This window comes from Triturus cristatus, chromosome 4_1 (genome assembly GCF_964204655.1).
Source record: "Triturus cristatus chromosome 4_1, aTriCri1.1, whole genome shotgun sequence".
Lineage (NCBI taxonomy): Eukaryota > Metazoa > Chordata > Amphibia > Caudata > Salamandridae > Triturus > Triturus cristatus.
In genome coordinates this window covers 393,467,623-393,611,801 of record NC_140585.1, presented here as the reverse complement: position 1 = coordinate 393,611,801, position 144,179 = coordinate 393,467,623, and positions in this window count along the sequence as shown.

Sequence of the window (144,179 nt, the reverse complement as noted above, 5' to 3'; positions counted from 1 at the left end):
CTCTAATATATATATATTAGAGTTTATTGTAATTTTTTTTCGAAATGAACAAATAGTAATAAACATCTGCCGCAAGTCTACATAGCACATAGCATGCAATAATAGAGGGACATAAAGACAATGAAAAGAGAACCGCAAAGGGCCGGTTATACATGCATACATATTGTCATACAGTGTATAATATGTAAGGGTGGGCGTAGTTCGCGAAGTAGCACTTCGCGAAGCTACGCAAAGTGAAGTTCGCACTACGCGAGCTACGCGTAGCACTTCGCGAACTGCGAAGTAACATGTTCGCACTGTGCAAGATGTTGTTTTCAATGATTGCACAGTGCGGACAAGCAACCGGCACTGTGCAATCATTGAAAATGGCATCTTGCACAGTGCGAGCTGTAGTTTTCTGCTGCTCGAGTAGATTTTTACTCGAGCTGCAGCTTTCTCAACGCTTACTGGTAGTTTCTCATCGCGAGCGGTCGCGAGCATACGCGACCCCTCGCAATGAGAAACCTGACCTTCTCGCGTTGGGAATCTCGCCGGGAGGTTTATTTTCCATGCTCGCGATCGCGAACAAGGAAAAAGTCTCGCCAGGATGTCATTTTGCTTGCTCGCGGTCGCCAACTTGACGTTGAGGACCGCGAGCAAGCAAAAAATGACCGCAGCACTACGCCACACTACGCTACGCGTGTTCGCACTGTGCTACGTGCAGTTCGCGTAGCGCGAAGTAGTGCGAACTTCGCAAACTACGCGAGCGTAGCGTAGTGCTTCGCCCAGGCCTAATAATATGACAGATAAATCTGTAGGCAATATACAGAGATCAATCAGTTATTGCTTTTACAACTGGAGTATCAGTAGCCAGTAAGTATGTTTGCAGAGGTTACCTTATATCTTTGGTTGTGAAGTAGGAAGTAACAGGGAGGACCATATATCCATATTATCATTTTAATATATGAAGTCTTTGCTCCAGTCCTTGACAGTGGGCCCTCTTCCCCATTGTATGGTCACGCTACATTTCGACAATAAAAGTGCCAATGCTAAGAATCTTCTAAGTGGTTCAGGAAAGTCTTTAACGTAGTCTCATAGCACTTGGAGTGGAGAAGGAGATATATTAGTGTCTATCATTTTAGAGAGAATATCAAAGATCGATTCCCAAAATGCTAAGATCGGGGGGCAGGCTTTTGCTACATAGAAATAATCAGCAATGTGAGATTTGCATTGCGGGCATGTAGAATCTTAAGTGATACCCATGACCTTTCACCGAGCAGGACTATGCCCCTTATTCAATTACATTTTGTGATTACAAACATGAAAAATTCCAGATAATGTCTGTGATTGGAGAACTGAAGTTCACGTCTCACTTAACTCTGGCTGGGAAATAGACGCCTGCAAACTATCCATGATAGTGGAATACAGTTTTGTAGTGAGGCTACATGGATAGATGGAGGTGAACGACACCATCAGTGCTGCGAGGGCTGAGGAATAAGGTGGAAATTGAGAAAAGCTTGCCCAAGGCAAAGTCCCTCTTAACTCTTTTAAATGTTTCAATTGAGATAAACGTTCCCTCAAGGAATCATGATTGGCATATTTAACTTACCTCTAAATTACTAGTATATGATTCAAAGTAATATTAAACATGTCCTTACAGTGACTAGCATCTAAAAGCTATTTTCACTATAGCAAGGCTGGCTATTCCATAGAGAAACAGTGAGACCCACTATTAAACTTAATAATGCTATCTTTGGCTAAAAATGTCATTTTTGGACCCTTTGTAATATTTATTAAAAGACCAATTTACTGGTAAATTTAGATTTTTTAATACATATTTAGAAGAAGGTACTTTTAGAAAGTTATCTTTTCCCTGTTTAAAGCTGCAGGGTGTCCTGATGTCATTACAGTAAAGTGAAAATATAACGCGCTGATTGACTTGTTTTACTATCACTGAATTAGAGCGCAAGCGTATTTCTCAGCCAAGAGCACTAATTCTTTTGGGAGAGGTATCACCAGGAAAGAGAAAATCTCCCCTTTCTAATACTATATCTGCCCAGTGGATCCCTGCTTGGGAATCGCCACAGAAGAGCAATCCTGAAGCAGGAATCCACCAAACTAGGCATTAGGGATGGAGGGAGTACCCGCTTAGGCAAGGCCTTGTTGTTCCCCAGCATGGCCATATCCCTACCATACCTAAATGAGACATCAGACTTTCTGCCCTCCGGGGGCCGGTAGGGGTAATTACCGCATCTGCCTCCCCAGGGGAGCAGAAAGCCCACTAGATGCCAGTGAAAGATTTTTTTAAATAATGTAGGGGGGGCACCATGAGCATGGCCTTGCCCCCATCCCAACTCTATGGGGCATAAATCTTTCTGCCCCCCCCCCAAGGAAGCAGAAAACCCACTAGACACCAGAGAATTTAAAAAAAGAAATATAGGGGTAGCAGCTGGCCACCATGGGCATGGTCATGCCCTACTCCTGAAACAGAGCAGATAGTCTTTCTTCCCCACTGGAGGGGCAGATAGGGTGATTACCCCCAATATGCTCTCCAGGGGGACAGAAAGTCAATTAGTCATAGGGCCTTTTTAGGTCTCGCCTACGCAGCGTGCATGCGCTGCATAGGAAAAAGACCTTTAGTAATCGATTCACTTTTGCAGGCAAAAATGTACACGCGTTGCATTGCTTTCAATGGCAACGCATGCACGTTTGGCAATTCCCTTTGTAATTAACAGATGGTTCTTGCTCGCTCCTGCAAGGGAAACAGGCGCAGGCCCCCTCCTCTCTCCCCTCCCCCCCCCCTTCTGCCTCTGGTCAAACTTGTTTTTTGTTTTTTTCTTTGAGCGCGAGGCGCACACACTTGTTTTAATAAGGAGGAATATGGGAAAATCATAATGTTTGGGGATAAGTGCGGAATTCCTACTTGCAGCGGGAACGACTGCAGAACTAATTATTAAAACTCAGAAGAATATTGTCCATTTAATCTTCACAGACAGACCTGCCTCCCCGGGGCACAAACTTATGCAAATGCCCATTGTAGTTATCACACCAGGAAGTAGAGCTCAGAAAATATCCAGCGCAGCTTAAGCAACTTCCTCAAAGTGACCGGTGGCAGCAGAAACCCAGCTCGGACTGGCACGCCTCATTCTCTGCTTTGGTGTGTTTTCTGTTTTTTTGTGCTGCCACTTTTAAAGCCCGGAGGTCTCCAGTCGTACTGAAGTCTTTCTTCCTGGGCTCTGCTGGAGTGAGCGCTCGCCTAAAACAACTTAGTAGCATTAGAAATGCTCCTTCTTGTCTGGATGTATGTCGTCTGCCAGGCTGTGTGCGTGTGGCTGTATGCATGTGTTGGTCTGGTGTACGTGTCGGCCGGTTGTGTATATGTTTTCAGGGTGTATGCTTGTGTCAACCAGCCTGGCTGTATGTGTCCAATGCACAAGGACAGCCACAGGGGATCGGACTATGATTGGTTTTGTAGTCTGGAGGTGAGCTCAGATTTGGTGTTTCAGGAGCCGCATTTCGCCGATGTTATTCAGCAGCGCCTGCCCTCTGCCCCGGGGCTGGCTCTGTGCTCCGGGTCTGCTGTAGCGGCCGTAGCCCGTGCCCGGTCAGATCATGCTCAGAGCAGATGGGAGCGCGCACAGCCCCGACCCAGATACACAGCGAGCCCTTTCATTCACGCAGGGCACACCGCAGCTCGACTGACTGTCAATACCGGCCCTGGCTCAACGCTGAGCAAAGGCAGGTGCATCAGGGGATGAGGCATTGCAACAAACAGAGCGTGAGAACGGCAGTGCCCACGAGTTATCCTCTCACAGAGGAGTGCAGGGACCATCACCTTTCCTGGGTCTATAAGTAAGCTGCAGCTGCCTACCCGGTTCAGCTTCGGGTTGCATTTTGGTACTTGCTGTCTTCATTTAATTGTGGTCAACGACGGACTGCGCTTCCCGAGCAAGGACTTCCGAAACCCAAGAGGCAGTGTGAAGACACCACCTTGGCCTGGGGCAGTAGGGAACGCCAGTGCTTGAAGTGTGTGGAAGAGGTGACAACAGCAGTATACGTGAATGCTTTTGTGATATCTGACACTCCACACAAGTTGTTTCACCTGAGGCTTCGCCAGAATCCCACATTTTCATGAAGCATTGAGGTAGAGAGAGGCGCGGTGAAGGTCGTGATTAACTTGCCCCTTGAACCCGCATTTCTGAGCACGTTGTGAAGTCGAGCTCAGAGTTCTCTTTTGTATGTGTCATGCCCTGCACCTGCTTCCAAATCTGTCTGGCTTCTGCTTTATTAGGTATTCCTTAAGTTTGTGGCACCAGCACACTTTTTTTTACTAAGTGTCGTGCAGGATATATATTCCTAAATTCTAAGACGTTACAAAGTATGTTAACTGTGTGTGAACTGTGTTGTCTCAGATTGGAGTCGCAGTGGTTCGGTCAGCCTTTCAACCTCCTTAAGCACAATGAATTGAGTGACCAGAGTTGCCTCTATGTCAATGAGACATAACTTTTCTGTCCTAAGACTTTGCTTTTATATATAAGTGCATTCTGAGAGTTGTAGTCATTGTTCATTTTAATTGAACCAATTGGACCAACCCATCAGATAATGTTATGTGAGTGCTAAGTAAGCCTGGGCAAAGCACTATGCTACGCTCGCGTAGTTTGTGAAGTTTGTGCTACTTCGCACTACGCGAATTGCACCTAGCACAGTGCAAACATGCGTAGCGTAGCGTTGCGTAGTGCAGCGGCCATTTTTTGCTCGCTCGCGGTCCTCAACATCAAGTTGGCGACCATGAGCAAGCAAAAGACATCCCGGTGAGACTTTTTCCTTGTTCGCGATCAGCAACATCAAGTTGCCGATCGCGAGCGTGGAAAATAAACATCCCGGTGAGATTCTCAACGCGAGGAGGTCAGGTTTCTCATTGCGAGTGGTCGCGTATGCTCGCGACCGCTCGCGATGAGAAACTACTAGTCCGCAATGAGAAAGCTGCCGCTCGAGTAAAAATCTACTCGAGCGGCAGAAAACAACAGCTCCCACTGTGCAAGATGCAAGTTTCAATGATTGCACAGTGCCGGATGCTTGTCCGCACTGTGCAATCATTGAAAACAGCATCTTGCACAGTGCGAACAGGGTACTACGCAGTTCGCGAAGTGCTACGCGTAGCTCGCGTAGTGCGAAGTGCAGTTTGCGTAGCTTCGCGTAGTGCTGCTTCGCGAACTACGCCCAGGGTTAATGCTAAGTCCAAGAATAGAAAAGTGGTGTCTGGGAACACAGCGCCACCTGGTCACCCTAACAATAAACACCATTGAGTTTTGTAAAATAAATTAAATATATATATAATAATATATATAATATTGACGAAGAACTCTCTGTTCACTTGGGTTAACTATACTGTAGGTGACCCTCTGATCCCTTTTGACGCATGGTTGATTATTAATGTTGTGACATCTTTGGTGGTTGTTTGTCCTCATCTGTTGTTTGTATCTATGTGATTTTTAACATCATAGTATATTAGTCAGTTTGTGACATTGTTTTTATTATGTGTATTTTTCAGATCTATCACCTTGTGAGCATTGACTAATGAGTTGGAACAACCTAGGCAAGAACAATGACCATCAGCGGCTCTTTTCTTAATTAGATGCGGACACTATTCTGGTTTGCTATCAGTTATTTGTTTTAAAACTGCTCTATTCTCGATTATAAAGAACAACGGTTACCATTTGCCAACTGTGGCCAGATTCAGAATGTGATATTGGTACTTTCCTCGTATCTTAATGGGCCCCTGCACACTAGTGCAAAACATTATTTAGCCAATCAAATTATTTTCTGGACTAACACGCTCAAACGTCCCTGGCGCTGCTGGGACGTTTGATCACTGTCAGTATGGTGTAACATACATACGATCGAGGTATGGAGCCCTGAATGATCAGCGAGGTAATCCAAAATACTTACACACACTTGTGTTTAAGATTGTCACTGACAAAAGAGATTGAGAACAATAAAGTTCTCTCAATGGAACATCGAGGACACAATACAAAAAATACGTAGACCCGCTATTTTCAGTCCGAATGTATCGAATGTGTTTAAATGTTTCCAACAATGCAATTTGTTTATAGGATTGACACGCAATATGAGGCAATATTATGTTGTCAAAATGTATTTTTTTCACAATTGGTGAAGTCTGTTTTCACGTTATTTGCACTGAAGTCACAGGTCACGTGACATATATTTAACTGTTTATTTCACAATACCTTAGCACTCGTGAACAAGGAAACTGGTTTTCCGAAACGCATAGAGTCGTATTTGTATATATATATATATATATATATATATATACATTCATACATCCATGCAGTGTTAAACCTTCGCCTCGACGTTGAAATCGCTATTAAGCGGCTGTGTGCTCTCCTGCAACCGTATCTCGGCAGGCTGCTGCAGCCCAGTCCATGGCTGTCAAGTGTTTCCCTTTCTTTCTTCCTGTATAGCTCTCATTTCCGAAATCACCACCCCTGGGCTAGGAGTTAATATTCTAAAGAAGGCAAGCTTGCCTGGGGTTCAAAGGTATATGTTTAACCTGTGGATTCTGGTTTGTCATATGTTAACAACAGTGTCTGTGAGTCCAGGTGTTTGTGAAGAACAGGACGAGGCGACAGCATTTCCCCTAATACGGTGCTTACCTCAGGGGGCTCCAGTTCGACCAATCATATTGTGTAGGAATCCCAGAAGAAGTGCCAAGGTCCTTCTGGGGTTGTTCAGATCTTTGGTGTTGCCAGAAGTGTTGTTTTTTTATGTCAACATCATATTTTTCCGTATTGTTTTTTAATGGTGAGATAACTGTTTTTCCTGTTAAAGTATTGTTTGCATTTTTTACATGTTTACATGTTGAGGCTTGCGTGTGTATTTCTGTTGTGCTTTTTAAATGTTTGTGTTACATTTCGTGAGCTTGATACCATGGTATTTTCATTTTTACCTTGTTTAATTGTTCCTTTGGTAATCCACGGGCTGTCTCTGAAGTGAGAGCAGCTACAGGGCGAGGTCCTTTCGCATGGATGCACTCTCTTTCTCTCCCTCTCACAACACTGACCGCATCCACAGCGCTGGGGCAACCAGCTATGCTCTGCGAGCAAACAGAACAAACAACAAATACTGGGATCAACCAACAAATGCCACACCTAGCTGACATGCGAGTTGAAACAAAGCAACAAGGACTACATAAAACAAGCATTGACATAGCCAATAGTTTCGCCTTTGGGACCTTATAAGTGTTTAGCCATGCAACAGTTGATGTTGTTGCACCAAGGATATTGTGCTGCATAACTAAATACTTATAATGTCCCAAAAGCGAGACCTATTGGCTATGCCAGTGCTTGTTTAAATATAGCGGATGGGGCTGCCTTCAATCGGCATGGCCATGTCTCGTTGCCAAATAAATGTGCCAGCAGTTGTTCTGCCACACTGAGGTGGCAGAAAGCCCACTAAACACCACAGAGTTTTTTGGTTAAATATTAGGGTGGGGGCAGCCCCTACCCCCAAAAAACAAAACAGGCAGCCTTTCAGCCCCCTGTGGGTGGATAGGGGCATTCATGCAAAAAATGTTTGGTGTGGAGGGCCCTTCCTGGGCATGGGCCTCTGCTTACCAACAAACCTGGGCTCTTTCTTGCCCTCCTTGTGTTTTCTCCTCTAATTCCCCCTACTCCCTCAGGGTCAGAAAGCCCACTAGACACAAGGGATTTAAAAATGGTGTCAAAACAGACAATAGGATGGGGCGGCCTACTTTGGCATTAAGCCAGACCCCTATCCTATTGAGGTCAAAAGTGTTTTCCTGTCTCCCTGGGGTCAGATAGGAGGCTTGTTCCAATTGGGGACATTGCCGAAACTTGCCCTGGTGAGTAGAAAATCCACCTGACACCAGGGATTTTGACTTTAGGGCAAAATAAAGTGCTGCATGTGTTGCACTCTGGAATTGGCCACACACGCACCCCAAAACAGCCAAACCAGCCTCCTCTTCCCAGAGGCAGACAGGAGGTATGTCTCCAATTTGCCCCTGAGGGCAGAAAGCCCACTGTATGGCAGGAATATATACATTTTTATTAAATTAATGGGGTGGGTCTGGCCCATCCTAACATTGGGGCTTTGCTTGGCCACCACCCAGGGAAACCTACCAACTATAAACATTTTTGAAAACTAGACAACCAGGGGATTCTAGGGTGGTGTGCCATTTTATTTATTTATTTATTTATTTAATGCGTTTTTATATAGCGCGGACTTTACCCGAAGGTGTCAGAGCGCTTCACAATAGCAGCAGTAATGATACATAAGGAGCAAAAATACAAGTGAGCATGTTACAAAATCAAACGGTACGTTACATGAGGCAATAGTGACAATTGTGCAAACAAAATACAAGAGGTAGCAAACGATACGTTACAAACGGAAAAAGTGATGTGTGCAGGTTACAAGAGCATACAAAGTACACGTAGAGGTAAAAAGAAAAAAAAATTGCAATAAATGGCCGACACTCAGAACACTAAAACAGAAGTTACGTTACATGAGGCAGTGGTGGCCGTAGTGCATGTATCAAAAGCAAACAAAATACAAGAGGTAGCATACGATACGTTACAAAAGGAGAAAGTGACATGTGTGCATGTTACAAAAGCGATCAAAATACAAGTAAAAGTATAATACTGCAATATATGGCAGACACTCAAAACACAAAAAACACTGGGAAGGCACTTCTATAGGCATGGAGAACAGAATTTCCTATAATGGAAGGACTTCCTTCAGAAAATATAGGGCGTGAATTAAATTTGGAAGTGTCTTTGAAGGAGGAGAGATTTGAGGTCAGTTTTGAAGGCCTGGGAAGAGGTGGTGGTCCGGAGCTGAGGCGGAAGTGAGTTCCAAATTCTAACCGCGTTGCCTGAAAAGGATTGGGCCATCAATCTTTCCTTCTTGAAAGTGGGAGGTTCAAGCAATACATTTTCTGCATTCGCATGGATCCCATCAGGTTCTCTTACCCAACAATGCTCTGCAAACTTGTAATTTTGCCTGAAATCACACATTTTCCTTACATTTTTGTGATGGAAACTTCTGGAATCTGCAGGAACTCACAAAATGTAAATCACCCAGTGTTGCCCCACCTGTGGCGATAAAAATGCTGAGCCACGTGTGTGGTTGGGCCTGGTGCCATCAACGGGAACAGATCAAACCAAGGTCAATGAAGTAACTTCACAAGGGCTCCCATTGACCTTGATTTGAACCATTCCTGTTGCAGGCACTAATCCCACCCACACAAGTGCTGCCATATTAAGAGGAATTTTTTTTAAATAGCCCATGTCCATTAAAAGAATAGGAGCTGCTTTAAAAAAATGTTTTGCGTTTGCTCCAGAAGACCACAGCCTACACCCTTTGAAGCTGCTGCCATGATTCAGAAAGGGGAAGGTGCTGTCAGGACACACCTTCCCCTTTACAAATCAATTTCCAACCCTAGGCAGGGGGTTAAAGGGGATGTTAACTCATCAATGGTTTGCGACTGCAACTGTACAATTGTAGGTCACAAAGCCTTGATACATGCTTTCTGAATCAGAAATAGGAGGTGGGTACCCCTTTTATACTTTCCTGCTATTTGCAATTCCAGAAGGATCCCAAAAGCCCTTTTATGAATCAGAAATACTTTTTGAATGTTAGCAGAGTGTTTGCCCATTACAAAAAGCCTTTTTGCCATCAATAACCATTTGATTTTGCAAATCGCTGGACTTGAGACATTAAAAGGGCTTTGTACATATGTGTTGTAATGTCATAGTGTTAAGTTGTTAAAGAAGACGGACCGGCATGCAGCCTTTGTATGTCATGAAACAGCTTCTAGGCTTAATGGTGAGACAAAAAAAAACTAGACTTTCATATATTGCAAGCGAATTTCAAAGGGTGTGTAAATGAAAGAAATGAAAGAAACGTTCTATGCGATGCCTGAGAAATAGAGAACATGAAATGGTACCGGTTGTCTGAAAATTGGTTGCTCTTTTAATGGGAGATGCATACTGGCATTGCCAATGGAAAGCGTTCCTGCTGTTATAAGGCTGAGAAAAGCATACATTTGGGGTACTGAAGGACTGATCACAGTTGGATAACTAAACAAGCTATCTAGATACACCAAAAAGCAGCAAAGGCCATACCAAAATGCTGCACTCCTAGCTCTTCAGTGTCTTCAGAAATATAGCAGACAGTAGCTAACAATCATTGTACAGCCCAATCCCTATATATATATATATATATATATATATATATATATATTTATTTTTTTACTGAAGAAAACCAAAGGTTACAGGCACGTTATAGTTAGGCTCAGATTTCACTTGTACAAAACCAGAGAAATTCAGCAGCTAACTATAACTAATGCCCCGCAAAGCACTTCTTATGGACTCACATATTGCATCATTTATGACATGGTCAGTGACATCACTGATGACATCTCAAATGACATCACTGATGACATCATCCAGTGAGTTAAAGTGTTTCATAAATGCTTCTGAGACTTAAATATTTATAGTTATACTATTTCTAACATATGTCATCTGAGTGGGTGTGTGACGGTATCAGTGTGGAAGTGGGTGTCTGAGGGCTTTATGTGTGTGGGTGGGTATGTGAGTAGATGTATAGGCGAATAAGGGAGTGTATGGGTGTGTGAGTGACTAAGTGAGTGGCTGTATTGGTGATTGAGTGTGATTGACTGTATGGGTGAGTGAATGACTGTCTTAGTGGTTATATGGGTGTGGTATTGTGTAAGTGCTGTGTGACTGTGGGAGTAACTCTGACTGGATAAGTGGGTGTGTTAGTGGCTTTATGGATAAGTTAGTGGCTGAATGATGTATGGGTGAGTATGTGTGAGGTGCTGTTTTATACAGTAAGAATCTGTGTTACTGGCTGTATAGGTGAGTGAGTGGGTGTTGACTGCTTGTGTGAGTAGCTGTAGAAGAATGTGAGTGGCTGTGTGAGTAGCTGTACGGGTGATTGAGTGCTAGTGTGACTGGCTGTGTAGATGAGTGAGTGGTTGTATGAGTGACAGTATTAGTGAGTGAGTGGCTCTCTGATTGGCTCTATGGGTGAGTGAATGCTAGTGTGAGTGGGTGTGCATGAGTGGCTGTATTGGTGAGTGGGTATGTAAGTGGCTGTATGGATGGGTGACTTGGTAGTCTTAGTGAGTGAGAACATGTGTGAGTCATTCATTGGGTGTGAGCATGGGTGGGTGTGTGGATATTTGAATAGACATATGCATGGTTGTATGGTGCTGTGAGTGGGTATGTGAGTGGTTCTGTGGATGATGTGATCAGTGACATTTAAGATGTCATCAGTGACATCACTGACCATGTAATGAGTGATGTAATATGTGAGATCATAAGCAGTGCATTGCAGGGACATACGGTGTAGTTAGCTCAGGTAACTCTCACTGCTGAACTTCAATGGTTTTGTATGAATGAAATCTGAGCCTATCTATAATGTCCCTGTGACTTTTGTTTTTTTCGGTGAATTTCTGCGTTTTCTAATCTTTTTAATCCTATTGTCACATGTCACCTTTGAGAGTGGCTGTGTTAGCATATGAGTGTGTGTGTGTCTGTGAGTGTCTGTGTAGGTCTGTGAATGGGTGTGTGAGTGCCTGTGTGAGTGTGTGGTTGGGTGTGTGAGTCCCTGTGTATGTCTTTGAGTGCTTGTGTGGGTCTGTGAGTAGGTGGAGGAGTGCCTGTGTATGTCTGTGAGTGGGTGTGTGAATGATGCTATGGAATTTGGGCATTTGCATACTTAGGGTATTTAAAAGAGTGAACCCTGGACTTTGCTCGCACCAGGAGAAGAGAAGAAGGAAACCACTCATCAGATTCACTACACATCAAATTATGCTGCAATAAATCATTGATGAATTCACCTCCATTAAGGATTTAATTTAGTTTTTCAACGTGGAATATGAGAGGTAACACACTTGCTATGCCTTTGCCAGGCCCAAGAAGTTAGGATCGTTTGTGCTTTATTGATGTGACGCTTCAACTGGGGCACCTGGTATGTTTATATTTGTAAGTGGTTCCCAACATTTAATTTCTGTGAAATTTCTTCTCCCCAGGCTCTGCTCAATTGGGGAGGGGGGCTGTGTGGCTCTCTCCCTGGACTGATTTCGGTCTTGGGGACCCCATCCCCCAGGGCCTGCCCACATCTACCTAGGTGCCCTGGTGCCACCCAGGGTACCCAGTGTGTATCATTGGGGACAGCAGGAGGAGCATTAAGGGCCCCACAATCCTAGCCGGCTTCCCCCCTTCTGCGGGAGTTGGCATTTCTCCCACACGCAGGGAGCTGCTAGAAATGCAGCGCCATCTATATGGGAGCAATCGTTTTAATTGTTTCCCTGCCTGCATGACAGTGGGCAGGGAAACAGATGAAAACACTGCTCCCAGCAAACAGGAGCAGTTTGATAGCTCCTGCTTGCTGAGAGCAGAGTTGGTGTTTGCTTTCGCATTGCGGAAGCTGTTACAGCTCCCACCAATTGAAAGCAAACAGCGATCTCCTGACAGTGGCACCTCTGGAAATAAAGGAGCCGGCCCTGAGGGTTGGCGGATCCCATGGCCATTAGTGGTTCCAGAAGGCCGTCCTGGGAGGTTGTGGTCTCCGGAGCTGAATGTGACTTGGGAGGAGGGCCACGTGCCACTCCCACTTTTATATATTACATAGGCCCAGGGGAGGTGGTGGTCCCTGGGGGGTTCAAGCAGCCCCCCTTTAATTGTTTTTTTTTGCCCCAAGGAAGTGGTGGTCCCCAGGTCTTCAAACAGCATCCATTTAAAAAATAAAGCCACCGAAAGTTGGTGGTCCCCGGGGCCCAATGGAAAGGGGGCTTGTTGCATTTTCTCTATTACATTGTTCTCTGTCTTTTATTATTGTGTATTTATTCACCCTGTCCCTGCATGCGCTTTGTATACTTTTGTTTAGGATTCCATATTCTTATGGAGTGTTTGTTACAGTAAATTCCACTGGTTGTCTTCAGTTGCATCTGGAGATCAACCTTGGTGGATGTATTAGCCGTGCTGCAATTAAACAACTTTTTCTGGATAATTTTGGATTTCTGAGACATTGTAATATTGGCAACAAGCTGGACTTTGTACTCCTGCCTCATTCGCAGCATGGGAGTGGAGTATTCTTTTACCCACGATTTTCTTTTGGGGGGAGGCATTTAGTTGCTCCACCTTGTAGATATCTTTGTTTTTGGCACTTTTTGGGGAGCCGACCTCCTTTGCTACGTGGATTTCCCCTGGATTGTTTGTTTTTCTCTCATGTGTTGTGGCAATTCTCGTCAATTTTATTTGGATATACATTGCTGTGGTTTGGAGCAACTCATGCATCATTCAAAAGGCGCAACTGCAACGTTCCTTACCTCAAGTAACTCTCTGCCACTCGCCATCGATTGTCCAGAGCTCACCATTCTCGCCCGGTTTCCTGCAGCTGAAGGTTCTGTGCAACACGCTATCGGACATGCGCTCTACGTCATCGCGCTGTTCTGAACGGGCAACGTCCTCAGGCAGCCATCTTGCTGTTGCCCAGGAAACACCATACTGTGCACCGGCAAGTGCAATTGTCAAAATATCTACGTTAGCATTGTATTTTAACTATTTATATCATCGCGCTCTGCAAAACTGTGCCACCGCATTCTACACAAGTGAATTAATACATTTCTCAGTTACTGTTTTTGCTCTAATTTTCATCATGCTTGCTCAGGCCAAGTTGTGCTCATTCGACTGGAAACATTAGACACTCTGTTTTGTTTTCATCTGCTTGCTTTTTATTCAACAAAAATAGCTTTTTTATTATCATCCAATTCTAACAATACGCAGTTTGATCCACCTCCCAAATTTCTTCAAAATAAAGGTGATCCACCTATACCATGGTCCAGGTGGAAAGAAGAATGTCTTACCTATATGAAGGCCATTGATGGTGAGCGCATGCGAGCTGAGAGAAAAAAAAGTATTTTTCTCCACTGTCTTGGTTCTGAGGGACAAGTAACTTTTAGAGCATTACCTCAGATTACTCCACAAGCTGGAGAAGGCGAAGGTGAGGGCATGAACGCATATGTTGAAGCACTAGCTAGGATGGAAAAGAGGTTCAAACCTATCACCAATATCGCCTTAAATAGATTTAAGTTCTACACCAGAGCACAAAAAGATGATGAGTCATTTGATGAGTTTTTAACATCTTTGAGATCTTTGAGTATGCCCTGCAATTTTGGTACCATCACAGATGAAATGATACGTGATCAAATCATCGTACATGTAAAAAACAAAAAGGTACAAGAGAAATTATGGGTCAGGGGTGATCCTAAATTAGAGGAAGCTATTGCCACTGCAAAAGCCATGGAACTCTCTGAAAAGTGGATAGAAACTGTGAAACAAAGTTCCAACAAATCTGCAACTGATGAAGAAATTTGTGTTGTTAAATCCCAAAATGATTCGAAAAATGATATTTCGCAAGGGAAATTTCCTTCCAAGCATTTGAACGGTTATCCTTATAAGAGGAAAGACAACTTCAATCATAACATTTGCTACAGATGTGGGAGTAGATCCCATTTGGCGTCTTTCCAAGAATGTCCGGCAATCAATAGAGAGTGCAAGGCTTGTGGCAGGATTGGACATTTTGGAAATGGATGCAGAGACAAGCGTTACTCTAACCAAACACGGAATATCAATTCTGGTTTCTCCGAGCCTTATAGAGTTACCAGTGTTAGAGAGATGCCAGAGACTAACAAAGGGTTTGTGGTATCTATCCTAAACAGGGGGTCGGATAAAAGTTTCCACATGAAATCCCCTAAATGTGTGTTTCAAGTCCTAGATGTTGAATTAGAGCTCATGGTAGACTCTGGGTTCCCTTGGACTATTATTACTTCGCAATATTTTATAGAGAAGTTACTCAAAGTGTGTAGTTATGACTAGTTTCAACCATCTGATATCACTGCTGAAAGTTTTAATGGGTCAAAAATTGAGATGGAGGGTTTCTTTCATGTACTTTTGCGTTTTAAAGAAAGATGTGCTCACATACAACTATACATTCCTGTGAGAGGAGTGAACGTTTTGGGTTGGCGAGATCAGTGGGAGTTAGGTTTAATCCTTAATCCATGGTCCAAAGATCTCGTTTTCCTATGTGATGAACGAGATATGTACAGTTCTTTCACTGATAACATTAATAGTGTCAGTATTGATAAAGTAACAAAGTTGATTAACAAATACAACAAAGTATTTTGTGACAAATTGGGCAGACTAAAGAATTTCACACATAATATTGTATTAAAGGAAAATGCCTTCCCGGTGAAACAAAAATTGAGAGGGGTACCCATAAATATTAGGGACGAGTTAAGAGATATACTCAAAGAGTTATCCAACGAGGGTATCATTGAGCCCATAGAGTCTTCTGAATGGGTTTCTCCCATTGTCCTTGTATGCAAACCAGATCAAAAGCTCTGAGTGTGTGTGGACTTGAGAGCGTTAAATTCCAATATTGTCATAGATTGCCATCCACTACCTAACAGAAACGAGGTGGTTTCAATGTCAGAAGGTGCACAGATATTGTCTACACTTGATCCTAGGTCTGCATATCACCAAATAGAGCTCACAGAAGAGTCAAGGAAGTACACGGCCTTCATTACCCCACAAGGCCTTTTTCAGTACACTAGAATGCCTTTTGGATTGGTGTCGGCCGCGTCAGTCTTCCAGAGTAATGTCTCATATCTTTAGGGACAGAGACACCTACGCCAAATGCTTTCAGGATGGCATTTTAGTCTTCTCTAAAAATATATTTGAGCATGAGGTTCATTTAAATGAGGTTTGCAAGAGGTTAGAATGTCATGGTCTCATCCTTAAGGCTTACAAGTGTAAGCTTTTCAAGCCCTCTGCGGAATATCTTGGACACATGTTGTCTTGTGATGGTGTTATACCCAGGAAGTCTAATGTTGATGCCATTGGGAATGCTCCAGCTCCCAGTAATAAGGAGCCGTTATTATCATTCTCAGGCATGCGTGAATATTACAGCAAGTTTGTAGAGAATTTTGCTACCAAAATGGAGCCGTTAAGAAAATTACTTAGACAAAATGTTACCTTTGAGTGGAAGGGAGAACAACAAGAGGCTTTTGCAAGCATTAAGAATGATATTATTAATGCTCCCACTTTAAAACCGTTCTGCATGAGAAAAGAATGCATCATAACAGTTGATGCTGTATGGTCTTGGGAGTGTCTTGTCCAAAGGGATGGTGGTGATGAGTGGAATGTTGCTTTTGGGTGGAGGACCCTTAATAAAACTGAATGCAGATATGCCGTGATTGAGAGAAAGCTTCTTGCTTGGGTTTGGGCTGTCGAACACTACAGGATCTATGTGTGGGGCAGTAAGTTCATACTCAGAACGGATCACAAACCATTAGTGTACATTTTGTGCACAGGAGGAGGATGGAATTCTACAGCCAGAATTTCACGTTTAATATCTAGACTCCAAGAGTATAACTTTAAAGTGGAATACGTGCCCGGTAAGAAAAATGTCACAGCAGATTGCTTGTCCCGCCTACCTTGCAGTCATGACAATGTAAATGTTGTTAAAGATGTAGATTTTGTGGTGGGAATTAATGACATTATTCCATCACAGTATCAAGAAATCACGGAACAACTCTGGGAAGAAAGCGAACAAAGTGATGACAGATGGAGTGATTTTTAGGAATATGTGGTAAGAGGTTGGCCTAGGAAGAATGATGTTAGATCAGATCTTTTAACTTTTTACAATGTTGCAGATGAATTGGAAATGGAAGGCAACTTGATCCTCAAGGCAGGGAAGTATATTCCGCCTATGGGTGTGCAAGATATGATTTGAAAACTATCTCACAAGACTCATCCAGGCATTTCTGCCATGAAGCGCTTAATCACAAACTATTTCTAGTGGCCTGGTATGGACAAGTTAATTGATCGCATTGTCAGAGAGTGCCATGAATGTGTTTCTAGTGAAAAAATGTTGAAGGTGCACACTCCTCCATTAAAGGTGGTTAAGTGGCCTGAGGAGCCTTGGCAGAAAGTTGCTTTTGACATTACAGGTCCTTTCAGTATTCTTCCGGAAAGTTCCCGATTTTTCTCTGCTCCTTATTGATTACCATTCCAAATGACCAGAAGTAAAATTTGTTCCAAAGGCTACCACCAGGGCTGTGATCAGTTTTTTTTAAAGAAGTGTTTGCACGTAAGGGTTGCCCTTCCACCCTTGTATTGGATAATGGGGTACAACTTACAGTGTCTGAGATGGAAGCGTCAAGAGTTGCGGTATTAGGCATAAGCTCACCTCTCTCTACGAACCACATGAGAATGGTCAGGTGGAGCGCTTTAACCGTGTTCTCAAACATTTTGTTACTGACTCTCTCAAACAAGGTGGAAATTGGTCATGCGCGCTCAGAGAACGCTTACGGGTTTATCGCATTACTCCACATTCCACCACTGAGGTCAGTCCTTTCAAGTTGCTCAAAGGAAGAAATCCGGCCTCCAGAGTATGTACTTGGTGGTTCAAGGAAAAGAGAGAATGTGTGCATGACACTGCTAGGAGGGTAGAAATCAAACAGTACAGAACGAAGAAATGGTACGACAACAAATGGAGAACGAAGGTGCACAATTTCAGGGTAGGTCATTGGGCCAAAGTATTAAAACCTGATTTTGTTAATAAGGGTGCCAGTAGATTTGGAAAAGCCATGCAAGTCAAAAAAGTTTTAAGCAGCATAATTACTCAAGATGGCAAGGTTTGGAACATTAGGAGGATTGCTTAATGCCCTGACCATTTGTTTTCACAAAAGTGTGATCCTCGGAACTCGAGTGTTCAGGATGGAAACATGGATGGTGGACAAAACAATGAGTCTGTTGCTTACAGAGTCAAATCTAACAATCGCTTTAGATGTGTTCCGAAATTGTTTAATGATTTTGTTTAATCGTCTTTCTTCCTCCTTTATTAGTTCTTTCTCTGATGAGAGGGATGTGTTGAATTTTCTTTATTACATTGTTCTCTGTATTTTATTATTGTGTATATATTCACCCTGTTCCTGTTCTTCCCCAGCATGCACTTTGTATACTTTTGTTTAGGATTCCATATTCTTATGGCGTGTTTGTTACAGTAAATTCCACTAGTTGTCTTCAGTTGCATCTGGAGATCAACCTTGGTGGATGTATTAGCCGTGCTGCAATTAAACTACTTTTTCTGCATAATTTTGGATTCCTGAGACTTTGTAATAGGGCTGTGCAGCCCCCCTCCCATGTTTACATAAAGCCCCGGGGAGGAGGTTGTCCCCGGGACTCAAATGAGTCCAAGGAGGGGGGTCTGTATGCTCCCCTCTTTGTAATACAACAATTTGCACCCAGGACCTGGCCCACCCAGGGGTTATACTGTAAAAAAGTGCAAGAAGCAGTGCATGTTTTTTTTACTTTATTTTTGCCTCAGATTCGCGATTTCGTGACAAAAAATTAAAAAACAAAGTTCTTTGGCCGTGGTGCGGTCAGGGTATTCCTACCCTGCCCCCTTACTTTTTTTAACCTATTGTTTTGGGACTCGGCTGAGTCCCAAGAAGCACCTCCTGGTTGAAGTATTGGCAGCCATTCAGATCGTTTCATGAGATCGGGAGGGTCCGCAGAGGGGGTCACATCACAATATATATAAATTTGATTTTCTTTTAGTAACTCAAAACGGATTTACACCAAATAGCAAATAGGGCTCTCTCTGGACTAAGAACTAACTTTCTGCCAAATATGGTGTAATTCCTTCCAGCAGTTCGGACTTTCGGCATGTTCAAAATCCCTATGAGAATTAACATGGTAAATGCATTATTTTTGACCCCCCTTTTTCTCTGCCCCTGCTTGAAGGATTGCCCCAAATCTTACCAGGCACAACTACAATTAGCGGCTTACTTTATGGGGAACATTTATTGAGGATTGGTCAATCAGCGCCAAAGATATAGGCAAGTCAAAAAACTCTTTTCCTATGATACAGGGTTCTAAATATAACTACTTACAGGTGACCAGCAATAGCATATATATCTATATATCTATATCTATATATATCTATCTATCTATATCTATATATATATATATACCTCTACAAATACATCCGCAAACTCAAATTAGTTAAAATCTTTGCGGAAAAACAGACACCCACAAAGGAGAAAATTGCCATGACTCACACCAGTGAATTATTAGTAGAAGACGAACAAGCTCTTATCACCCTCATAACAATGGGGAATATGGAAACAACGGATCCATGCGACAATCTGGGAGAAATACTTCCACCATTGGGAGCTGGAATAAGTGGAAAAAAACCCAAATCCCATTTCTATCCGATCCTACCACCGGGCAACAAAATTGACTTGTTTCATGAAGCCATCACACATGATTTATACCACCTCAATCAACGTAAACTAAATGACAACCTTTCACCATCGGAAAGATCAGCGCTAAAAAATTTACAGCAGGATTCTACAATCGAGATCAAGCCTGCTGACAAAGGCGGAAACGTCGTAATTCTGAATAAAACAGATTACGTATGGGAAGCTGACCATCAGCTGCAGGACACAACGTGCTATAAAGAACTTAGCACTTATCCAATTAAAGAAATTGAAGTAGTCATCAATCAACATCTTAATGACTGGCTGAAGGAGGGTCTCATCGACGAAGAAGAGAAAAAATATCTTACAGTGATAAAACCTATTGAAGCCACCATGTACTTCCTACCTAAAGTACATAAGCGATTACATAAACCTCCGGGAAGACCCATTGTCTCCGCCAACGGTTCAATCATGGAACCCATCTCAAATTATATTGATTATTTTCTAGCGCCAATTGTAAAGGACTTAACCAGCTATCTCAGAGATACAACAGACCTGTTACAGAAACTTGAGGGGATACCCTGGAATTATCGATATAAACTTGTGTCAATGGACGTAGTCTCCTTATACACAAACATAGAACATGAAATAGGTCTAAAAGCCTGTAGCTTCTTTCTGGGCAAACGCAACATCCAATTTAAACAACACAACTCCATGTTGCTTCAAATGATCACTCTATGCTTGCAGAATAACATCTTTACTTTTAACAGGAAACATTACCAGCAAATGAAAGGTACAGCCATGGGCTTTTCATTTTCACCGAATTTTGCGAATCTAGTAATGGGTTGGTTCGAACAGAAAATTGCATGGAGCAGTGACAACGACCATCATGTGCAAAAAATCATAGCATGGTGGCGCTTCATCGATGATCTATTCATAATATGGGATGGCACTATGGAAGAATTTGCTACATATTACCAAATCCTGAACAATAATGAGACCAAACTACAATTCACCTATGAAATCAGTTCAACCAAAATTTCATTTCTCGATATCGAAATCTATGTACAAAACAATACAATACAAACAACCCTGTTCAGAAAACAAACAGCAACCAACTCACTGCTACATGCGGACAGTTTCCACCCCACTAATCAAAAATGGAACATACCCTATGGGGAATTTTTACGCTTACGTAGAAACTGCTCCGCCAACAATGATTTTGAACATCAGAGCAAAGCAATGGCAACAAGATTCCAAAAAAGAAAATATCCAGACCGGATAATTCAAAAAAGTCTCAAAAAAGCAAAAGAAAGAAATCGAACGGAAATTTTGAAAAGCAAACCCATGGTGACTCAGAATGATTTCACAAAAATACGCCTCATTACAACTTTCTCAACTGAAACCAGTGATCTAATCAATATTTTAAAGAAACATTGGGGCATCCTAAAACTAGACACCACTATTGCTGACCTGATTGGAGATCATCCGGATGTCACCTACAGGAGAGCACCAAATCTAGGTAACAGACTCACACGTAGCCATTTTAAAATTAAGCAACAGAAACCATGGACCAATATTGAGGGCTTTTGGCCATGTAAAAACTGCAAAGCTTGTAAAATTGGCATACCTAAAAAAGTGGTGGAAGGCAGAAGTGGAGGAAAGTGGAAAATTCAGCAACACATTTCTTGTAAAACCAAATATGTGGTGTATGTAGTCGAATGCCCCTGCAAGTTAAAATACATCGGAAGCACTATTTGTGAAATCAAGAAACGCATCCTAGAGCACATCAGAGCTACGGTCAATACAGATCGTTCAAATGCCATTGCCAAGCATATGGAAAGCTCACATGACAGCAAATGGGAACTGTTACGCTACTATGCAATTGAACATGTGCCACCTTTGGATCGTGGAGGAAACAGAGAAAAACTCCTCCGCCAAAAAGAATCCAAGCATATTGTGTCATTCAGAACTCTGACCCCTCACGGGCTTAACCAGGATGAGGAACTCTTTGTACATTTGTGAACTCTGTGGGTATAATTATACCATATACCCCAGCCTTGCAGTCAAACAATAATACTGACCAATTGTAAAACAACTTTTTCTTAGTTTATTTCAATGCAAGAGTTTTATCGGACTAACCAGGCACATTAACTTAAATATAAGCCAAACACCTACTAAAAGGTGGATTTTGGCCTTTTGTTTATTTACTTGCTATAGTTGAATTTGGTGTCAACATGTGCCTCCCCACCAGAGGGGTGTAATTTCTTCTTTTTGTGACTTGTAGTTTCATATGAGACTATTCACACCACTAGAGGGTCAATATGATATACATATATAAAAGTAATTTTCTTCTTTTTTACTTGTCACACAAACATTTGCATTGAGCACTATGCCTTATGTTTATCTGATTAATTGAAGTATTATTTGACTATCTACTGCGTTGCTTATAGCGTTCCACTTATGGATTGTTATCATGCTTAACCTTTATATTAGCTTTCTCTCCGACAGTTACCGGAGTTTAATTTTGACAAATTTTGTTTTTGTGTATTTACCAGCACAACTCGCAAACACACGCAGTACAATGACCAGCATGCTTTGCAAGTGCTTAAACAGGAAGTAGTAGCATTAACTGACATAAATAATGTCTGACCACTGTGTTTGGTAACCCGTGATCAAGGTTCGAGTGAGAACCGAAACGCGTTGGGCCAGTGTTGTTGTTGACTGGCAGTGCTGTGCTGAAGAACTTTTCTTTTTGGAATAAAAAACGAACTGTTAATTTAACCTTGGATTCCGAGTGAGTGCGTGTACTCCTGACCTCTGGGCTGAGAGGTCTCCTGCTTCTTATATATATATATATATATATATATATATATATATATATATATATATATATATATATATATATATATATATATACATATATACATATATATATATATATATATATATATATACATATATATATATATATATATATATATATATATATATATATATATATATATATTATCTACTGGCGGTCGCCAGTAGATAGTTATAGTTAGGACCGTGTTTCCATAGGAAACCCGCAACATTCTATTTTGAATAACTTTGGCGCCGTTTGACGAATCCTCGCGAAACTTTCAAAATAGGTGGGGCGCTCCGCTCCGCTCCTTCCCTGAAAGTCTCGGGGGGATTCGTCAAGCGGGGGCTGAGAAAAAGGGGGGGTCCCAAAACGCGTTTTCCCCATGCATTTTTCCATAGGACCTTTAGTCCAAGCTGCAGCCCGAACGGCTGAACAGAATTACTTGAAATTTGGCAGAGAGGTAGTCCTCAGGTCAGGGATGTGCCTTTTGCAGGTTTGGTGTAAATCTGTTCAGTATTTCCTGAGAAAATAGCATTAAAAATCAATATATATATCTATAGGCGCGCTCCGAGCGCGTACCGTAAGCTTACCGTACGCGCACGCTGCCGTGCGCGAGCGCGATTCTGATTGGTTGTTAGATCTTAGTAAACATTCGAATCGGTCGAAACCAGGAAGTGTTGGCCACCATTTTGTCTCTCGCAGTCTGAGGGGGTGAAAAACAAAGGTGGATAACGTGAAAAGGGGGCAGGCTGGACAGTTCCTGACCCCCTAGCCTTGGTCAGGGGGTCCCAGAAGGACCCCCAAGGGCAAAAATGTATTTTAATTTTTTTACGAAAAATCGCACGGTAGAAACGGAAAAATTCTGTGAACTACGTAGCGTGGGCGCACGGTGCGCAAAGCGCACCGCGCGCCCTCAGCGCGTGCACGGTGAGCGAACCGCACCATGCGCGCACGGTAGGCGCACGGTGAAAAAACTTTAAAAAAATAAATAAATACATAAATTAGCATTTAAAAAACCGTACAAATTCACTGAAAAAACCATAGGTTTCACACATGTTATGGTTAGGAATTTCTTTCAACAAATCCCTAACCAACCTAACTGGATACCTAAGCATACTACCTTTTCTGACACAGGTTCTTCAAGTTCCGATGAGACCAGTAGTCGTGAAGGCACATCTAGTTATAGATACGGTAGAGGGCAGAATCAGCCACCTCCATCTTTTTTAGGAAGGGGCTCTCATACTCAGAGAGGCAGAACTCGCAACACCAGGAGAGGGTGGTTCAGGAACCAGTATACCCCAGGATTTCGACAGACCAGGAACACATATTACGAGTGGTAGAACCAACGATGCAGGAAGCTCCTTTAACTATGTGTAACCTCAATTCTCAAAATCTTGAGGTAGTTCCCATTTTTAATCTTTCTAAACATGAATTAAGTACCAAAGAGATTGAATTACTAAGTCATGGTTTATCATATGTCCCCACTAACAGGAATGATATGTTTACAACACATGTTGAACTTTATAAGTTTTTTCGGACGATTCGTTTGAAACACATGTTTAGTAAAACTCCAATGGTGACACAGAATAATGTTACAGGGTTACGATGCTCTTCAACTTTTTATCCATCGACGAACATGATGCCCAAAGAACTGATCACATTTGAAAATGTTGTTTTGATGGAGATTGAACAAATGTTTAGAAATAGACACTACGTGAAATATAATTTCACGAAAGAGGAACATCTGATACTTAAAACCCTTGCCGACAGGGATGATCTCATTATCAAACCTGCCGACAAGGGGGGCAGCATCATTATCCAGGATAAGATAGACTATGATCTTGAAGTCCTTAGCCAATTAAACAATGTGATTCACTATGTTAAACTGACGAAAGACCCTACCGATTGAGTGAGAAAAAAGATCTTGGAGCTCACAAAGAATGGACGAGACAACCTATGGCTTAGTTCTAAAGAATTTGACTACCTAAATAAAAGTGATTTTTCTATACCGGCGTTTTATACGCTACCGAAAATTCACAAAAATGATAAAAAAACACCCTGGAAGACCGATTGTGGCGGGCTGTCAGTCGATCCTACAACCACTAGCTGAATATGTAGATTTCTTCATTAAGCCATTTGTAGTTTTAACAAAATCATACACCAGAGACAGCACACAAGTGATAGTGACAATAGAAGGCCAAGCATTCAGTAAACATCAAAACATCCTTGTTACGATGGATATTGAAAGCTTGTACACGAACATACCCCAGGGAGAGGCCCTGGATGTGATCAATACCACACTAGAACAAAGAGGTCGCCCCCACCAAGTACCATCAGAGTTCATTACTGATTGTGCAAAAATTGCACTAGAAGAAAATTACTTCCTTTTCAATGGCGACTACTACGGTCAAGTTAAGGGAGTCGCCATGGGAGCAATTTTTGCTCCCGATATAGCGAATCTATATGTGGGCGCTTTTGAGGAAGAAGTAATCTACCACAATAACCCCTTTTCAAAAGAGATAAAGAAATATCTCAGATACATCGACGATGTATTCTTGGTATGGGAGGGATCAGTTGCCCGACTTCAAGAATTTCACACATGGCTCAATCAACAAAGTAATCATCTTAATTTTACTTTGGAATATGATGAACATGCAATAAATTTCTTAGACTTGCGGATATGGAATGATGAAGGCAGATTATCTACAAGCCTATTCACAAAACCAACTGCAAGAAATACACTGCTCAAGTATACCAGTCATCATCCTCGCAACTTACGAGATAACCTCCCGTTTGGACAGTTTCTTCGAATTAAACGAAACTGTACCAGACGGGAGGATTATTTCAGAGAAGCCAAAATATTGCAAACTAAATTGGTACTAAGGGGCTATCCACATAGATTGGTCAAACGTTCACTTAAGAGGGCCTGGTATTATGACCGGGAGGCACTCCTACAGAGTAAGGATGGACAGCCACCATCAGAAATCATCACTTGTGTAACAACATTTGGCACTGAATCAAACTCTATTAAAAAGATCGTGACAAAGAATTGCCACCTAATCCAAAAAGTAGAACCACAGTTGTCAACACCACGCTTTGCTTTTAAAAGGGCTCGCAACCTAAGGGACTCCCTAGTAAGAGCATACAGAGAACCGGTTCCAATCACCCTGACTAATCTTTGGGGTTTACCACCATTAATTGGTCACTATCCGTGTGGTAGCTGTATAGCTTGCTCTACAACCTCTGTAGTAAAATCCTGTGCTATTAACGACAAACAATGGATTCTGCGACAACATACAAACTGTCTTACAAAAAACATCATTTATTGTATAGAATGTCCATGTGGGCTTTACTATATTGGAAAAACAACACAGGAGATCAAAAAACGTATAATACAACATCAATCTCGCATTAGATGTAAAGTTGTCACAGCACCCTTAGTGGAACATTACATGCAAAAAGGCCACACTCCTTCAGATATGAAATGGTTTGTCCTTGAGTCTGTAAAGAACACTAAACGCAGACAGAATGTGGACAGAGCACTTACACTGAAGGAAAACAGGTGGATTTGGTCTGCTAAAACAGTAGAAATGGGATTAAATTTGTATATCGAATGGCAAACTTTGGCCACATTATGAATTATATAGCCTACCTAATGTATCCTTCATTAGTGGGTTGGTATATTCGACACCTGTGGATTGAACTTCGATGTTTCATGTAGTTGACCAACTGGTTCTTGTTACAATATCGTAATCTTAAGGGACCTTATGGAATACAGCCACATTATTATTGTGACACACCCAATATTAATTTGTGGCGTTTATGCACTTTCTTCATGTACAATCTTGACGTACCTTATATAAGCCATTACATTGTACAGGACATTTTTATGATGGATTTTGTATCGTTGTATGTGTCTATTCTATTTTATTTCAATGCATCGAGGGATTGTTGAGAGACTTAAAAAGGAAATCTTTCTTTATTTGCTGATTTTTCTGACTATTCCCGTTCCGTTTTTGTGGATTACATATGTGTGGACTACATTCCAAGATGGCCACTCAGTTTTGTATTCATTTTCTATCCCCGTTTCACTGGTATGACAACTTCCGGTTTAAAGGTGTTTTAATACCGGTTCCGCCGTATCCGAGTTGTTGCTCGGACTTGATTTGGCGAGTACAACCGGAGAAGTTATCCAGGTGCCTAATGAAGTAAGTGGTATACGCCGCAAATATTTAGAAATACAGACGCCTCACTGTTGGGCGATTTTGGGTTGACTCGATCAGTAATGACGATTTGATTATACTAAGTTGGTTTGTTTTGACTGTTTGCTTTCAGAATACAGAAGCACAGATGCAAACAGTTGCTTTTGAGTAAGTTTACAACGTCTTTTCCTGATGGCCTTTTCTGGACTCAGTGATTGGTTTGAAGTTATTCGCTTACATTACATTTCATTGGATGTTGTTTCTTTGGTTTTTAGTGGTTCTGTGATATTTGAGACAGATTTACAAGAGTAAGAATTAGAGTATTAGAGTGAGTACTCATGGATATATATTTGTGTAAATATAAGTATTTGTTTCACCTTTTGGGTGATGGTAGATGAGTGGTATTTATATATATATTTTTTCACGGCTTGGTTCATTTCATATTAACTAGGGAGTGGGTACCTTTACACGTATGGGTGGTATAATTGGGATACACCTGTCTTTCTGTCTTCCTTCAGTGTACTGACAATACTTCAAAGTTTAACTCGGATATGTTTTTTAAAAAATTCTAAAAATTGAAAAAAGTATGAATTACAAAGTTGATGTATTTGTATATATGTATTTTTATACTAGATAAATGGTGCAACTTCTGTCCTGATGATGGTCTCGTGGATTAATATTTCGGATAAGGAGACCGAAACGTCGACGCTTGTGACACTGTTTTGATGCAATGAAATGCCATTTGATGTTCATATATGTTACAACTATCTGAACCAGTGGTTTGTGTCGTATGACCAATTATTAGTGGTACATATCCATACAAAAAGTGTCAATAACTACTGTCAAGGTTCCACATTGTTACAGTAGTCTCGAGTTGCCAATGTTCAAATCGCCTTTGGAAACTAACGAAATATTTCAAAATATAATTTCTCATAAAAATTTTACAAAAGAATGAATTATGTCTTCTGTATATTGTATTGTCTATGTCTGAGTATTATGATAAATTGAGTTCACTACGGTGACTGTTTAAATAATTAGCAAAAGCAGAATAAATCCTCAAGGTTTATTTTTTGTGTTTACATATTACACCCAATACCTTGGGGTTGAGTGGGTTGCCCTATTGTTGGATCAATGGTTAGGAATTAGCATTTAAAAAACCTTGCAAATTCACTTAAAAAACCATAGGTTTCACACATGTTATAGTTAGCTGGGCATTTCACTCGTGAAAAACCAATGAAATTCCCCCGTTATAGTTAGGTCAGATAACTATAACTCGCGCGACCGCCACTCTATCACAAGGATGATGTCATCGGTGATGTCATGAGTAATGCCACTGACCATGTCATGAGTGATGTAATATGTGACGTCATGAGCACTGGATTGCGGGCGCGCGAGTTATAGTTATCTGACCTAACTATAACGGGGGAATTTCATTGGTTTTTCACGAGTGAAATGCCCAGCTAACTATAACATGTGTGAAACCTATGGTTTTTTAAGTGAATTTGCAAGGTTTTTTAAATGCTAATTCCTAACTATAACGTGTGTGAAACCTATGGTTTTTTCAGTGAATATATATATATATATATGTATATAGTCGCCAGTAGATAGTTATAGTTAGGACCGTGTTTCCATAGGAAATCTCAAAATTCTATTTTGAATAACCTTGGCGCCGGTTGACGAATCCTCGCAAATTTTTCAAAACTAATGGGGCGCTCCGCTCAGCTCCTACCCTGAAAGTCTCGGGGTGATTCGTCAAGTGGGGGCTGAGAAAAAAGGGGGGTCCCAAAACGCGTTTTCCCCATGCATTTTTCCATAGGACCTTTAGTCGCAGCTACAGCCCGAACGGCTGAACAGAATTACTTGAAATTTGGCAGAGAGGTAGCCATAAGGTCAAGGAAGTGCCTTTTGCAGGTCTGGTGTAAATCTGTTCAGTATTTCTTGAGAAAATAGCATTTAAAAGCATATCAATATCTATACGCGCGCAGGGTGCGCGCACTGTGCAAGCACTGTGCGCGCACCCTGCCGTGCGCGAGCGTAATTCTGATTGGTTGTTAGATGTCAGTAAACATTCTAATCGGTCGAAATCAGGAAGTGGCGGCCGCCATTTTGTTTGTCGCACTGAAAAGGAAAGGTGGAGAACGTGAATAGGGGGCAGAGTAGGGAGCTCTTGACCCCCAAGCCATTGTCAGGGGGTCCCTGAAGGACCACGAAGGGAAAAAAAAATGATTTTAATTTTTTTAAAAAACATCGCGAGGTGCGCACCCGGAAAAAACATAAAAAAAAATAGAAATAAAAATCAAGTTTAAGTGTTTAGATATTAGGTGGCTCTAAAAAGAGCCCTTGTGTTCACTGAGTGTTTTTCGGTACCTACTAGTAAGTACCGATGCAGAGTCTAAAGTTCAAGAGGAAGACTCTGTTGCCTTCATCATTGAAATGTACACCGTATCCTCTATAAATGTCTTGCATGTTGTAACGCAAGTTGTTGTGGTATATAGAACCCATACCATAGTCTCTGAGGAAAGCAGAAACAGACTTATTGACGTGCTTTCTTGCTTTGTCAATCTGCGGATAAAATTAGTTGGACCAGTTCCACTTTTGCCTTTGGCATATATTAGAATATACAAAGGCAGTTTGTGGAAAAAGTGACATCAATTGCAGAAAGGTGTCCTTAATAAGCATTTCCAGACCTACCCCAGTTAAAGTGCCTAGGTCATTTCCACCACAGTGCACAATAATAAGGTTAGGCTGTGGGAGATGTAGAAAGGTTTTCACCAAAGGCATTAATTGGTGCCACTTTAATCCTCTCTGACCAACCATTTAATGTCTACATTTGGCAAAGCAAGGTCTTTGAAAATACCTATTTTTTCTGCATACTTTTCACTCCAGAAGACATAGCTATGACCGACAATCCACACTGTGAACATCTTTCAAGGAGAACAGGATGCACTCAGGAGGTGTCTTTCAGTAGAATGGCAATATGAAAAGAAAGACAGTTGAAAATTGGAGGCATACATACTTTTTTATAATAAAAATAACTCATTGGCTGACCATAAAACCATTTTACAGTTAAAACTAGGCTGTATGTTTACATTTTTAAAAGCATGTTTTGGATTGGTACAGAAAAATGTGTTCCCACTGAACATTACTTTGGATTTGCTGTTAGGTTTGAAAAGTCAAGCACTCTTGCTCTTTGGATTTGAAACATTGTGTGCTGAACTTCTGACCTCTCTGCTCACACCAGTGTTCCATGACCTGTTGCTATGGTAGCAGGCAGAAGTCATGTTGGGGGAAGGGATGATTTGGAAAGGGGTTGAAAGTTGCAACCAATAGAAATGTGTGATTCCATTTGAAAAAATGTGGGAAGGACTGTGATTTTACATATACATGTATATGTGTGAAAAAAGAGAGGGAAACATTGCCATTTACTGGTTGTGGTGAGAGGAGAGAGGTGTACAGCTCTGAGATTCTGGCTCTGATAATCTGCTGTTTAAGTGCCACATTTCTTTCTCAACTAACTAATTTTAAAGGTGAGTTATGAGTTTGAGAGAGGATGTATGTGGTGATTTTTGATATACATATTAGAATTGTCATTCTTCTTTTAAAGTTGTGTTTTACATTTTGTGTTTTAGGAGATATTTAACTGTGTTGCACTTGTAAGATATTATGGAGTATGTCTTCACTGTAAGTTAAGGTGTAGTGGTATCACTGAGGAATACTGTTTTGTGCCTAGAATCACATCATGAGTCTGTCTGCACACAGGATTTGTTGTCAGAGATTTAATTTGTGTTGCTCTTGTTCTGTTAGCCTTGCACTCGCAGAAAAGGGGCAGTTTGTTTTCTTAAAGTGTGATGGTTAGCATTCAGCAGAAATCAGTTACTCACAAATGAGAGGCAAATGCAAACACATTTGAAAAGAGCATGGTACATTTTCCTACCACTTTAAAAGTTGTGTTTTACATTTTATGTTAAGGAAGATATTTAAGTGCCTTGAACATGTTAGATATTATGGAGTATGTCTTCACTATAAGTTAAGGTGTACTGGTATCACCCAGGAATACTGTTTTCTGCCTAGAATCACACCATGAGACAGTGTGCACAAAGGAATTGTTATCAGAGATTTAATTCGTGTTGGTCTTGCTCTATTACCCTTGCACTCGCAGGAAAGGGGCAGCTTGTTTTTTGTAACACATGGTCATGGTGTCAAGGAGCTGTTAGGACATGTGCTCTTTTCTGCTTGTCTAAAATATAAGTAAAAAGGGTCAGGCTGTCACAGTAATTATCACTTACTCCACCACAGTACTAAATGTGCTTTCAAATTGCCAAACAAAAAATCGCTTTGTGGTTAGAATCACACCATGAGTCTGTGTGCACACAGGAATTGTTGTCAGAGATTTAATTTGTGTTGCTGTTGTTTTGTAAAACTTGCACTTTTAAGAAAGGGCAGTTTCTTTTCTTCAACTGTGTTGGTTAGCACTCAGCAGAAATCACTATCTCAAAAATGAGAGGCAAATGCAAACACATTTGAAAATAGCATGGTACATTTTCCTACCTCTTTAAGGGCCATATGTAGGTAGCCAAATACCGGTCGGTAACGGCTGATTTTCGGTAATTATACCGTTACCGACCGGTATTTTGGCTTTTGGTATGTAGGGGGCTCATTTTTGTATTCGGTAATTTACCGAATCGGTAAAATTACCGAATCGGTAATTTTACCGATTCGGTAAATTCCGAATACAAAAATGAGATGTAGGGGGAGTGTGTGGGTGTTTTTAGGAGTCGGTATTTACCACCAACTAATAGTTGGTGGTAAATAATTAATGGATGTGTTTACGCATTTTTAAGCGCTTAGAAGTGTGCAATGTGGCAGACATACATGCCCTTAGGGCATGTATGTGTGCCACATGTGCACACGTGGCCGAATCAGGGGTGCAACAGGGTGTCAATGTGACACCCTGCCACCCTTGCATGTGTTCCCCTAATTACCGAATCGGTATTTACCGATTCGGTAATGAGGCATACCTTCCCATCAATGGGAAGGTATGCCTCATTACCGAATCGGTAAATACCGATTCGGTAATTACCGACTTTTACCGAATCGGTAAATATTACCGACTCATTACCTACATATCATTTACCACTTCATAAATACCGAATCGGTAAAATTCGGTATTTATGAAGTGGTAAATGGGTCCCTACCTACATATGGCCCTAAAAGTTGTGTTTTACATTTTATGTTAAGGAAGATATTTAAGTGCCTTGAACTTGAAAGATATTATGGACTATGTCTAAACCATAAGTTAAGGTTTACTGGTATCACCCAGGAATACTGTTTTCTGCCTAGAATCACACCATGAGACAACATGCACACAGGAATTGTTGTCAGAGATTTAATTTGTGTTCATGTTGTTCTGTAAAACTTGCACTTTCAGGAAAGGGCCTGGTATCACCCAGGAATACTGTTTTGTGCCTAGAATCACACCATGAGACAGTGTGCACACAGGAATTGTTGTCAGAGATTTAATTTGATTTGCTGTTGTTCTGTAAAACTTGCACTCGCAGGAAAAGGGCAGCTTGTTTTCTTCAACTGTGATGGTTAGCACTCAGCAGAAATCACTATCTCACAAATGAGAGGCAAATGCTAACACATTTGAAAACCACAGGGTAGATTCTCCTACAATTCTGCAATGGGTGAGGTAGTTCCTACATGTTCAAAACTCCAATTAACCTTTACCAAACATGTACTCTTACACACATATCTGCAGTCTTCATGCAGTTGAAAAAGTCTCCATGCAGATCTCTCTCGCAACTGACAATACACAGTCTCCAGAAACACACTCTTTGCACACATGCAGCAGCTTCTCCTACACTCCCATGCATAATACTCAGCTCTGTGTTGTGTTTCAGATAGCAGTGTATAATGCAAACACATTTAACGTCACCAAGGCTCATTTCCTTTGCTCTACTCTAATCACTCACCCTGTAACACATGCTGATGGTCTCAAGTAGCTGTTAGGACATGTGCTCTTTTTTGCCTCTCTAAAATATAAGGGAAATGTGTGAGGCTGTCTCAGTAATTATCACTTGCTCCATCCACAGTACTAAATGTGCTTTCAAATTGCCAAAGGAAATATCGTTTTCTGCCCAGAATCAATGCATGAGTCTGTGTGGACACAGGAATTGTTGTCAGAGATTTTATTTGTGTTGCTGTTGTTATGTAAAATTTGCACTTTCAGGAAAGGGCCAGCTTGTTTTGTTCAAATGTGTTGGTTAGCACTCAGCAGAAATCACTATCAAAAAAATGAGAGGCAAATGGTAACACACTGCAAATCAACAGGGTCGATTTTCCTTTCAATCTTGTAATGGGTGAGGTAGTTCCTACATGTACAAAACTCCAATTAACCTTTACCAAACATGTACTCTTACACACATATCTGCAGTCTTCATGCACTTGTAAAAGTCTCCATGCAGATCTCTCTTGCAACTGACAATACACAGTCTCCAGAAACACACTCTTTGCACACATGCAGCAGCTTCTCCTACACTCCCATGCGTAATACTCAGCTTTGTGTTGTGTTTCAGATAGCAGTGTGTAACGCAAACACATTCAACGTCATCAAGGCTCATTTCCTTTGCTGAAGTCTAATCACTCACCCTGTAACACATGGTCATGGTCTCAAGGAGCTGTTAGGACATGTGCTCTTTTTTGCCTCTCTAAAATATAAGGGAAATGTGTGAGGCTGTCACACTAATTATCACTTGCTCCATCCACAGTACTAAATGTGCTTTCAAATTGCCAAAGGAAATATCGTTTTCTGCCTAGAATCACACCATGAGTCTGTGTGCACACAGGAATTGTTGTCAGAGATTTAATTTGTGTTGTTGTTGTTCTGTAAAACTTGCACTTTCAGGAAAGGGCCAGCTTGTTTTCTTCAAATGTGTTGGTTAGCACTCAGCAGAAATCACTATCAGAAAAATGAGAGGCAAATGGTAACACATTTCAAATTAACTAGGTAGATTTTCCATCAAATCTTGTAATGGGTGAGGTAGTTCCTACATGTACAAAACTCCAATTAACCTTTACCAAACATGTACTCTTACACACATATCTGCAGTCTTCATGCAGTTTAAAAAGTCTCCATGCAGATCTCTCTTGCAACTGACAATACACAGTCTCCAGAAACACACTCTTTGCACACATGCAGCAGCTTCTCCTACACTCCCATGCATAATATTCAGCTCTGTGTTGTGTTTCAGATAGCAGTGTATAATGCAAACACATTCAACGTCACCAAGGCACATTTCCTTTGCTGTAGTCTAATCAGTCACCCTGTAACACATGGTCATGGTCTCAAGAAGCTGTTAGGACATGTGCTCTTTTTGGCTTGTCTAAAAAATAAGGGAAATGTGTCAGGCTGTCACAGTAATTATCACTTGCTCCATCCACAGTACTAAATGTGCTTTCAAATTGCCAAAGGAAATATCGTTTTCGGCTTAGAATCACACCATGAGTCTGTGTGCACACAGGAATTGTTGTCAGAGATTTAATTTGTGTTGCTGTTGTTCTGTAAAACTTGCACTTTCAGGAAAGGGCCAGCTTGTTTTCTTGAAATGTGTTGGTTAACACTGAGCAGAAATCACTATCTCAAAAATGAGAGGCAAATGCTAACACATTTTAAATCAACAAGGTAGATTTACCATCAAATCTTGCAATGGTGGAGGTAGTTCCTATATGTTCAAAACTCAAATTAACCCTTACCACACATCTACTCTTATACGCATGTCTGCACTCTTCATGCAGTTGTGCAAGTTTCCATGCAGATCTCTCTTGCAACTGACAATACACACTCTCCAGAAACACACTTTTTGCACACACGCAGCAGCTTCTCGTACACTCCCGTGCGTACTACTCAGCTGTATGTGGTGTTTCAGATAGCAGTGTGTAACGCAAACAGATTCAATGTCACTAAGGCTCATTTCCTTTGCTCTAGTCTAATCACTCACCCTGTAAACACATGGTCATGGTCTCAAATAGGTGTAAGGACATGTGATTTTTTCTGCTTCTCTAAAATATAAGAAAAATGTGTCAGGCTGTCACAGTAATTATCATTTGCTCCTCAACAGTAGTAAATGTGCTTTCAAATATCGTTTTCTGCCTAGAATCACACCATTAGTCTGTGTGCACACAGGAATTGTTGTCAGAGATTTAATTCATGTTTCCCTTGTTTTGTAAGACTTGGACTTGTAGGAAAGGATCAGCTCATGTGATAGGATTTGAAAAGCTGAAAAAAAAATTTGTAATGAATTAAAATTACATAAAGGTATTTTTTTTTAGTTTTTTGCAGGTATTGCTGAGCAACAGTGAAAAAATGTAAAGATGCCTATAAAGTCAAGAAAGAGAAAAGAAAAGCAACAACAACTATATTTGAAGACAACTGGTAAAAAAAAATAGGAGGAGAAGCTCGTGTTGGAAAACAGAAAAAGTCTTCTGGTAAGCAGACTAAAGATTTTTTTTTAAATATCTTCAAAAAAAAAATGATCGAAAGATAAATTCAAACAGTGTTTCAAGTACAAAACAACAACAGAGTCGACAGCAAAAACAAAATGGTAATGTAGACTCAGAAGTAAGAAAGAGTGACTTAACACGGAAAATAGATTTTAAAAACATTCGTCGAAAAATGTTTCAGAGAACAGTGATGTTAAATTTGCTAAAGGATGTGAAAAAATATAAGAAGAAAACCAGATTTTATAAGAAAAAGAAATGAATTGAAAGTATTGTTACCAAGGCATTAGAAATAAAAAAAAAACTATTCATTTTAATTTTGAACAGGATGCGTAGATTAGATAAATTAGTCAATGCAATGAAGTCACAAAGCAAAAGGAAAAGAGAAGTAAAAAAAATAACTTTTGTAAAGCGTTCTTAGGAGAATGGAAGCATAGTTCAAGTACTGAACCATTTTTTAATGAAGAGAGTTATCTTCAAAGTAATAGTTTGTTGCATGCAGTTGACACCAATGGTAGAGCATATGAAGTTAAGGATGGTTGTGTAATGGAAAAGGAGAAAATGGTTCCAAGAAATGAGGAAGAAGTGATGGCTGATGAGGTTATGGGGAGACGTCCTAAAGCCCCAGTGTACACTTGGAATTGTAGAAGTATTTGTACTGTGCGTCAGGAATCTATTGATAAATTACGTGACTTTCTAAGAGAATATAGTAAAAAGAGTGTTAAACAGAAAATTAAGGTGCTTCAAAGACTAGATCCATGCAGGGTGAGAGAGAATACTGGTTTGTAAGGACATTCTCTGGCTTGTCTATCTAGGAAAGTGTGTCAAAGTGTTTTTCACCATTTTAGGATGCTGGCTGTTCATCATACCGAAATGAGAAAGTTTGTGAGAACATTGTATTTTGCTAAAAGTCCAGCACTAAAGTTAAATGAGTTGAATAATGCTCTGTTCCGTGGATCTGTATCAGATGTAGTGAAGGTTACTGATGAGATTCAGTTTTGTTACTTTGGTCCAGAACAAGAAAGTGCAGAAAATGACACAGTTATTGATGAAAATGTGGAAGAGAATGTAGAACTTACTGTTAGTAAAAATTTTGAAGATGAAATGACAAAATTTACTATCATGTCTAATGAAAGACCAAATATTACTTGTATTTGTTGCCGGAGAAGCCATTATAAAAGTCAAACAAGGAATGTTGATCTCTATAAAAAAAGTGAAAATGAAGATAATTATAAGTGGAAAGATTTTGCAACATATATATTTCTGGAAAATTGTTTTGAATTGGGTGAAGATCAGCGTATTTGTAAATACTGTTATAACAAGTTAGAAGAAAGTAGAATGCCAGCAAGAGCTGTACATAATAAATTAGAATTGGTTGATATTCCTCCAGAACGTTCTGATTTAAATACGTATGAGTCTATACTCATTCAATGTGTCCATCCGTTTCAGACCATAGTGCGTATGGAGCCAAAAACAGGTAAATTACCTCCTTCGGATTTACAAAGAGGTTTAAAAGGAAGAGTTGTCTATTTGCCATTGGATTTGAAAAAAAATATGGAAACAATTGATGCAGATACTTTGGAAACTGAACCATTAGTTATTCTGGTTAATGGTGTACCTACAAAGAATAAGAATATTTGGCAGGAGCTGGTGGATGTACGAAAAGTACAAAGAGCAAATTTGTATTTGAAAAAAAATAATAAATGGTATGAAGCCATTTATATGGATGAAGATAAAGAAGAAATACTAGAAGACACAGGAATACCAACTGGGCAAATTGAAAAAGTGGATAAGTCAAAAGAAGAAGAAATTTATGATTTACCCAATTGTTACTTAATTTTTCTGACACCCAAATTTTAAATACTAAAATCAGCATCGGAAGAAAGCATTATTTAAATTTTAAAGGATTAAAATTGGATATTTCACTCAAAAAGGATTTGAAACTTACCATTTGGCCTCAAGGAAAGGTAAAACAAACAATTGTGGACTTCTTTGACAGATATTATTTTGGAAAATGTTCTTTTGCAACAAGGTTTACAGATGTTATTTCTTGAAAATTGTTAATGTACTTAAAAGGTATTTTTGACATTTCTATTAAGGTATGTTTTAGTGAGGATACATTTGGGGCTTTTTTAAACAATCTTTCAGATTGTTTTTTTTTTTTTTTGCCCGCTGTTAAATGATGAATACAATTGATTTCACTATTTTCAGTGAAAATCAAAACATTCTGAAAACAGCAAAAAAAGGGCAAAAAATTGCTTTGCTAAATATGAAAAAACATGTACTGTTTAATAAAATGTATTGTTGAATATTAATACGTTTTTCCTTTTTTTCAGAACTAGAAAGAAAATTTAGAAAATGTAATTCAGTTTCCTTGCAAATAAAAAAAAACATTTATTTCTAAATAAGTTACTTTGATAGTCAGGTAAGTTTAACATATCTGTATGTGTCACTGCTTTCGTTTCATGTTTCCTTTTCTTCACCTCTCCTTACTCTGCTTTTCTCATTTCTCTTCTCACTCTCTCTTCCTGCTTTACTACTCTTTTGTAACTCCCTCACTCCTTCTCTACTACTCCCCTACCTTTACTACCTCCATCACTAATTTTTCATCCATGTTTTTTCTCTGTATCCATATGTCTTAGTCTTTTTAACTGCCTTACTCCTTCTCAGTTGTTTGCTTTCTGTCTCTGTATCTGTCACTCTCTGTTTGTCTGTTTTACCCTTAATTTCCTTAACATCTCTGAGGCAGATTTACAAGCCACCTGCGCCACCACTACGTCACTTTTCTTGACGTACTAGTGGCGCAGGGTGCTCCTCTATATTTACAAGGAGAGGATAAGCCACTTTGTGTGTCTTTTCCTCTCCTTGTAAATACAGCCAATTCAAACGCAGCACTAAAATGAGCTATTATCTTTTTTGATAGGTTTAGGGTACCTATACGTAAGTACTGATGCAGACTTTAAAATTTAATAGGAAGACTCTCTTCCCTTCATCTGTGAAATGTACACCATCTCTTTTTTAATTACTTTGCCACTCCCCTCTCTTTGTCAGGGAGTCCCTGAAGGTTTACTAAAGTAAAAAAAAAGATTTTTTCTTTTTAAAAATGTCATAGGGTGCGCGCAGGGTGCGCTCACCCAAACAAAAAAATTGACAAATAGATTCAAAAAACAAGTTTTTGTGTTTAGATTTTAGGTGGCTCTAAAAAGAGCCCTTGAGTTAATGTAGGGACAGAGGAAGAGAAAAACGAAAAATAAAAATAACAAAACTATGGCCTAGTGCAAGGGTGCTCCTCAAATTTTCTCTGAATGAGATCAACACTGCTCTCACCCATAGTAATAAGAGTACCACAATCCATGCAACGTGTACTCATCCTCCCAAAACAAGGATGAATATCCAGAGGTGTGTAAGAAGGTGAAGGCACCATCGCAGAAGAAGTGCTCGGCTGAGCTGCCGAAGATGTGCTCGGCTGAGCTGCTGCAGATGTCGTCGGCTGAGCAGGTGGAGGGTTTGCTCCAGAAGCTTGATGAAAAGTCACAGGATGCATTTTCTCAACATGCCTCATCATAGTGTGAATACTAAAAGAGTACTTCTTATTAGCATTCCCACGTGACAAGATGCGGTGACAAAGTGTGCAGGTGACCTTTGGTGCATTCACCTTCTTTTGTCCCTCAGGAAAAGTGAAAAACTGCCATATAAAGGAGTCTTTCTGCTTCCTCTGCCTCTGTCTCTCAAGAGTGTCCTGCTCACTCTCAGAAGGTGGCTGATGCTCTGCCATTGTCTGACAAAAACAGAGTAGCTCCTTCTCCAAGGGAATCAGAACTAACAATGAGGGGAGTGGGTGTAGTTTTGGAAGAATCTGGAACTGAAAGTACTTTGAACCAATGAAAAGTGATGTTTCTTGATCACATGACTTGCCATGAGGGGATTGGGTGTGGTGTTGAAACAATCTGAAACTGAAAGTAATGAAAACCAATTAAAAGTGTTGTTTTATTAATCACATAACCCGTGGTGCGCGCACGGAGCAAGCTCAGAGCGTGCACCGTGCAATTACACATGCGCGAACGCGTACGCGCGCATGCGCATAAGTATTATGCGCGTACGTAATGCGCTTACGCAGCACGCGCGCATGCGCGAACGTCAGCGCGCGTACTCTACGCGTATACGCGAGTGTAGCGTGTGGAGCATGTACGACGCATGCATGCGTACGTACGCATACGTACTGGGTGCGCGCTGCGAGCGCGTACTAAAACGTACGTATGCATACGTATATAACGTACGCATGCGTACACAAAAAACGTACGCATGCGTACTAGGTGCGCGCTGCGAGCGCGCACTAAAACGTATGTATGCGTACGTAGATAACGTACATGAAAAACGTACGCAAACATACTAGGTGTGTGCTCAGTGCGCACACCCCAAAAATTAAAAAAAAAGAAATAGAGTGGACATAAGTTAATAGAAGATATTAACTATGCTGTTCAACTTTATCCAAATTCAAAGTAAAAAAAATGACCCAGACAAAATTAAAGGATACAGATAATTTCTAAATGTATATATAGGGAAATTTTTGTAAAAGAAATATTTAAAAAATATATTAAAAAATTCTAAAATTAGCATTTAAAAACCCTTTGAAATTCACTGAAAAAACCATAGGTTTCACACACGTTATAGTTAGGAATTAGCATTTAAAAAACCTTGCAAATTCACTGAAAAAACCATAGGTTTCACACACGTTATAGTTAGGAAATTGCATTTAAAAAACCTTACAAATTCACTGAAAAAACCATAGGTTTCACACATGTTATAGTTAGCTGGACATTTTACTCGTAAAAAACCAATGAAATTCCCCCGTTATAGTTAGTTCAGCTAACTATAACTCGCGCGCCCGCAATCCACTGCTGATGACGTTACATATTACATCACTCATGACATGGTCAGTGACATCACTCATGACATCACTGATGACATCTCAAATGACATCACTGATGACATCACTGATGATGTCATCCATGTGAAAAATTAGCACATCTTTACACCCTAATATAACTTTTGATACACCAACTCAAAATTTAAGAGTTCAATTGTCAAAACTATACATACTGCAATACCAATAACTACATACCCACTTATTAACTCTTAGGTCTACATACACCTCCAATCATTCAGCTGTACAGTCACTCATACTTACAGTCACTCCATACAAAACTATCTTATGCATTTATACACCTATATAGACACTCACACACCACCAATCATCCATAGAGGTACTCTTACACCTAGTCAGTCATGCAAATAATCACACTCCCATTTACTCAGATATGCGGTTATACACACTCAAGTTCACTTAGTCATAAAAATAGTACCACATTCTTACCCTCTTATAGAATCATTCATACAAGCACACACTCATCCATACAGTCACTTTCACAATCACACACTCTCACATCTACTCACTTATATACTCTTACACGCATATATACTGCCTTTCACATATGTAGTTAGTCGCAAATGTACCACTGAGATATACATTCAATCCCTAACACACCCATACATACACTCACTCAACCATACAGTCCATCACAGATGCACTCTTAAAACCATGCACCCATAGAATCACCCACTCACACATTTATGCATAGAGTCACACACACCCTACCCACACAAACACTCAGGAACCCATTCAGATACTGAGACAAGCAATCAATAACTCATATAGACACTCATATAGCTATTCACAAAACCATGCAGCCACTTATACACCAACATACAGACACATACAAACATTTACACAGTTTAGTCACTAGTCTGCAGTAAGATACATTTAATGACTCACTTATAGAGTATGTTGCGCACCACAGAAAATCATCCATTTACACACTTGTACACCCACTCATTCTTCAACAGGCCTTTCCCTATATATATTAAACATATTAAAAATGTTCAGAAACACATACTCAAGGGATGATGTCATCAGTGATGTCATCAGTGATGTCATTTGAGATGTCATCAGTGATGTCATGAGTGATGTCACTGACCATGTCATGAGTGATGTAATATGTGACGTCATCAGCAGTGGATTGCGGGCGCGCGAGTTATAGTTAGCTGAACTAACTATAACGGGGGAATTTCATTGGTTTTTTACGAGTAAAATGTCCAGCTAACTATAACATGTGTGAATCCTATGGTTTTTTCAGTGAATATATATATATATATATATATATATATATATATATATATATATATATATATATATATGAAAAGTGTACTCGATCTCCCAAAGCTTGCACTTCCTTTGCGGCGGTAAGAGAGACCCGGACTCCAAGATACGTGGCAAAATAGGTTGTTTATTTCTTCAAGCCGTTATATGACGCGTTTCGAGCACCTCCGTGCCCTTGTGCCCTTATATATATATTCACTTAAAAAACGATAGGTTTCACACATGTTATAGTTAGGTGGATATTTCACTCGTAAAAAACCAATGAAATTCCCCCGTTATAGTTACTTCAGATAACTATAACGGTTTGTTGACTTGCTGCTCCCTGATGACCTTGATGCAGCATGAAAGCAAAAAAACGTACAGCAGCTCCGGAGGGTAAGATCTTCTTCTCCACCAAGTTTGGAGGCATAAGCCCCCACTGAAGCCGCAGCATACCAATACCCAGGGTACCGGGCCTGCAATGGGAAAACCAAGAAGAAGAGGCAACACTGGACTCCCCAAGCACCAGAAACAAGTACCTGTCGAGGGACATTGAGCTACCCGAGACCCACTTCCTGAGTGACCCTGCTATCCGGAAATAGCCTCTCCAAGTTGCCTGCTCCTGACCTCGAAGATCCCAAGGACGCACAACACTCAGCTGACCTGTTTGCTAGGCATCCAGTCCTACTGGCCCCAGCACACCCAACCATCTCTGCTCCTGTGGTCCCCTGGCCCTTGTGACCTCCTCCCTCCAAGGAGACCCACTGGACTTAATTGGAAGTCCATCTGTGCAGTGCATTTTCAAGAGGCCCCCTTCGTCTTTGCGCACAAGTTTCCAAGACCCTCAGCACTCTGCTCCTGCCTGATCCAGGAGGTTCACAAACTTCTCCTGCTGTAACTTTGGATCTGGTCTCAACATCGATCTAAATGAGAAGGTGTACTTTGTGAAAGCATTGACTGATTATATATGCAATTTTCGATTTTCTTCCAATTGGTTCCTATGGTGCCTAATTACGCACAAATGTGATACATTTTCTGAACTCTTTGAAAATCATGACTCAAAAAGTACTTACCTTAGAACTGTGTTCTTGGTCTCTAAAAATACATTAAAATATTCTTATTTTTTCAAATTGGTCTTGGATCTATTCTTGAGTGTGTGTCTCATTTATTACCTCTGTGTGTGACAACAAATGCTTAGCACTACCCAATGATAAGCCTAACTGCTGGCCCACACTACCAGAAAAGAGCATTTGAATTATCTACTTTTACGTCTGCATACCTAGTGGGGAATCACTGGGCCCTCTGTACAGTGTACTTCATTTTAGTGTACTATATAGAGGGCCAGCTTCCTACAATGGATGATTGAATGAGTACATGAGTGGTGCATGGATGATGAATAAGAGCGAGAGAGGGGCATGGATGATTGAATAGGTGCACCTATCTATTGCTGATAGAGCGAAGGGTGATTTACTCACCCTAATTTCTCTTAAATTATCCTGTACCATTAAGGGTCTCCCCAGCTCATCGCCGCACATTCTAGCAGTAGAACTGACCTTTTTAAATGGGAAAACATTGGTGATTGTTAATTTCGATAACTCGTTTTGTAGAGATTTCGAGAGTGAACATTTGACTGGTCTCGATGTCTTCTTAGAGGAACTTGCAGAGGGGAGACATACCCCCTACGATCTAGTCATAATGGGGGATATTAATATTAATATTCATCGATGTAAATTAAATTGTGCGATGGAGAGGGAGCCCGATGAAGATTTACCACCAATGGTCCATTTTGAACATTTAAGGCACAGCACCCATCTGGATAGTTTTTTAGCAAACAATAATTTATACTGTCTAGAGCGGGGGGAAGAAAAAGAGGCTTTGGTAGAGGTTGCAGTTTCACTAAAGACTATGTTGTAATTTCAGCCCCCATATACAAACATATTCGGGAGGTTAGGGTGGTTCAAACCAGTTTTAGAGACCACAATTCTATTATTGTGGTAACTAAAGGCTATTTGGTATTTAGGGGCGGAGAGCCAAAAGCTTTGGCTAATGGGGTTTTTCGAACGACGGCCCAGGACCGAAAGATAAGATGGGAGAAAATTGTCCCGGAACTCTTTTTTTACATGAGCTATATACTGAGGGCAAAGAGGAAATTGAGCGTTGTATAAATACACACAGTGAGCCGACAGAAGTATTAGAGGATTATGATCAACTAAGTAAGCTAATTGGTAATAAGCTAACAAGCAAAAAGTCTAAGGCAGGAGCATATGAGGCAAAGTGGTTTGACGCCGACTGTCCCAAAACTCATAAAGCCCTAATGGTTGCCCTAAAATGCAAACCTAAAGACCCCAAACTGATTAAATCTTGTAGAAAAAGCTTATGATTTAGCTCTAAAATCTAGAAAGGCATCACTGAGGGATCAGGCTTGGGATGATCTAACACAGGCGTGCTCACAAGCGGATAGTGCAAAATTTTGGAAAGTGGTAAACAGCTCATTTTTTAAAGACAACAAGACAACAAAAGTAGAATGTGTAATTCCAGCTGACAGGTGGTTGGCCTCTTTGAACAAATCTACTCAGAGGTTGTTGCAGAACCTATAGGTCCCTTCTGGGCACCTAGCCCTTTACCCCTAGACCTGACTGTGGACATAAAAGAAGTTCAGAAAGCTATTGAGGGTATGTCTGCCAGGAAAGCCCTCGGTCCTGATAGGTTACCGGTGGACCTTTACAAGTCAGATGTGGGTGTATGGGCGAAAATTTTAACTGGAGTGTTTAATGCAGCCGTAAGGGCCGGTCAACCTCATTCATGGTCAACAGCAGTGATATTGCCAATTTTTTAAAAAGGAGCCAGGGAAGACCCGGCATGTTATCGGCCAATTTCTTTATTAGACTCCGCAGCAAAGATCATGGGAAAAGTAATTTTAGACCGCTTAGCGACCTGGCTGGAAGAAAGGGATGTGCTATCAGAACTACAATTTGGTTTTTGTAAAGGGAGAGGCACAGTAGAGCAATGCATGAACCTACTCATGATTACCAGTAAATACACCCTAGCTAAAAAGGACGTATTTCATTGGCTTTTATGGACTTAACATTCACCTTTGACAGGGTAAATAGGTCTGAGTTATGGCACTTATTAATAGATACTGGGATGGTCATGAACTTAGTAAGCTGCATTGGTCCCATCTCAATCTAACTGCCTCAGTGAGATATAACAAATATGGCTCCCTATCTAATGCTTGGAAGGTCCAAAGAGTAGTACGGCAGGGTTGCTTCCTTGCCCTGGTCTTATTTACTTTGTATATTAAGAATCTGGGGGTAGTATTATCCAATTCTTGCCTAGACATTCCTAGAGTAGGTTCTAAATCTATTCCAGCACTTTTATATGCGGATGGCGCAGTTTTAATTGCCAGGACCCAAAATGCATTGAAATCTTTAGTTAACTATTTTATTGATTTTATGGTAGCCCTGGATCTTGCAGTTAATTTTAAAAAATCACACATTATGTCAATGGGTTACTCCAAAAGGGGGACTAAATCTCTTCCCTGTAAAGGTGGAGTGCTAACCAATGTGCCCACTTATCCACTTGGGAGTATTATTTGACGACAGGGGCTCCTGGGTAGCACAGCGTGCTCTAAAGAAAAATATTTTGGCAAGAGTGACTGGAGCCTCACTGGATTTCGCTAGAAGATTAGGTAGTAAACCAATACAACCACTGTTAAAAATATATAACGAGAAATGTGTCGCAATGGCAGCGTATGGTAGTGTGGTGTGGGGTTTTAAGGATTGTAGCGAACTCCAGGGGGTAGAAAATAACTATTTATGAAAACTCTTGGCTTCTCCCCCTAGCATTCCACCTTTTATCATCCATGAGGAACTAAGACAGGGCTGCTTGACAGACAAAATTGCTGCAGCACCCCTTATATGGTGGCTAAATATTTGGTTGAAAGCTAAACCAAATCTAAACCAGACCTTCTTAGAAGATTGTATGAGTTTGGATGGAGCCATGGAAATCCCGTGGTTAAACTATATTTCACAGCAGCTTTCAACTCTTGGGCAACCAGAGCTATTTAAGAATCCCAAGAAGCTGCAACCTGAAAGTGTGAAAAATTTAAAAACTCAATTTCTCACTAGGAGGCAATTAGATAGAGAAACAAAAGAATTTATGAAACCTTCGTGTAGATATTTTATGATTTTAAGTCCTGACATTTAAAGTCAACCATTTTGGTCTTTTGTAAATAACCTGCACCACCGCTTTATTTTATCTAGGTTTAGATTTAGTTGTATTCACTGGCTCCTAACTGTACCTAAAGGCTTCTCAAAGTTAGGCTCTCTGCAACCATGCGCATGTGACAACTTCTCTGAACAAGATATTGTTTGCACTTTATATTCTTCTGTGGCTTTTATACTGAACTGAGAGTTAAATATATTCTACCACTTTTTAAAGATTGCTATTTTGCACAGGTTAGGCCAGCACTGGCCTACCTATAAATGCTTTATTCCCCCTTTGTTTGTTATGGGGTTGCATGTTTTCTGTCAAGGGCGATCCGTAAACGAAATAATATGGTGGGCTTACATTCATGATTTGGGTCATTAGAAAATCTCTGCCCTTTGTGTCTCTATAACTTTCTCTATTTTAACTTACAACATCAATGTCTTTTTAAAAAAATGTAACATGTACTTTTATGGCCATCATGTGGCCGAATAACGTTTTAATTGATTGATTGATTGATTTAATAAGTGCAAGAGAGGTGCATGGATGATTGAATGCGTGCATGGGTGGTACAAGAGATGTTAGAATGACTGCATGAGTGGTGCATGGATGGTAGTATGAGTACGAGTGGTACATGGATGTTAGAATGAGTGCATGAGAGGTGCATGGATGATTGAGTAAATGAGAGGTGCATGGATGATTGAATGAGTGCATGAGAGGTACATGTATGATAACATGAGTACATGAGATGTGCATGGATGATTGAATGAGTGCAACAGATGTGCATGGATGATTGAATGAGTGGTGCATGGATGTTAGAATGAGTGCATGAGTGGTGCATAGATGGTATGTGTGCACGAGAGGTGCATGAATAATTGAATGTATGAATGAGTGGTGCATAGATGATTGAATAAATGCAAGAGAGGTGCATGGATGATTGTATGAGTTCATGGGTGGTGCAAGGGATGTTAGAATGACTGCTTGAGTGGTGCATTTGATAGTAGTATGAGTGCTCGAGTGGTGCATGGATGATTGAATGTGTGCATGAGTACTGCATGGATGACTGAAAGAGTACATGAGTGCTGCATGGATGTTAGAATGAGTGCATCAGAGGTGCATGGAGGATTGAGTGAATGGGAGGTGCATGGCTGTTAGAATGAGTGCATGCATGATACATGGATGATTGAATGAGTACATGAGTGGTGCATGCATGTTACAATGAGTGCCTAAGTAGTATATGCATGTTAGAATGAGTGCATGAGTGGTGCAAGAATGTTAGAATGAATGCATGAGAGGTGCATAGATGATTGAATGAGTGCATGAGTGGTGCATGGATGATGAGTGAGTACAAGAGAGGTGCATGGATGATTGAATGAGTGCATGAGGGGTACATGAATGTTATAATGAGTGCATGAGAGATGCTTGCATGAATAAATGAGTGCTGCATGGATGTTAGAATAAGTTCATGTGTGGTGCATGGAGTGATGTTAGAATGAGTGCAAGAGAGGTGCATGGATGATTGAATAAGAGCTGCATGGACGTTAGAATGAGTGCATGGGAGGTGCATGGATGAATAAGTGAATGAGAGATGCATGACTGTTAGAATGAGTGTATGAGAGGTACATGGATGATAAAATGAGTGCATGAGAGGTACATGGATGATTAACTGAGTGCATGTGAGGTCATGGATATTATAATGAGCACATGAGAGGTACATGGATGATTAAATGAGCACACGAGTTGTGCATGTATGATTGAATGAGTGCAAGAGAGGTGCATGGGGTGATTGAATGAGTGGTGCATGGATATTAGAATGAGTGCATGAGTGGTTCATGGATGGTAGTATGTGTGCATGAGAGGTGCATGGATGAATGAATGTGTGAATGAGAGCTGCATGGATGATTGAATGAGTACATGAGTGCTGCATGGATGTTAGAATGAGATGTGCATGGATGATTGAGTGAATGCATGAGAGGTGCATGTATGATTGAATGAGTGCATATGAGGTCATGGGTGATTAAACAAGTGTATGAGAGGTGAATGGGTGATTGAATGAGTGCATGTGAGGTCATGGATATTAGAATGAGTGCATGCATGATTGAATGAGTGCATCAGTGGCACATGGATGATTGAATGAGTGCATGAGTGTTGCATGGATGATTGAATACATGCATTAGTGGTGCATGCATGATTGAATGAGTGCATGAGCGATACACGGCTGATTGATTAACTTGATGAGTGGTGCATGGATATTAGAATGAGTGCATAAGAGGTACATGGATGTTAGTATGAGTATATGAAAGGTGCATGCATGATTGAATGAGTGTATGCATGGTGCATGGATGTTAGAATGAGTGCATGAAAGGTGCATGGATGAGTGCATGAGTGATGCATAAATGTTAGACTGAGTACATGAGTGGTGCATTGATGATTGAATGAGTGCAAGATAGGTGCATGGACAATTGAATGAGTGGTGCATTGATATTCGAATGAGTGCTTGAGTGGTTCATGGATGGTAGGAGTGCATGAGTGGTACATGGGTGATTGAATAAGTGCATGAGTATTGGGTTATTAATTTGTGTGAGCAACTGTCTCCATTAGTGCTAGATACATAACAGTTCTATCAGTCTGTACGAGTGAATGTTTAGGTCTTTCTGTCACAGTCTCTATTGGTGTTTTACTGTATGTCTCCTTTTCTACTCAAGTATGTCAGATTAAAGTTTGGGTGGGATGGTGGATGTATAATTGAGCACAAGGGTCTGTAGGACTGCATATAGCTCACTGAAACTTTAGAGTACATGTGTTACCTTTGAGGCACATAGCACCATGCCCTATGGCCTATGTGCATGCTATCTTAGTGGTTAGTTATATGTGGTAGAACTGCATTTTATACGTTCTTTTGAACCATTAAATGTGAAGGTTGTCCTAGCAGTAAAACTGCACGCACTGGCTCAATTATAGCAGGCCCAGACATACTCTAAGCACTGTGAGCTGTTTTTACAGATATCTGAATGAGTGTCTCAGTTCCTATGTGGGACTGTTATTTGATATCAATGTAAGTTTGTTAGTAAATGAGTGCTTCCCTTTCTAACATATATGCTTATATAAATGTCTCGATGAGACCTACAGGGAATGCTTCCGAAGTGTATTAGTGAGTATTAGCTTATTTAAGTCCGTGTGTAACTGCCTCCATTAGCGCTAGATACATATCAGTTGTCCCTCTCTGTGTGAGTGAATGTTTACGAGCTTCTATCATAGTCTGAATAGGTTTTTAGTGTCTAAAACACAAAAAAGGAGGATCAGGGCAAAGAATCCTGCAACAGTTGTTTATCATGTAATGTGGCTACAATTTTGGATAGAACAAGGTGCAATGAGCCTGGGATGTGACCTCCATACAGCCCAAGAAAAGTGGTAAAAAAATCACTAAAGCAAATTAAACATGAATGGCCCTGCACTCAAGACAACAAATAAATAGTTAGCGAAGGCAAATTATTGTCCATAATCAAGCACAAAGGAATCAGTTGGTGCCTTCCCAAATGAAAAAAGCAATGGTCGTTTTGATTGTAGAAAGCGGTTCCTTTTATTCTTTTAATCCATAGATCAATTAAAATACAGCATGCAATGGACAAGACTGCCGACACGTTTCGTCCTCATAAGGACCACTTCAGGGCTTAATAGGTCAAAGGCATTTCTCAGAGGCTCATAGAGATGTAACTCTTGTGTGAACAATCAGATTGAGATTACAACACGTAAATAAATAATAATTCTCTTAATGTCAAGTAATGGTGTCCGTGTCCCAAGTTCAAAGAAGACCGAGCACCAGAAAGCACAGTGTATGTGTCTCCCCAAGAGATAAAGCCTGCGGGATAAGTGTCCCCCATGCGTCAGAAGCGGTGTCTGGTTCAGAAAATAAGATCGAGGTATTTAGTGTCTGTCTGCTTTTCTATTTAGGTATGTCAGATTAAGGTTTGGGTGGCAGGGGTGATGTACAGTCACACACATGGGTCTCTAGGAGTGTTTTACAGCTTACTGAAACTTCAGAGAACATGTGTTACCTTTGAAGTACATAGTGTCCTGCCCTATCGGCTAGCTACATGATACTTTAGTGGTTAGTTATACGTGCTACAAGACCCGTTTACACCTTGTGAAAGAGTTTTAAGTCACAAGACAGCCCTAGCAGTAAAACTGCATACACAGGCTCAAGTGTGGCAGGTCTTAGACATGATGCAAGGGTACTTTTCTGCATGTTAGACTTGAAAGTGTCAGTTGTTTAGCATATATATGGATGACTGTCTCAGTTGCTATCTAGCACTGTGATTGCACATATATGTAAATTTGATTGTAAATGTCTACCTGTCTTTGTGACATGTATGCTTCTCTAAATGTGTCTGTAGGGGCTCCGATCTGATTATTCTCTCATTTAAATGTGTGGGAAACTGCCTCCATTAGCGCTGTATGAGTTAATTTTTAGGTACTTAGTTCATAGTCTCTAGGGGTGTTTTACCATCTGTCGGCTTTTCTACATAGGTATATCAGATTAAAGTCTGTATGGCAGAATGGCTGTATAGTTGAGCACAAGGTTTTGTAGGACTGCATATAGCTCAGTGAAACTTCAGACTACACGTGTTACCTTTTAAGCACATAGCACCCTATCCTATGGCCTACCTACAAGCTACCTAGTGCTTACTTATATGTGGTGGAAAGAACAGTTTATGCCTTCTGTAGGAGTACTAAATGTGAAGGCTGACCTAGCAGTAAAACTGCATGCACGGGCTCAAGTATAGCAGGCCTGAAACATATTCTAAGCACTACTTCTCTGTATGGTAGACTTGAAACTTTCAGTTGTTTAAAAGATATCTGAATGAGTGTTTCAGTTGCTATATGGGGCTCTGATTGAATATATATATAAGTTTGTTAGTAAATGACTGCCTTTGTTTGTGACATGTATTCTACATGTAACCGGCTCCATGGATTCCTTCCTGGGTGTATCAGTGAGTATCTGGATATTTAACTACGTGTGTATTTGTCTCCATTAGCTGTACATGTATATGAGCTCTCTCTGTCTACCTCACAGAATGTTTACGTACTTCACTTACTATCTCACTGAGTGTTTTACTGTCTGTCTTCTTATCTACTTAGCTTTGTGAGAATGAACTCTGGCTGGCAGAGTGAATATATAATTTGGCACATGGGTCTGAGTGCATATAGCTCACTCAATCTTCAGAGTACATCTGTTACCTTTTTAAACACATAGCACTCTCTCATATAGCCTATGTGCAACTCTCATGCAATGTTTAAGTAAATGTGCCAGTATATAATTCTCTGTTTTGAAAGCTTTGTAGCTTTTTCAATCTGTACATATATATGTTAATAAATATCTCACTGTCTGTATGAGGAACTGCAAAGCCTTACAGGCATCAGTAGAACTGCTTTGGAGGCTGATGGATATATAACTAGTTTCAAAGTAAGTAAGTGAAGGTATAACTCCATCTGTTGGTCTGTCAGTGGGTCAGAGAGTCCATATATGGTTTGAAAACATCTATTTCACATGCTTAATGGGTACTATAGCATATGTGAAGAAAGAGGGAGTGACCCCACTGGCCAAGAGACAGGTAAACAGTAAAGGAGAACTCTCTTGGACCTAAACCATTATTTTTTCTTTAATTTCATTCAGCTGTATTCATGCCACCAACCATAACAACACTTTAATACTTAAGTAGTAACGTGTTGTTGTGGTTGGTGGCATGAATACAGCTGAAAGAAATTTGAGGAAAAAAAATGGTTTAGGTCCAAGAGAGTTCTCCTTTATTGTTTACTATAGCATATGTACTGCATCCAATAAGAGTCTGTGCAAGCATGACTAAGTTAATAAAAGTTGAAACAACATCTTTACTTTTTGAATCACAAAACACTATGCTTTAAAGCATATCTACAGATTATCTCACAGTTCAAATATCTGTTCTGAAAGAAACGTTTAGCACTTCACAAAAAGATGTTACATCCAAAGTCAAACTAGCAGCCACACTCCCCAGGGTCAGAGTGCACTAGTAAACCTGAGTTATTCTTTAACACTGCATGTTTAACTATAGTAGCTTCATGCTACACATGTGACTTACTACAAGCTTAAAGAACATATCTCACCATGTAAGCATATCCAAACCTGCATTATAATTTAGAAAAAGGGATGCTAAAGAATATCTAATAGATATGTGACAAGTTTCACACGTTCATAATTCATATACACCTACAGTGCATTGCTTCATGTTTCATATCTGAATATTCTTGTCCTCCTTTAAAATGTAATAAAAAGGACTACTACTTCCATAATGCAAATAAAAACATTCTCTGTCATCAGCAGATCATCTATACGCATATTAAACTTTCACATCTTCAAATACTCTATTTCACATAACTTTAGCCATAAAGTACAGTGTTTTTTTCTACCATTTAGAGAATAGATAAAAACAGTACAATGGAACATCAAGCTTCATGACAACACATTGTGAACTAATTTCACAAACACCTAGTGTGCACCTAATGTCCCATCAATTACTATGTAAAAGCATTCCCCTCTATCTAATCAGAGACGGCACATCCTGCCAGCACCTATTCCCCCTTTCTCCTACTGTCTGGGAGCAATACACAAAGACCAACTGCCAGCTACACCTAGTCATGTTACCCGGGATAGAGACCGCAGGCACCAAACGGTTAGGACAAACGTGCCATTTTTAAAACTGTGACTTAAAATCCGACTTACCATTAAAGAGTGTTTTAAATTACAATTCTCTATACACTAAACTCAACATTCCTCTTTGCTCTCAGTTGAAAGTTAGCACTTATTAAATGTAATAAGGCAATCTAATGTTATTCAATTTAGGGGTAGGCCTTGCACTAATGAAAAACGAATGTAAGCGTTTTTCATTACCAGGGCTGTGTAGGGCCTACCCTAGCGGTGACTAAAATGTATTAGAAAGGAAGGGTTAGGCCTAGCAAAAGATTTGTTTGCAAGGCCAAAATGGCAGTTTAAAACTGCACACACTAGCTGCAATGTTAGGCCTGAGACATATTTAAAGGGCTACCTAAGTGGGTGGCACAATCAATGCCCTGGGTACGTAGAGTACCACTTTACTAGGATCTTACATATAAATTAAATGTGTCAATTGGGTGTATGCCAATTTGAAAAAAAATCGCAGTGAGTATGGGCACTATAGCACTTGTTAGTAGTGGTTAAGTGCACTGAATCCTAAACAAGATCAGCAAATATGGAGGAGTAAGGAAAAAAGGTTTGGAAGATGACCACCGTGAGGCTGACAGGTCTAACACCAGGTATGTACTAGGCAGGTTTGGCAAGCCAAAGATTATCTGGGGAAAATTGTGTGGGATGGTACATATCAGAATTTATTGGGGTACTTGTAATCAAAGTCTTAGTGGTTTCGTTTTTGTGAAGAATTTGTAATTTCTCAATTGCTGTTTTATAGACCTTTGTTGTCTGTCATGAGAAGGGGGCTTATAACCTATGCTATTTCTAAAGCGTTCGTCTAAGGAGCACCTAAATACACAAATATATATTTTGTTTAAAATACATGGGGCAAGTGCTGATTGAAAAAATAAAAAGGGGTTAATTAGGTCTAATAGTGAATTAACAAAAGGGTGCTTACGTTTTAAGCAATGACTAGCCGAGGTTGCAGCCTGATTTACATAACAAAAGGTGAGTTTTTGGTGGACTATAAATTTTGTGGTTGTGCAAGCCAATTTTCATACATACAGTTCCCTTTACTAGCATATAATTTCATGTCAATTTATGCATTTGCAATTCCATTACTTTTCAGATCTGCTCTAGCATATATCAGGAAAAAGGGGTTGTGAATCACACCCTTTGTTTTATAGTGCAACGAGCTACAAACGGTTAATTCATACTAGTGGGATTTTTTTTAGATCCCCATGTGGTGAGGGAAATAATAAAACTTGTTCTACCACAGCAAAAAAAATTACTTAATGTAATCAGTGATACTTACTACATGACAATGTGCAGATTTTATTCTATCATTTGTTTTTTATCTGTTTATTTTATTCAATTGCAAAATCAACTTATGGCAGGTTTATCTAATCTTATAACTTCAATATGCTTCTTTGTGTGACATCAATACTCAGGAATTTATTACATGCAATTCTTTTGTTGATGGGGATCTTCAGATAATCGTACTTTACCATATTCTAAGCAAAGTGCGTGATAGGAGAAACAGGTGAGGTTGGAATCGAATTGGGTAGGGTAAGTAAACTATGTCTGAATCCTTTTTAATTGTGATCCCTATTCTGTGTTGAGTTCAGATAAAAGTGAATTTGAAAAGTGTAATCTTCAAATGATTCATAGCTTACGGTTAATTCCGGTTGCTGCACACAAAATCAAATGGTGGACATTCATTATTGAGTCCTTGGCCTCAATATAATTTATGGATGATGCGCACAATTTTAAATTTCATTGGGACAACTACTAAGAGACCAGGGAGTGCATTAAGAGTTTGTTCTGGTCATGCATATAATAAGGATGGCATATTTTTCTTCCTGGTTCTGAAAGCTTTTGAACCTGACAATAAGGTTTTTTGGAGCACCAGAGTCGATAGCATTGGAGGGGTTGAGGCATGTTAGGATAAGGTCTCTTGACAACTTAACCCTATCTTTATTATATTAAATAGTGATGAGTTTTTTCATGCTCGAGAGCGGAATGTAGTATACTCTTTGTGGCATATGTATGAAGCCTTTTTCCCGTTCCCAAACAGGCCGATTCTCAGAATCGGCCCGTTTGCGAACGGGAAAAGTCTTTTGGGATGTATCATCACAAAAGGCCCTCGCAGAATAGGGAATCGCAAAATTTGTGATTCCCTATCCTGCAAATGCATTTAAGGAATCGCAAATTGCGATTCCTTAAATGCAATTCTAGAAGCACCCAAGTTGTACGATTGTGCCTTTTAAAAATCGCAAATAACCACCAGCTTCAAGTTAGAGGTAATTTATGATTTCTCTGAAAAATGCACTTTTTAGCATTTTTCAAAGTGCCATGTGCACACATGTTTATTTCAGGGGTGCAACAGGGTGTCCTTTTGACACCCTTGAAATTGCATTCGCAATATGCGAGTACCTAATGGGTACTTGCAGATTGCGAATGTCTTCCCACTAATTCCTATGGGCCTGTAGGCAAATAAGTATTGCGAATCCTACATACATTGCCTTTTGCGAGTCCTTAATAGCGAATCGTTAAAATTCGCTATTAAGGACTCGCAAAACGCTTTCTTGACACATATGCCCCTCTACTCCTAGGTTGACTTAAGTAGCAAAAGTGAGATTGATGTCAAAGAGAATTACCAGATTCCTTACTTATGTGAAGGTTGACAGAGGGGCACCAAGGTCTGAGGACCAGTTGAAGGAGGGTGGATTGAAGTAAGAATGAGCCTTGTGGGATGCTGCAGAATACTAGTCATCAAGACAAATTGAATCATACGATCTTGAGTTTTCAACTGCAGTTGATGAGAAATGATCATACTCTAACATTTTGTAGGAAATGGCTGGATCCATTGTAGCTTTGATTGGATTTGGCTGCCTAATTTTTTTACCTTTACAGCAGGATTGTATGTTTAACAGTGTCATACAGATTTAAATGGTTAAGTAGTACAAGAGCAGTATTGTTTTTGTACAAAGCTCTAAGAAACTTTTCCCTAATGTTGACTAAGGAAGATCTGGTTACCTTTGCATGGCAGGATCTAGATTGGTTTAGTTCCGTGCACTCTTGGAATTGTCTTATAAAATGTATTTCCATGGTTTTTCTGAGAAATGATTAGAAAGTGGTCAGTAGTATGGCACATTTTGGATCAAACAATGTTCTTTTCAGTATGGAGGTCACAATATCATCTTACAGAGGACCAGAAATGACACTAAAGTGGAACTAGGCATTGATACATGCCATGAGAGTGAGAAGAGTTGATTGAGGCATACAGCTCAACAGGGGTTCATAGGACATTTCAACACCTTTGTTTCGAAGGTCAGGTCAAGAGCTTTAGCAGGTTCTAAAGGTTTTATAGATCTGAAGGCAGATTAAACCAGAGAAACAGAAAAGTGTAAAGTTATGGGTTTACAGTAAGGGTAAGAGGAAAGGTCAGGAGACATCGGGTAAAAAAGAGCAAATAAATGGCAGCTTCTCTGGCATTAGGCTCTTTCAATTGAAGTAAAGGAGAAAGGAGAAAATCCTGGTATGAACAAACAACCGGGGAGATAAAATAATAACAAACGCCAGACAGTGCAACCCACAACTCTCACACTAGACAGAAACGAACTCTTCAAATCACGTATAGAATGGCCATCTAATGTCCAAAACACTGCTGCAAGGAAAGCCACCAAGCGATTGGAGTCACCCAAATCGAGCACCAGCACCTATTGAAAGTTATTTTGTGATTAAAACACTCAGGATACTAGAAAATAGCATTTTCACCTTTAATTGTTTTAATCCTTAATCATATTCAGGAAGGAGTTGCATTTTATTTTGATTTCTGCCCACACATCGCTCCTTAGCTGCGCATTTGAAAAGGATGCCGGAAAGGACCGCTTTTTGCCTTGTCGCACAATGATATGTATCACATGTAATATGGAGTGTTTCACAAGTGTCTTTAAAAATATATGAAGCAATGTTAAGTGTGTGTACGTTATTTTCTCCATGAGGCTGTACAGAGGCTGAACCGATTGCTTTCCTAGGCACAAGTTGAAAGCACACTCGAAAGTCCACAGCAGATAGCAGAATACGGGCTGCATGCAGAGAAGCCATATGTGCCAAAATCATAAGAATCAATGCCCATTCAATTCCTGAAGCAAGGGTGAGCTGAAACATTTCATCATGTATTCACATAATAGGTGCATATGTGGTAGTGCTAGTTCCCTTCGATCTTGAAATGGGACATCTATTGCAAGCAGAAAAATACAATTAAAATCACAGTCCCATCGTTCAGATACAGGACCAGCGGAAGACCTCCAAAAATACCAGCCGCGGTCGGTAGTAGGAGTAACTGCAGGGCGGTGACATGGGGAGGGGGAGGGGCAGGGTGGGGGGTAGTAAACTATGGATTACGGAGGTTTACAGGTAAGTTAACATATAAATTAATAAAACGAATTTCGTTGCGCGCACTGCATCCCCAAATGCGATGCAGTGCACGCAACGAAATTCGTTTTATTAATTTATATGTTAACTTACCTGTAAACCTCCGTAATCCATAGTTTACTACCCCCCACCCTTCCCCTCCCCCTCCCCACGTCACCGCCCTGCAGTTACTCCTACTACCGACCGCGGCTGAAAAATACTTTAGAGCACAGAGTGAATGAATGATTGAATGACTCGGACAACTGTCTGGAAGGTGCGAACCAAGCCAGTGCCTACGCTTTTCAAAAGGTGTGCTGGCCCCACAGTATCAGACATGTAAAAAATGTGCTTCACTAATTCTCCAAATTGCTGGGGGAATTTAGTGCAGAGCAACAACTGTATTTCAGAAGAAGACATTGCAACTTGAAGATCAAACATCTCCTTTGCAGATGTGAAGGCCACGTCTTTCTGAAACAATAAGGCTTTCAGATTGTTAAAAGAGTCAAAGTGCACTTTAAAAGCTTTCTCGCAGGCCAAAGCATCACCTCCCTATCTGTATAGGCAGATGGAAACAGTACTTGTGTACAACAAGTGACCACGGTAGAAACTGTGACAAGATAGGCTATTCCCCATTCTATCCTGCACCAAACTTGATCGTTCAACATCAAATAACTCCCATTTGAGAGTAATCTGAAAGCCGGACGAATTGTGGCCCTGGGGAACCTTTCAGGTAGCAAGATAAGTTTGCTACAGAAGTACTGCAAGCCCTGTGGAGCGAATCCTCCTTGCATACCAAGGAACCACTTAAAGCATTCTCGCAGCCTGAACCGCTGAGAAAACTTCAGTGGTTTTATCCTGACAATGGAATTATTTGCCTACTTGATGGTGTTTTATGCAGCATTGGAAATAGAATGTCGAAATAGGCAGTGTAATGAACCCATAGATTATCCAATCCCCGGATTGTGTTTCAGCAACAGAGAATGTCAACCTCTCTAATTTATCTTTGTGCAACATAGTATATAGTGCATCTTTGCATGCCATGAGTATTTTCTGTTTCATGAGTTGTTAAGGTGAAAACAGGCCTGTGGCATTAATGCCACCATGGTACGTGGCCAGAACGGAGTGTCTGAAGCATCCAACTCAATAGCATTATGGATCTAAGTTGTTATTGCCCATGTCATGTTGTAATGCGGACATGGCATGTTGGATGATGTCTATTTTGATGACACTATGTTACCCATTCTAGATGTACTCCCTGGGTGGTCAAGCCATTGTTAACTACTGCTAGAGCCTTCTCTAAATTAGTTCTGCCAACCTCATGGAGTCTTTTAGCAGCTTCCTGCTGAGAAATATTTCATATTTCATTGAATATTGTATACAAGAAGCTTTTTTGATAGGGTTTTCGAGGACCTAATAAGAAGTTCCGTAGTTCCAGGTCATCCAAAAGAAGGGCTAAGTGTTGTTTCACCTGGGGCAGTGTTGAGGTTTTTAGCCAATCAAGGCACAACTTACCAACACTGTACGTTGTTACCATCCCGAGTGTTCTGTTGTTGTCGGGATTCTGCTCATGCACAGAACTATGCGCAGGAAACCAGGACCTCAGTGAATTGTGGTGTACCAAAAAACTCACCTCAGTACCTAGAACCCCTATCCGACTAGCATAAGTGTCTCATTCATTCTCCGTACCTTATCGAAGCTACCAATGATTAAGAATGGTGGGAATCAAGAACACCTTTTCGTTGTTATTCTCATATCAGTCCACAACGTGAGTAATCAGAGACACGGAAAAGTTTAAAAATGTTTATTTTTAACTACGTGCTCTAAGATGCAGTATTTTGGCTAACATACGCAAACAAATGATCAGAAATAAAACCATCAGCATTGTTACAATTCCATAAAAAACAAAGGGAGAAATCATATTATAATGATAGTGGAAACAGGTCCTATAATATCTTGTGTACCACACTCCCCTGGCTAGTAAGCTAGTTTTATAATAATAATAGAAGGTCTCTAGGTTTGAATGGGGAACCCCATACCTCCAAGATCAGCTTAGGTGAATCACATCACAGGATCAGCACTGCTCTCTGTGTCTGGAAAGGTTTTGTCCAAGAGTGCCAGCATCATGGATGCAATGCAATATTAAAGGCACCCGAGTGCCAGATATTTGCAGCTGTGTGTTTGTTGTGTCTAGAGCGTGGGCCGATCAACCTGAATTCAACAGCATACATTGTTATTTGACCTTGATGGTCTCTGCACACAGTGTTCAGACTAAGATCGCGGTGTAAGTCTAGAGATGTGAAAAACAGACCGTTCTCATGTGAAGAAAAAGCAAGCAAGCAGTTTTACTTATAATAACAGCTACCTGTAGTGTTGTGTGCAAAGGCAGCAAAGTGGCAAGATGGCGTTAACATCTAAAACGCTTATGCTAACATAGCATGGTGTGCAGGCAAAACCCTGTCTTGACTACACCCTCCCTTGATCGGACCACAAACAAAATAAGGAAGCAATGTAGGAACGCAGAGTTCAAGTTCGAGTGAGACAGAACCAAGTTCATATATTGCCAATCGGTATAATTGGTAGTGAAAAGTTTGAAAAGTTTGTTGGGAAAAATTAAAAAACAAAAAATCAATCAGGGATGGTATACAGCCCATTTTGGAGTAAAAGAAGTAAAAAGTAAAACAAATTTGAGTTAGTACGTGCGGAAGAAGGACAACTGCCAATTTAATCCATCAACGTGTAGGCACACTATGTTGCAACAGCCTTCAAGAGGAAGTCATTGTAATCTTCAGTAAATGATTCAGCCATCCAATCTAATAATGTAAACAAACATACATGTTCTTTGATAACCGGAGCCTCTAGCACCATCAGAGGACAAGTTGCGTGTTCTTCAAGATAACTTCGCGCCAGGAAGTCATGGGCTGCCACATATATAATACAATTTCCTAGGATTCTGTGCGTAGCTGCACAGGCCATAATCCCGATACCAGAACAGTCCAACTCATGAGCCACTAAGGGACTCATCAGTCGATCATAATCCAGGGCAGGAGACACCGTGTTTGACAGGCAAAAATCCAGACCCCATTCAAATGAACAATCTAGGCAATGGAAAACAGGTTGCACGCAAGTAAAGTAGGAGAACAAGAAGGACAATCCATAGGCTACACTCAAAGTGGCCAGAGGTAGTGTTCCATAGATTTCAGGCATCCGGTTGCGAAGTTGGAGCAGCCAGGGCAGGCTGTTGTGTGACACAGATCGTGCAGCCATTGCAGACCAAACAAACCAGCAGCAGCACACCAGCAGTCAAGGCGAGGATAAACGGAAGCAAGCCGAAGATGCTGGAAAAAATAGAATGAAAAAATGCCGGTATCACACCAAATATTGTTTGGAACAAGGTCACAAGGCCAGAGCCCACAGCTTTGAAAAAATGAACCAAGCCAGTTGTTGACGAGGCATTGAATATAGTGTGAATCAGAGCACCGAAATGAAGTGGGAGATCAGTATTTAAAAGAGCATGCACCTTGGTGCGGGTGTTAGCTATGTGAAGGACAAATGTTTCACGAGAGTAAGTTAGGGCGACTTCTTTTTGAGACAATAGAGCCCTTATTCTGCTCATCTTGCTGAACTCTGCTTTCAAGGTTGGTATGGAAGGCCGGATGGATACATCGAGTCTCCAATGTGGGGGTGGGAAAAGCACATTCTTACAACAGACAACTCGTTGGGAGACAGTTACAATGTACAGAATCCCTGCTAGCATTCCGCAACATGCCTCATTATTTAACAGTAAATAGCTACCGTTAGCTAATAACTTGGAAGTTGGTGTAATCGCTGGCACAGGATTTCCCTTCAAAATGCAGGCTAAATTTGGTGCGTGCACATTGCAAGCGCCATGCAATTGGATGTTCCTGCAAACTACTGAGTGATCAGGTGTGGAAGTGCACTCCTCTACTTTTACATAAACCTCTTTACCCTCTCTCAGGCACCTGTATGTAAATGGGAGTGACCGCACTTCATGGAGAAAAAGCGGTACCTAGTGATTCATATCTGCCTAAGGCATAGTGTTTCAAACATGAACAGAACTTAAACAATGGAAAACGTAGTGTGATTAACCCATGGATAAGCCACACAGCTGAGTTTGATTCGGCCACAGAGAATGGTAAAGGTTCCAACTTTTCAATATGCAATAGTGAATATGTCGCATCCTTCATGGACATGGCCCGTTGTTTATCAGTCAGATTAAATGTCAGGAATAAAGATGAAGTATTCATGTAGTCCCAGGGAACTTTCCCAGCCTTCAACGTTTGTAAAGTCCATGCAAACTGCATTATAGAACACAATTGATTTTGACCATGGTAGAGGACATCCTGTACAATATCCACAACAGATGAAACAATATTATCTAATGTGTAAATTCTGGAAGAAAGAGTGTTAATGCTATTATCAATGACAGCAAGCACTTTATCCAAATTTGCTTGATCAATAGCTCTCAATATAGAAGCAGCTTCAATTTGAGATAATTTCCAAACTTCGTAGTAAATAGCATATACCCATCGTTTGGACCTGCCAGGGCCCTTAACAAAATCATTCAAATCCACATCATCAGTTAATTTGGACAAAGAAAGTTTTACTGACGCCAAGGTGGAATGTTTAAGCCAGTTTTGACATCATTTTCCTACTGAATAGGTAGTAACAGAATGGGAGGTATCAAACCGGGGATCAATGCTAACCAGTGTGTAGCCTGATCTCAGCCCCAGAACACGATGTTGACATGAGTCTGACATTTTTTCCCATAATAACCATCCGTGAGGATCTAAGTTGGAAATATTGAAGGATGTATTATGACTGCAATTCATTAAGGGACAGATCTGTGTGATTGTCCCAGGAAGGATAAGCACACAGATCAGGAATAGTAGGGGCATTCATCTTTTTAGAAGTAGCAAATCCAAAGCAGGTGGTCTGAAAAATAGTAGAATTCAAAAACAACGTGTGGTTGGAGATAAGGCATGCACAATGCAGCGCTTCTGTGCCTTGGACTTGCCAGGCTTTAGAACCCCAAACAGATTTAAGATCAATGGTTTCTTTCCACAGCTTATAGCCCCCTATAGCTAATTCATCCATAAAGGACTTAGAATACAGTAATTTAGTATGTGTCAGTCTAACTTTGGAAGCTGACTCATCAGGCATTTTAAAATAAAAGGCTTCAGGTTTAGATACACTGAATTCGGTAAAATATGTAAATTTTTCCACTAGAGTTTTGGAGTTGCCTTCAATGGGAGCTGGACAATGTTCCCATTGTGTATAATTAACGGCATTTCTAAATGTATTCGCTTCATGCAGGAAATGATTGCCATAGTGTTGGTAGCAAAATAACTCTCCATAATTCGCTGAGTCTAAGTACAAATCTTCAGCATCAAAAGCAGCATAATATTTCAAATCAGAAAAAAAAGCCTCAACGGCTTGGACATCCCAATCATCAGAGCGTATGTTTTGTTTCACAACATCCCCCATAGAAAAGCGATGCACATTGGGGACATTAATTACCTATTTAGGGCCATGAATTTGAAATTTTACAGCATCCCACACAATCCCATCTAACACAGGCCAGGCAGTAATATTAACAGAAGTCTGGTCACTCTTCATGATGTGTGATGAGGACTGGGGTGCCAAAGTTCCATCAATTAATCTAATTGCAGATCTTTCTGTAAGATAATGTCCATTTACTAGATGGAAAAAGACAACTACAAATCCAATCGACATGAACAAAAAAATAGATATGAGCACCAGCCAAATGTAAGTCCAAGGGGGAATTAAAAAATGTCTTTTAAACGAAACCGCAAAAATAGAAATTTTCGATGGGGCCATCGATGTTGTAGACTTAGTGTCAAATGAAAAACGTGACTGGTCAACGGCACTTGTTTGCACACCAGGCAATGACAAATCTGTGGGATAGGTATACTCAGTGTCTTCATGGTGAAGTCAGTAAAGGATTAGTAACTGTATGCATCTCGATGGCAATGTCAGGCCTGTTGGTATTTGCCGGTGCCAAAACAGAATTTCTCAGCATTGCTGGACAAGAGACCGCTGGAGTCATACTTAGACGAATCGGCCACTCGTTGTAGTTTGACATTGTCAATGGAGATGTACCTGTTATCCTTGCGACCAGGAAGTGGAGGTAAAATGACTGTTCTTGGACCCTGCACGCCAAGCACTGGGACAGGTGCACGATAAGAGGGGCCGAACTCCTTCTTGTTCTCCACCTTCTCACGGACCAGGTCTCCAACTCGAGGTAGCCAGCCAACTACCGGAATCTGATATGCAGCATCAGTTGTGGAGGGTAAGTGTTCCTTTGCAAGACTGTCTCGAACCTCTTGTAGATTCTGTAACACAGCAGAATGATCATCTATGTCAAAGGGTGCGGCCTACGCCGTCATGTCTAGACCATCAAGGTCCGGGACAAACATTTTTATGCCAAAGAGCATTTTGTATGGGGTCCGCCCACCCAGAGACCTTCTAGGGAGATTATTAAGTGCACGTGGAACGCTGTACAAATGGGCCAACCAGTTCCTGCCAGTACCTAAAACCCTAGCTGTCAAGGATTGCTTTAAGCCACGGTTCATTCACACAACAGAATTGCCCTCAGGCCTATATGGAGACGAACATTTGACCTGGACCCCCAAAGATCTCATGGCATCCTGGTACGCCTTAGAGGCGAACGCTGGACCCTGGTCCGAATGGAGGGTACCACATGCAAAAATTCCCACAAAGACACGCAAATCCCTGATGACAGTTCGAGCATCAGCACTCCTTTGTGGCCAGACCCATAGAAAACGTGTGCACGAATCCACTGCAACTAAGATGTACTTATACGCCGTATCAGAGGAGAAAGGACCGCAGTGATCTAAATAAACACACCTGACTGACTGACTGAATTATTTATTGAGCGCACTATTGCCGAGGCGTCTTGGCGCTGAGTGAAGATTAGGATTGGCAGCTTCCAGTCTCAGATTTAGTGAATAGCCAGGTTTTTAATGCCTTTCTAAACAAGATCTTATTCGTTTGCAAGCGTAGCTCTGTTCCATAACTTTGCCACCAGAAATGAGAAAGCCTTGCCACCCCATCGGGCTCCCTTTATCTTAGGAATGCAGATCAGACCTAGACTGCCAGATCTTAGTGTGCGGGACGGTACATAACGTGGGAAAAGAGATTTCATGTCCGCTGCACCTCCTCCATTTACAGCTTTATGCACTAGGCATAATGCCTTGAACTGCACCCTTCGTCGAACAGGCAGCCAATGTAGTTGCCTTATGTCATTAGAGGTCGGATGGTGTTTGGGAAGATCCAGCAGCACTCTTACAGCAGCATTTTGCAATGACTGAAGTTTGGAGAGCTGTCTTTCTCCAACTCCAACATACAGTGCATTGCAGTAATCAACACGCGATAAGACCAAGGCTCCTACTACTGTCTTCCTAAATGCAAAAGGTATAAATGACAGTATTTTTCGGAGGACCTTAATCGTAAAGAAAGAGGCTGAGGTAACCTGATTGACTTGAGAAGTGAGTGTTAAATCCTTGTCAATCAGGAAACCTAGGTTTTTAGCCTTTTGTACCGGGATGGGACAAATGCCAACTTCTGGGGGCCACCATAAATAATTCCAAATTGAGGGTTTTTGACCAAATTCTATCACCTCAGTTTTCTCTGTGTTTAGCTTTAGGAAATTAATATTCATCCAGCTCATAACACTTGTGAGGCAATTTCGGAATCGTTCAGCTGTGACTACGACACTCTGTGTGAGTGACACCACTGTGTGTCATCAGCGTGTGACACCAGTTTCAGACCTTGATCCTTTATCAGTTTTGCCAATGGGGTCACATACAGATTAAACTATGTGGGGGATAACGCTGATCCTTGAGGGACTCCACATGGGAAAAGAACTCTTCAGACTGAATTCCGTCCCAGTAGATGTGTTGTACTCTGGAGTCCAGGAAGGACCTGAGCAAGGTTAGAGCAATATCCCTAATACCGACGGCTTTGAGCCTTTGTAGTAGGACCACATGATTTACGGTGTAAAAAGCTGCCTTTAATCAAGCAGAATTAAGACAACTCTGCCACCTTCATCCATGGCCCCACAAATCTCCTCAGTTGTCATTATTAGAGCAGATTCAGTAGAATATCGTGATCTAAAGCCATGCTGAGAGGAGTCCAGGATATTGTTAAAATCCACAAACTCCATTAGCTCCTGATTCATGGCTTTCTCTAATATTTTAGACGGCAAAGGGAGACAAGGTGTAGGCGATAGTGCTTAGTATCCTGAGGGTCCAGTGAGTCTTTCTTCAAAATAGGTCTTCTACAGGCCTTTTTCCATGTCCGAGGAAAGACTCCAGATCTTATAGTCTCGTTAAAGAGAGGAGTCAGGAAAGCACTTATCTCTTCAGGGCCCAGATGGAGTATGTAGGGGGGACATGGGTCAAGGGGTGAACCTGACTTAATTTGAATTAGCAGGTTAGTAACCTGTTTTTCATTAAGGAAAGAAAATTGGGACAAGCAATTCAAAGATGGAGAGGTATCAATTAGTTCCCTGTTGACTTTTCCCGCATTTACCGGCAGGTTCTGGAGTTCATTATAAACTGCTTGGACCTTTTGCTGAAAAAACAGAGCCAGTTTGTCAACAAAATTTTGATCTGGGACAAACGTTGTGTCACATGGACACTTAGTTAAAATTGATACTGTTTTAAATAGTTCCTTAGGGGAATTAGTGGCCTCTTGGATTGTTTGGGTAAAATACACCATCTTGGCCTGTTTTATTACCGTTTTATACTCCTCCAAGGTTCTATTGTATTCCTTCCTATGCTCTGCATCTCCAGATCGGCTCCTGTTGCCGGCATTTAGTTTTAAATAACCTGATCTCTGCTGAATACCATGGCGAGGTGGCTAGTCTTATCCTAGGTTGCTTGCTTTCCTCGGGGGTCAACTCGTTTACCACCTGGCTGATCCATAAATCAAAATTATTTGCCCCACCATTGCTATCCTCCATGGGGAGGGATCTATTTGTCAAGATTGTAATTAGCTCTTCTCTCTGTATGCGTTTCCAGGGGCGAGCTTTAGCTAACAGAGGACGATCCCTTCGGCCATTAGTAGATGAGTTTATTTTTACTTTAAAATGTATTGCCGCATGATCCGACCAAGGAACATCTCCTACTTCTATATGATCATTGCTAGTAAAAATACCGTCCAGCGTATGCCCAGCTTGATGGGTGGGCGTGGATATGATCTGGTTCATCCCATATCCCACCATATTGTCAATTAGGCTAGAAGAATCGGAGTTGTTGTTTTCCTCTAGATTGAAGTTGAAATCACCTAAGACTGTAAAGGTGGCAGTATCAAGGCAGGATTCCAGGAAGGTTTGCAGTGATCTAATGAAAGGGGCTCCCGTCCCTGGCGGTCTGTATATCAGTAAACCAGGTAGGAGTTCTTGACTATTAAGTTTTACACTAAAAGACATGGCTTCTGCCTCCAATGTGGATTACGATCTAAAATTCACTTTAAAATGAGAGCGATATATCAGTGCTATACCCCCTCCTACTGCCCCTTCCCTTTCTACTTGTGCCACTAAATATCCAGCTGGGACTGCAATGTTCCAGTCTGGTTCAGAGGAAGGAGATGCCCACGTTTCGGTGAGGAATACCAGATCTGGGCTAGCAGCTGATATTAAATATTCCAGCTCATATTTATGCTTTGACATGGATCTGGTATTTAGCAGAATACAATTGATTACATTGGATGTTTTACGCGGGGTACTATTGGCTGGCTTTCCAATAATTTGGCTCTCGGTATGGTTATATGCTATATTTGGCAAATTGGTCAAAAGGATAGTGTTGTTTATATCCTGATAGCGATCTACAGCTTTAACCGGCACATATGTGGTTTCTAGTCCACAAGATGAGCACAATTTGGGGCCAGGATTAGGGTAGCCTAGCAATAGTGCAGGTTTTTGGCACTTACCACCGTTTAGCGCAATCAGTTCGTCACGTGTAGGACTTTCTGTAAAGATGAGCTGGGGTTATGGCGCTGGTCGCGTTCCGGGCGCCGACGGGCACAGACAGGCTTGCCTTTGGTGCTCCTACGGTGCGGTCGAGCCAGCGCACGTTTTATAGTGCTGCCTCGGTAGCTAGAACGCTAACCCCGATCGTGGCGGGCCCGCTCTTACAGACGGGCACCGCGGTATCTATGGCAGGTGACTTTCAATTTTTCTAAAATCGTCTTAATAAGAAGTTAAAAGCAGTGTGCAGTTTTCAGTTCCAGAATAAAGTGCAATGTGCAATATTCAAACAGTTTTCAGGCAGCCTTCGTATTATGCTAAGCACCAATTCACAGAAGCATTTCTCACCCCCCTGCTCACACCCAAGTGGTTTATTAGATATGTACAACTGTGTTTGAGGTGGACGCGCAGCAGTTGAAGGTTTAATCTGCTGGCAAATGTCACAAGTAAGGACATAATCACGAGTCTGTTTATACAATCCGTGCCACCAGTAACGTTGTTGTAAGATAGTAACAGTCGCTGAGACACCTGCATGGGCTGAGGCCATACCTTCGTGAGTGGCTGTTATCAAGGCAAGTCTGCGGTCCACATTGGGAATCAACCTGTCACCAACGTCGTTAATTCTCACATAGGGAACTTTATCAGGACTTAAATGATAAGAATATTTAGAAGGGAAACCCCAAGGGTAATTATCACCCTTCTCTGTCGCAGCAATGGCTGCCAAGATGTCATTATCAATCTTACTTTTGGATCTTGTAACTGCTGCTACTAGATATGTTGCCACTACTGTTTTTGCTGCTTCATCAGCTAAACTGTTGCCAACAGTGTGTACCCCATCGTGCTGGTGACCAAGAGTATGAATTACATTCACGAGCGGCAGACGTTGTTTAAGTTCTGCCACTCGAACCCAAAGCATTTTATGTTTGATTGTGCTACCTTTGGAATCACGATAATCATTTTGCGACCAAAAGAATAAATTGTCGTTGAAAGATTGAACACAGTAGTATGAGTCACTTACAATAAGAGTAGTCACTCAAGGATCAGCAAACTCTAGTGCAAGCACCAGAGCACGTAGCTCTGCCAACTGGGCGGTACAATCACCCAATGTCTGCGTATGCACGACATCAGACTTGAATTCTCCATTCAAAAAAGTACCAGCCACTATTGCGCAGGCCTCTAAATAAGCATGCTTAGATTTCGTTGGGCCGAACCGTCAGTGTAAATGATACAATGGTAATCCTCAACCGTGCGCAATGACAGAGGATCTGGATGAACAAATTCATACTGCAAATTGTAACGCCCTGAACGTCTCAGGATCGTTTAACAGACACGACAATGAGGACGCAACCACTTGTGAAGGGTTAGTTCTTTTAATGAAGGCAAATAAAATACAAAGAACAAACAAAAGTTATAGTCACTGGAATCCTCCAGGCTAAGTACGTTACCAGCCCACAGCACGGATGGTCCTAACCGTCCTCTGCATATACGCCGATCCCGGCGTATGCCAACAGAGGGCAGAAATGAAATGGCCGACAATGCCAATCGGTAGGCTGTGAGGGGCACGAAGAGTGTTGGGGAGAATCGAGGAGTCAGGGAAACACCCAGCCGGGGTCTCTACCTGAAGGGAGCAGCCGCTCAACCTCTTCCTCAGACTGCACCGGGACGCGGAGTCACCTCCTGGTGATGCGTCACCGATACCCCAATCACAAGCAAGAAGACTGAACCGAGAGCAGCCGCTCGATCGATCCTGTGGACTTCCGAGTCTGTAACGCGGCAAACACCTCCTGGTGTGCGTTACAGCTGGCAGTCCCTGTGTCTCTGGTCGGGCTGGGAGTTACGACTCCAACCAGCAAAAGCGCCACTGCGCTTGGACTCAGCCGAGTCAAAAAGCGAAGCTCAATGGTTGACTGGTAGAGCTTCCGGGTCCTTCACAGGTGACGATGGGGCAAGACACGGCCCAGGGAGTAACGACTCGACCTACCTCCGTTCTTGCCTTACTGGAGCACCACTCCGGAACACTGCTCTTCACGAAGCAGGTACGTCGGTGTAAACACAATATCCGACAGCCTTGTACCTCCCGGTTCCTCCCTTTATAGGGCGTGTTTTCCTTGAGTTATGTAACAGCTCTCCTGTTTACATAAGGGCGTGTTTCCCTTGAGTTATGTAACAGCTCTCCTGTTTACATAAGGGCGTGTTTCCCTTGAGTTATGTAACAGCTCTCCTGTTTACATAAGGGCGTGTTTCCCTTGAGTTATGTAACAGCTCTCCTGTTTACATAAGGGCGTGTTTCCCTTGTATGACAGGAATTCTTGACAGTACATCCTCCCTCTCAGCGGCTCCCCACGGGTCCAGCGCTGGCAGGAAAACGCCGATGGAACAAGGAGACCAAGCGCGGAGCATGAACCCCTTCAGCCGGTTCCCATGAATGCTCCTCCGGGCCATAGCCTTTCCACGCAACCAGGTACCACAGCTTCCCCCTGCGCCATTTGGACACCCGTATGCCCGACACTTCATACTCCACCTCCGACTCCACGCATACCGGCCTAGGTGTCCCAGACGGTTTGGAGGGTGCTGGTTTGAGCAATGATACATGAAAGACAGGGTGTATCCGCAATGACTGGGGCAAGCACACCTTCACGTTCACGGGACCCATACACTTGGTAATTCGATAGGGGCCCATGTACTTGGGATGGAACACACTGTTCTTTCGAAACCTCATGTTTCTTGTGGATATCCAGACGTAGTCTCCAGTGCGGTACAGTGGCCCGGGCCTTCTCCTCCTATCTGCCGCAGCCTTGTATCTTCTCTTGGCCTCTATTAGGACAGCCCTTGAGCGCATCAACGTGTCTTTTATGTGTGCCACCCTGTCCGCTGTGGCGGGAATCCTGTCCTCTCTGAACGGATGTAGAAATGGCAAGAACCTGGGATGTTGGCCATAGTTGCTATAGAACGGAGATGACTGTGTGGAGCTGTGAGTGGCGTTGTTATAGGCTATCTCTGCAACCCATAGCAAGTCGACCCATTCTTCCCTGCCCTGGTCCACAAAACATCGCAGATACTGTTTGAGCGTTTGGTTCAGGCGCTCGGTTTGGCCGTCCGTTTAAGGGTGGTAGCTGGTGGACAGGGCGGTCTTAACATGCAGCGCAGTGCACCAAGTCTTCCAGAATTGCGCAGTAAACTGCGACCCCCGGTCCGACACGATCACCCCAGGTAATCCATGCAGTCGTACCACATTCTTTAGGAGTAGTGACGCCAATTCCCCGGCCGTAGGGACTCTCTTGCAGGGGATGAAGTGCCCCATTTTCGTCAAGTAATCCACCACCACCAGTATTGCCGTCATCCCCTGGTCTACCGGTAGGCCCACCACGAAGTCCAGTGATATGCTATCCCATGGTCTATCCGGGGTCGGAAGTAGATGTAAGAGCCCTTGGGTTCGGCAATGGTCGGCCTTCATGGTAGCACACGTAGGACACTCCTGTCCCCACCTCCTGACATCCACTCTCATGGTTGGCCACCAGAAATGCCGTCCCATGCTAGCCACCGTTTTTTCAAAGCCCAAATGACCTGCGCATGGAGAGTCATGGCACCAGATGAATGCTTGTTTCCTTAGCCTAGGCGTGGGTATCAATAGGCACCTGCCCTTCAGGGGTATCCCGTCCTTCAGCTGCCATTCTCTGTGACTGAGGAGCCACCTCCGCCATGCGAATGACCTGATCCCTCTCTTTATTCCCCTCAGGAAAGTATCCGGTTGGATAACCCCCAATACCATCCTCGGGGAAATGATGGAACGCTCGGTTGCAGGCAATGGTTCCTTAACTGCAGATTGACGGGACAGGGCGTCCGCCTTCCGGTTTTCCGTCCCCGGCCGATATGTGATGCGGAAGTTGAACCCCGCAAAGAAGATCATCCACCGCAGCTGCCTGGGAGAAAGGTGTCTAGTGGCCGTCATGAACTGTAGGTTCCGATGGTCCGTGTACACCGATACCACATGTCTTGCCCCCATCAACCAATGCCTCCATTCGGTGAAGGCGTCCTTGATTGCGAGAAGCTCCTTCTCCGCAATATGGTAGTTGCGTTCGGCGTCGTTGAGTTTGCGGGACATGTACGCAACGGGATGAAGCACCCCTGTGTCGTGGTTGCGTTGGGACAAGATAGCCCCCAGCGCCACATCCGACGCGTCCGCTTCCACCACGTAGGGGAGATCCGGATCGGGGTGAGCCAACACCGGCGCCTTACCAAAGGCGCTTTTCAGGGCCTCAAAGGCTTTGTTCGCTTCAGGGGACCAGACAAACTCCTTGGACTTCCTCAGTAGCTGTGTGATTGGGGCCACCACTCCTGAAAATCCATCTATAAACCGCCTGTAAAAGTTGGCGAAGCCAATGAAACTTTGGACATCCTTCACGCTTTGGGGCACCGGCCATTCTTTCACCGCCTTGATCTTTCGTTCGGCCATCTCCTGTCCCTCTGGACTCAGTATCACTCCGAGGAATTCCACGGATGTGACGTGGAAGTCACACTTGCTGAGTTTACAAAACAGCATGTTTTCCCTCAGCTTTTGGAGCACAGCTTTGACGTGGTGTACGTGCTCCTCCACACTGGACGAATAGATGAGGATGTCGTCGATATATACGACCACGTAGATATCCAACTCCTCTCTGAATACCTCATTCAAAAAGTACTGAAAGGCTGCCGGGGCGTTGCACAGACCGAACGGCATGACGAGGTACTCAAAAAGGCCGAACCTGGTCTTAAAGGCGGTCTTCCACTCGTCTCCGTCCCTCATGCGCACCAGATGGTATGCCCCTTTCAAATCCAACTTGGTGTAGATACGAGCTTTCTTGACCTGTTCCAGAAGTACACTGATGAGAGGCAAGGGGTACCGATTTTTTATGGTTATCGCATTCAATGCCCTAAAGTCCACACAGGCTCTCAGCTCCCCATTAGCCTTCGGGATGAAGAAGAGTGGCGAGGCGGCCGGAGACTTGGACGGGCGGATGAATCCTAGCTTGAGGAGTTTATCCAGGTACCCCCGGAGATGCACGTTTTCAGGCTCCGTCAGGGCATACAGCCTGCCGCTGGGAACGCTGGCCCCTGGCACCAGGTCGATCTGGCAGTCAAACTGTCTATGTGGTGGTAGCACTTCCGCCTTCACCTCATCAAATACATCCTCAAAACTGTGATAAGCCTGGGGGAGAGCCACATCTTTTTCTGCCGCTGTAGCCACCGTCTGACTCCCGCTCTCATCTGCGTCAAGGGATTCCGTTCTTATTCCACAATGCAGGATGCAATACGGTGACGTCATTTCGATGCGATGTGTTGGCCAATCCACAAAGGGGTTGTGTTTCTGTAGCCACGGCAATCCCAATATGACGCCATATTGGGGCGCTCGGATGATGTTAAAATCGATTTGTTCCAAATGGTTCCTCCCATATCTCATCGGAAGGACCCCCGTGTGCTGTCCGATGGGCCCCGTCACCAATCGCCTTCCGTCTACCGCATAGACGTCTTCGGGTACTGCTTTGGGAAGAAGCACTAGCCCTAGCCTGCATGCCTCGTTGTGGTCCATAAACATGCCAGTGGCCCCTGAATCCACCATGGCCACAACGGGTATCCACTGGTCATGCACTCCCACGTGCACCGTGATAAACAGGTGTCGTTGTCCCTTAGTGACCGAGTTGGAAAGTGAAGGGATGGATGAGTGACTCCGAGATGCCCCTTCTCTGGTCTTGGAGTCCTCTAGTTTTCCGCCGGTATGTCCACCACGGCTGTTACCGACCGGTTGGCCCGATAACGTGACGTCTTCGGTTTGGCAGGGCATTCACGTACGTAGTGGCCTTTTTTGCCACAATATAGGCACAATCCTGGTTTACGGCGTGACTCTTTCTCCGTGGCTGTGAGGCTCGCTCGTATTGCGCTGATGTCCATGGGTTCTCCCTTGGATGCAGTGGAAGTTTCAGGACTTCCCACCGTCACATAGGATGGAAGGGATTTTCCTTTTCTCCCATGATCCCCCTTTCTTTCACTTAGCCTATGTTCCAGCCGTAATACCAGGTTGATAAGGCCCTCACATGTCTTGGGTTGAGGGTCAATATGAGCCACGGCGTCCTTGAGCTCATCGCACAGCCCTTGATGGAAGAGCGCCGTCTGTTTAGCAACAGGCCACTTGGTTTCCGCAACCAGCCTTCGGAACGCGTTGAGATACTGCACCAGGTCGTTGGATCCCTGTCTCAACTCAAGCATTTCACGGTCCGCCGTGTACGAGTCAGCCCTTCTGTCGAATACCTTCAGGAATTCCTCGCGAAAAGCACCCCAATCACATAAGAGGGGGTCGTCCCTGCTCACCAGAGGTACGGCCCATTGTGCCGCGTTTCCAGCCAAATAGGATATAAGGAAAGCCACACGAGCCTGACTCGTGGGGAACGCCTTTGGTTTGCACGATAAATGTAGCGCCACTTGTGTGAGGAATACCTGCACTGTGTTAGGATCCCCACTGTACCTCTCTGGTGTTGCCAAGGGGATGGCTACCGGCATTTCCACTACTACCGCAGGGGTCTGGTTCGTGAGGGAGGTGCTGGGCGTGAGCGGGTCCAATTGGATAGCATCCAGTCTGGCTTTTACATCGGCTGTTTCTTGCCTAGAGGCAGCCACTTCAACTTGCATGGCCAATAAAGCAGCCAGCACATCATCAAGTGTTGCCATGTCTGTTATCGACCGGGAGACAGTTAGTGTTATTAAGGTCGGATATTTTGTAACGCCCTGAACGTCTCAGGATCGTTTAACAGACACGACAATGAGGACGCAACCACTTGTGAAGGGTTAGTTCTTTTAATGAAGGCAAATAAAATACAAAGAACAAACAAAAGTTATAGTCACTGGAATCCTCCAGGCTAAGTACGTTACCAGCCCACAGCACGGATGGTCCTAACCGTCCTCTGCATATACGCCGATCCCGGCGTATGCCAACAGAGGGCAGAAATGAAATGGCCGACAATGCCAATCGGTAGGCTGTGAGGGGCACGAAGAGTGTTGGGGAGAATCGAGGAGTCAGGGAAACACCCAGCCGGGGTCTCTACCTGAAGGGAGCAGCCGCTCAACCTCTTCCTCAGACTGCACCGGGACGCGGAGTCACCTCCTGGTGATGCGTCACCGATACCCCAATCACAAGCAAGAAGACTGAACCGAGAGCAGCCGCTCGATCGATCCTGTGGACTTCCGAGTCTGTAACGCGGCAAACACCTCCTGGTGTGCGTTACAGCTGGCAGTCCCTGTGTCTCTGGTCGGGCTGGGAGTTACGACTCCAACCAGCAAAAGCGCCACTGCGCTTGGACTCAGCCGAGTCAAAAAGCGAAGCTCAATGGTTGACCGGTAGAGCTTCCGGGTCCTTCACAGGTGACGATGGGGCAAGACACGGCCCAGGGAGTAACGACTCGACCTACCTCCGTTCTTGCCTTACTGGAGCACCACTCCGGAACACTGCTCTTCACGAAGCAGGTACGTCGGTGTAAACACAATATCCGACAGCCTTGTACCTCCCGGTTCCTCCCTTTATAGGGCGTGTTTTCCTTGAGTTATGTAACAGCTCTCCTGTTTACATAAGGGCGTGTTTCCCTTGAGTTATGTAACAGCTCTCCTGTTTACATAAGGGCGTGTTTCCCTTGAGTTATGTAACAGCTCTCCTGTTTACATAAGGGCGTGTTTCCCTTGAGTTATGTAACAGCTCTCCTGTTTACATAAGGGCGTGTTTCCCTTGTATGACAGGAATTCTTGACACAAATACTCCTGAGTCTGCAATGAGGTATCAAAGATGAAAGTGACATCCGGAGATGTCAAAGAAGTGGCCCATTGTATCCAACGTGGATGCAGAGCTTTAGAATTCAGTACACTGGCCTTTGTCACTGCCTCGAGGGCAGGATACGGTGTGACAACCAACATGCGTTTCCCTTGCGATAGCGCTCTCTCTTTCAGAATCGCCATCTGTACTGCAGTTAATACCTTCTTGACGGTGAAAAAGTGCATTTCAGCCGAAGTGTACAAGTGTGACTTGTAAGCAATTTGGACCGTGTCCCCTTCATTAAATGTCAAGTACGTGAAACCCACTGCGCCAGGCACAATTCTGATTACGCGGTTTGTGTGGTTATCACGTGTCAATAAGTATTTAGAAGCAAGAAGATCAGCCTGCAAAGAGTGCAGTATAGCTGAATGTTCTGGCAGCCAGCAAGATTTGGTAAAAGTAGGTTGTACCAAGGTGTATAGCGGCTTGATACGCTGGGCATAATCGGGAATGTAAGTACGCCAGAAATTTAAAAAAAAACAGCAAAGATTGCAGTTTTTTCAGAGTTGTTGGAGCGCGCAAACATGCGCATTTCTCCAGGAAGTGAAGTGCTAAACCTCATCCTTCGTTGTTGAGTTCATAGCCCAAAAACAACACTGTATACTCTGCAATGTGTGATTTTGCAAAGTTAAATTTGTAACCGAAGTCCGCAAACATAACAATGATGCAGTCAACGCGACATAGATGCGGCCATAATTCGTTGTCTGTGAGATAAGTATCATCACCATATAAGTACGCATCAGGTTCAATGCTCTCTAACAGAGAGACTACACGTGCGGAGAAGACTCCTGGACTGTTTTTGAAGCCCATGGCTAATCTTTTAAACTGTTTTTGCTTGCCGCCAGAAGTAAAGGCTGTCCACTGATTACTAATAGAGGACAGGTTATGTCTATAAATGCCATTGAAGATGTCAAGTGTGATCTTAAACCTTTTTCGCACGAAACTATCAACGAGGGCAGAACTGTGGGTGTTTTGTACCACGCATGTCCGACAATGAAAGTTCAAATGCCGATAATCCAAAACTAGGCGATACGACCCATCAGGTTTGGTTACAGTGAAAAGAGTAGTATTCATGGGTGACACACATGTTTCAATTACACCTTGATATTCCAATTGTTCAAGGATATCCGTGACGTGAGATCTAGCTTCACGGCGCATAGGATATTGGGGTTGTGGCTGTGGCATAGACCGTAACGGAATCTCATGGCTTGGTGATAATTTATCCTACCCAACCTGAGTACGGTACAACGCCGTAGCAAGCACCTGTGTCCACTCTTCTGCAAAGTTCTGAGCTTGCTCCTTCGGCACTATGTGTGCAAAAGATGGGAGGATTACCTCCTCCCCTCTGGGAGTGGCCAAAATGAAAGCTGGGGGCCAGTCCGCCTCTGCCAACAAAATGTCATATGTAGAGGTCAGATTTTCCCCAAAAATCCCTTTTATCGTACCTTGTATGTCACCTTCAATTAAAAGGACTATGTCATATAGTCTGTCAGGGGGAGTTACTCTAGTGTCAGCAGTTTCTACAGTAATAAATGTGTCAGTTGCTGTCGCCTTCAGATATGGATGCGGTGCTTACCACACTATTGTAACGTCCGCTGCGCTGTCTAGCAGCGTTAGTGCCCATGTCAGGTTCCGAAGCTGTGTTCTCACTATCAGTGGCATACCTCGCTGTTAATGCAGCAACTTTCTTTTTCTATAATGGAGGTCTTTGACGGGAAAAGTCATCCTGCTTGCCTTTACCATCAGCCGGGCAGGGCTGCTCACATCCTTGAGGGGCACCCCGGCCTCTGCCGCGTTCACCTCCACCGGCTTGTGAGACCGATGTTTCCTGTGAAGAACGAGGAGAACGTTGATCAGGAACCTGAAATCTATCAGGAGACCTAATTCTTGTGCGATCGCGCAATTCATATGTGCGTTCAGTAGACACTGGTATTGGTGATGCGGGACGTGACCCCTGTTTTTGTTGCTGCTTCCCCTTTTCTTACCTTTCCAATTTTGTTTAGGAAAAACAGGACGGTCGTCTTTTGTAGACTTAACCATCTGATTTTGCGGTTGCGCTGTTGTTTTAGCAAAAGGCTTAACCCCCAAACTATTGTGGCCAATGGTCTTATATGCCTCCGCAATAATTTTCAGTAACTGCCGGGGCTTATTGATGTAGTTGACGAGGCGCAGTGCATTCAACACTTGAAAGTTAACTGCATCTCCCTTGACATTAGCAAGGATGAGATCAGCAACTACGTCGAACACGCTGACAAGCCTCATTCCCAACTCGACCGCTGCCTCCAGACCGTGCCCATCTTGAACACGCTTAATCACGGAGGACAATTCATTCATAGATGGTGTGCCAAAGCACTTCGCGTAGACCGCTGCAAATACTTCACCCCAGTTCTCACAATCTGTTACTTCTGGGACTAAGTCTTTCTGCAAACTAATCGTAAGAATCCTGTGTTTCTCCACGGCAGTAGAATTAGGAAATACCCCTTCCAGCTGGTCAAATCTCTCATCAAGCCAATAAGACCATGACGGGACTAATAGTGATCCCGGCCGGTCCAACTGGTTGCGCCGCAACCCCAGGTGCCCCCACCTGGAGATTGCGCAAGACATATTGCACTAAAGCCCTATGTACCGCAATCAAGGCGGTATGTAGCTGACGTAACTCATCCAATGGGGCTAGCAAATATCGTGAATGAGGTGTATACCCGGCCAAGACTATCCAAGTGGCCCCAGGAATGGACAATGACCTAACTGAACCGGAGTTACGGTGTGGGGGAGGGCGCCATTGAACCAAATACGATGCTGCCAATCGGAAATCGAAATTTCCTGCGTCCTATACGGCGTATAATTAGCTGGAACTGCTGTAGGAGTGTATGAGTGGAACGTCTTATCATCCGCATTCACCTCTGGAAAAGTAACCCAAGAGTAAAAAAGCTCATAGGGGAACGATGCATCGGCACTCACTACAAAGATAATTGACATTCCATCGTCTGGCACCCCAAACTGCGTCAAATAAAGTCGGAGAGGTGCTTGACTATGCGCTGCAATAGCAACTTCAGCCATAAGGACGCAGAGAAGAAAAACAATCTATATTAAACCGTAGCACAAAAAGGGTCAGTAATTCAAAATGATTTAATTGTCAAGCTTGAATGAACCTATAAGTCAACTATATAGGTAGGTTTAAACCGTCACTCCCGCCAACCAGAAACAAGAGTGAGGGTGTTGTGGACAAATATAAGCACTACTAAGGCGTCTCAATCATAAGACCAAAACGTTAGGTGCGCCATGTTACGGGGATTCTGCTCATGCACAGAAATATGCGCAGGAAACCAGGACCTCAGTGAATTGTGGTGTACCAAAAAACTCACCTTATTTGACCCTGACGGTTTCTGCACACAGTGTTCAGACTAAGGTCGCGGTGTAAGTCTAGGGATGTGAAAAACAGACCGTTCTCATGTGAAGAAAAAGCAAGCAGTTTTACTTATAATAACAGCTACCTGTAGTGTCGTGTGCAAAGGCAGCAAAGTGGCAAGATGGCGTTAACATCTAAAACACTTATGCTAACATAGCAATGTGTGCAGGCAAAACCCTGTCTTCACTACACTGTCTGAACAAAATATAGGCCAGGCCTGCTGATCTTAAAGCCCTCGGTGTTACCCAGGAACCGTGTATGGAACGGCCACACTAACCAGCCCCTCCAATTGGTGTCTGATGAATTGCATGTACCATTGCGTTCTCAAAATATACGAATGTGGGAATGAGTTGTGTGTTCAACTCTTTCATCTTGGCTAAACCAAGACATGACATTTGTTGCACAGTTGCTTTCAGGAAAATCATCTGTTGTGGTATAAGGCATGCTCTGAATAAAGCCTTGTTACCCTGAACCTGCCAATCTTTTGTCCCCCAAATCAATTTAACATCAATGGTGACCCTCCAAAAGACAGCTGGGAAAGAAAAGAAGCAGAATATATCTAGGGGTGGGTGTAGAATTTCGCTCTGCCGGGGGAGTTTGTGGAGTTTTGCCCACTCCACACAGAGCACAGAGTTCAGCAAAACTCTGCGAAGTGATGCGGAGTGGAGACTTTTCTCTTGCGTGGCTCTCCAACTTTAAATTGGCATGCGTGCAAGAATGATTACGCACTAAACCTCCTCCTGGTGAGATTTCTCAACATGGGCGGTCGCAGCAGACCGCGACCGCTCGCATTGAGAAATCTGCCGCTCACGTTGAGAAGCTGCCGCTCGGGTAAAATATCTACTCAAGCGGCAGAAAGAAGCGGCACCCATGTTGTGACACATAGTGCCGTTCGTGCTAATTTTACAGCGTGGAACAAACTCCCAGCACTAAAAATCAGTGTGAGCTGCGCGGCTTACCACACCCCGCCACTCGCTGTGGTAGAGTATTTTGGGCACTTCACGAAGTTCCACGAAGCAGAACTCTCCGAATTCCACCCAGGCCTAAATAAATCACATTGGTGTTGGTTAGCATATTTTTTTGTATTTAATGGTGCAAGCTTATAATAATAAGACACTGGGGGGGCAGATTTACATGAAAGTGCCGCAGCGCTGCAACGCATGCCCTTTGGCTGCACTATGCTACAGCACTTTTAAAGACCAGGAATGCAACACATTTACAATAATATGTTGCATTCTTGTGTTCTCACCTGCGCTGGCGCACAAGCTGCTGCCATGCGCCGGCACAAGCACCCTTGCACCATGGTGCAAGGATGACTGTGTCGTGCGGAGATTGTTTTTGTGCAGGAAGGGGGAGCTTCCTGCACAAAATCAATCACTACAAGCATTTTCCTTGGCAATGCATGCTGTAGAATGCAGCACACATTGAAAGAAGAAAAACAAGGAGAAATGAAAAAATTTCTCCTCGTTGCGCCTCGCTACACCACCCTTAGAGTGGCGTAGCATTCTGATGCATTTCCAGGTCTACAGATCCTCGTAAATCTGGAAATGTGTCTGTGTCCATGGGTGTTGTGTGGGAACACCCTCAGCAACACCCTTGGAATGCCCCTTTCATGCAAAGTGCTGCGTGTAGAGGGGCCGTATTTACAAGGACAGGAAAAGCCACACAGGGTGGCTTTTCCTGTCCTTGTAAATATGGGGCAGAGAAATGCGCCACCGGTACGACACAAAAAGTGACATATCAGTGGCTCATGGGGCTTGCAAATCTGCCTCTCGGTCTAATGTATCATAGCTAAAAATGTAAGCAAACGTCTGCGCAAATATCTTTGAACTACCACAAAGTGGTCTGGGCAAGGTTCCCATTGTGTATAATTAAAAACAACACATGGAGTACTTGCTTTTTGTAGGAAATGTAATATTGAAAACAGAACATTTCACCATAAATAGATGTATCTTTGTACAGTTCATCAAACGAAAAAACTGTAGAATGTCCTAGATCTTCTAGAATTTCATGTAGTGTGTTTACATCCTAATCATCAAAGATAGTACTAGGGTTGACAATGTCATTTAAGGATAATTTAAACAAGTATGGAATTTGGAAAAGTTCAGTGTGGCCATACACATCATACAATACCCTATCCCAAACAATCACATCAGAAACTGGAACAGCCGAAATGGTCACCAGGGAAAGGTCTCTTAGATCTTTGTATGACGACGAGTGTGTTTTGCGAACCAAGTTCACGAGTTGTACTACAGAGCATTCTGGGAGATAGTGTCCATTGAAAAGCAAGAAAAAAACTGTCACAAAACCATTCCAAAGGCCCAGGAAAAAAAACGCAATTGTAATCCAAAGGTGTAACCATGGAGGAACAAAATACGTTTTTTTCAGCCAAAGATACACGCAGTCTCAGCCAAAACAGTAGCGGTGGTGGTGGTGCTGGTAGATCAGATCAATCTGAGGAAAAGTCATTAAAGTCGATGAAGTAGCCAGATGCAGTTCAATCTATTTTTGGCAGCTCTGCAGGTTTTGTACAACAGAGAGATGACTCAATCTGTAGTACGTTGACGTAAACAGGATTCGTGCCAGGATTCCGAATTTAAATCTTTGTTTTTGTATAAGTTGAGTGTACATATGTTGTAGTAATTAATAGAAGGGATACTTCGTTGTTGGTTACTGCAAACTCCCATTGGTGAGAGAATGCTTCATCAGTTATCAAAGCTTACATCTGAACTTCCCTTATGGTATCGAGAGGAGGCAGGTAACTACCTAGGAGCCCAAGTGTCCTACTGTTGAGAATCAGCCACATAGTGTGGTTTGATCAGATCAATGGAGACGAATCTCTTGTTTTTGCAGCCAGCAAGGGGCGGAAGAAGTATGGTTCTGGTACCTTCAAGAGCCAGGACAGGTTCTGGCGCTCTGTAGGATGGCCCAAATTCTTTGTTACCCACAATTTCCTCCCTGACAAGATCCCCAACCCTTTGAATCCAGCTGGGCCTCACCAGCACTTCCTTCACTTTTCCAGTGGCGGTACCTTTTACTTTGATGTTGCTTTGTCCATCCCGGAAACTGTTCAGTACCTGATACATAGCCAGACTTTCACAGCAAGGTGAACCAGGATGACTTTGGTACTGATCAAAATAGAGGCACACAAATGTACGACACAATTACTAATGACATACCCGCTCAGCGTCTCCCAGGAAACTTAACAGAGAAGCTGATTAAAAGCCTGAGCACAACAGTCCTAGATTCCAGCGGCCACTTTGTCAACACACAAGGCCCACAGACTGAAGAGCCACGCCAAGAACAGAAAGAACACCCGGACCTCAACACAGTACGGTCCCTAGCAATTAAAGAAGATAATGCCAGCACCAGCAGCACCCAACAAGGAACACCCAAACCTGATAACACAAATAAATCTGTCCTTGCACAGCCAATAGCCCATAAGGAGTCCCAATTTGCAAACACAGCTAACAATCAAAGGGAGATGAAAACCACTCAAGCTAGCACCAATGTCCCTCCATCCCTCCACGTTCACATCCTACCCTCAGGATTGACTCTCAGAATTGGGCCCCAAGCACAAACTAGACCGGGGAAGGATCTGTCGCCTGTGAGTATTCAACTCGGAATTCTACAGAGCGCAAAGGCGATTTTAAACACTTCCAGCCCTTCAAGGACCACCAAGTAAATCTGAAAATATTGCTATATCACGCATACACCTCACAGGGGAATTGGGTCATCCTCAATAGAGGAAACCTTCTGAAGCTTTGCGAAAACGTTCCGGGTTTGGAAAATATAAAAACAACTGAAATTGAGATTGTGGCTTTCTCTGGCCCAGGGCCAAGTGAAACAAATGAAACAACTGAGATAACTCTCTCCAACCCGATCATGGTGGACGCCCTGAGTGGATACAAAATGCAACTGGACAATTGGGGCATATAAATCAAGCCCCCGCTCGCCACTAAATACCCAGTGATCCTGAAAAATAATGTGCCATGTGCAGGACAGGGAGTACAAGATTTGAATGGTCAGAAATGGATGAACAGTAAACACTCAACTTTACTAGCTACTGGATCCATTTTACACAGCTCCATAGGCGGCCCAAAAACAAATTTGTGGAGCAATAGTTCAATTCAAATCATCACACACTTAGAAGGAGGCAACCGCTCCTGTTCAACTAAGGGGAACAGTATTAAAGATTGGTCCTGGCTCACACTGGTCTTAAACCCTAGCTCCTAGTATCAGGCCCTTATCAAGCAAAAAGTTGATGCCGCCAAAGGTTAGTTCCGCCTCAAACAACGGCCTCGTCCAGCATAGAAGTCCCTCAGATTAACAACCAAACGATCAACACCATGACTTGGAACGTTGCAGGGATTAACAAAGTTCTGCAAAGCCCATCTGAAACTACATTCCTTGCAGGAGCAGATATAATCTGCGCCCAAGTAATATGGGCAACTTCATCTATACCAATAGGAGGCTACGAGGAATACTTCAAACCTGCAATAAAAGGCAACATTTTTGGGAGACCCTCAGGTGGTATCTCAACATACATCAAACATGCGGTCAAAGTACATTTCACAGTGATAATGAACCCCTCAGACATGTTTTTGGTTGGCACTCTGAAAGGCTTGAACACGAAAGATGGCCCAATATCAATACTCTTAATCAATGTTTATTTTAATTCCCACGGGCCGGGTCTGAAGGACAAACTTATTCGGTTAATAAACGAGATCGAAACTCTGCTATTGCAGTTTGCAGGCATGGACCTTATTATCCTTGGGGACTTTAACATGCACGACATAGTGATGAACGCACCTGAAAGCCACCCCAACGGGGGCACCGGAAGATTCAACGCTTTTATGCGGGCATATAAGCTGACAAAGACACACTCTCTAACCATAAAAGTCAATTCAGGAGCATTCATGGCACCCACTTACAACAACCGGACCACAATAGACTATATATTATTAAGTGAGAGACTACAAAAACATGTGTCAAATTATGCAGTTCAACCCCGGAATGAAAGTGACCATGCCATCCTAACTTTACAGTTATCCATCATAGCGAAAACCCGCCACACTCTTCGCTGCATCGGGGCATCAAAGGGGGAAGAACTGCACAGACTCCTAAGAAGAATCAAATGAAGGCCGCTCCAAAGTCATAAGTTTGCTTCATGGAAATCAACGTGGAAAGGCTGGCAGACTGGTCTCAATGACAAGGGCCTTATAGGGGAATGGGGCACACTTGCCTATGATTTAGCACCTCTGCTTTGGCGGAGCACTACACACAGAACCAACGTAAATCCCGCATACACACTGGGACACCAAGCAGCAATCAAGGAATGCTCCAAACAACTAAACTCCAAACGCAGGGCCCGGATCCGAGTCTGCCAAAAAGGAACTAAAACTAGCGGCCAAGAGCCACTCATTACTGGTTTGGCAGGCAAAACGTGAACTCACAGAACAAAATGGCTGAAGATTTTCGAGCTACTGTCACCTAGCAAATCCAAAGAATATGGGAAATATCTAAACAAGATAATTCATGGGACCCTTAATAGAGAGAACCCACTTGATGCAAGCACTTGGACAGCCCACGTGAAAACCCTCTACACCAATGATTCGAATGCAAATCCATCAGATAGAACCACAATACTTGGGGGGCAATCTGGCAAAGTCACAACAAATTTTACGGAACCTCTGGTCCATTCTACCTCCCCAGAAAAACTTGCAATTCGAACCATCTTGAAACAAAATACGACATAATGGAGCACCTGGACCTAATGGCCTGCCTGGCTCCCGCTTCAGGGAGGACATCGACTTCTGGGCTGACAATTTGGCTCAGCTGTATGCCGAGTGCAGGTTTCTGGTGGACGTTCCAGACTCCTGGAGGGGGTCACTGCTGCACCCAAAATACAAAAAAGGGCCCTAGGAATTATCGCATCATTGCCTTATTGGACATTGAGGGCAAGACTTATGCAAGCACCCTTTTGGCGGAACTAGCGGATTGGGTTATCAGGGAAGGTCTCCTCTCCTTCTACCAGCCCGGGTTCCGATCAAGTGGTTCCACCATTGATAACATCATTGCCCTATCATATCTTGTGCACCAAGCAGTGGCCCACTGCACCCCTCCACTTTTTGCTTGTTTCATTTATTTATTTATTTTTATTTATGTGTTTTATAGAGCGTAAACTTGACCCGTTAGGGTATCAGAGAGCTTTACAGGAAAACATAGCCATGTATAGAATAGGCATAGCATCATCTAGTTACGGATCGAACAAGAGAGGGCAGGGTGCAGGATACATTAGGGAGATAGGGCACGTATTTACAGATTAAATATCCAAATACTCAAGACGAGATAACATATTTACAGATTACGTTAACCAATGTTCACGACAGGCCCCAGGTTTCTGATGGGGTGAGCTAGATAATCCGAAGGGAGGCAATAGATGGCCATAGATCAGGGCCGTAGTGGTGGTAGAGGCAAGGTTTAAACTAGAAATTTACCCATAAGGATTGTTTTGGCATCCTTTTTGAAGCGAGTCAGAGAGGGTATTCTTCTGATGTCAGGTGGAAAAGAGTTCCATATTCTTGGAGCAGCCCCGGAGAAAGCCCGGTTGTAAGGTTTTTTTTCTGAATGCATGCAGGTTGGAGCAGAAGGTCTCTGCCAGATTGTGAGTTTCTGATTCCTCCGAAAATCACAAGTTTCTGCCTCAGATATGCAGGAGAGTTAGAATATAGGGCTTTGTGCGTGATGCATGCTACTTTGAGCTGTATTCTTGCCTCCAGGGGAAGCCAGTTGAGAGCTTTCAAGTGCAGGGAAATATGGTTGTATTTCCTCGTGCCGGTGAGTAGTCTGGCGGCCGCATTGAGGCAGGCTTTTAGAGGTGCCAGGGAGATCTTGGGTAGACCCGAGAGGGTAGAACGGCCATATTCCAGTCTAGAGATGACAAGTGCTTGGACTGCTATTTTTAGGTCAGGAGCATCGAGGAAGGGTTTCAATTTCCTAAGGTAGCTTAAGTAGAATCTGGCTGATTTGGCCATTGAATTCATGTGGTCCCGCATGTTCAGGTTGCTGTCGAGGGTGATTCCCAGGGATTTGGCCGAATCCACGATGGTCGGTGGTTAATTCAAGGCTGTGATAGCCTTAATCTATGATTGAATCTCAAGGTTGGTATTGGGCGGGGCGATCAGGAGAAATTCAGTTTTATTTGTGTTGAGTTTCAGTTGATTGAATGCGAGCCATTGGACAGTGAGTCTCAAGGGTTCGTTCAGGGAGAGGATCTCTTTGCAAGATGAGGTTTTCATATAGATATGAGTGTCATCAGCGTACATATGATAGGAGATATTAGCAGTGCGTAGTACTTCGGTAAGCGGTTCCAGGTAATGATTGAAGAGGGTGGGGGACAGTGCTGATCCTTGAGGGACTCCAACCGTGACCGGGGATGGTGCCAATAGGTTGCCGTTGACAAGGAATCTCTGGGACCGGTTTTGGAGGAAGGACCTGAGCTATTCTAGAACAGTTCCATCCAAGCCATCCTGAATTTGAGGCGTTCGAGTAGTTTTTCATGGTTGACCGTGTCGAAGGCCGAGGATAGGTCCAGGAGGATTAGGAGACAGGTTTTGCCTTGGTCAAGGGCTTGGAGAGCATCATCAACAATGTGGAGCATGGTGGTTTCGGTGCTGTGCCCTGGTCTAAATCCAGATTGAAAGTCATCGAGCAGGTGGAAGTTGTTGATGTGTTGACTTAGCTGCTGCTGCACACATTTCTCCATCACTTTGGCTAAGAGGGGGGATGGGTCTGAAGTTGTATGGGGAGGCTGGATCCAGCGACGGCTTTTTCAGAATGGGGAGGACTTGGCTGGCTTTTAGAGAGTCGGGCATCGTTCCCTGCCGGAGAGAGGCATTAATTATTATAGTCCAGCTAGTAATAATGGATTGGGCGACGGCAGCTAGGAAGTTGGAAGGGAGCGGGTCATTAAAATGGTTGTGAAGTTTTAGCGAAGGTAGGATTTTGGACACTGAGTCTTCGCCATAGAGTTTGAAATCAGTCCAGTGAGCATGGTTTTTGGGTGAAGCTTATGGGGGTGACGTGGCTGGAGGAGGCGGGTCGAGAGGTGCTTGAGGGTATGTGATGGAGTTAAGTTAGTTTCCAAGGGCTGAGATTTTGTCAGCGAAGAAGGAGGAGAATTCCTCTGAGGATATAAGAGACTTGGGGGTTTCTTTTGAAGTTTTGGCCAATTTATTAGATTGGTGTTTGACCAGTTCGAAGAGCTTGTGGTGTCTGTTCTTGGCCTTCTTTAATGCAGTTCTGAAGAATTCTTTTTTGGACTTGAGTATGTTCCTGTTGTAGGCATTTCTGGCCTGGCGGAGGAGTTTTAGATGTGCGGCAGAGGGGTGCAGCCCCCAGGATCTTTCAGCTTGTCGGAGGACTCTCCTCTCGTTGTTAAGGAATCCCGTGAACCAGGTGTTTCTGTCTTTGATTTGGGTTCTTTTCAGCTTTAGTGGGGCTAGATCATCCAGGATGTTCGAAATAGTCGCAGAGTAGTAATCGTTGAGGCCGCGGACTGTTGTGATATGCGAGGAGGGGGGTCGGAGTTGCAGCGAGCCTCGAGTTCACTGCGGTCCAGGTTCTTAGTGTCTCTGATCCAGCGTTTAGGAATCACCGGTTGCGGTGCCCTTGTCTTGTGGGTGCCAGGTAGGAGAAAGGTGATGGCGTGGTGGTCAGACCAGTCGCATGGGTCTATAGAGATAAGCTTAACTGTTGATTCTTTGGAGATAATCCAGTCAAGGGTGGCCCCTTTTGAGTGAGTTGGTAGTGAGCAGGCTTGGGTCAGGGCTTGATCCGCCAGGAGGTCCTTATTGGCGTTGATATGTGAATCCTGTGGATTGTTCCAGTGCAAGTTAAAGTCACCAAGGAAAATATCTTTGGCATTATTGGAACTCTTAGCTGTGATGATTTCCATGAGGTGGTCCGTGCAGGAGTCGTTCATGACTGGGGGGTGGTAACAGATGTGCAGGTTGCACAGTAGGGTGGAGTTGCTGTGAATAGCGAGGGCGAGCTATTCGCAGGATTCAGTGGTGTCCACCAGAAGTTCCGTGACCAGAAGGTTAGAGTGGTAGATGCTGGCGATGCCTCCTCCTTTCTTGTTAGATTGTCTGTTTAGCCTTGCGATGTTGTAGCTAGGAGGGACTAGGAGGTCCAGGTATGGAGATCAGGATTCGTTGAGCCATGACTCCGTAAGGATCGCTAAGTCGAAATTATTGAAAAGGATGAGATCGGCAATATCCGCGGGGTGCTTAGCTGCCGACCGGCAATTAATTAAAAGACATCATCATCGATTATACAGCAGCTTTTGATGGGGTAGACCGCACCATCCAATTGCAGAAATTGGCATGCTGGAACATCAGCCCATCTCTGCTACAAGCTATTAGATACCTGTATTTGCGAACCTGTGTGAGAGTTAAACTCTCCAGTGACTCCGCTACAGAAAAACTCGCCACGGATCAAGGGCTAAAGCAAGGTTGCTTCCTCGCCCTGTTGCTTTTCAACTTATTCACAGCGGCTATGGCCACCGCTCTACATGGAGCCACTCTAGCCACCCCGATATATCGGTCAAAATAAGATCCAGCTGATGTAATACGCTGACGACCTGGTCCTTTTGGATCATACCAAGATTGGTCTCTAAAAAGCACTGACAGCACTTTTGGAGTATAATGCCAAAAATAAGCTGGTCGCCAACCCAACTAAATCCAAGATAGTGATTTTTGGCCACTATCCAAAAAAAAGGTGGCAAAGTGGATGCTGGGCCCTTTAATCCTAAATTGTGCACAATTGTATAACTATCTTGGGTTCTGGATCTGTGAAACTGGCCGCACTAGAGTCCACCAACACAAGCACCAGCAGAAAGAGAAAATGGTCACTTACACTATCTGCAAACTGTACGCCGTCTTAGAAAGCCCAACAACAACTGCTATTCAAAGAGTCTTGAGGGCTAAATTACTACCTTCCCTCAACTATGCGCTGCAGGCGTTTCCAGGTAAATTCATTCAGGATCTGGAAAAAATACATTGTGCAGCTTACAAAAAGTTATTTCAACTACCAGCTTGCACCAGAAATACTTTAGAAGAACTGGCGGCTCTCGGAAAATACTTTTTTTTAACTACTGCGGCACCTGAGCACTCTATGAAAGCTGTTACAAACTATATCTTTCAACAACCTGGCATGCCTTGGTCGACCGGCCTCGCCTCAGCCAAAGAACTTCTGCAATTAGCCACAGAGAATTTGAGACTACAACATAATTAAGTACACTACCATCAAAATAGCAATAAAAAAACAAGTATGATCATGCTCCCGTTTGTTGGACATTGAATCTCTGGTAATTAGAGGCTTACATAAGACCCAAAGCCTCCCCCATATATCACTCTGCCTTAAACCACACCTAACGCAGCCAGTGGGGAGACTAGCTCTGCAGTCAGACTACATCTTCTCCCCCTAAAAGAACTGTACCCAACTGTGGAAGTAAGACCGGTCATCACGGAGTGTCGCCTCTGCAACTACAAACGAGAGTCGCTGGCTCATATCATACTATGCTGTCGAACCTTGCGGCTAGTTCGCCGAATCCACCATAAGCCCATTCTCCTTCAACTGGGCACACGCACAGCAAATCATCAGGGTGTGGGGCCTACCCAGTTTGACTAGCACTAAAAGACTAACTTGGTGCGCCAAGAAAAAAAAATAGGACTGTCATTATTTTATTGTTTTAAACTAAAAACAGCAAAGGCGGTTTTATGAATATGTCATGTACATATATTTATCAATTTTTATTTCTTATTTTCTCTTATATATTGGTTGTTTTTGTATTGGTTTTTTACTAACCACACAAATAAAAGAATTAATTAATTCATTCATTCATAGCCAGAATTTTGTTTGGATCAAATGGTGTTTCCGCCACCACTGTGCTGGGATTGTCGAGATCTGGGACCCACATCTTTACCTCAAATAGGATTTCATAGGAAGTCCGACCACCCAGGGATTTTCTAGGCAGATTGTTAAGGGCCACATGGACCCCATACAGATGATAGCCCCAACTGTAACCTGAGCCTAGTATCCTAGCTGTTAAACACTGCTTTCTCTTCACAACTAAATGGCTCTTGGGAGGGTACAGGGAGGAATATTGCAGGAGGGCCACACCTAGACTGGAGGCAAACGCCGGACCTTGATCGGAATACAATCTGCCAACTGGGTATGTACCAATAAAGACTCTCAGATCCTTTATAACTGTTCGGTGTGTCAGTCGACCGATGTGGCCATACCCATAGGAATCGAGAGCAGGAATCCACTACAACCAAGATATACTTGTAAACCCCATCTGATGATAAAGGGCCACAATGGACCAGATAAACACAAGTGAGTGGCTTGTTCGTGATCAATAGAGGTGTCTGTGGTGCACATGCAATGGTGGAACCCTTCATCTGCTGGCAGATGTTGCATTTATGGACATATTTCTTGGTCTGTTTATAAAGACCTGGCCACCAGTAGTGTTGCTACAAAAGTGAAATTTTAGCAGCCATTCCGTGTGTGTGGATACAATACCCTTGGGTGCAGCCAGAAAAAATCCTAACCTGCAGTCTGAGTTTGGTAGTACTCTATCCCCCACTCCAGGAATGTGAGCAAATGGGCATATTTTGCACATCTAACTTGTAGGAGTACTTGAGTGGAAAGCCTTTCGGCAGACAGGTTCATTGCGTTCAGCATTGACAACTGCCATGATGTAATTGTCTATTTTTGTACTTAAATGAGTTATTGCAGCAATTGCAGCAGTTTGGATTGCTGCTTTTGAAGCTTCATCAGTCAATGAATTCCCTGCAACATGTACGCCAACGCGCTGATGACTCAATGTGCGGATACCATGAGTCCAAGGCAAACAATCTTTCAGGTTTGCCACCTGTTCCCAAAGCATCATGTGCTTTATTGTTTCACCCTTTGAATCTCTGTATCCCGGGTGGCTCCAACTGGTTGATTGCGAGCTACCGCTAGCTCGCCGACACCTTTTGGGTAGCTCCTGGCCTTGTTATGGAGAAAAAAGGTAATTGAATGGTTTGTTGCTCTATTTAAATGTGTTGCGTTTTTTATTTCCATTGTAAGAATGGATTGATCTTTAAACTTTGTGAGCAGGCCTCTTCATTATTTATTTTAGGTCAACAGCACCAAATACCTGTTAGGACAGGTTCTGCCCCACCTATCTTACGCTGCACAGAACCGCACATCTGTGCAGCCACAACTTTCTCCAGGCTCTGGGCTGCCGCTTTTAGGGGGCCTGAGCAAGTCTAGCACAGACCTGCCCTCAGAGGAGCCAAGCACCAGAGACTTTGCCTGGAGCAGTGGGTGTGGAGTTGGTGCTGTGTCTGTGAGCAGCACACAGGACACAGTCTGAGTCCTGGCATCGGACTCCAGAGAGCAGGGCGGGCCTTAGATAGAGCAACACCTTCATTGTGAGTCCTTGAAAAAAAACTCTAGAATGAAAACTAGTATTAATGTTACATCTTCTCTTATGAGATATCTATTGCAACAAATTTGTAATTAAAACCGCTCTCACCAATACCTGTAACGACGCCTGAACTTTACCCTTCCACTGCCTGGAGCAGGTAACTTTTGGGCACCTAACCCTCTCATCCTTACTGTCAATTACATTTACATCGATTGGTTACATGTATGAACAGGGGTGGACCTGCGAGAATAGATAGTGCTCAGAGTGCCCAGCCAGTGGCTTCTCTGGCCACTATCATCCCCGACGGCCAGCCCGGGGTCTTAGTGGAATGTCGTATGGTGGAGATTAAAACGATTACAGAGGGAAATGTTTTAAACGATATTAGACCATATTTTACAAGAAAATTGTATTTGCAGTGGAGATACGGTACTTTACCTATAAGAGCCTTTACGAGTAAATGGTCTCCGCTCTCTCAAAAAAATTGTCCTGGTTGTGATGTCGATCAGGAAACTGAACTGCATATACTATTTTTCTGCCCTGCTTACAAAAAGCTCAGAAGGTGCTGGATAGTTCCCGTCTGCAAACATTTGGGGTTCAAGCACTGTATGCACGCTTATCAGATTTTTAAAACAGACCTAACTCCTGTAATAGTTTGTGCTGTGTCATCATATTTGGCAGCTTTGTGGAGGAAAAGAAGGATTTGTGATAACCTTGCTTGAAATTATATCCTCCCGTCATAGTGTCATAGCCGCCATGAAGAGGTCTTTTAAAGTCTAGATTGTATGGAGGTATTGTGTAATGCTGTATGGTCTTGTACATTTGCACTAATCTTGTCGATTTTCCTTTTTTAATGCTAATTGTATGTATACTTTTATGTCTAATGTCGAAATAAAGATTAATAAAAAATAAATAAGAAAAATACATTTAATCCAACCTTAAGTTTTATCTCCATCAAATATAGTGCTCACACGCACTCTAGTCTTACCCTTTGTAACATACAATTTTCTTATATGCAACAATAAAATAAATAAACTCGCTAATGCTCCTTTCCCTACGTTATTCAGGTTTGGCCAATCAAACTATTAATAATTGATTTTACGAACTCCCTGTGCTTCAAACAATCAGATTCTTGTTGCTGTGTATTGTTCATCTTGCTGCCTATGCACAATACTTTTCAATCCCATACCCTGGAATGAAACAACTACACCACTAATGCCACACATTAATGATACTCTCATGAATGCAAGCACCACACAGATCACACACATGCACATCTTATGTCTTGCATTCCGCAGACACAATAAACGGTACAATACTCAAGGGATTTTTGTGTTTTTGTGTTTAAAAAGCAGGAACTCACTTAAGCTTCTTTATAGGTGCGGCGAAGTAGGTTGATTTTACCAAAATTCCATCTCTGTTATCATGCCTTAATTACCATCACAATTATCTCTTGAGATATATAAAAACAAGAGCTACTGTAATTCTATAACTCACCCAAAAATAGCACTTATTGTTTTTTTCCTAGCAATTCCCTAGAAATTGCACTAACTGGGAGAAATACACAACTGTAATTATTATGCTCAGAGCTATTTCCAAGATCACTGAGCCTTATGTATGGAAACATATTCATGTTTTAAAACAGCTTCAAGTTGAGAAATATAATTATAGGCTGTTTATTGTGGAATAAGACTTCTGCTAGGCCCTTTATTCTCAAGAAAACTGTTATTTAATGTGTCACCTCAGAAGGGAAGCCTGAGATCTTAGGTGCAGATGGAAGATGATATCTCAGTTAAACTGATAAAATATGGGCATTATTCGTCTGTATGCTGAAGAGGGAATAAGTCTTGTTGGTAGGCACCTCACTTGCAAATAAGGTTAAGGCTCAGTGGCTCATTGCAACAGGAGCTAAAAGAGTAAGTAAGTAGATCCGCAACATGAAGCATAATAACTTCCACAAAAAGCACTGAAATAGTCTATTATGGTAGTGTGCTGGTAAGATGCTGTGTATGGATGCTTTTAAATGGGAGAAAATAAGAATGAAGAGTTAACTGTTAACTCGTCATTTTTATTTTGTTACCTTTTAAAAGTGTTGCATTAGCAAATAACAGGCATCTTGCTCTCAGTGGGTGGTAGACATTGTGCCATGTCTAAGAGAAAAATATAGCCATTACTTAAAAAAAGTAGAAATTGAAAGTGGCTGTTGGAGTCGGACCACCGTGGTCTCATCAGAAGCAGCCGGTACGACTGCCAGATTACAATGGACACACCATGTACTTTGACTGACCGCAGAAAGACGGCCACCTCGAACAGCCTTTCCCTGACTGTCGAGATGGTGGTCGGAGAAAAACAGCATCCATAGGGCAGTACAGGTATCACCGACTGCCATACGGTTTACGATGTGGGTTTCCGACCACCCGACCGTGGCGGTCCGACTGGCTACCTTGAGTCATCGGAAAGGATTTGGGGTGCATAGTCACCCAAATCCACTTCTGTCTGGCAGTCTGCCATGATTCCTCCAGGTCCCCCCTACACCTGGACAGCGGAACCCCGATGACTCCGATCCTCTGGGTGCCGTAATCCAGGTAATTCCTTCTACGGTAGGTATCCTCATGACTGGACAGTGCAAATTCTGCCACACTCCAGCAATGGGGTACATGGTGCACTAGGCATATCCCCACACAAGTCATGTATGTGTGTACAATTCACATGTTTAATGTGAATTTAGTATGCATTTGCAGCAACATATTCAGGGATGGGGCTCCGTCGTAGCTGTGCCGACACAGTAGCAACGGTTGCATTGTAATATGGCAGGGGAACCTTTCTCACCTCTGCGGTTGGGAAGAGCTCGCAAGGATGGTGGTAAGACGATCGGTCCAACCTGCATCGTAATAACCCACATAGTATCTGGCTCCATAGAAATTAGACTTAATGTAATTGAAGGTGGGCATGGAAGTCTCTAGGAAAAATACAGGAGTAGCTCGAAATTATTTTTACAGATCAGAAGTAGCTCTAAATACAGAAAAGGGGAGTCAAGATGGCGGAGTGAGCAGTCGTTCTGCTCCGGAACTCCTGCCAGGGTCGGATATAGCACCGTCCGCCAGGCCGTTAGTAGCACTGATGGTGCCAGGATTTTGACCCCCAGCGACCCGCGACCATTAACCATCGACGGTGGGGTGAAGCCTGGAGGTCGAGAGCTGTTTTGGCCACGAGACGGTGGAGGTGGTATGCGGCGTTGCTGAGGCCGCGCCAGACAGTGCGGGGCCGGCGAGCGAGCTGAGAGCCGGAGGAGGCAGTGGCGGAGGCCCCTGTGCCTGGGGCGAGCGGTGAGCTGCGGGGGCCCTGGTGAGCGATTTCCGGAGTGGAGCGGGAGCCCCCGGGAGCCTGTGGAGCGGTGCTGCAGCCGTGCGGGTCCGCCCCCCATTCTGAACAGTGAGAGTGGTGCCGGAGCGGGGGCGGGGCCGCGGAGAACCCCTTGACATTTGGGGAGCCGGGATCTGGTCCCGGTGTTTCATTGAAAGACCCCGGGACGGGGAGACACTCGGCCCCCCAGCGTAGAGCCTACTGAAAAAGCAGCGGGGAGCGCAGAAGGCCGTGCGGCCCTGTACTGCGAGGAGGATCTCTGGAATTGTAAAGGGAGTCGCCGAGGCGGTGGCTGAGGTGAGCGGTTCTCTCTCGGACTCGGAGGAGGTGCTCCTGCCCAGGGAACAGCTAGCAATTGGTACGAGGCTCATGGGGGCCTAGGGCTCGCAGTCGGCGGCCCATTTGGACTGAGCGGCAGGGGTTGGACTCTACGGCTGGGGACAGTTACGATCGGCGGAGTAGGCCACGGCACGGCAGTGCACGGAAGAGAGTGAAGGCAGGTGGCGGCGGAGGGGACATCGCCATTTTGGTGCTTTAGGCCGGGGTTGTGACTTGCGGTGGGCCCTGCTTCCCCGTCGGTGGCCGTTGGAGCATACCAGATAGGACTGGGGCCGGTGCAGGGCCTCTGGAGGTCGTGCCTCTGTGACTGGACGGGTCTCCTGGTAGGCGGGGCGGTGCTGGGCCCCACTTCATGGTGGAGGGAGTGGATTGCAGCGCCGGGAGCGTGAGCGGCGGGCACCGTGCCTAACGACGGGGACAGGATCTCTGCAGGACGCACACGGGGCCTTGCGGGTCACGCTATGTCCACATCCAGGAAACGGCAGGACAAAAATATTAAGGATCTGTTCTCCAGGTCCCCGGGTGGTCAGATGGCTCCGACGGCGGACGCCGGGGGGTCCGGAAAGGGGACCGGATGCCGGGGGCTCTGAGCTCAAAGAGGTCCGCAGCAATATGGACGGCATTGGTGAAAGGGTGGCGGACCTGGAGGGCAAGAGCGATGGAAGGGACGAGGAAATCGCAAATCTACAGCAGGAGATCATCCGACTGCATGACCAACAGGTGGACCTTCAAGTACACCTTGAGGACCTCGAGAACCGCTCTCGTCGTCATAACATCCGAATCAGGGGCGTGAAAGTGGACATTGACCCGAAGGATCTTTTCACCTATGCGAGGGAGTTGTTCAACCACATCCTAGAGCGACCTCTGGACACGAATTTGGGGATAGATCGGGCGCATAGAGTGGGTCCCCCCAGGGCGCCGTCGGCTCCTCCGTCGGACATCTTAGTATGCGTGCAGGACTACCGTACCAAGGAGATGATAATGCAAAAGGCGCGCCGTATGCACCCCTTACAATTTCGTGATCACAGACCGGTGTTGTACCAGGGCCTGTCCGCTCTCACGCTACAAGCGCCTGTTCAGACCCATCACAATGCACCTTCAGCACAATAACATTCCTTACAGCTGGGGCCACCCTTTCCGGTTGGTGCTTCATAAAGATGACAAACTGTACCAATTGCGCTCCCTGTCCGAGGCCGGCAAGCTGCTGGGGGTGGACCTCCTGGAGGAAGAAGACAGAGAGGGGACCTCCACGTCAGGTGCGGGAACTGCTGGGCCTCGTTGGCGTCAACAGGGGTGTAGACGACGTCTCAAGAAACCACCAGCTACGGAGATTACGAAGGGCCGTTTGTCGGCGTTGGAAGCTGTGTCAACGGATCTTTCAGGTTCTCAGAGTGGCTGAACTGGACACGCAGGGTACCTGAGGTACTCCTTTTCTTACGTCCAGACCTTTGGCGGGAGGGAGGTTTCCTTCCACGGTTGGTGGACACACCCCAATGACTCTTTACCAGTCACAGACGAGCGACGGACTATATGTTTTCAGTTCTCATTGTATTGGGTTTTTTTTGGAGGGGTTTGTTGGGGTAGGGGAGGGAGAGGGACTGGGGCTCCACGCCCGCCTTCTCTTTAAAGCCGGAACCTCCACTTGCACCCCCGTGTCCCTGACTCGCTTACATATCGGAAACTCCAGAGCCGCGATGTATGTTGCTTTACAGCTGCAGTGTCCCCCATGTGATATATATCATGCCACCCACTACACTTAAAGTATTTACCCTGAATGTCCGGGGACTTAATAACCCAGTTAAGCGTAAGGCTGTCCTATCATACTTAGAAAACTCCCGAGCGGACCTCTGCCTCTTGCAGGAAACCCACTGACTAGCGCGCGACTACCATCGCCTTAGGTCTCGGAGGTTCCCCACTCAGTTCTTCTCTTCGGGCCTACTAAGACAGCTGGGGTGGCGATTCTAGTAGAATGCCCTTGGGGGGATGCCATTTACTATTAGGTCCATATACGCCCCGAACGAGAGACCTGAGCGATTTTTGCACTCTGCACTCACAGAGGCCACAACTACACCAGACCGCCATGTCATTCTCGGGGGGGATCTTAACTTGGTGTTCGACAATGTTCAGGATAGATCCAGTCAGCGTTCTCATCAAGCCGGGGCCATTTCTGAGGAAGGGCTTGCGCGTTTGCAAGATTTAGGGCTCTGCGACCTTTGGCGCACCATGCATCCCCACGACAGGGAATACTCCTTCTATTCTAATGCGCATAAGACCTACGCCAGATTAGTTCATCTTTTAGTTTCTGCACCGATGCGGGCGCTCTCGACAGCAGCTGACATAGGGGTGGCGTCCTTGTCGGATCATGCTCCGGTGACCGCTACTTTCACTCTCCCGCCCACATCGCGTCCTTCCAGAGTGTGGCGTCTCAGAGATGCTCTCTTGCACCGAGAAGAGACGGTACAACACATCAAGCGCAACATTCATGATTATCTCACACATAATGACAACACAGACACTTCGCTGGCAACGTAATGGGCAGCGCTGAAGGCGGTCCTTAGAGGGGAGTTCATCTCGATCTCGGCGGCGGATAATAGGGAGCGCGGGCGCAAACGGGACGAGCTCACACAACAGGTGAGGGAAATGGAGCGGATGCACCAGCGGACGGGAGCCCCGAGAGTATGGCGGCAACTCAAAGCGGCTCGCCAACAGTTGGCAGCGCTCGACCAAGACAGGGCGGAGTTTGCGTCACTGAGGCTTCGACATGCCTACTATGCGGGCGGGGACAGATGTGGGCGCCTTTTGGCTCATAAGCTCAGAGAGGTTCATCAACGACAGGGAGTTAAATTGATCTCTTGGGAAGATGGCACGACAACAACGGACAATAGAGATATTGCAGAGGCATTCCGTGATTTTTATGCGACTTTGTACGCGTAGGCCCCGCTGGCCCGCTCTGAGGGGGTGGCCTTCCTGGATTCTGTCACATTGCCGGCTTTATTACCTGAGCAGGCCGAACATCTAGAAAGAAGCATTCAAACGGAGGAAGTGGTGTCTGCCATTTCTCGGCTTAAACTGGGAAGGGCCCCTGGTCCGGACGGTTTTCCCGCTATCTTTTATAAGAAATGTTGTTCCCGGTTGGCTCCGATCCTCACCAGGCTGTTCAATTCCTTTGCCGCTCAGGGAGCTATTCCAGGCGACCTCTTGGAGGCATCGATAGTGGTAATTCCTAAACCGGGCAAGGACGGATCGCAGTGTGGCTCTTACCGCCCGATATCACTCCTTAACATAGATCTTAAATTATACACGGGGATACTGGCCTCCCGCCTTGGCCCTCTTATGCCAGGACTCATAGACCCGGATCAAGCGGGCTTCATCCCTGAGCGGCAAACGACTGACAATACTAAGCGGATTTTGCATCTTATAGAACAGGCTACTCGGGTCCCGGGGAGTTTATGATGCTAGCCATTGATGCCGAAAAGGCGTTCGACCGGGTACATTGGCCATTTTTGTAAGTGTTGGAAAGGGCAGGCATAGGTGACCGATTCCGCACGCATATCCTCAACTGTTATAGATACCCCACAGCTACTGTTAGAGTGAACGGGTGCACATCCTCTCGATTCCACATTGAGAGAAGCACAAGGCAGGGATGTCCGTTGTCCCCCCTCCTCTTTGCCCTTTAGATGGAGCCGTTGGCTCAGAGGGTGCGACAAAACCCGGAAATCACAGGAATCCGGTTTGGGGGCTTCGTCCACACAATCAGTCTATATGCAGACGATGTTTTATTATCCTTATCTGATCCGGGACCCGCCCTCCCAGCGTGCTGGGCAGAACTGGAGGTTTTCGCGCAAGCTGCCGGGTTCAAAGTGAATGCAGAGAAATCCTTAGCTCTAGACCTGTCGCTGTCACGGTCCACTCGAGATCATTTGCAATCCCGGCTCCCCATTCGTTGGGCAGCGGACACGATACCATACTTAGGGATCCAATTGGCCCCATTGCTTTCGAAAGTGGTTCAGACGAACTACGCACAGTTACGTGACAGGATTCGCCGGGAACTCGACAGATGGCGGCATTACCCCCTCTCGTGGTTGGGTAGGATTGCGGCGGTTAAACTGACCATCCTTCCACAGATTCTCTACCTCTTCCGCACTACACCTCTCCGTCCACCTGCGGGATGGATTCGAACGACGCAGTCAGACCTGGCCCGGTTTATCTGGAACGGGAAGAAACCGCGAGTGCGACGGGCGCTGGTGGTACTAGCTCCGGAAGCGGGCGGACTGGGAGTCCCAGATCTGGGGCTCTACTTTCAAGCAGCCCAGCTGAGATATCTGGTAGAGTGGAGCAGATGGGAATCCGAGAAACATTGGCTATTTCAAGATCAGGCGGTGGCTGTGCGTCCTTTACAGGATATTCCTTTCTTACGCAAGGCGCACCGGCCGCCTAACCTATATGCCTCCTGTATTATGCGGGTCCCTCTGGAGGTTTGGGACGCCACTAACCTCACACACGAACTCACATCATTCCCATCACCGCTTACCCCGCTGATAGGCAATCCCGACTTCACCCCAGGATTAGAGGAAGCCGCCTTTACGTGCTGGAAAGCGGCGGGCTGTCGGTCCCTGTGTCATGTTTACGGAGGGGACGGGGTACACTCGTTCGTTCATATGCAGAGAGATTTTGGGCTGCCTGAGACAGAGAGGTTACGGTATATGCAAGTGAGACACTTGGCACTCCAGCCACAGGTCCGCTCGGGGGCAGAGAGGCGCCTCCTCCCTTACGAGCGATGGCTTATTATACGCACATCAGACAAACATCTCGTTTCAGATCTTTATAAACAATTGCAGGTTAAACACAAACACACATATAACTCTAGTAGGATCCGATGGGAACGAGAACTGGGAAAAACACTGACCCATAAAGAATGGGAGGGCATCTATTACAGGGCACGGCACTCGGCATACCACATGGGGCTTACGGAGACTCTTACGAAGGTGGCGACATATTGGTATTACACCCCGGAGCGCTTACATGCGATGGACCACTCTCGGGAGGTGACATGCTGGAGGGGTTGTGGGCAATTGGGTAGTCTAACGCACATATTGTGGGACTGAACATGCTGGAGCAGGGTTTTCTGTCAAAACTCGAACATCAGCATATATTTTTAAATGTCATGATTAAAATTACTAATAATTTATTACTAGATATTAGTTTTGTTGAAGTTTCTGACTAATCAACCTTACTAATGAAAGGATTACACGTGGGAATACATTTGTGTTGCTTCATTAATACGTGAACTAAGTTGGTGAGCAAATTAATTAAATAAGTGTTGCTAAAATGCTATTTGTAATGTGTTTGCGCTTTAAAATAACGTGCTTTAATGCTTCTTTATGTCCCAGATGGCTAGACAATTGCATACACATAAGGGTATTAGTGGGAATTAACACTGTATAATCATTACAATGTAGTAACGTTGTTTTGTGTTTCTTTTAATTAAGATTGTCCATTTTGGCCTAGACAAAGATGGCCGTCAATTACAGCCTGCATTTGGGTAGCTGAAATACGAAGGGAGGCCTCGCTGAATATGGTTGAAATCATCCTGACCTCGGCCTCTGTCTGTATTAAAAGTTTCCGTGAGGACAGCAGCTCCGGGCTTGATGCCAGTCGTCACCAGTTATCCTTGGGAAAGAATAAAGCCACAATGAACTTTGATAAACTTGCGGTGGCTTCGCTATGATTCCGAGGAAGAGCATTCATGGATGTTACATTTTTTAGTCTGTGCTTCCTTCTTCCGTGTTTTTATTTTTGAGATTTTCGAGAGCGGAGGTTTTTCTAAATGTTGCGAGTCAACATCCTTTCCTGCTCGCTCTGCTCAACGACTCAATGGATGTTTGGAGTTTGTTTGTAACTTTTAATGTGTTAGTTTTCCTATAAATATTGTTAGACTAGAGAGGGTCTAAGGCCACTTCTTCCCGAACCTATGCTCGAGAGGATCGACGCTGATTGAGAGGACGGCGACTTGGGAAACTTTACTGAGAGACCTGTCCTGATCTAAATACGACATTTAGCTAGAATAGGTAATTCTGAGAATAATGATTTTACTATTGATTAACTTTCATTTTGAACTAATTAGATAAAAGATAACTTTTGTTTGAATTCCAGTGTCGGGTGGTTATTTCTTTGTCATTTATTGAGTTTTCAAATGTATTCTTAATGTTTAAATCATGACTCAAGACTGATCAATTAGGTCGCATTGACCTCAGTTTAGATGCAGATTGATTTAGATTGATTTCTCTCGTATATTCAGTGTGGATAGAGTAATAGAATGAATGTTGGTATGATGGGCCCTAGTGTATGATGAGTGTATGTGCGTATGACTGTGGAATTACTCTGTCCGTGGAAGTAGGGAGAATTTATATGCTCCGATCTGCAGCAGTTTCCTGGTAGCAGTATGATGGTTTTGATTATTGTCTTGATCTGATAGATTGCTTGTACATAGGCTTTTGGATTCATTGATTTATTGATTGATGTTGATATATATATTAACACTATATGTTGAAGTCGTTGTATTGAGTTATATGTAGTGTGTACGGCTTCTGGAACGTGGGGAGCTGGTGACGGTTCCGTAGTAGGGCAGAGTAAGTGAGTGCTGCTCTCGGGAAAGACGGGATTGTTGTCCCTGTACGTATGCGGGGAAAAGCGTGTGACAATTGAAGTTGCGCGTCGCATTGTCTGGGTTCGGAATCAGTGACATCGTCGTGTGTTACTATTAGAGACATATTTTCAGTATAAAAGGAGTGTGTATGGTAGCGAAGGTTATCTGTGAAACTCTGGTCTTAAGTCCCAGGGATCTGTAAGGTTTGCCGTTAAAGCTTACTGCTGGAGAAGTAACAGGTATTCTCTGAGCTTGTTTGAAGGACTGGGCAGAGGTAAGCGCTGTTTGGTTAACGTGTGTTATAATTCTGTAGTGGGACAGACTGTTCGCTGTTCTCGGGAAAGGCAGGATTCTGTGTGGATGTACTACATTTTCTGGTGTGAAAGTGCGTGAATGTATGAGCATTTAGTTGATTGTGAGACTCTTGGAGCATTCCGGGAGGAAACAGTTAATGGATGCATGATAGAAGGGCAGAGTAGAGGGATGTGCTACTGTGTCAACGAAAGTAATAATTCCGTAGTTGAGCAGAGATAAGCGCTGTTCTTGAGAGAAGCGGGATTTTGTGAGAAAGATTTTACTTTACTATTCTGTGGTTAGCGAAGCAGACAATGGAGATGTTTATATGTTGTAACTAATAGATTTTGTGGAATCTGAAACAAAGTCTACTGAAAAGGCTTTGTAAAGGAGGGGTAAGACAAGTGACAGGAGACAAGAGTAGAAGCGACTGCAGTGACTACTGGCGTCAGAAAGACCGCGCTGTGATTGGGGCATTGGTGTGAGCCGCGCAGGGATTGGAAGGAGTACAGGGTGACGTAGACGCTCCGGGATTGGTGCGTTAGTGTGAGTCGCGCTGTTATTGGACAAAAGATCGTACAGTTGCGGAAGGGACTAGAGAGTTGTGGTAAACGCTAAAATGTATTACCAGACGGAGGAAAAGAAGAAAAAATCCTTGTTCGGTAAAATTAAAAGATGGTTCGACAAGGATAAAGACATAATAACTAGAGAAGGTGAATTGCTACCTCCGACAAGAACTCCTGCATCCTTCATGATTGCGAAATATGGGTATCATACCTGTATATGGTTAGACAATTGGGCTAAGTACACTAAATACGATGGTGTTTTAGCGTTCCCGGAACATGGTTCATTTAATCTGGCCGTGTTGAGAAATTTACGGGAAAAGATGATGTGCCTAGAGCCTAGACCAAGGCCGACACAGTTTGAGGCGTTGGTAGAATGGGAAGATGAGGTACATGAGCGAGAAAAGCAGAGGAGTGGAGGTAATTATAGGTATATTTTTGGGAGGAAATATGATCGTGAAACTCATCATGATCGAATGAGGAGATGGCGAGATGCTAGTATGTTAGAGGGATTATATCCTATGAGAACTGTTGAAGGGAGGAAGGGTACGGAAAAGGTACCTGATACAGAATTGAGAAGGTATGGGGCTAATGATTATGAGGATGAAGTCTTGGATGACATGATTTACAAGAGACCACCACCATATAGACCAGAACCAGAAGAGAGAACGCCAGTTGCTACTCCCATAAGAGACACTTTGCGAATTGTTAAAACAGAAATTGTGACGCCTGATCTGAAAAGTGGTAACTCTTTCGCAGAAAGGGAAAAAGAGAGAGAGCGAGAGAGAGAGAGTGCAATCGGGAGTGAGAAAACAAGAGAATTAGCCAGAACGACTTCTGAGTTGACTGAGAAAATTAGAGAGCTAACAAAGAATCTAGAAGCTGTTACAGTGCCTGTAACCATAGGTCCGGTTATGCCTATTTTTGATAATCAAAGAATGGGTGAAAATGGTTTGACAGTTCCCTATGTAGGAAATGGTTTGGTTGGTTCTTTGGAGGAATCAGGAATGAGGACGGGAGAAAATAATTTGAGACAATTGAGACATGACACATGTAGTGGAGGATCAGATGTACAGCATAATTCAGGATTGAATACTGGTTGTTTAGGAGGATCAATATTGGAACCACAGAGGATGGCAGAGCAAGTGGGTGCAGTGAAAAGGTCTACAGAAATAACAGCTGAGGATTTGAATGATTGGTTGAAAGTTCTTCAAAAGAAGGATAAAGATTCACAGGCAATTGATGTAGCCAGGTTGCGCATAGAATTGGAGGAGCTTATTGCGGGAACAATTCCTACAGAAATGTTGAAAAATCATCATGATGGAGAGTTGTTATTCATGTGCAAGAGTATTACCTGGAGGGCTAAGAGTACACATGACAGGTTAAAAGGAATAGCGAGTGAAATGGGAGTTGATATGGATAAGGTGAAAGCTTTGCAGAAGCCTTACAGGGTGGATTTTTCTGATAAGGATATTGAGAATCTAAATGATGTTGGCAGAACAGGGCAGATTAAGGAAATGATCTCCTTATTGCGAAAATGGGGTGATGTGGAAAAATGGAAGGATAGATGGTATAAGAAAAGAGAAGATTCAGTGGACAGGGCTTACTCCCATGAGAGAAAAAGAAAAAATAGTGGATGCTTATCCTATGAGAGAGATTCCTGGAGGAGGATATGTACATGTCCCATGGACTAGACAGAATATTTTGTCATTTACGAATGATTTCCCTCGACTGAGAGAAAAGCCCGTCGAGTGGTATAGGCAGGTAACCAGGTTTGTGAAATTGTCAAAAGTGTTGTGGATTGACCTGAATAGTCTGTTTGATATAATTGTTCCAGCAGACTTGTGGGCAGAGTGTAAAATAGTTGTAGATTGGCCTGCTAAAGAATACCCAAGAGATCTGAAAACCGGAGCACCAGACCCAGAGGTCATGAAGAAGTATGAGCAAGTTATTGTGTTCCTGAAGAATAAGGTACCCCCTAAAGAGACAGACTGGGTTAAAATAGATCGAACACATCAAGAAGCGAAAGAATCAGTTCATGCTTTTTATGAAAGGCTGATACTGGCTTTTAAATAGTTTAGTGGAGATGAACACCTGGGTGATAAGGATTTGAGTCATTTTGTATACAGGTTTGTATATGGCTTGAGACTTGAAATCAGTGAAAGGATTCGTGAGCACACAGTCGATTGGCAGAGTAAAACACAACAGTACTGGTTAAAGAATGAGGGGAGTGAGTTTGAAGGGGACTATTGACGGTGCCGAAGAGAGGAGGAAGAGTGCATACTTGGAGCAACTCTAGAAATAGACCAGGCAGAACCATTTGTAGATGGGAAAATAAATGGGGAAAGTGTTACTTTTTTGGTAGACACAGGAGCGACGAGATCAACTGTCAGGTCAACAGATATAAGAAATCTTCCTCTCTCGGACGAAGCAATCCAAGTGGTTGGTGTAGCTAATACACAGATTAAGACTTGTTTTACTGAACCAGTAAGGGTAAGAATAGGGAAATTTTAAGATATGCACAGATTTGTAGTCTGTGACACCAGTCCAGTGAACCTGTTAGGTAGAGACATATTGTGTAAGATGAATTGCACAATTTTTTGTACTCCAGATGGAATAGCTTTTGAGACACCAGATGAGGATGTTTTGTACAGGATGACTCTAGGTAATAGAGAACGTGAGATTGTTAGAACATATGCTGTGTTTAATCCAGATGATTTTCCTCAAGAGTTGAGACACACAGTGAAAGCAGCGGTTTGGGATTTTACTGGAGAAGATGTGGGATTAATGAATAATGTAGATCCAGTGAAAATGTCAGTGAAAGAGGGAATCGTTTATCCTAATATCCCACAGTACAGATTGACACCAGAGATAATTGAGGGAATAACTCCTATAATTTACAAGATGATTCAACAGGGTGTTTTGAGAGAGTTACTGAGTAGCCCATGTAATTCACCGATAATGGGGCTGAAGAAACCTAATGGGAAGTTCAGGATTGAACAAGATTTGAGAAAGATTAACAAAATTGTGGTAGCATGTTGTCCTATTGTGCCAAATCCATCAGTGATTTTGTATCAGATTCCTCATGATGCTGAATGGTACACGGTAATTGATTTGTGTCATGCTATCTTTTCAATTCCATTGCATCATGATGACAGCCAGACGATTTTTGCATTTCGGTTTGGACAGCGTATTTTGGCATGGTGTCGTATCCCACAGGGGTATACAGAGAGTTCTTCAATATTCAATCAGTTGTTGAAAAAGTCTTTGGAGAGTTTGATCATGCCTGAAAGTTCAGTACTAGTGCAGTATATCGATGACCTACTTGTGGCATCGAAGACACGTGAAGCTTGTGAAGTAGATACCATAGCTTTACTGAGTCATCTGGCAGATGGAGGGTTAAAGGTATCTCCGGCCAAATTGCAATTTTGCAAGAAAGAAGTACATTATCTTGGACACAATATTGAAAAAGGTCTGAGAAAGGTGACCAATGACAGAATCAAAATTATCAGAGGAATGAGAGCCCCAATGACCCAGAGAGAAGTGAGGATGTTTCTGGGGATGGTGGGTTATTGTCGTCAGTGGATAAGTAATTTTTCCCTGATAGCAACACCACTGATTAAATTGACTAAAAGTGAGGTGAGAGACCCATTGGAACTGAATGCAGAACAAATGGCAGCATTTGAAGAATTGATGAGCAGAATGTGTGAAGCTCCTGCTTTGGGAATGCCAGATTATGAGAAGGAGTTTGAGTTGTACTGCAGTGAGAGAAATGGATGTGCACTTTCAGTGTTAATCCAGAAACATGGACGACTGAGAAGGCCAATAGCGTACTTCTCATCAACACTTGACCCCGTAGCTGTGGGTTTGCCAGGTTGCCTGAAAGCAGTAGCTGCTACATGCAGAAGCTTGGAACAGAGTGAGGGTATAATAATGGGATATCCTGTAAGGGTGTTCGTACCTCATGATGTGGCGATTCTTTTGACAAGAAGCAGGACTCAATATATGTCACATAGTCGGTTGACTAAATATGAGAAAATCATTCTGGGAGCATCAAATGTGACTTTTGAGAGATGTGTGAATGTGAATCCAGCAACTCTTTTGCCAGATGCTGAAAATGTAAATGTGGGAGATGATGTTGATCATGATTGTTTGGATGTGCTTGACTACTGCACAAAACCCAGACCAGACATAAGAGATCTGCCACTACCTGAGAGTGATCATGTGTTGTTTGTGGATGGATCATGTTTGAGGACTGATGATGGTGTGCTAAGTGCAGCATATGCGGTGTGCAAGGTTTCAGAAGTTATGGAAGCTTCGCCTTTGAAGGGAGTCAGATTTGCTCAAGTGGCTGAATTGGTGGCATTGACGAAAGCTTGCAAGATTGGGAAGAATTTGAGAGTGACTGTGATGACTGATAGTCAGTATGGATTTGGAGTGGTTCATGATTTTGGCCAACTTTGGCTGCAGGGAGGTTTCTTGACGTTGAGTGGGACTCCTATAAAGAATGCTGAAGTGATTGGGAAATTGCTTGAGGCGATACAGCTGCCTAAAGAATTAGCAGTTGTAAAATGTGCTGCTCATGGACAAGGAGATGATTTTGTTACCCTTGGTAATCGTTTTGCAAATGACATAGCACAGTATTGTGCAAAGAACAATCATTCGATTAACCGGGGAAGAGAAAGGGAAATGTCTTTTTGTTCTGTGATGTTTACTAATGTCCTGGAAACATGGGATGAGGTGAAACAGTTGCAGGATGAAGCAGGAGATGAGGAAATGAGAGATTGGATCAAGGCAGGTTGTACCCCAAGAGAGAAAGATCATGTTTGGATCTATAGAGATGGAAGACCAGTTATGCCTAACTCAATGTTGTCAACAATGGCAAGAATGTATCATGGCCAGGGACATCTGGGGAGGGACGCTATGATTAGGTCCTTTAAACAAACCTGGTACAATGCGAAGTTCAGGCTGATTGCAGAGAGCATCTGTCAAAGGTGTTTGATTTGTCAGCAGTTTTTGAAGCTGAGAGCAATGGATGGATCAGCAAAAAGGAAGCTGAATTCCTCAATACCAGGGAGCCTAGGACCCCGTACTTTTACACTTTACCCAAGATACATAAGGGCACAACACCAGTCCCGGGACGACCTATTGTATCGGGTATAGGTTCACTCCTGGAACCCCTCTCTAGATTTGTTGATCACTTCTTACAGCCTCTGGTTAAGAAAACTCCATCTTACATCCGTGACACTACGGACATCTTACAAATCATAGAGGAGACACATGACACGAGCAATATCGACCTCCTGGTCACGTTGGATGTGGAGGCATTGTACACGAATATCCCCCAACGTGCCACCTTGGTGGCAATCGAGGATGCCCTTATGAAAGAGGAATGGACATCACCTACCCCTATTCCCTTTGTGATGGAGTGCGCCACACTGGCTTTAACTGAAAACTACTTTGAGTATAATTCACAGCTATTCCACCAATCACAGGGTACATCGATGGGGAGCACCTTCGCCCCTAGTGTGGCCTGTATTTACATGGCCAGCTTTGAGGAGGAAGTCATCAGGCACCCCAGTAATCCCTTTATCACTAATCTAACTCTGTGGAGGCGTTTTATTGATGACATTTTGATCTTCTGGAAGGGGGACCAGCAGACATGCCTAGCATTTTGTGATTGGATCAATGCCCAGAACCCTTTCCTGAAGTTTACACACACTATCTCTGTCTCTAATGTACCCTTCTTGGATCTCATGGTCACACTAGGGGACACAGGCCTGAGCACCACGCTTTACAAAAAACCTACTGATAGGAATAGTTTACTCTTATACAGTAGCCATCACCCCAAGGCCCTTAGGGATAATTTGCCCTTTGGGCAATTCCTCCGTCTGAGGAGGAACTGTTCTAACACCAATGACTACTTAATTGAAGCTGACCAGTTGAGTAAGAACCTTAGGAAAAGAGGCTACCCTGAGCGCCAAGTAAAAAACTCATTGAAAAGGGCTCGCAATAACCCGCGAGAAGTTCTACTACAAACTAACAATAAGGAGAAGACAGAAACTTTAACCTGTGTCACATCTTTTACTCCCAACTCCACTACCATCAAGGGTATAATCAAGAAACATTGGGGAATACTCAATGCAGGTGACCTCACTATCCCGCCCCCTCGTTTTGCATTCAAGCGCACACAAAATCTGAAAGATATTCTTATCAACACGAGGCCCAGACAGACTCACCACCATGACCAAAACACTCTCTGGGGTCTCCCCCCTGTGAGAGGACACTACCCCTGTGGATCCTGTGCTGTATGCCATCAAACTTCTGTGACTAAAGAGGTGGTTTTTTCAGACTCATTCACATGGAGGCTACAACGGCATACCAATTGCAACACGATGCAGTGTATTTATTTAATTACCTGCCCCTGTGAACAGAGATATATAGGCATGACCATGCGATCACTAAAAACACGCATAACTGAGCACAAGAGCAATGTGAGATGTCAGAGAGTCACCACTAAATTGTACACCCACTGCAAAGAAAACAACCACACACCAGACTCCCTTAGATGGATAATCCTTGAGGCACATCCTAGGATTACACAGAGAGCACTGTTCAAGATCGAACAGCGTTGGGTGCATCGCCTTAAGACAGACCGAGAAGGCTTAAATGATCAGATCCCGTGGGCAGCACTTATGGACAGATAAAGCAGTCCTCCACGGCTCTTAGCAGCTTACGCTCTCCATGTCTCCACCTGGTTACTACTACCCCCATTTCTAGAGGGTCCCTTAGATTCCAGTGTATACAGACACCATTCTATGATGGCCGCTGTGTTTGACACCCTATGTGGGATTCCAGCCATGCTATTCAACTTAACCACCATACTCGTTTTCTAAGGTTACTTAGTCCTGTATGTACATAGACACCATTCCAAGATGGCCGCTGCAATTGACACCCTATGTGGTACAACGGCCATGCTTGTCATTTTTATCACCAGATTCGTTTTCCTAGGGTTACGTATACTTTAATGAACTTAGACACCATTCCAAGATGGCCGCCATTGTCTGACACTCTCATGCGAGGCGGTGTCCTCACTCACGCTTTCTACACACTTCCGGGTAGTAGACACGCCCTCCGCGGCACGCCCTCCGCTAAACGATTCAGCCGGTATATCTGTTCTGGCACTACACCGGCCATCAGCATTCCCGGGTCGAGTGGCGCGAGGGTAGGTTGATAGCACTTCCTGCAACAACCTCAAAGTAAGTAGATCGGCGATATGACTGCACGCTCTGAGGCTACTGACTGGTCAGGTGAGTGGTGTGTTTGCGCTTTCTGCCTTGATTGGGATATCTGTTGGTGTTCTTACTTCCGCCGCCAAACTGACAATACATGATTTGGACACTTTGTTGTCAGTGCCTGTTCCGTTTTAGATCCTGTCACAATATCTCGCTAGTGAGTGACACGGGACAGACACAACGGGCGCAATTACGCGTCTCACTCGATACTGGGCAGAGCTGGTGGTTCCTTGACATTTTGCCGATTAAACACTGACGGCAGACCCGGATTTGCCCCGGACTCTCTGAGTGGTACGAGCGAGTGTGAATTGGTGCCTTTAGTCTACGGTCACGCGGTTTCTACTGGCTGATACCCTGACCGACCTTGGCATTAACAATTATTGTGACTTCCTCTTTATTTGTTTTTAAGTTTGCTCAGAGGTGCTACCCCACCATCTGATTACCTCCAGCGGGCTGGGACTCGCATCACAGCAGCTCATGCAACTGGACCACATATGGGCATTAGAGTTGATGTGTATATTTGCCCTTAATACTTGTCGGACCAGTTGTTGTCACCCCATGTATCATTTTATCTTTACTAGGACACCTGAGTCTTGGTGTCCAGGTGGCGCCACGGCCACGGATAGGAGTATGGTACTAAACCATATTAGGTGAGTGTCCCTTGAGTTTCACTTTGAGCCTCTAGAACACCTTAGTCACTCTATCCTAGTATCGATTGGGACAACGTATGAATTACAGTCTTCTGTTTTAATCTTTTTAATTTCACTAGTTGTAGGTCTATCACTACTTACTGTATGGAGTCACTGACACTTGGTGTATATAGACGTCATGTTAGACCACATAGTCAATAAGGGGTTTATATCACTTTGTGAATTAGACCTGTGTAATATATCCACTTTTTACATTGCCTTTGCTTGGGATGCCTTGTTTATGATCCTCTCTCTTTTTAGGTTTCCCTAGGCAGATGGCGAGACCGTTCCCTAACAACAGGTAGTAGGTAACAGTTGTACTTACCACCCAGTGTAGATTATTGACAGCTTTTAGGTCCTGAGGAATTGCCACGGATCACTAGGACCAACAGGCAAGAAACATGTCGACCAGCGCAGATGAGCATAGCCAAACTGAATCTTAACATCAGTTAGCTGCCATTCTGTTCCCACACAATTTTTATTCAGGTAGAGAGCCATCCCCAATAAAATTATTTTTGGACTCTCTAACTTGTTTTAATTCACTTACCTGCACTCACATCTACACCACTAGGTCCCTCTCACACACACTGCATCATACGGCCAGGAACTGAAGATCTCCGCCAAAGAGCCCCTTTTAGGGTGCCCGTCGGGCATTGCAGCGCCGGCCCGACGAGGAGCAGGTCCATATGATGAAGCATGACACCTAGCTTGCTGGGTGTGTGAGGACCCTAGTTCCGAATAGAGGTATTCCTCTGTTGCACGGTCTCTTCTTTCCTTTGGCACCCCCCCGCCTTTCTTTGAGGAACTGCATACTCTCTTCTACACACATGACTAAACTGGGCATGTATGCTGGACCTCCTTGAATAAAAGCCCATCAGTCCCTCTCTTGTTTACATAGTCTAGTGCACGGGTAACCCCCGTGGGACAATATTTAGGATACCACACGGTGTAATTACACTGAGTGGACCACTCTCACACTTAAAAGCACCGCCAATCCAACGGTTGCATTTTGTTGACCTACCTACCATGGAGGACAACCTGGGGCTTAGCTTCAATGATGAAGCAGTAGCCGATATTTTAAGAAAAACTCCCTCCCTTCTTGGGAGTGGGGGTTCTGTGGCCTCAGGGTCACAAACGGAAGACTGGACTTCTCTAACCACGTTGAAAAGGGAGTGGATTAAGATCACACTACATGGGGCCCTTATGACGGAATATTTAAGAGCGAATATTGCGCCTAGTGGACTCATTATTAACGTCTTCCCTAGACTTTTCTCTGAAGACCCTACTTTCAAGAAGGAATGGAGTCTAGTCTCGTGGAAATGCACGAGAGATCTCTTGGTTCTCATTATCAACACGGCCCAGAGATTGGCAGACGCCCTATTAGTGAGGATACAGGCAGCGGAGAGTGCACTTAAATCCACGACCCAGAATACCGCATTTAAAGCAAAACTGGCGGAAATAAACAATGAGATTGCTGAAAACAAAGAGTATCTACTCAAATTGAAGATCAACAAACTTCAGAAGGACATTCAGAAGTTTGATAAAGAGAAGATCTTTCCCTATTTGAGAGCAGACTTTCAGGCAAACAAGAATAGCTACTCATCTGATGAGAGTCCCGACAATTCGAGAAGGGGGTCAACGAGTAGTGACTCGAGTTCCAATAGTTGGGGAGGGAACCAACAGAAAAGGAACTATCAATCTCCTTACCCTGTTTACAACAACGCCCCAGTCTATACGGGTCCACCACAACCTCCTTTTTGGCAGTTCCCTATGTTTCCACACGGCCAGCCCCAATTCTATCCCCCTGGCAACCCTCCTTTTTTAGACAGAGGTTGGGGCAGAGGAAGAGGTCGAAAAAGAGGGCCAACCAAAGGAGTTCAGTGGCAGGACCAGGAACAATTCCAGTCAGCACCCAGGGGCAGAAACAGAGGGAAAAAGAATTAGTGGTGAACCTGTCAGACAGACCCTTGAGCCGTTTGGAGGAGGAAGTCCTCGAGAAAGGACTCGGTTATGTCCCCACACCGAGAGCTGACAATTTCAGGGACAATTGTGAAATTCACGACTTCCTTAGAAAAATACGTCTCAAGGCATTCTTTCAAGACCAACCAGCTACTGAGTCCATGGACACGGGGTTGCGTAATCCATCCAGATTCACCCCCACTAACAACATGGTGCCCCCCGAAGTACTCACATTTGAGAAAGCTGTGCTTCGTGACTTGGGGTCAATTCCTTCTAGGGGATTTTATCACAATATGTCCAATGCGGAGTTGACAGCAGCTAACACCCTAGCCAATGATAGTAGCATTATTATCAAGCAGGCAGACAAGGGAGGAGCGACGGTGATACAGAACGTCACTGACTATGACCGAGAGTGTAGACGCCAACTTAACAACACTAAGTACTACACCCCCATCTCCGTTGACCCCACACCTAGGCTTACCACTAGGATCGCGACCATCACTTTTGAAGCTGAGAGCAATGGATGGATCAGCAAAAAGGAAGCTGAATTCCTCAATACCAGGGAGCCTAGGACCCCGTACTTTTACACTTTACCCAAGATACATAAGGGCACAACACCAGTCCCGGGACGACCTATTGTATCGGGTATAGGTTCACTCCTGGAACCCCTCTCTAGATTTGTTGATCACTTCTTACAGCCTCTGGTTAAGAAAACTCCATCTTACATCCGTGACACTACGGACATCTTACAAATCATAGAGGAGACACATGACACGAGCAATATCGACCTCCTGGTCACGTTGGATGTGGAGGCATTGTACACGAATATCCCCCAACGTGCCACCTTGGTGGCAATCGAGGATGCCCTTATGAAAGAGGAATGGACATCACCTACCCCTATTCCCTTTGTGATGGAGTGCGCCACACTGGCTTTAACTGAAAACTACTTTGAGTATAATTCACAGCTATTCCACCAATCACAGGGTACATCGATGGGGAGCACCTTCGCCCCTAGTGTGGCCTGTATTTACATGGCCAGCTTTGAGGAGGAAGTCATCAGGCACCCCAGTAATCCCTTTATCACTAATCTAACTCTGTGGAGGCGTTTTATTGATGACATTTTGATATTCTGGAAGGGGGACCAGCAGACATGCCTAGCATTTTGTGATTGGATCAATGCCCAGAACCCTTTCCTGAAGTTTACACACACTATCTCTGTCTCTAATGTACCCTTCTTGGATCTCATGGTCACACTAGGGGACACAGGCCTGAGCACCACGCTTTACAAAAAACCTACTGATAGGAATAGTTTACTCTTATACAGTAGCCATCACCCCAAGGCCCTTAGGGATAATTTGCCCTTTGGGCAATTCCTCCGTCTGAGGAGGAACTGTTCTAACACCAATGACTACTTAATTGAAGCTGACCAGTTGAGTAAGAACCTTAGGAAAAGAGGCTACCCTGAGCGCCAAGTAAAAAACTCATTGAAAAGGGCTCGCAATAACCCGCGAGAAGTTCTACTACAAACTAACAATAAGGAGAAGACAGAAACTTTAACCTGTGTCACATCTTTTACTCCCAACTCCACTACCATCAAGGGTATAATCAAGAAACATTCGGGAATACTCAATGCAGGTGACCTCACTATCCCGCCCCCTCGTTTTGCATTCAAGCGCACACAAAATCTGAAAGATATTCTTATCAACACGAGGCCCAGACAGACTCACCACCATGACCAAAACACTCTCTGGGGTCTCCCCCCTGTGAGAGGACACTACCCCTGTGGATCCTGTGCTGTATGCCATCAAACTTCTGTGACTAAAGAGGTGGTTTTTTCAGACTCATTCACATGGAGGCTACAACGGCATACCAATTGCAACACGATGCAGTGTATTTATTTAATTACCTGCCCCTGTGAACAGAGATATATAGGCATGACCATGCGATCAGTAAAAACACGCATAACTGAGCACAAGAGCAATGTGAGATGTCAGAGAGTCACCACTAAATTGTACACCCACTGCAAAGAAAACAACCACACACCAGACTCCCTTAGATGGATAATCCTTGAGGCACATCCTAGGATTACACAGAGAGCACTGTTCAAGATCGAACAGCGTTGGGTGCATCGCCTTAAGACAGACCGAGAAGGCTTAAATGATCAGATCCCGTGGGCAGCACTTATGGACAGATAAAGCAGTCCTCCACGGCTCTTAGCAGCTTACGCTCTCCATGTCTCCACCTGGTTACTACTACCCCCATTTCTAGAGGGTCCCTTAGATTCCAGTGTATACAGACACCATTCTATGATGGCCGCTGTGTTTGACACCCTATGTGGGATTCCAGCCATGCTATTCAACTTAACCACCATACTCGTTTTCTAAGGTTACTTAGTCCTGTATGTACATAGACACCATTCCAAGATGGCCGCTGCAATTGACACCCTATGTGGTACAACGGCCATGCTTGTCATTTTTATCACCAGATTCGTTTTCCTAGGGTTACGTATACTTTAATGAACTTAGACACCATTCCAAGATGGCCGCCATTGTCTGACACTCTCATGCGAGGCGGTGTCCTCACTCACGCTTTCTACACACTTCCGGGTAGTAGACACGCCCTCCGCGACACGCCCTCCGCTAAACGATTCAGCCGGTATATCTGTTCTGGCACTACACCGGCCATCAGCATTCCCGGGTCGAGTGGCGCGAGGGTAGGTTGATAGCACTTCCTGCAACAACCTCAAAGTAAGTAGATCGGCGATATGACTGCACGCTCTGAGGCTACTGACTGGTCAGGTGAGTGGTGTGTTTGCGCTTTCTGCCTTGATTGGGATATCTGTTGGTGTTCTTACTTCCGCCGCCAAACTGACAATACATGATTTGGACACTTTGTTGTCAGTGCCTGTTCCGTTTTAGATCCTGTCACAATATCTCGCTAGTGAGTGACACGGGACAGACACAACGGGCGCAATTACGCGTCTCACTCGATACTGGGCAGAGCTGGTGGTTCCTTGACATTTTGCCGATTAAACACTGACGGCAGACCCGGATTTGCCCCGGACTCTCTGAGTGGTACGAGCGAGTGTGAATTGGTGCCTTTAGTCTACGGTCACGCGGTTTCTACTGGCTGATACCCTGACCGACCTTGGCATTAACAATTATTGTGACTTCCTCTTTATTTGTTTTTAAGTTTGCTCAGAGGTGCTACCCCACCATCTGATTACCTCCAGCGGGCTGGGACTCGCATCACAGCAGCTCATGCAACTGGACCACATATGGGCATTAGAGTTGATGTGTATATTTGCCCTTAATACTTGTCGGACCAGTTGTTGTCACCCCATGTATCATTTTATCTTTACTAGGACACCTGAGTCTTGGTGTCCAGGTGGCGCCACGGCCACGGATAGGAGTATGGTACTAAACCATATTAGGTGAGTGTCCCTTGAGTTTCACTTTGAGCCTCTAGAACACCTTAGTCACTCTATCCTAGTATCGATTGGGACAACGTGTGAATTACAGTCTTCTGTTTTAATCTTTTTAATTTCACTAGTTGTAGGTCTATCACTACTTACTGTATGGAGTCACTGACACTTGGTGTATATAGACGTCATGTTAGACCACATAGTCAATAAGGGGTTTATATCACTTTGTGAATTAGACCTGTGTAATATATCCACTTTTTACATTGCCTTTGCTTGGGATGCCTTGTTTATGATCCTCTCTCTTTTTAGGTTTCCCTAGGCAGATGGCGAGACCGTTCCCTAACAACAGGTAGTAGGTAACAGTTGTACTTACCACCCAGTGTAGATTATTGACAGCTTTTAGGTCCTGAGGAATTGCCACGGATCACTAGGACCAACAGGCAAGAAACATGTCGACCAGCGCAGATGAGCATAGCCAAACTGAATCTTAACATCAGTTAGCTGCCATTCTGTTCCCACACAATTTTTATTCAGGTAGAGAGCCATCCCCAATAAAATTATTTTTGGACTCTCTAACTTGTTTTAATTCACTTACCTGCACTCACATCTACACCACTAGGTCCCTCTCACACACACTGCATCATACGGCCAGGAACTGAAGATCTCCGCCAAAGAGCCCCTTTTAGGGTGCCCGTCGGGCATTGCAGCGCCGGCCCGACGAGGAGCAGGTCCATATGATGAAGCATGACACCTAGCTTGCTGGGTGTGTGAGGACCCTAGTTCCGAATAGAGGTATTCCTCTGTTGCACGGTCTCTTCTTTCCTTTGGCACCCCCCCGCCTTTCTTTGAGGAACTGCATACTCTCTTCTACACACATGACTAAACTGGGCATGTATGCTGGACCTCCTTGAATAAAAGCCCATCAGTCCCTCTCTTGTTTACATTGACGAAAGCTTGCAAGATTGGGAAGAATTTGAGAGTGACTGTGATGACTGATAGTCAGTATGGATTTGGAGTGGTTCATGATTTTGGCCAACTTTGGCTGCAGGGAGGTTTCTTGACGTTGAGTGGGACTCCTATAAAGAATGCTGAAGTGATTGGGAAATTGCTTGAGGCGATACAGCTGCCTAAAGAATTAGCAGTTGTAAAATGTGCTGCTCATGGACAAGGAGATGATTTTGTTACCCTTGGTAATCGTTTTGCAAATGACATAGCACAGTATTGTGCAAAGAACAATCATTCGATTAACCGGGGAAGAGAAAGGGAAATGTCTTTTTGTTCTGTGATGTTTACTAATGTCCTGGAAACATGGGATGAGGTGAAACAGTTGCAGGATGAAGCAGGAGATGAGGAAATGAGAGATTGGATCAAGGCAGGTTGTACCCCAAGAGAGAAAGATCATGTTTGGATCTATAGAGATGGAAGACCAGTTATGCCTAACTCAATGTTGTCAACAATGGCAAGAATGTATCATGGCCAGGGACATCTGGGGAGGGACGCTATGATTAGGTCCTTTAAACAAACCTGGTACAATGCGAAGTTCAGGCTGATTGCAGAGAGCATCTGTCAAAGGTGTTTGATTTGTCAGCAGTTTAATACTGGAAAGAAGACAGTGGTGAGCCTAGGAACAATAGGCAGAGAAGGAGGTCCTTTTACCAGAATGCAAATTGATTTCATTGAAATGCCCCAAGTGAATAGATTGAGATATGTTCTAGTGGTAGTCTGTTTATTCTCAAGGTGGGTGGAAGCCTATCCGACTAGGAGAAATGATGGAATAACAGTGGCCAAGTTGCTGTTAAGAGAGTTGATTCCTAGGTACGGGTTCCCAGTGACAATTGAGTCAGACAGAGGTGGACACTTCTACAATGAGCTCATGGGTTTAATTTGTGAAGCATTGAGCATACAGCAGAAGCTACATTGTGCATACAGACCAGAGGCTTCTGGTGTTGTTGAACAGATGAATGGCACAATCAAAAACAGAATTGGTAAGATGTGTTTAGCCACTGGAATGAAATGGCCTGATGTCTTGCCTCTAGTGCTAATGACTATTAGGTCTACTCCAGATAGAACTACAGGGTTGAGTCCACATGAAATACTGATGGGACGAGCAATGAGACATGCATTCGTGCCTGTCAACAAGTTGATGACAATAACTGATGACATGATTTTGGATTACTGTAAAGGCCTGGCTGACGCAGTTCATTCTGTGTTTCACCAGGTTTGAGAAGACGCCACCACACTTGAAAAGAAGCAAGCCCATGATCTATGTCCAGGGGACTGGGTGATAATAAAAGTGCACAGAAGAAGAAATTGCTTGGTTCCAAGGTGGGGAAGGCCAAGGCAAGTCATTTTGACTACGACAACTGCTGTAAAGTGTGCTGGAGTGAAAAACTGGGTTCATGCAAGTCATACTCTGAGAGTTCCTAATCCAAAGGATGGGACTGGTAAAGAGTATTTTGAAGAGTCAGATTCAAGTGATGATGCAGAGACTGAACCAGTGAGAAGAAAAAAGAATCCTGAAAGGGGGGAAGGAGAAAGAGAGTCAGGTGATTCTTTTTTCTTACCAAGAGAGGCTTCAAGAGTAACATTGAGAGCCTCAGGAGAAAGTTCAGATTCTGGAAAAGTGCCTGAAGTTTCAACAAGTGGTGAAAAAGAAAGAGGAGAAAGAAGCAATTCCACAGAGACTACACCTGAGTCAGATGTAGAGATTGAGAATCCACTTGAGATTACTCCTGAAGAAGTAGAGTCAGAAGAAGATAGAGAGGGACAGATTGCGGAAGACCCCCGAGGAGGTGTAGGGAACATTCCTGATAAGCTAGGTGAAGGGACAAGTAGACAGCAAGAAGATTGCGTGTCGGAGACCCGAGGAGGGACAGTAGTAGGGAAATCTCAATCAGTGGAGGAAAAGTCTGTGGAGCAAAAGAAAATCGTTGATGAACAAGAGGCAAATGAAACAGAATCAGATGAGAGTGAGAGTGGGAAACCAGAGGGTCGAGTTCTGAGAAAGAGAACTTGGATCGGAGAAAGAAATAATGAAGAAGTGAGACCGAAAAGGAGTGTAAAAGGAGATCTTTGGCCTAACAAGATAAAGAGGTTGAGGTACAGACTGACACGAGCGAGTTCATCGAAAGCTGAACAGGTGAACGAGGTGTCCAGTCAGAATCAAGCAAAGAGTGAAAAACAAAAGGAATCAAAGGAACCAGAGGAGATCAAGAGAATCAGAAAGCCTAACCAGAAGTATAGGTCACCGGAATGGACGTACGTGGCACTGTCTGAAGAAGAAGAGGCAGAAGGTCAAGGAAATCCAGAGGGGACCTTACGAGAAGTGGTTGAGGAGGAGAAAACTGTTGGAATCCTGAAAGTTATCTTGACTGACATTGGAGAAGAGTCAGATGCTCAGGATATTGAAGATCTGATACAATTTGATGTTGCTGAAGAAGAAGTGAAAAGTGATGAAAATCCAAATTGAGTGAACTGAAGGAGTCACTTGGAGAAGAGTGAAAAGAAGAAAATCTAAAATTAGCTGTTTGAAATAATCTAGAGTTCTAGAAATTTAGTAGTGGGGTAGTAGAGGCTAAGTCAAAAGACACTGCCAGAGTAATAAGATGGCTAACACAGAAAATGATCAAAGTAGATGTACCTTCTTAAAAAGATGGTGTAGAATGTGCTGCTGCTGTACAGGATTATTAATGCTACTATGGAGTGTACTTGCTTTACTAGTTACATTTAGGGTTACAATAGACACCTTTGGAATACATACTGAGAATGTGACTAACATAGAGAAGAGTTCACAGAAAGTAGTTCCAACTAGAATTAGTAACATTTACATACATAAAGATAGGTCAATTAATGATTTTTCTAGTAATGTTTTTTCAAAATTGTTGTACGAATACGTAAAGACAATGGAAGTAAGGGATTGCTACGTCTGTATGCAATTGCCTGCATCCGTTTCAGAGGGAGTTACTTATCACCATCTTCCAGCTACGTATGAGATTTCATGTAGTGTGTTAAGTAGTGTTTTTTATTTGTTAGGGAAAATAGATTATGAGATGTCTAATAAAGATAACATTTTTGGGCAATTGCCTATGGATAAGAAACTGAACCCTGCTAAAGAAGCTAACATTTTTGGTGAGATTTTTATTGAAACAGAAGAATTAACATTAGAATACATTTTTAGAAACAATTTAACTTGCAATTTGAAAGAAGAAGAGAAGGCTTTCCTAGACATGGTAGAGAAAAGGAGAGTGAGCATGCATGAAAAGGCAGGAGAATATAAAATGAGTGAGACAGTGTGGGACATTGAGATGGGAAAGGAGTTGAAGAAAGGGGCCAGTCCAACTTTGGCTTTAGATGCACCACAGAAGGGTAAACTATGCATTACCAGGAGGAAATCCCAATATGATAATTATTTCGTTGGGACTAGTGAGTGCCATGATACATACTTTATTGCAACAGGATGGGGATTCAAGGGAGGAGAAGATCCAGTTTTCCCGGGAGTGTATTATATTTGTGGGAATAAGGCTTATTACAGGTTGCCTGACCATTGATATGGCACATGTTATGTTGGCCTGGTCTTTCCAAAGATTTTTCATATAGATAAGATAGAGGATGTAGAACAAATTAATCTACTAACACGCTTTAAGAGAGAAACTTGGTCAGAAATTGTAGGAGATATTTTTGGAGCTTTGATTCCAGCAGTGGGAATTTCATTAAATGCATATGGAATTCAGAAACTGTCAACAGTGGTGGATCGCTTATCGACAAGTACCGCTGGTGGGTTTCTTTTGGTAAATACGGAGATGGTTGCCTTACGCACCATGTCAATGCAAAATCGACTTGCCCTTGATATTCTATTGGCCAAAGAGGGTGGAGTCTGTGGAATGCTGAAGGTTCAACATTGTTGCACTTACATTCCTGACGAAAGCAAAGATCTAAAGGTCTATATTAAAAATATTACTGATTTGCATGAAGAATTAGTACCACTGGAAGCTGAAAGTATCTGGACTAAAATGGCTAATAAGATGATTGCTGTTAAGAACTTCATTGCTAAAATAGGTAGTACCATAATTGGTAAGATATTGTTTCCATTGACATGTGTGATTGTTGCTTTATTGATACTAAGATTAGGGTGTTTGTGTTGTAAAAACAGGGGAGGGAAAAAGAAAATAATAAGAGAAAATATTGAAAAGAAACAAAAGAGGTCAAAGAGAGACCCACAAGAAATAGAATTAGAAGAATTTAGGGAGAGTGTTTACTTGGAGTCGAAAAGGGATGATGAAAGAGAGTCTGGTGTGTAGTGTCATAAAAGACATTTCAATTTCTCCTAAGAAATGGGGACCTTTTTTTCTTTTTTCTTTTGGGGTGGTTTTTTTTTGTGGTGATAATATATCACCAAAGGGGGGGATTGCTGGAGCAGGGTTTTCTGTCAAAACTCGAACATCAGCATATATTTTTAAATGTCATGATTAAAATTACTAATAATTTATTACTAGATATTAGTTTTGTTGAAGTTTCTGACTAATCAACCTTACTAATGAAAGAATTACACGTGGGAATGCATTTGTGTTGCTTCATTAATACATGAACTAAGTTGGTGAGCAAATTAATTAAATGCTTTAATGCTTCTTTATGTCGCATATGGCTAGATAATTGCATACACATAAGGGTGTTAGTGGGAATTAACACTGTATAATCATTACGATGTAGTAACGTTGTTTTGTGTTTCTTTTAATTAAGATTGTCCATTTTGGCCTAGACAAAGATGGCCGACAATTACAGCCTGCATTTGGGTAGCTGAAATACGAAGGGAGGCCTCGCTGAATATGGTTGAAATCATCCTGACCTCGGCCTCTGTCTGTATTAAAAGTTTCCGTGAGGACAGCAGCTCCGGGCTTGATGCCAGTCGTCACCAGTTATCCTTGGGAAAGAATAAAGCCACAATGAACTTTGATAAACTTGCGGTGGCTTCGCTATGATTCCGAGGAAGAGCATTCATGGATGTTACATTTTTTAGTTTGTGCTTCCTTCTTCCGTGTTTTTATGTTTGAGATTTTCGAGAGCGGAGGTTTTTCTAAATGTTGCGAGTCAACATCCTTTCCTGCTCGCTCTGCTCAACGGCTCAATGGATGTTTGGAGTTTGTTTGTAACTTTTAATGTGTTAGTTTTCCTATAAATATTGTTAGACTAGAGAGGGTCTAAGGCCACTTCTTCCCGAACCTATGCTCGAGAGGATCGACGCTGATTGAGAGGACGGCGACTTGGGAAACTTTACTGAGAGACCTGTCCTGACCTAAATACGACATTTAGCTAGAATAGGTAATTATGAGAATAATGATTTTACTATTGATTAACTTTCATTTTGAACTAATTAGATAAAAGATAACTTTTGTTTGAATTCCAGTGTCGGGTGGTTATTTCTTTGTCATTTATTGAGTTTTCAAATGTATTCTTAATGTTTAAATCATGACTCAAGACTGATCAATTAGGTCGCATTGACCTCAGTTTAGATGCAGATTGATTTAGATTGATTTCTCTCGTATATTCAGTGTGGATAGAGTAATAGAATGAATGTTGGTATGATGGGCCATAGTGTATGATGAGTGTACGTGCGTATGACTGCGGAATTACTCTGTCCGTGAAAGTAGGGAGAATTTATATGCTCCGATCTGCAGCACACATACCTCCAATCTTATTGGAAGCAGGTGTTGGGTGAAGTGGATAATCACTTCGAGACAGATATCGCGTTTCCCTGCTTATGTAATTTTAGGTCTGCCCAACCCTCTGACATACCCATTGCTCTCCCGCAGAGGCAAGCTGATAGCCATGTTATGTTATCGTATTTTGTATAGCATCGTGCTGGGGTCTGCTATACAAAATATACTTGCGCACTGGTGTACACCCCAGCTACCGACCTTCACGGCTTGGCTCCACCGGTTGGGGTATGTCTTAGGTATGGAAAAGCTAGCGCTAACCATGGCAGGGGAAGGGGACAAATGTTGGGAGGTATGGAAGCCCTTTTTATCACTCTTAGCCTCAGAGTTTAGGGAGGTCACGTGTCCCCGATATTTAAGACTGTTACGTATTGCGGAGACTCCGAGTGGAGAAGGGCATTAAAATCTGGCGGGACCTTGGGAAGGACGTGGAGACAGGGAAGGGGGGGATGGGGTTTGGGGGCTTGGGGGGGATTGTTTTATTTGGAGGGGCTTTTTATTGGGGGAGGAGGGTTTATATTTGAAAGTTGTGTTTGATTAAATGATTATTCAGCTAAAGCACACTTAGGTTAAAAGAAGAACGATAATGACCCAGATGGTAGTTATATCATAGCAATGTGTATTTGGGTTTTGACGCATGTTCTTTGGACTGATTTTCAATAAAAACATTTAAACCATAAATACAGAAAGGGTTGGAGACCCCTGCTTATTCCATTATGGCTCTAGTGGTGTAAATATTCACTTGCATGATTGAACACAGTAATATGAATCACACACTATGAGTGTGGGGAATCCAAATTCTCCAGTGTCAGTATTAGAGCCTTAAGTTCGGCTAACTACTCAGTCACCAAGTGACTGCATATAGGTTTTCTCGGGATGGAATTCTCCATCTTGCATGCACCTCTTCACAATAGCGCACGCTGCTGAATATTGATGTTTTGTCCACACGGCAGGTTGTGCAGAACTATCAGTATGATGTAATCAAACTGTTCTAGAGGCATGATTTCATTAGGCAGAGGATAGTCTTGTTCAAATTGCAGAAAGGCTTGTCTTTGTAGTGTAGAGTAAAATTTCTAGTAAACATCTGTTGCGGTGAGTGACTTAGCCCATTGTATCCAACCTGGGTGCAGTATTTCGCATTTGGAACCCTCTAAGGTCGGCACCAGGTCACTGCAATAATTTGTTTTCCCTGAGCCAGTGCTCTATCTCTCACCACAACAGTCTGTAATGCTATTTCTTTTTCCATTTCAGCATTAGTATATATATGCAATTAATATGCAATCGGTACATTCTCACCTCCTTTAAATGTCTTGTATGTGTACACTGATGTAACAGCAATTGCACAGATCACCAGGATTGTTGTGTTCACACATGTGTTAATGTTTGGAAGTTAGCATATCAGCGCTTGTACTGAAAATAATATTTGTGTGCGTTCAGTCATACAGTGTGTGCTTGAGAAATCGGGATGAATCAGGGCGTAAACAGTTTAACCCATTCTACGTAATCTGGAATGTAAGTTTTGCCAAAATGTAGGAATCCTAATATGGGTTGTAACAACTTCAATGTGATTGGAGGTTGTAAAGCGCACAATTCTCTACGAAATGTGTTGCAGGCTTTTGCCTTCACTTGACAATTTGTATCCCAGGATCAGGAAATTGAGGTGGGCAATTTTAGATTTTTAAAGTTACATTTGTAGCTCATGTGAGCAAATCCCAGAATTATGCAATCTACTCTTGTCAACTGTACAGAAAGGTCATCATCCATCTAATATATGTAATTGACATAGGACAATACCAGGTTGTCAAGATTTTCTAGAAGTTCTGTTACCCTTGCTAAACCAAGCTGGGGCTAATCTTACACCACTGTGGCAATCAACAGAACTGTTTTTGAGAACCTAACACACTGAAAGTGGTGAAATACCTGCCTCCAGGTGCTATATTTTGGCAGAAAAATCCATTTGAAATATGTAGTGTTGTTTTGTATTTTCGTCTCACTTTCATTAGTGACGTGCTGTGTGCGTTCTGTACTGCAAATGTGCAAGTAGCTGTGTTTAGGTGTCCATAATCTAAAACTAGATGGTAAGAATGGTCAGGTTTTATGGGAAACAAAGGATTATTTATTGAAGGGGTGCAATTTTCTATCGCACCCTGGTATTCAAGTTGTTCTAGAATCTCCCTCCCTTGTTTTTTTACGTCATTTTTACTGGTATTTCATGATAAGGAGAACTGCATGCCACCCCACATGGTTGCGGAATAACACAGCAGCAAGTGCTAACGTCCACTCCTTGGCATATAAATGTTTAAACAATTCAGGAACGAGGTCGGAGAAGGCAGGCAAAATTATAGTTTTTGCATCTTGGCAATTCATTATGAAATCAAGTGGCTAGTCCTTTTCAGCCAAGAGAATATCATATCCGTATGTTAAGTCCTCCTACAGTAGAACATTAATATTCCAAGGTACTTCCCCCTCCAACTGGAGTTGGATTTCATATGAAGGATGTGGGATGCTTACCCTAGTATCTGGTGTCTCTACCTGGATATATTCACTCAGTGCTACTTTCCACCAGACAATCCAACATGTTCTGGTGAACTATTGTGACCTCTGCTGTGCTGTCCAGCATGGTCACTGCCCACTCCCTGCTCAGAAGTAGTGTTCTCAATATCGGTGGGATGCCTTACCTTGAGTCCAGCTACCTTCTCCTTTTTCAATTGAGGTTTTGATGTTTTAGGTTTGTCTTTCTGTTTAATGATGTAGTCAGATGAGTGTCCTAAGTCCTTCACCGGTTTCACATGCTCCTCCGATCTACGCTCTGACCATCCTTACCTCTCCAAACATTTTTTGGATGAATACTGAAAAGAACAAAATGAACATGTATCAGTAGCCTGATACCTGTCAGGCGGTCTAATATTATCACAGTTACACAGGTTATAGCACTTCTCTTTGCTGCCTGTGGAGGAGACTCACTCTGTGATTTAGTTTTGTCTTTGTTTTTCTCATTATCCCACTTCTTTCTTGTGAAAGATCCGAGTGCTTGCTTAGAGTTATCCTTTTCAGAATTACTCTTTAGTTGCGGTTTACCAGGTCTGGCTCCCAAATGATCTCTACCCAGTTTAGCATAAGTTTCTCGATAATTTTAGGTAATTTGTGCTACTGTTATCTTGGTGCCAAATCACTTAGGCGGTAGCTTATAGCCAAAACTGCTGCTTCCCCCTTAATGTTACTTAACATAATGGCTTGATACTGAGGCAAACATGCCCATCAGTTTCATCTCCAAATCCAGGGCAGGTACTGCCCCATACTCATTCATGATCTGTGTAGCAAAACAGCTAATGAAGGGGTATTTACTGCAGCAGAGAGTGTACTTGTGGTGTCTATGCATTATTTCTCAGTGCACTTATTTTACATATAAATGTTGGAATGTTACTTTGTACCTGTCAAGGTATTCTATGTATTACATGTTTATAATGTTTGGGACAGTGGCTGGAATTGCTTCCCCAGCAGTTGGAGCAACCACCTTGAGCCCTCTACACCTGTATACCTGCGTATCCTGTGTACTACAATAAATCTACTCAATGAATGAAGACTCCTGGTCTATTTGAAGTCCTGCACAACTTTATTGAAGACAACCCACTTCAACTGGATTTACAAAGGAAGTGCTCTCACTTTGTTCTACTTATTCTTTTTGTCCCAGCGCCACCTGTTGGATCCACAGCTTAGTTTCTTCATCAGCGATTAACACGCTATTTTTTTTTTCTGGTCTTCTCCATGTGTTAATGCAAAATTAATTTTATTTTGCTGTTTGATATTTCAAGCACAGTCTTCAACAACACATTCTAGATTTCATTAACAATATTTAGTTCCAATCTGTGTATTTAATTATCATTTTCTTTTACAGGAACTACTGCATTATTTTCTTTCTCACTTCAAGTGCATTTTTCTACATTATTCTGTTGGTGTAAAGGTTACATTATGCAAACTGTTACTCCTCCTGCCTCATTCCTACAGGATCCTGGGGAACCACCGCTAAAGTGGCGTCTTTGGCTCAGATCTTTTGAAGCTTATATTGGTGCCATTGATGGTTTAAAATTTCAACCAGAAAGAAAACGTAGCCTTATGTATTATTATTTAGGTGTTGAAGGGCAAAATGTTTTTGACCATTTACCTGTATACTTGGGACAAGACTTAGGTGTTCTAGATGAATATCAACTCGCAGTTAAAAAATTAACCATTTATTATGAGGGAAAAGTCAATTTAGTTGTTTATCGTCACAAATTCTTTACGCGCATCCAAGGTCCCAATGAATCTATTGACACTTATATAACAGCACTAAAGGTTTTGGCAAGTTATTGTGATTTTGATCACTTCACCTCACAATTGATTAGAGATCAATTAGTGTCTAGATGTTATTCAAAGAAAATCCAGCAAAGGCTTTTGTCTTGTAGAAATCCCTCATTAGATGAAGCTATCGATATAGCAAAGAGTATTGAAACCTCTGAAAGTGATTCCAAAATTTTACAAACTCAATCTTTGCCCTCAACCACTGGTGCGCTCTCAACAAAACCCTCACACACAATTGATATTGCAGAAAACAAACCCAGAGGTACCTTTTCAAATTTCAGAAGTTTCAGAGGTACATCTTTCGGTCATGGTAGAATTTTGTGTTTTAGATGTGGTTCAAACTCCCATGTTTCAAGTTTTAAACATTGCCCAGCTGCAGCTCAAGAGTGCTGGAAATGCAAGAAAATTGGTCACTTTGGCAATGTTTGTAGAGGAGGCAAATGTCACCCTATTAGACTTGTTCAAGACTCTGAAGTTGATACTGAGGTTGTAGAAAACAAATTTGAAGAATTAATGTTAGCGGTAGATTGCATCGACATTAACAATGTACATTCCGAGAACACAATCTCAGATCCCTTGGTTCAGATTTTTATTGACAATATCAACATTCCGCTACTTATAGATTCTGGAGCAAGAATTACAATTATTTCTATTGACAAGTATAAACAAAGCTGGTCACATAAAGTATTATTGCCTCCTGATGTTGTTACCACAGCATTTGAAGGCAGCAGAATTGACTTAGCAGGATATTTCTGTGGCAACATCACTTTTGAAACTAAAACTATTCATGGTAAAATTTATGTAGCATACAAAGGCATTAATGTACTTGGGTGGTGGCATCAAGCAGAGTTTGGGATGATCATCAAACCTGGCCATAAATATCCTGTTTCTCTTACTAAGTCGGTAGCTGACCACTCAACTTGGAAAGAGAAATTTAAAAATGTATTTTCTTACAAAATTAGATTGATTAAGAATTTTTGCCATGAGAAGTGTAAACCATACTTGTGGGGGAGAACATTTTGTTTGAGAACCGATCACAAGCCATTAGTTGATATACTTTCTGGCAACAAAATCAAAAAAGCAACAGCTAGGTTAGCCAGGTTATCCACCAAACTTTTAGAATTCGATTTTACTGTGAAATACATAGCTGGAGGGAAAAACATCAAAGCTGACTTCTTATCCAAACATCCGGTGCAGATGGACAAGTCTAATGCTTCAGATGATGATATTGAAGAATGTATCATTGCTAGCATTGATGACACCGTTATCTGCCCTGACATGGTAGAATGGCATAAAGCTTTAGAAAGTGATTCACTTATCAAACAAGTTATGGAATTTGTGGTGAAAGGTTGGCCTAAGGAAAGATCTGTTGAACCTGAGTTACAACCATTTTGTAAGGTTGCAAATGAGTTATCTCTTGAAGGCAAACTTTTAGTCAGAGAAGGCAAATTAATTCCTCCATGTTGTTTTCGACAAAGAATTTTAGAAACTGCACATTCAGGTCATTTGGGTATGACTTCCACCAAGCGCAGAGTACGTAATGATTTTTGGTGGCCGTCTGTTGATCGTGAAGTGGAAGCACTTGTCAATAATTGCACACAATGTTTATACAGTGCCAAACATTTGGTTACAAATTCTCCTTCTCCCAAACCTTCAATTTCTCCCAACAGAGTATGGCAAAAGGTTGCAGTAGATTTTCTTGGACCATTTCATGTACTACCCAATTGTATGAAGTATTTCATAGTTCTAATCGATCATTTATCCAGGTGGGTAGAGGTCAGAGGTGTTTCTGAGCCAAATACCAAATCTGTCATTCAATTTCTTCAAGATGTATTCAGCAGAGAGGGCACACCTGAGGAATTACTTACGGATAATGGGGTTCAGTTCACTTCACAAATCATGCAAGATTTTTTGACAAAGATGGGCATCAAACATTTACGCACTCCTTTATATTTTCCTCAGGCAAACGGCAAAGTTGAAAGATTCAACAAGGTTCTAGTGGAATGTATTCAGAGTGCCATCAAAGCAAAAGTAGATTGTGAGTCTGCTATCAGAGATGTGGTGTGGGCATATAGGACCACTCCTCACTCTGTTTCTGGTTGTGTTCCATTTGAATTGATGAGAGGGAGGAAAGTGGTATCTACTCTCAATCCGTTTTGGAAATTGAATTGTTTAGATAATAAATGTGATGTTGCAAAGAATTCTGTCATTGCTAAAAATCGTAGTGATGAAGCCAGTATTAGCAGATGTAATAAACTCTCTGTGCCTATTTCCAAGAAAGAAGTCAAATTTGTGGTTGGTGACCTGGTCCGTGTCAAAGATCCTTTGTTACTACAAAAAGATAAATCAAAATTTAGGGATCCTGCACGCATAGTCATAATTAAAGGTAACAGTGTAAAATTAGAGAATGGTCAATGGTGGAATCTTGGTCGTCTAGCCAGATTCAATCCTGTACATTATCCAGTTGTAAATATTGGTCAGAGCTTCTCTGATGTCAGAAGGAGTTCAAGATTAAGGGAAAATACCTAGTAGTTATGTTCAGTAAACATTTTGCTCACAGTTTTGTTAAAAGGGTAGTTTTCTCTTTTATTTGTTAAAAGGAGGGAGATATGTGGTGTCTATGCATTATTTCTCAGTGCACTTATTTTACATATAAATGTTGGAATGTTACTTTGTACCTGTCAAGGTATTCTATGTATTACATGTTTAGAATGTTTGGGACAGAGGCTGGAATTGCTTCCCCAGCAGTTGGAGCAACCACCTTGAGCCCTCTACACCTGTATACCTGCGTATTCTGTGTACTACAATAAATCTACTCAATGAATGAAGACTCCTGGTCTATTTGAAGTCCTGCACAACTTTATTGAAGACAACCCACTTCAGTACTCCATTTGGTGTAGTGTTCCGCAGGGGGAGCCATTCCCATCGGCAAGCAAATCGCCAATATTCAGTGTTTTTCCTGGCTTCCCACATGTGAAACACTGCTTCAAGCTGACTTGTTTTTTATGCAATCCAGAACGGAATCTTCTCTTGTCTGGTGGGAACCTTACCCATTACTGCATTTAGTGTTTTTGGGCTGATGCCCGGTGTAGTCAATTGTGGTTGTGCAGCTTGAACAGTTCACACAGGTTAAGTGTCAATGTTCGCATAACGAACTGTGTCAAACATCTGTCTATTGGCACTAAGTTTTTCCATAGTCTACATAATTGTACCACTGACAAATTATCAACATTGGGATGTGTTGTATAACCGACTAAGGGGCACATGCATCAACAATGCCATTTGCGATTCCTTATTAGCGAAAAATAAGGAATCGCTAATAAGGAATAGCAAAAGGCTATGCATGTAGGAATCGCTATTCAAATAGCGATTCCTTAACTTTCCTTAATTGCTACTAGCAAATTGCGAGTAGCAATTAAGGAATGCCATCCCAATCATTCCTATGGGCCTCCAGGCCCATAGGAATGAATTGGAGATTGCATGAGCAAATAGCGAGTACCAGTAGGTTCTCGCAAATTGCTCATGCAATTTCAAGGGTGCAAGGGTGTCAAAATGACACCCTATTGCACCCCTGAAATTGATATGTGCACATATGTTGCACACACACATGCTCTAAGGGCATGTGTGTGCGCAACATGAAACTTTGAAAAATGCACAAAAGTGCATTTTTCAAACTTTTAGCAAATTACCATGAAGTTCAACCTCATGGTAATTTGCTCCCCCTATTAGCGAATTCGCTAATTTTTTAGCTTTCATGCATTGCATTGAAGGAATCCCAAATTGAGATTCCTTAAATTAAGGAATCTCAATTTGGGATTCCTTAAATGCTATCGCTATTTAAGGAATCACTATTTAAGGATTCCTTAAATAGCGATTTTTGCTTTTGGGTTGATGCATTGGGATTGGGTATTTTTAACTCAATACCGGGAGCTATTAGCGAATCGGTATTTTACCGACTGGATTTTGGCTTGATGCATGAGGCTGTAAGAGCTTGATTTAGATCTTGCTGGGACCGCAACAAAGTGGGCTTTTTTGTCGGTCTTCTCACCCACATTCCTGGCGGTCCGCCCACCCGATGATAGATGCTGGATGCAATGAACGAGGTGATTGCTGCAGTCCAGCTGACTACGCTAGGACTTCGCTCCCGTCCCCTTCGGCAGGGTGGACTGCAGCAGGCAGTGGTGGGACTCCATCCAGGGTTCCTGCCATTGATATTTGGTTCGAAGATAATTCTGACGGGAATCCTTCCTACTTCGTGTTGGCAGAAAGGGACAAAAAGGGGTGAAAATTCACCTTTTCTAGGGGTACAGGCTGCGTTTCCTCCTCTTCATCTTTGTCAAGGTCCCTCCGTCCTGACGCCTTGACCTGGATGGACTGGCACCCCATTTTGATGGACTTGAAGGTAAGTGTAAAGTGGTGTGTTCGGGTATACAGTGCATGGTGTGTGTATGTTGGCGGGGTGCAGTACAGAATGTACAACATGTGGTCACTACACATAACCTACATACACATATGGACACATAACCAACATGTATGAGTTATACATAAAAAATAAAATGTCACTTGTCTCCGCACTACCAGGGTCGCCCCCCTGTCTTCACTCTGCCGACAGAACACCGACAGTCCAATGGGAACATAAAAATTGGTTTGTCTGGACCCAGCCGTCAGGATAGCGATGGAGGGCCGGTCGTCAGTGCTGAAGACTGCCACCACAGAGATCTTCTGTGTAACACGTTTTCATCAAACTCCATCAACCCAATAGAGTATTTCTATTTCTTCATATGGTGTGTAGTTATTTTGAACATCATCCTGTTTGTATTTCTAACATATCCCTCTTGTGTTTTTTCTGCTGCCAGGAATGTAACCCATGAACAGAACACCTCCGTCCTTTATGCTTCATGAGCCTCAACCACGAAGGTAACATCTCCACCTGTAAGGTCCAAATATGTGTGGTATTACCACAATTGCTTTGGGGAAATCGGTGCTGGAATGAGTTTTCTGCATATGCAGGAATTGGTCAGACATTCAAGCAGTAATAACACTTGTTCACATAGTAATATCCTAGTGTGGAATTAACATTAGCCAGTGGTAAACTCTTGATTTTCATTTTCATCACTTGGGGCTTATGCTGTAATATAAATTCATTGCTGAAGATAGGGTTTCACTTTGCCCATGAGACTGTAAATACAGCCCTTTGCAGGAAAATGCTCAAGGCATATTACACAACCTTTCAGATCTCTTTAATAGTAATAACAGTTCTGCTCTTGCTAGAGGAATGTGGATTTTGGTTTCAGAGCAATTCAGTAGCATATAATAAATTGTTTACTTTACTACTAGACAACACAGTGGTGACAATAGAATTGAATTGCAGATGCCCCCAAAAAAATGTCATTATTTATTCTATAAAAAGGCTTTGGTATATTTTGTGGATTATAATAGCTATATTATGTTCTCACATTTCAATTTTGTAATATTCTCAGCATGTGTATCTGTAATATAAACACAACACATGAACTTAACATGAAATTAACATGTGATAGTATTATCTCTTGGCAATTTCAGAAACAACAATTGCAATCAAATTTCTATTGCATAGTGCATCCACTGTTATCTTTGCCTAAATCGAACCACAGGGAAATTGCATGAAGTACGACATACACTACTGCAAATACTACATATGGCCTAGCCTAGAGAAATGAATAAACAAATAGTCCCTGATTAATGGTGGTGCATGGGGGGGACTGAATTACCGGTGCCACAGTCTGCAATCATGGACAATAATTCCTTCAGTATAGTCCCAGAATATTGAATTTTAAGTATTGCTCAACAGGAGTATTGCAGCAAAAATATCAGCAAGGAACATAGATGTGGAGTTAAGAACAGTAAACATATATTTACAAATATATACGTACCTCAATTATATTTTGGTTCTCAATATTTTTGCTCTGATATCAAACTAGTTCCTCCCTTGCACTGTGCTATTACAAGTTTTCATATCAGAATGGGAAGTAATACGTAGGACCTGGTGTTCCTGAGACCATTCCTATGTTTGGCCTGGAATCTGGCTATGTATCCACACATGGATTCCTATTGTTCTCAGCAGGAGGAATCTGTGTACTGAAACATTGAGGGGGACATTGGGTTCTGACTGAAACCTTGTATCAAGTCCATAATAAGCCAATAAACATGTAAAAACAATATTAATTTAGAGAAATGTAATCTGTCTTTTGTTTACTGGTATTATGCCAAGTCATCAGCTCATGTATGTGTGCATAATTGATATATACATATATCAGGAAACCCAAGGACATCACAATATGATTTGCCAGACTTGCAGCTGCAAAACAATAAAATTACGGGCAAAAAATGACCTAAATTTGCAGAATTTATGTGACAGCCACAAAATGTGCCAAATGGTTAGGATATAAAAATGCTACTTTTCCAAAAGTGGCATTTTCAGAATTAAGAATTAAAATCCGACTTTACCATTAAGGAGGGTTTTAAATTACACTTTTTTAGACACCAAACTCAATATTCTTCTTTGCTCCCAATTGAAAGTTAGTGCTTATTAAATGTAAAAGACAACCCAATGTTATCATATGGGAGGGGTAGGCTTTGCCGTTAACAAATGAGTTTTTCAGTACCAGAACGTGTCAAACTTAAAAGTTCATGACCAACATTTTAAATACACCGCACCCTGCCATTTGGGCAGTGTAGGGCCTACCATAGAGGTGATATATATATATTAAAAAGGAAAGTTTAGACCTGGCAAAAGATTTATTTTGTCAAGTCAAAATGGCAGTTTAAAACTCCAAAACGTTTTTCCCTAATGTTGCCCAAGTAGGCTTTGGTTAACTTTGTATGGAAAAATTTAGATCTGCAGTCCTGGAGAATGTGGCTTAGTTCCATGCACTCCTGGAGCTGCCTCTGAACATATGTTTCCTTGGTTTTGCTGTGAAATGGTTAGAGGCAGGCCTGCAGTTGGTCAATTTGTTTGGATCATTCAATGTTTTTTTGTACGGGGGTCAATCAATCAACTATCTATTCGGTTTTAGATTAAACCATAAAAGATAAACCAATGTCAGAAAAATAAAATTTAGCATCAATAAAAATCCTCAATAAACCAATTGTTTTCCGTAAAATGTACAATTATATAAATAAATGAAATCAACAGTTCATCGTAACAAATCCTTTGAGCTCTTCAATTTGACAGCGCCAGCTAAAAAATGTACCACTTGAAAGAAGGTGCGCTGATATAAAAGTATTTCTGAATGCAACAAGGCGAGTTTGATCTGAATTATGTGTTTTTCCTCCTTGTTTTTGCAAATTCACATAAAAAACTGAAAAACATTATGTAGTGCATAGTATCCTGTTTTGAAACTAGACCACAATTACAGGGTTCAGGAGAACAATCCTTATACCAGCCCTTAGGGACCGCCAACAAAAGATGTATCATATTAAGTTTAAACCTGGTCAATAAAAAACAATGATGAGAAGAGAGTCCTAGGTGCAAATAAGGTTCGCGAGCTGGTGAGGTTAACAATATACCGTGAAATCTAACAGATGATTTAGCCAACTTCGTACTTTCCCTTACGGGTATAGATAAAGCCATGAAAGCTTTTTTTATCCAAAGCAAGTCTGCCTTCACAAGCTTGTCTGGGTGATTAGCTTGTCTGGGTTATTAAAAATTTCTGTTTGCCCTAATTCAGTAAAAGATCTCTTGACAAAAGAGAGCCAGAGAATCATGTTAGATCCATTCAAAGCAAGACAATCCCTTGTTATCAATCAATTTAACTTGGTCCCTGGCATTAGTCAACCCAATCTTCACTGTAGCAAGGGACTCCTTTTAACTATATTGGTAAGAAAACTCTTCATGAACTACAAAAGTAGCAGAAGTGCTTGGAAGAAATAAAATGGAATTTTCACTGTTCGAAGGGAAGAAACATCAGCGTACCCGCAAATATCACTTCCATAGGTAGCAATAGTGACACATTTTGCCTCAAAAATCTTTACAATGGGTGCTAAGGGTCTTTTGCGGAGTCTGGCGGCAAAATCAAAAATTGAAGAAATGGATCTCATAAAAGTAATTGATCTGGAAGATAAAAGAGAGGACCAGGTTCCAACAGAGTCAAACAACAACTCTGAATATGGATATGAGTTAACCTCACTAATAACATTAACATTCACCTTAAAAACTCAAGATTTGACGCATATAGGGCAAAATACCATTGCATGTGATTATTTTGAAATCTGCACTTACGTCCAGAGAATCCAAGCCACAAATAAGTTTAAGAAATGTTGACCACCCAGTGCTGTTCTGGCGATTAAAACTGAATTGTCCGCATACAGCAGTGCAGGAATCAGACACCATCCAACATAGGGCACATCATGGCACGCTCCACAAGAATACTTTCATGTTGATTTATATAGAGGGAAAAAAAAGAAAATGAATAAGAATGTAACCATGCTGGACACCTCTTTTCATCTTAAACTAAGCAGAGCATCACCTCTCTCCTCATGTTTCACTGAAGCCAGCAAATTCTGCTGAAAATCTTGCAAAAAATATACAATACCCAACTCAACACCTAAAGAGATGGAGGTCATGCTAACATATTACAGAGAACCAGGAATGATACTTAATAGAAAAGAGGCCTTTATATATGATGTGAGAGGGTGGAAGAGTTGATTGAGGCATACAGCTCAACAAGGGTTCATAGACCATTTAACACCTTTGTTTCAAGGGCCAGGTCAAGTGCAGTTTCCAAAGGGTTCATAGAGCTGAAGGCAGATTATATCAAAGAAGGAGAGATAGTAGTGCAGAGAGCCACTGCTGAGCTGCTCTAGATAGATTAATAGATTTTGGGAATTTTTCGACTCACGGAACATGGGAAGTCCACAGTGTTATAGAGATTTGCAAGAGTTGCTTTACAGAGCATTTAGGTTGAACAGTTCGTGGCAAATATATTGAAGATTGCCTACATGCAGATTGTGCTTGAAGTATATGTTTCAGAAACTAAGGACCAGATTTAATAACATTTGGTGTAACGCAGCAAGACAACTCGCCACGCTGTGTCAAATAGAGCAGGAATGCGCCATATTTACTAATATAGTGCATTCCGTCTATAGAACACTTTCCCAAAGCAAAGTAACGTAAGGCAGTGGCTTGTGCTGCCATGCGTTACTCTAGATGTACTAAGCCATGTAAATCTGAAATAACGCAAAGTGGCACAAGTCACTGCATGTATTACTCTGCGTGGGGAAGGTGTTGCTTGGTTGGAGTGTGGGTGTTCCCACACATCCACCCATGGATTTTGATGCATTCCCAGATTTATTGAAACTACTAAATCTGGGAATGCATCCAAATGCTTCGCCTTCCAAGATGTGGTGTAACTAGGAGAAATATGTTTATTTCTCCTTGTTATTTCCTCTTTTTACACATGCTGCAAAGAGGAAAAAGGCCTCTGGTGGTTATTTTTGAGAAGGAAGGTCTACCTTCTGCAATACAGGCACCCTTGTACAATTGCACAAGGGTACCAGTGCTGGCACTTGGTAGACATGAGTGCACCAGCATAGAGAGAGAGAAGGACATATGTAAATAATGATGGCATATTCCTGCTTTCTTCACGTGATGCAGCGCAGCAAGTTGTCTTGCTGCACTGCGTTGCATCAAATGTTAATAAATCTGCTACAGTGTGCATATTCACAAATAGAAATGCAGTCAGCAGATTTAAAATTCACCTGATTTATTTATGTATGCACAGTTATGGAATTCAGGAAGGTACAATTGTTTTCCCATTTTTAGGTCTGCTGTTCACCGAGACTTAGTGATATTACAAAGAATATAGGTATACTATATTACCTCATAGGGGCTTTCAACAAGCCCTCTTTCTTTTTCTGTTATTGTGCCATTTACATTTATTTTTCTGCCCACTATTCATATTCATACTTCACCTGAATCTGGCCAATGGCTAAAGTGGTCTACTTCAGCCATTGGCCAGATTCAGTGTGAGTGATGGCATGAATATCGTTCACAAGGAGTTCATACAGACAAAAAGTAGTTTTTCTCAGTGCCAGAGACTATTATGGGAAAGTGAGCTTTTTGAGATCAATTTTTAGTTTTTACTTTAGCCATTATATTTTTTTAGCTTGCGGAGGGCCCGTAAGCATTCCCAGCAGTAACGTTATGAGAACACTCTGAGAAAGTGGATGCCAGCCATTTGGCTTTGTCAATGCTTGCTCACAAGAGGTGTGTAGAATGTGTAAACATATTTGGAAAATAAGGAAAATACTTTCAAGTAGAAAGGAGATCAAAAGTTTAAAAAAGAAATCTAATTTTCCGAGTCTCATTACTCATAATGTGCGCTGTACCTAGACTACAAATCTTTTAATATCGCTTTTTCAAGTTAGGACAATTGGAACTTGCATCTTTCGGAATTTATCCAATCAGGTGTAACATATGAACATGCAAAAGTATAACTTATGCGTGATGTAAATCACACCTCTTTGTAATAAAACATCCTTGCACCAATGCCGGCTCTCTGTAAAAAGCAGAGACCTGTATTAGTGGAGTGCACCTCATCTTTGTACTTAGTCAATCGGTGCATTATTAAGAGTGTAAGGCTGTGGGGTGGGTTTCTAACAAACAGCCGAATACCAACAACAAATAGTGCTAAAAAACACACACATATGGGTTAAATGCCATTGTGTAGGTACAGGAGAATGATAACACTTCTGGAGATGTTAAAATGGAATGGGAATGCTTGAGCAACATATCCTCAACTGTCGTTGTTATATATTACACATTCCATACATTTTAGATAAGAGAAACCAAACAACATAAATGGATAGTTTCCTCAAAGGTTAACACACAATAATTGATATGTGTATTGTCGTAGAAACTTAAAAGCTTTTTCTGAACAATTTAAAACATCACCTAGTGAGGGTAGCCCATTTTTTCAGTGTTACTACTCCAGTGTCTATATCCCAAAAAGTGACTATTATTGGTGATAAACAAAAAGTGGGAAGAAGCCCAGTCCAGCGAAAGGTAATAGAAAAAGCCAAGAGTAACGGAGAATATGCAAATACCCTATAGAGTGGCAAGAGACAAAGCACTTATAGTGGATACGTACCACAAGGAAAATAAGAAATAGCCGTCCTCATTTGAGAGAAGGAGTTTTTTAGGTCCGTTTCTCTATGGTCGTTGAGAATATAGTGTGAATTCTGAAAGAAGGTCCATCTGATAGAGATAAGGCGGGAAGACACGTAATTTTCATAGAGGGGTATTTTTTGGATGTACTGGATGAAAGGATGTATGTGGTCAGAAAAAACTGATAGGAAATAACCAATAGGCCCAAAGCTCGGAGGAACAATCATGAAAAATCTGAAGTCCCCTGCTTATTAAGATTTGTCTTTGCTATAACCTAATTGTTGTTGGTTGGTGCATCCTCCCTATTCTTGTTCTCTGCCTTGCTGCTCAGCCAATGGTGATTTCATTTGGAATGTTGAGTGTGTTTGTCCTTGAGGAGATGTCAGTTGGAGCGGATGGGCTGAGCAGCAAGGAGGCTGCTCCTGGTGGGGCATTACATGGACTTTATCACCTTCCAGTTACCTTTATCTGAAACTGTTGCTTAATGAATAAACCTACAACTTGTTTCTACATGACCTGTCTACGAGACATTCTTCATTTTAACAGTCTTGTAAGCACTATGTATCATTTAGCAACCTGTTTATGCTTATTCCTTATCGATACGTAGGAGAGGGGAAACGATCCGCCCCTCATCCAACACCTGTGAATAAAAGAGGGAGAGCTAGCGCTAATGTTCTGAAAATGTTTTGAGAGGACTTGGCTAGTCCGCCCTTTCTGATACGATCAGCAATGTTTAAATAAGGAACATGTGGGCATGTTAACCCCTATAAAAATACCATCAGGGGGCCACCCTTCAGCCAATACTTGTGGATAGAGAAAAGGAGAGCTGTCTTAAATATTATATAAGGGGTTTAAGAGAGCTTGCCTTGTCAGCCCTTTTAAGCACGATCAGCAATGCCTAAATAAGCCACATGTGAGCATGCTGCCAAATATAACACAACCATCAGGGTGCGGTATACATTATAGATTGTGTAATTCTATATAGTGCAAGATTATCCTTTACGTCAGCGGGTATAATTGGCACACAATAGGGTAACGTGAGTAACCCACACATATAAACAATAGGGCTCTAATTTTCTGATACGCCAACAATAATACATTATTAAAACCGAGTCGGAACCTATGTAAAAGTAAGTATTGGTGACCCGAAAATCCAACTGTGTTAAAAAAAGAGAGAGGACAAAGGAAGGTTGCGCAATTATCCAAAAAGCCAATCTCACAATATTAAGGGGATACTTTAAAGAAAGAAAATACTAAGAAAATCCTAAGTCCATAATTATATTGCATTAGATGGCCACATCCCTTGTAACCAAACAAAGGTAATTGGGAAAGCGGTATAGCCGCGTACTTATTGCGATTGGTGTGGACCCCTCCTTAAATGTATTGCTTCCAGTGGTGGCAACAAACTGCAATGAGCCTTTTTTGCATATTATCAGGTCCTTAAAGTTTCATACGGTGCATGGATATGACGTAATCACAGAGTAACAATTGTACAACTTAAAGCAAGTAAATGCTATGTATGGGAGGGGGCAGTCAGACATATTGAAGCATGTTTCGAAGGCATTGAGCATTATTTAGGTGGCCATGAGTCCCCTATTAATAGGTATTTGGGCTATCAAAAAATGAAACTCAACCTTCGCCCACCCTGCGGGATTCCATATAAAATCACATAGCGCTGGATTTCAATTTGATAATATCAATACAAAAAATAATTATTTATTAAAATATTTTTCAACCCAGTTAGTAATAGTATGGCACAGAGATGAAAAAATGAAAAAAACATCTGTGCCGTGTGAGAAAGTCAGTTGTTCAAAAAACATAGAGCATTGAATACATTTATTGCCTTACCGCGAGCCAGGGCACGGACTGCATCCACCAGGCTCCCTTGCTTCTGCTTCACTTCTGACTAACTTCCTGGCACCCGGAGGCGCATAAAGCCTTCCCCGAGGTCCCCTCTGCTCGGGACGCACCCTGAAGAGGCTGGGCTGGGCCACTCCCCTGAAATTTTGTTCCAAAGGTCTGTCCCCTGGCAGTTACACTAATAGGGTACTGCCTTCAACTTGGCGCATCCTAGAAAACTAATACTAGAGTTTCCCCTATAGGCCATATGTTGGTTGGCTTCCTTCTTTCCTCTTTGTTGATTTGAACTGTCATGGGGAAGCGCAAAGTTTGAGAGGGAGGTTTGGGAGAAGCCCACAAGAAGAAAGTGAAAATGAAAGCTGAGACCCCAAGCTCGGCTTCTGGGACCTGTGTACTGGATCGTATAGTTTATTATCTGAATGTGAGGAACTTCTTGACCCAGCCCCCCACCGATAATTCGCCAAAACCCAACACTTTACATGTACCTGGAAGCTCCATAGACAAAGGGCACATACCATCCATGTTCAAAAGGGTAGCTAGCATGAACCAGCCACCAGAAGCTTTAAGTGCACCACCTAATAGTCCCACAAGTGGGAACAATATGGTGCCAGTGTTCTTGGCTGATCTCTCCTGTCACTACAGATTTTCACCACTTTTAGACCACTCTGACCCACTGGACACCCCCATCAGCTCAGGGAGTCAGGCGCATAGGGAGGGTGCAGAGGCTAGCACACACAACATAAGAAATACCCATCTATCAGTACACCCAGCTCTGAATCCAAATTGACAGCAGTGCCAACCAATTAAACCATACCAATGCCTTGTGTACTGAGGAACCCCCCCCCCCCCCAAAGATTACTCATTTCTCATAAAATAGACTTGGTTTGGGAAATTAGAGCTCTCAAAGTAGCCGTCAGCAGCTTCTCTGACTCCTTAAACAAGGTACTCTCTGATGTGCAACAAGTCAAAAAACAGTTGGGAGATCATACTGCCAGTGCTCACGGGGGTGCGAACCACTCAAGCCAGCTTTCTGGGAATAATAGGGGTCTCGTAAGATGACGTACGAATGATGTAGTCAGGGATTTCTCATCAACATGGGCAAATAACGATTTCCCAGTAGCTACTCAGCCTAGCAGGGTAGCTCAAAATCGTGCAGGGTATCGACAATCCGATAATCCCAATTTGGCAATAGGCCCTTCACTAGGTCCCAGCCCTCCTTGGGCAAGCATGACCTTATCACCATGAAGCGCTGCAAGGGCCCTAGATAAGACATGCATAATATATTCAATAAATGTACCAAAGCTCCCCCCTAGCTTAATCAAAGAAGATGAGGGCTCCCTAATAAATAAGTGCACCCAATGGATCCGGCACGTAAGGGGATGTCAGTCTGTAATAGGGGATGACATCATGGGGGCCAAAAGATGCTCCCCTCCTGGGACCCTCCTGAATTCCATTGCGCTCACACTCTCACACCGAGATTTAGTTGAGAACATGGTGGACTTTGATGTCCGCACCCAACACTTCACCAAAACTAACATTTGCTTCAAATACAATCCCCCCGAAACAACCTGACTGATAAATCCATCCCACCCCTTACCATCCTCCATTGGGGCGACTCCCACATGAGAGATAGATTGAAGGTTACAGCTATCCCCAGATGGTTGCACTCAGGTAAGGACATCGGGGGGGGGGGGGGTTAACAATCTGCGTCCATCAGGATGTTGGTTTCAAGATACAGGAACTTTTGACCCAGAGCCTGGATATCCTTGCCATTCGGCTGTTGACCAGTCCTTATGGCAATATTGATATTGATATCTATAACGTGTATGCGAGAGGACATAGAGGTGGGCAGAGGTCTGAAACTGTAACGGCTCTAGATGAGCTCCTAGATAACATTTCATGGGCTGCATCAGTTGTTATAGCTGGAGACTTTCGAGCCACTTGATAGTGAGGAAAATTACCTGGTGGGGTAGGAAGACGCTTTGTGGGGTATATCAAGTCTGGAACTAACACCAATCACAAGATGGACAGAAGCAGCTATCCAACTTAAAGCTATCTGCCTAGAAAGAGGCAAAAGGGCGGCCAATAGCAGAACCATTTCTGATAGGCAAGGGGCCATTACGTTTAATAACGGCCATCACTCAAGCAGTATTGATTATCTCCCAATCGACCTAAAACTATGACATGCCCTTGAGGACATGGTTGTCTTAGACCAAGTGGAGAGTGATCATAACCCATTGTGTTCTGTATTCAAATTCAGCTACACGAACGAACATACCCTCCCTACCTACTAACCACGAGCGACTTACTAACCTCCAATGACATGCGGTGGCTTAAATGGTCAAAGATTTTGGAAAAACCAGACACATTGTCCATTAGAGGATATCTAGAACGCGGTAGCAGAGATGGAGGTTTCCCTCCTTAATTCTCAGCCAATTAATGCCATAATACAGTATTTGATAAAACGCGATCACACTTTCAAAGACCCTATAGTGCCAAGGAGAGTCACAAGGCCTCAGCACCACTGGTTTAATAAAGAATGCAAGCAAGCACGCAGTTTTTTAGGGGAGGCCATTAGATCAAGTGACTTGTGTAGAATACAGAACGTGAGGAAAACTTATGAGAAGGCGCAGAAAACTGATAAAAAAACATGGGATGGAAACAGATGGCATGACCTTAAACTAGCATGTACTAGGAATAATCACCAACATTTTTGGAACCGTGTAAAATGGGGTAGTGGTGGACATTCTCTTCCCCCACAAAACCATGTAGATCCAGACTCCTGGGTAAACCACTTTGCCATACAATAAGGAAAGCAAGCCCTTCACCACCCACTGTTATTTAACTGATCAGGTTTTCGACCTAGCTGATGCAACAGCTGCCCTTAGTGCCATTACAGGGGGGAAAGTCACATTCATCGACAGCATTCCTGCTGACATCTTTTTATATGATTATAAGGAACAAGGAGACCCTAGGAGTCAGAAGGGACCAAGGGTGTAAACATTATTATAAAGGAACAGTGGTCCCATTCAATTCGAGTAAATTAAAGTGCCACAATTAGTTCAATGAAAAATTGGGTTTTATGTTTGAAGACAATGCAGAAATAACTAGAAAATTACAGTAAATAGTGTGAAAAGTAAACCAGTGAGTGAGTTGGTGGCAGGGTAATAGGAAATCAGCCGATTTCCGGTACCCAGGCAAGTGATTTAAAAAGGTGACTTTTTGGTGCTCAAAGGTAATTGTTAACAAAAAGTCAGTAAAACATTTCATACTCCGACATTTCAATTTTGCAATACACTGGAGTTTAGAAATGGTTGTCGACGACGTTTCGATCCCTTAACGAGTAGTGGGATCTCTTCAGGACAAGAGAATGATAATTAATTGCCTGGGAGGTAGCCTAGTGGGGAGGGGGAGAAAAATAACAATATGCAAAGTTAGGAAGAGAGCATAGGAAGAGTAAAGGAAGGCGAAGGGAGAGTGGCTTAAGGTAATATGCGAGAAGAGAGGAAAGTTAAGGGGGTGGTGCAGAGAAATAATTCAAATGGTGGTCGAAACTTACAGTGCCCGGAACGGGAAGAAGATGACCCAATTAAGTAGTATATGATGCGCAGCCGCGTCAAAACCAACACTAGACGGTCTTAGTGTTGTAGTCCGGAATACGTGGAATGAGGTATAGGCGGGAATTAGAGCCTGTTGGGGAGAGGGAGAGTCAAGGCGGGGGAGGAATGCGGGAGCGCAGGGTGCAAGTGAAGGAGAGTTGGGCAAAGGCTTACCAGAGATATGGCGAGACACTGATTAGATGAAGCGCCCCGTCAGAACCGTCTCAGACCGGGGCTCGACGGATGTCGCAATTCCGTGTGGGCGGAAAAGTGAGCCTGCAGGGGAATTGGAGGGTAAGGAGGAGGTGAGGAAGTGCCATGAATGTGTGGATAGGGGGAGAAAAAAGCGGGCTAGGGCTTACCAGGGGAGCGGTGAAGTAATGGGAGAGGTAATTTGGTCCGTAAATTGCGAGTCAGGTCTGTGTTGGAAAACGATGGGAATTCCGAGGCAGCCCGACCGGGCTTGTCGATGTGTTCGGAAACCTACATCCTGTGGGGAGAAGGAAGGGATAGTGAGCAAGGAGGGGGTGGGGGGTGGAGTAATGGTAACGGGACATGAGGAATTAAACTCACCGTGGGGCGGTAGTCCGGGAAATATAAGCGTAGAAGAATGTTGATAGTTACGATGCAAGCCGTATAATAACGCGATAACCTGTGAAAGGGAGGGAGGGAATTGAGTGAGGATGGGCGAGTAAAATAGGGGAAGAGGAAGTGAACGAGCGAGTGTGTCTCACCTGAGGAGCTTGCGAGGATCCGGCTAAGCGTCAGGGTGCGGGCTGTGTGAATGGAGCCTCAATGGGACGGAAGTGCACTGGGAAATAGAACCGCCCAGTAAACGACAGCGAAGAGGGCCAAGGTGGGGTGGGATATGAGGGCGGCCATGATGGAATGGTCAAGGACGCCCATAGAGATAAGAAATGCGAAGGTAAAACAGATAGGGAAGAAGTAGTATGAAAAGTAGCGCCTCAGGATGAGGGGCGAGGAACAGTTGAGAAAGGAAGACAGGGGGGATTTGTTAGTATAGTGTTACAATTATTCAGTTATAACAAAGGGAGTGGAAAGAAAGGGGTATAGGGCATGGAAAAGCCGGAAACATGCTCGGTTCTTGGTACATAAAATTAGAGAGAAAACACATTTCAGTAATTTTGCGTATGGCTAAGTGTACACATAGAGATATTCAAGGATTAGAGTAGATTAGACCAGTCCTCAAGTCGGTTCAGTCCAGAGTGATGGCTATCACAGCGAATTATCCATTTGAGTTCCTCTTTGTTGAGGACAGATGCAATATTCATGTTCCTTGTGGACTGTGTGATAACGCTGATCACCTGCCATGTCAAGTCGTCCTCGGTATGATTAAGTTGTGTGAAATGTTCAACAAGAGGAGCGTTAGCCGTCTTGCAGCGGATTCTGCTTCTATGTTGACAGATGCGAATCCTGATTTTCTGCGTAGTTTGTCCCACATAGATCAAATTACACGGGCATGTTATGGCATATATAACATTATTAGTGTTACAATTAGAAAAATTGTTCAAGGTGACGTTAATGTTAGCATGCACGAAGGTTTTAGTATCCAATGTGAGGCAGCAGACACTACAGCTAGTACATTTGAAGTGGCCCACCAGTCGTGGTAGATTGCAAAAGGTTCTAAGGGTAGAGTCCCTGTTTGGTTCTGGAATTGCGGCCCTGACTAGATGATCCTTAATACTTTTGTTCTTTTTAAATGCAAAGAGGGGGCATTCTATATGGAGATTTCCAGCATTCAGTGTTGGCCAATGTCTCTTGATACATTTTTTCACTATGCTTGAAATGGGTGTAAAA